Here is a 144,179-nt window from a genome sequence, read left to right as displayed (position 1 = left end):
TGATCTTCAGGATTGGTATGAACGATCGACTGTGGAATGGAAAACTTGGCAAACATTGTTCAACAATGCTCTCCAACTGAATGATCTCCAGGAGCTGAAAGATGAGATGCAGAGGATCAAACTGTGTATGGGCCAGTGGAAAATTCAGATTAGAGGCCTCACTAAGATCACCAACCAAATGCTGCAACTCACTGTTGAGTCCTCTAAACTACCTGAAAAGGACATTACAGCTAAACCAGGCCTAGGACCACAGTACAGAGAGATGGCTTAGATTCTTTTTGAAGCTCAGATCAAAACCAGACAGCCTCTCCCAAAAGGATGGATCCATACAGCCTCGCATTGTCACAAACTAGCCAGAACTCGAATCACCAAAGGCAAACGCACGCTCTATGATCCCGACACCAAAACTTATCATCCTCTCACACCTTATGAAATTGAGATGACCACAGAAAGGCAGGATCAGCTTGAGCAGGAGGCCATTTACAGGTTCATTCAGAAGGAGAATGCTGGCACTGGGACTTCTCAGACGCCATCCAGGTCAAAGGGTAAACAAAAGCGGGTTCAATGGAAGGATACTGGATAGTTCCATCTCAGAAGTCGGTCAAGGATTTTTCCTTCTTCTCAGCTGGCACGGACTTTGAGTCCTCTTTCTCGCCCTCAAAAAACTCGCTCTTCCCTTTTTTCTTCTCAGTGGAAGGATATTGGGTAGTTCCATCTCAGAAGTCAGTCAAGGATTTTTCCGCCAGTCTTCGAATCAGACGGTGGATTTTTCCACCAGTTTTTGCAGCAGACGCTAGAATTTTCCACTCAGGGGTTAGTGTCATTTGGCTGACAGCCCTTGGAATTACAATTATAAGGGCATTAAGCACTCAATGAGCAAAATTCCCAAGGAATCAGATGGTGGATTTTCTTTTGAGTCCAACTTGGCTGGATACCCATGGAATTACAACTACAGGGTGTCAAGCACTCGACGAGCAACATTCCAGCAGAATCAGACGGTGGACTTTTTCTCAGAAATTTTGGAATCTTGCCAAAATTCAAGAAAGGAGGGAAGGATGTAGATGGCTGAGACAGTCTCACTGGGTGGGAACCGGCTCCTGTGAGACGAACAGTGGGTCAATCAGTAATTACCACGGTAGTTAGAGTAATTTACAAGGCATATAAATAGGACCCATTACATTGTAATCGTGTTGGCATTAATCGGGTGGCATTTGTCGGCTGTACATCTACTTAGCTTTTGATTCATAATCCTTAACTCCTGAGCTGTTCTTGAGCTACATCATCTTTATTTGTAATCTTTCATCTGTAATCCTAAATACAACAGTACAGTATACTTCAGTCATACATACTTTGTACTCATTCTCTTTGAGTCTGAATCTGAATCTGAATCTGAACATCATTCTCAATACTTCAGTTTGTTTCTCATTCCAGTAGATGTATTCCAGTTCAGTTTCTATTTCCTTGTCTAGTCTACTGTTTGAACTAACACATCACCAGTAGCTGTAAACTTCTAACACTGGAATCAGCTATCTAAAGAGATCAGCTCCAATTCCAAACACCCTGTACACAACTAAAAGACCATACAAAGACTAGTCTGGTTGCGGCCAACTCTGCCCAAGTCCAAGAAGCTACAATGGCGATGTAGAGGATGAGGTGCAATAGAGTGTGCATTGGTGCAATGGTACTAAAAACCATAAAGAAACTGGCTACAAACTACAGGACTCACACGCCCAAAACAAGGTGAGGTGCTCCAAGCAAGTTCTCCAAAGTGACACATGATGGACTCAACTAGAACTCGGGCTAGACTCTCAAGAACCGTCTCTATATGACAAGGTTGTCCACATGATGCGGTATATATCCACACCAAGACCATCGCACGGCCACCATGTATGTGCTTCTAATGGAAATATCTTGTCGAGGCAACCTCTGGAAACTGCAAATATCTACTAGTGGTGGCCTATTAAATCCATTGGTGAGTCAGGCCAGTAGTCGCATGGCTGGCCACTAGATCTGGCCCCCGGCCCTGGTCCATTATCGCCTTGGCACTAAAGAAGTGTTGTCTGGTAGCTCTTGAATTCTCTAAAAGGGGTGTCTATAGGCTGGCCACTCTCTACATGGTGAAGGCTACCTTTCTGGCCAAGGTGGTCTAAGCCCCACTCGGGCCGCGGTTCACATTGTGCGCCCGTGGGCGGTCCAAGAGTGTCTGGACGCCCAGGCCAAGTATGGTCCAACTCAAAGATGATGTCCTTTGGAGCACATATACCAAGGTGGCCATGCAAGATGAGCCATGTGTAGCCCTACTACAATGTAGAGGATTTACCACACCCTATGAGCACAAAGAGCTCTTGGAAGACTAGAGAGTAGGAGACCAAAATACAAATGAAGACCCACACATTCCAAGTGATGAGATTTTGAGGAGGCAGCGGAGCTTGACCTTTACCACCTATTCATGAGACTTAATTGTTTGATAGCATGGCAAAATCTTAGAGGGCCCCACTTGACCACACCAATTGAGGACCCACGGCATGGCATGATTATGTAGACCGGTTGTATGAGGTCCCTAGGCAACATCCAATCCCCAAGCCACTCATGCCCTGGAGGCTTATCATGCCCTATTACTAGCACCATAGATGTGAAGCAAGGATGCCGGCTCTCTCCGAACCTCTTCCAAATCTACATAGATGAGATCTCATATTACACATTGTGAGTTAGTGGCGAGGGTGTGGACCTGGGAGGAACCCAGTACATATCATGCTTTCTGTTGTGGATGATATTTTTTTAATCTGTAAATCATAGGAGGGCTTACAGTGACACCTTGAGTCACTTGATGACTTTTTTACACAAAGAGGGCTGGCAGTGAACCTTGGGAAAACCATGGTAATGATCTTTCATACTTCCAAGGCAGACAGGAGTCGGCCATCCTTTATGGCCATAGGTGGACATGTAGAGGTGATGGAATCTTATGTATACTTGGGAGTCACCTTTGCCAGCTCACCTAGGCGCTTCACCATGGCAATGGTGGCTACGGACACTCACCAAAGGATTGGCAAAGGATATGCAGCTTTGACCCATGCTAGAGAGGAGATGTCATTGAGCATATTTTCAAGAGCCCTGCACCACGGGATGTATGCTACAACAATATGGGCCCCTAGATTATTAGCCACCTCATGGACACAGATTGAGAGACCATATATATGTATGATATCATGCTTATTTTGCAACAAGCCCTCAAAACCATACAACACAGTTAGAGCAAAATTAACCACATCAACCCACTCTAGTCAAGGCTATTTTCCAAACAATTTTCCTCATTCAGAAGATGAGAGAAATGCCATCAAATAGACTCACACATAGAACCTTCAAGGCCTCTAGACTACCTTGTTTGGTCGCTTTGGGCCTCCAACTCACAATAGACAGCGGGAGAGAGATAGAGATAAAGATAGAGGGAGAGAGATATATCTAGAGGAGGAGGAGGAGGAGGAGGAGGTCACAATAGTGCAAAACTACATTCGCGCAGGAAGCCTGGTAGAGAGATTTTGGAAATGCGTACAAATTAGGACAACCAAGGATTGGGGGACATTGGCTTGCATCTTGCTATTTGAGCATGCCTCAATGCCCAAATTGAGGACTAAGGAGTAGAACAAATACAAATAGAGAGATTCCCACACAGTAACAACCAATGTACATAAGAGGGGTATTAAAGTTGGCACAAGCGATATTGCAAATGACCAATGTAATTTTTCCCGTGAAAAGAGAGAGAGAGGGAGAAACTAAGCAAAGTTCCAATAGTCCCATGCACATTTCTCATAGTGTTTCACACACATTGTGGGATCACATCATTGGAAAATGGGACTCATTTGGTATGAGAGAAGACATGTGAAGGCCTTAAAGCACTTCCACTATCAGTGGCACAAAAGGTACACTCTAAGGGATAGATAGCCCTTTGAGAAGCTCCTTGGATCTTGTCAAAGGTTGAGCAAGATCGAGCGATTTCTTCCATCTGGACTCCAATGAGCTACATGTGGTCTTTAAAGGGTTCTCTCACAAAAACAAAGAAAGGTGGGGCAGCTCAACTATTTGGCTTTAAGTCCCAAGACTGGCACAAGATGTTACAAGTAAGGCTTCTTCCCTACATTGTCCCTCAAGTGCCAAAATAATAAAATGGGGTGGTGAAAACCTCCAAGTGGGAGAGAGAAGGGTGGTAAGAGGGGAAATGTTTCCACGTGGTAAACCCCTTATTCCCCCACTACTATAGTTATATGGATATAGATTATATAGATATATCAACCATACAAAAGACACATCTAAATATGGGAGTTTGGAGCATACATGACCAAACCCATAAAACCATGCTACATGTGACAACTATCTATTGTTTGCAAATCAAGAACTTGATAGCGAAAGCTTGAAAAAGTCACAGGGGATCGACCATGTAGCACTTACCATACACCGTAAGTACAAGCCTGAGGGTTTTTTTTCAAAAATCTAGATAAGGGTATAGATTAGGGGTAGGCCCCCAATGATTTCCCATTTCCCTTTTAGATTTATAAGTAGGGGGTGGAATTTCCCTCTCACTCAAGGGGGAAGGAAAAAGGGAACTTAGGAGAAGAGATAGAGATATGTTCCCTCTGTCAAGAATCCAAGTGTGAGAACGAGACCCCACATATCTTCGAGAGTGAGCAATAATGTGCAAGGATGGACTTATGAGGAAAATGGCAAAGAAAAATCAAGATAAAAACAGCAAGCAAAGTGCATGGAGTAGTAGGATAACCAACTTCACATAGTTCAGACAAAGTGTGACAAATCCATCAACATTGAATGAGCCTAGAAGCACTTGCAAAAAGAAAGTGAGATCTACACCCTCAAAGCAATGTGTGACCCTCGTGTAACCATAGCTTCTTCATTGATGGAGCTAGCAAACAAAAACAAAGAGAGAATGTTATCATCAAATAGAAAATATTATTCACGGCGTAAAAGAATAGCAAGCAAAAATCCTCCACTTGCCATGCAAGTTAAACCCACTTTTCCAAAGCCAAAACCTTCAATAAATCCCAACACACCAACTATAAATGCAACACATCAACAACACCAGTAAAGAGCAAGAAATGCATTGAGAGAACATGTACGTAAGAAGACATGCAAAGGCACTTCAAGCGCAATAAAATGGCATGTCATTGCATAAACGCTCTCTACAATTTGGCATAAGTAGATCAACAATTTCCAATTGGAAGGAAGGAAGAACCCACAACAAGAAGAAGGGACCCCCCACACAGTTCAAACAAGAAGAGGAAGAGGCTTTATGGTAGTGGATCTATTTGAAGTGCTACTTGGACATGGTGTTTCTATCCTAGATGTCAAGGTCACTGAAATTTGTCAGATGAGACATACATTGTTTTCCTATGGAATTCCAGGAAAAAATTGGTGGGAGAGTTTTCGTACAAGGGACATCCAAAGCTAGTGTTTAGAATCTTTGAGGGCTTGGACCAATCTAGGGCAGCTAGATTTAGACCAAAAATCGTCAAAAAACCTATAGAAGTTGTATATGGAGCATAATTATCCTCCTTCTAACATTTGGAACACAAATGAGACAGGCTCTCAAGGTTATGGAGACAAGGGAATGAAAGTGCTCGCAAAGAAGGGAGCTAAAGGTGTGGATGGTATTACATGCGATTCTCATGAATGGATGATCGTTCTATGTTGCGCTAACACACTTGGTCAAGACATTCCATCATACTACACCCAATCCAAGCCCCTGGCTTAGTTCCCTGACCCTCTAGGTCAAGCCTTGCTCCTTAGAATCCTTGTCCTAACATTACTCCCCCCTCGGACAAGCCTTTTCGTCCTTGAAAACAAAAGTGGTGATACACTAATGTGTTCCACAGTGACATCCTTCATGGATCCAACTATTCATTTGACCGGAACATGGTTCAACGGGAGGTTCAATGAAATCAATAATAACATCCAAATTTTCCACATTGTTGTACCTTTGCAACCGTCTTTGTGTAACCGGCTCATATACAACGTAGTGTGTAGACTCCATTTAGAACTCACTTAAGTATGCTAAACAAGTTATCACAAGTAAGATGTACCTGAAAGAGTACCTCTTTTCACTTTCCATGAATGTAACTTGCTAATGTAACTCATCAGCCAAGATTAAGTCCTTGACTTGTTATCTTCTCGTATCAATAAATAACCCCACCATAACTAGTGTTCAAGGTTGAGAACCTCAATTATACATGAAGCTCCAACTAGAGCAATAAATGCTTACTAATTTGATTGTTTGGTGCTAACGTATGCACTTTGCATATCCTTTAGCACAAGATTACACTTTGTAATGTGCCTAATCTACCTATCCTGTAATGGAAATTGCCTATGAACTTTGAGAGTAGTGGAATTAGAAAATTAGGTGAAGCACTTTTGAGAGATTACTTTGTGAGCATAAAGGGTGAACTTAATTGATGGTAGCAAAGTAAACATGGTACTTAGTTAACTTGGCATGAACAATACTTTTGCAAGAGAGAGAGAGAGTTTAGAGAACATGACAATAGTTGAGGACCGGATTCATATGGAGTCGGTCCCCCCTCCAATAGGCATTTGTAATATAGTTTCTCCCATCAAGAGAGACTTGGTACAATACAATCTTTGTGTTCCTTGTGACCTACGTGATGCAATGAAGATGGAAATCTTCATGCATCACAAGCATAACATAAACTTGTAGAAAGCATTAACTATCTCAAGCCTTAGTCCCAAGGCCTCAAACACCTTCGAAGGTGGAGAGAGCTAGCGGGGAATGAGGGTAGGGAAGAGGAAGAAGAAACATTCCATAGGAGAAAGAAATAGTTCCTCACTTATCATTACTCTTCTTGCTAGCATACATAATAGCTTAGTAATGGAGATGGAGAATATGGAAAGCTTAAGCATTGAAGCATGGCTCTTGGTTGGATTTCCATTCCATAGCCAAGAGTATTGATGTAGGCTCTCACTTCTCACAAGCTTGGAGAAGGAGGTGGTGTTCCTCAACTTTCACCAAGTGAGAATGCCCTTGCAAATGAGTGTATGTGTGTGTGTGTGTGTGTGGAGTATATCCCCCTAGCACCCCCCCTCCTTGCTTTGGGTGAGTGGTAGCTTTTCCACATGCTTCAATCTCATTGGACCCCTCTCCCCCTAGCCAATCACATGCAACATGCAGTCAAGTACTTGGGTAGTCTTTTGACAAGTGTCCTCCTTACCCCTTAGAGAGAGAGAGAGAGAGAGAGAGAGCTTGAAAACATCTAGATATTTGTTGGATGGAAGTAGAAGCTCATTGGACCCCTCTTTAGCCCAACCAATAGCATTCAAGCACCCCATGTGGTTAAGCTTAGTGAGAGTTTGACATGTGTCCCATGTGCTCTTTTAGAAAAGGGGTGCCCCTTCCGGTGAGTGGAAGGTTAGGTCAAAGATGCCCCTAACTTTGGGACTTTTATGCATAGGAAGCTTCTCAAGCAACTTCCTCATTAAGTGTGTAGGGTCTCTTTTTGACTCAAGCATCTTACCCCCGATGCATAGGAAGATTCTCAAGCAACTTCCTCATTAAGTGTGTAGGGTCTCTTTTTGACTCAAGAATCTTATCCCCCATGCATAGGAAGCTTCTCAAGCAACTTCCTCATTAAGTGTGTAGGGTCTCTTTTTTACTCAAGCATCTTACCCCCCATGCATAGGAAGCTTCTCAAGCAACTTCCTCATTAAGGATGACAAGTACCTCAAGTACCTTAGTCATCAAGCATGACAAGCACATTTCTATATTCTAACCCTTGTTCCTGTTTATTATCCCACATTAAATGATCAGTTTAATAATCATTTGGGTTGGGTATATATTAGATATTTATTGACATTACCTCTCTCTTGAAATCATAGTCGTCCTCGACTATGAGATAAAAGAGATAAAGTGATAGTCATTAGTCAATTTGTCTTAGCTGGTAGAGGATTCCTTTTTACCCTACGACATCATTCCAATATGGATGACTAATCCATTTGGTGCTTGGGAGATATAGCTGCCGCAAGCATGTCTGCTCTTTAGTCCATTTCATCTTCCCAAGTAGAATGACAAATTCTACATGGTGTTTGAGAATGTCGTCATCCCAAACATGATTCTTAGTATGCATACTACTTAAATTCGGACACAATAAAGAGAGAACTAGTCTTAAAAGACAAAACATGGATCATTAAAAGAAACATGTCCATTTGCTTACTCTAATGTAGCATTGTAAGTGTTGACAAGGTTCATACTATCCTTAAGCTGCATTCCTTGCATCCATCTAGCATCTTCAAAAGGATAATTTTTGAACTTAATAAGATACCGTTGTGAGCGGGATGAAAACACACGCAGCGCCTCTATAACGACCCGACACACACTCTTGGGAAGATACACACGCAGCGCCTCTATAACGACCCGACACACACTCTTGGGAAGATACACACAAACACACTATGGGGCACCACTCGGCTTAGACAACACACCTGGCCGAGACAAGGTACACACCTGTGGAGTGAGAGGAGAGAGACTATCCACTTGCCCACTCCACACAGACACACACACACACACCCAAAAAACTCAGCTCAAAAGAGGATAATTTCTGATGTTTAGATACAATTGAGCTTGGGCCAACACCAATGGGGCAAATAGCTCACACAATATGGGTAAAATAAGCCAGATACAATCACAAACTAGAGCAGAAACTTCGCTCATAGGAGAAACTTACACAGGAAAATAGCAGGAAAAGAGTGAGGAATTTGGCAAATGGACAGCACCATCGCGTCCGGAACGGCCCAAAACCCCAGTCTACAATGTCAAAGTGCTCAAATCCGACCTCGGATGAGCAGTTTACGGCCAAAACAAGTTCCAAAATGAGCAAAAACACACCTGCGGCTGTTCCTCCTCTCTTCTCCACGTTTTTAATGGTCTTCTCTCTGTTTTTCAGTTCCCACACTTAGCTTTATTATTTGGGCACCCTTGGCCTTTTAGATGACCTCAAACGGACCCCGAACAGGCCAAAAGCTGACCTCGCAGTGCATAGTTGTCACCCTGTTGCATCCATGCGCACACCTGGCACTCAAATTTTTCCAATAATGCATCCCGCCACCATGTGAAGTGGCCCCAAAATATGTTCCTCATGATGACCTTTCTGCATAATTATCACAAGAAAACATCCACGTTGTGTCCGTAGTCATCCACGTGCAAGTATTGACCCCGTTCGGCCTCCTCACGCCACTAGATGCCATCTGACGCACCTGCTTACCTCATGTCGTCGGCCCGTGGATAGCTTCCTCGAGAAGTTTTACGCGCTATAAACTCCTCATTATTGTAGAAAAAACTTACTGGTACTGGTGATAGTGAAAATCGATGCACTATGTACATGTTGTCCTACCTGTACACATGTGGGCCCCACGTGACCACCTGGCTCTGGAAAATGGGCAATTCTTCATTTGATGCACCATGCATGTATATGTACATATGCGCAATCCCTTTCTCCAAAAAACTCCTGACATAATTTGTCCATCCCCTAGCCTGCTAGATCATTCATGATCAGCAGCAGCAAAAAGCGATATGAGACTCGCAGCGTCACAAGTCTCCTCATCCTTCACCAACACTCCTTGATCCACATATAGCTCATCTTGCTCCACCATCATCAATCTAGCATGATACAATTTAAGACGCAATCCATTTACCCTTGACTTATGTAGAAACCCATCCACGTTAGCCAACTGATATGTACCATTCGGGAAACACTCCACTACCTTGAAAGGGCCTTCCCACTTAATTTGAAACTTCTTTTGGAAGGTGTTGTCCAGCTTACTGTTGTAGTGCAAAACCAAGTCATGCTTCTTGATACCCTTACTTTTGACCTTTTCATTTATCTTTGCCAAAGCCTTATCCTGCATCTGCCCATAATGCTCCAATGCGCTCATCCTATCCAACTGGACCTCTTGTAACTGCAAGAGCCTCTCTTTGAATGCATCACTAGGCGGCCCAAGCAACTTCTCTAACATCTTGACCGCAGGCAACTCTACCTCCACAGGCAATAGTGCTTCCTTTCCATACAACAAATGAAATGGAGTAAACCCTGTACCTGTCTTCACCGAAGTACGGTAAGCCCATAATGCACTAGGCAATTCCAAATCCCAATTCTTAGTGGCTGCATTTAAGGGTTTAAAATCTACACAAATTCTCCACTTCCCATCCTTCTTTGGACACTGACTACAACTAGACTCACCCATTCTGTGGTCTCCACAGGGACTATGAACCCTGCCTTCAACAACTTGTCCACCTCTTCTCGCAAGGCTTCCATTTGCTCTTGACCCATCCTTCTTAGCCTTTGCCGCACTGGCTTAGCACCTTCTTTCAGCTCTATATGCATCTCTTCACCCTTGAACCCTCTGATCTCTTCATATGAAGTAATGAACAAATCAGGAAAACTAGCCAGCATATGCAAATATATATCCTTCTCCATAGCTGAGAGGTCTCCACTGATCATTTGTGTCATCAATTCCTGCTTCTTTGACAACTCAACCTTGGTTTGCATCAGCCCTTCAATCACTTCATAAGGCCCTTCACTTTCATCTTCAACCTCATTCACAAATGCAACTAAACCAAACTCTTGTATTTCTTTGTCCATCAAAAGAAATGCAACATCATCATCCTCATCACTGCTCGTAGTGCTATCACTATCCTCATCTGTCACCGTGGAAGAGTCTTCATCACTAGACTCATCATCATCTTCATAAAGCTCCTCTAATCGTTTCCTTGTGTCCATATTATAAAGTTTCTTGGTACCTGTCTTTCCATAGAGGCTAATCGTACCATGTCGCCAATCTTGAACAGCTCCCACTGCACGTAACCATGGTCTGCCCAGTATAATAGGATATGCTCCCAACCCTGCTGGCATCACATGAAAATCAACCACTGCCTTTGCATCATATGCCTCCACTTCTAAGCTCTTTACAACACCCAAGCATTTTACTTTTTGATGGTTTGCCAATCTGATCCGAAAACCTAACACCCCAGCCACTGTGAGACCCATCTTCTCAACGCATGAGTGTGTTATGACGCATATTTGGGCTCCGCCATCCACATAACCTTGTCCCAAATTTTTCCTTTTATGCCACACATCTACTATTGGACAAATGTCTGGTAGCTCATCCATTGCCAACACCTTTACTGAACCTCTCTCTGGCTCTTTCTCCATTGGGTTAACCATCCTCTTCCACTGTCGCTTTAGCTTAGGCACCATCTCTATAAGCTGCCCAAAAGTAACATCTGCCTTCCTGCTCGTCAGATCCTCCTTCAAGTCATAACTTAATTGCCCATCCCCTAGTGGAAAATCTGAAACATGAAACTTTCGACGAGCTCTCCTTTTCCTCTTGGCCTTGACATCCTCGCCTTCATGGCTCTTTCCTTTCTTCTTACTAGGACCTAGGGCACTTCTTCCTTCCTTATCCTCTGTGGTCGTCTTCCCAATAGGCATCACTAATGTATCCTCTAGCTTTGATGCCTTCTCCAAGGTGACTACACTTAGCACTTTTGTCTTTCCCTTTTCCTCCTAGGTCAGTCCACTGGTTCCTTCGTCTCCCTTAATTTCGATGCCATAATCATTTGACCTAGTTAGCACCTGTCTTGGCAATGGATACATGTCTCCCCCCATCCTTGGTGGCTTATCACATTGCGGGCTGATGTGACCCAACTCTCCACAATTATAACATGTGGGCGTCTGCCTCCAAAACCTACCATTGCTTTTTCCAACACCATTCCTAGGCCTTTCTTCACCTCCTGGCTGATTTGCAAACCTCCCTCGACCTCGATTATTTCCCACTTGACCTAGCATGTTTAGGCTGAGATTCTTCGTCAAATCTACCATTTGCCTCATGTCTTGCCTTAACCCATCATCTTGCACTACTGTAGTGACCACTGCTGGCATAACCTGAGTAGTAACAGGAACCACTGGTTCGTGATGAACCCCTGACATGCGACCTTGTAAAGACTCTATAGGCTGAAATTCAAACCTCATGGGCAAAGACTCCACCCTTAACTGGCTCATTTTCCTCAACTTCCACTCTTTGTTCCTTGATACCTCTAGTGCATCTTCATATGTCCTAGGCTTCTTTAGCTCCACTCTCCAACGTATATTCTCCCAAAGACCAGCTAAGAACCTGTCCTTCTTCATCATGTCAGGCGGGGGTACCTGTGGTGCTAAGGCCTTGCACATTCGCTCCCATGCCAATGAAAACTTACGTATGTACACATCTACTGGCTCACCTTCCTTTTGCACCAAAGCCTGTACTTCTTGCCACACTTTGTCAGGATCTTCTATCTTCACAAACTCCACTTCCAACCCATGTCATAGATTGTCCCAACTCAACCTTACAGGTGGATCAGCCACACGCAACTCCTCTTCAAATGCTTTAGACCAAACTCGTGCATCACTCTTCAAACAAATTTGGAGAAGGCGTAACATCTGCGCAGGGTCATGAATCTGGTTGCTAATGCAGGCAACCTCCATCTTTTCCAAAAATTCTTCCACATCTTCATCACTTCTTCCATGAAACTCCGGATAAGAGAAAGCCATGGCTACCCAAGTTTCAATGCTTTGAGAACCCCTTTGAACACACGTGCAAGAACCCAAAACTTTTGACTACCCAATCCCCAGAAACTTCAATGGAGCTCAACTTTAGATAAGGACAAACACATGCACATCAAATGAGTTTTCATAGTTGATCATCGGAATTACAACAGGCAAAGGACATTCCAAGATCTCTCGTAATCTTCTTGGCCCGAACATAAAGACTATGCACTGCTGGAAAAAAATCTTCCTGGAGACATGAACATTTATCTGGATTCTTTGAGTTAAATGAAATGGAGTGAACTGAGGGCCATTTTGATCATCCATTAAAGCCAACCATGAAGCTCCCAAGAAGGCACACCTGACTTAACCTCTGATTTTGCCAAAATTTCAGCAGCATAACAGCATAAATGGCTCAAAAGAAAAAAAAACCAGCCATCATAACTTGGAAAAATTTTGGCAGAGTTTCCCCAGAAATAAAGCAGTAGGAACCCAAAATATAGACTGTATATGTATGCATAAATTGTCAACAATAGAACCCGAGCATCAAGTAGGACTCACTAGTACATAGCCTATGGCGAGGTCACAAAAAGGGTGCTCCAACTACTTGTATCACCGAAAGGATCTCTACATTTGAGAATCCCCCAGCTCAATAAAAACCTCACGCTATCGACCCTCACACGAAGGCTAATGCAAATCGCGTATAGTCAAGTCTCAGAAATGACTATCTTCCAGACCAAGTCTCAGAAATGGTTGGGACTGCCAAATACAACCAAGTATGGCTCCACAAATGCGTACAATGGCAGTTTCCACAAGTAATGTACAATCCAACAGAAAATGCGCTCAAACAGGCGCCAAGTGATGCATACCCACAACAACTGCAAGTGACACCAATGCTAGTATATCACCGTACTCCAGCTACCTGTACCTGTGTGAATCACCTGTACCTGTACCTGTCCCTGTAACCTGTAACCTGTAATCTGCAACCTGCAACCTGTAATCCCGAATCTCGAAGCTTGAAGCTCGAAGCAGAAGGTACTCGAAGAAGATCCTCAGTGGGGGCACCAAAAGAATGTGAGCAGGATGAAAACACACACAGCGCCTCTATAACGACCCGACACACACTCTTGGGAAGATACACACACACACACTATGGGGCACCACTCGGCTTAGACAACACACCTGGTCGAGACAGGGAACACACCTGTGGAGTGAGAGGAGAGAGACTATCCACCTGCCCACTCCACACAAACACACACACACACCCCAAAAAAATTCAGCTCAAAAGAGGATAATTTCTGATGTTTAGATACAATTGAGCTTGGGCCAACACCAATGGGGCAAATAGCTCACACAATATGGGTAAAATAAGCCAGATACAATCACAAACTAGAGCAGAAACTTCGCTCATAGGAGAAACTTACACAGAAAAACATTAGGAAAAGAGTGAGGAATTTGGCAAATGGACAGCACCATCGCGTCTGGAACGGCCCAAAACCCCAGTCTACAATGTCAAAGTGCTCAAATCCGACCTCGGATGAGCAGTTTACGGCCAAAACAAGCTCCAAAATGAGCAAAAACACACATGCGGCTGTTCCTCCTCCCTTCTCCACTTTTTTTCTGGTCTTCTCTCTGTTTTTTTAGTTCCCACACTAAGCTTTATTAGTTGGGCACCCTTGGCCTTTTAGATGACCTCAAACGAACCCCGAACAGGCCAAAAGCTGACCTCGCAGTGCATAGTTGTCACCCTGTTGCATCCATGCGCACACCTGGCACTCAAATTTTTCCAATAATGCATCCCGCCACCATGTGAAGTGGCCCCAAATATGTTCCTCATGATGACCTTTCTGCATAATTATCACAAGAAAACATCCACGTTGTGTCCGTAGTCATCCACGTGCAAGTATTGACCCCGTTCGGCCTCCTCACGCCACTAGATGCCATCTGACGCACCTGCTTACCTCATGTCGTCGGCCCGTGGATAGCTTCCTCGAGAAGTTTTATGCGCTATAAACTCCTCATTATTGTAGAAAAAACATATTGGTACTGGTGATAGTGAAAATAAATGCACTATGTACATGTTGTCCTACCTGTACACATGTGGGCCCCACGTAACCACCTGGCTCTGGAAAATGGGCAATTCTTCATTTGATGCACCATGCATGTATATGTACATATGCGCAATCCCTTTCTCCAAAAAACTCCTGACACCGTCAAATAATCTTACCATGTTGTAGTACCTTGTCTTCATGCTGAAGGATAGCTTCGAGTTGTAGTACCTCTTCTTGATCTTCGATTTCGGGAGGGTCTCAAATAATTGGTTCATTTGGAGGCTCTCCTTTGTAGGGCTTGAGTAGGCTCACATGAAAAGCATTGTGTATGAGCCAATGGTTAGGCAACTTGAGTTGATAAGCCACCTCCTTGATTGGCTTCAAAATTTGAAAAGGACCATAGTATCTTTTTGCTAGTTTAGCATAATACTTTTGATGGCCCGTAGGATTTTTACCCATCGTTTGCCTCAATCGAGCCTTAGGAAACTTAAGTAAGACCCAATCATTTTCTTTGAACGTTAAGGCCCTTCTGTGCTTGTTAGCAACAGCTTTTTGCCTTAGTTGGGAGATGGATATAGCCTCCTTAATCTTTTGAAAAGATGCTTGCAGGTTACGGCTATACTCATCGGCAGCGAAGATCTTCCCATGTACTTTAGGTAGCAAGGGACTTTTAGGTCTTCCCTCTATGATTTCAAAAGGTGCATTTCCCGTAGAAGTATGGATAGTATTATTATACGCATACTCTACAAGAGGTAAGTACTTTTCCCATTGTGAGCGTTGATCTACTTCTGTAACATAGGTCTTTAGTAGATCAAGAATCGTAAGATTGGCTATCTCACTTTGGCCATCCGTTTGTGAGTGCTAGGTCGAAGAGAAATTCTATATTGTGCCTAGATTTTTGAAGAGACCTGTTCAGAAATTACTCATCATTCTAGGATCTCTATCTGACACAATGGATGTTGGCAATCCATGGTGTTTGAAAATCTGTGTTATGAAGAGAGTTGCCATTTGGTGTGCCTTAATAGTCTTCTTGACAGGGATAAAGTGTGTTTTGCTTGCTAAACCTGTTGACTATTGTCCATATTCCCGTATTCCCATGGATAGATTTTGGTAATCCATGGATATACTCTCCCATGGTGAATTAGAAATTGGCAATGGCTGGAGTAATCCATGTTGCTTCCCTCTATCATACTTGGTCTTTTGGCATACTACACATTTTGAAACATACTCTTGTATGTCCACTTTCATGGTAGGCCAGTAAAAGTACGTCTCTACTCCTCGAAGAGTAGGTTGAATGCCTCTATGCCCCGCGTAGGGAGGAGCATGGGATTCATACATGACTTTCTCACGAACGGAGTGGGTAACAGATAGCCTATTGCCATGGAGAAGATAACCATCCTGCAAGGTGAATGGTTCCTCTTTCTTCCCCAAAGCAAGGGCTGGCATTATGTCTTTAAAGTCAGGGTCAATAGCATACTCATCTATCATAGAAGATAGATCATTGTGAGTTGCTATTGACACAGCATTAACTTTTGGTCGTTGTGAAAGTGCATCAGCCACTTGATTGTGCTTACCAGCAATGTGAGCAACGTGGAAATTAAATTGTGAAAGAAAATTTTCCCACCTCATTTGTTTGTCGGAAAGCTTTGTTTGTGTCATGAAGTACTTGAGACTTTGATGGTCTGTTCGATGAATGGAGTCTCCAATAGATAGTGCTTCCATGTGTCTAGGGCATGTAGAATAGCTAACAGCTCTTTCTCATAAATGCCTAAGACCCGTTCATCCGTGTTGAGCCTTCGGCTCTCATATGCTATGGCATGCCATTCTTGAAGCAAGACTGCTCCAAGGCAATCACCGCAAGCATCACATTGTGAGATAAGCTTGTCTTTGAGCTTGTCAAAAGCACTTTGCTCCTTAGTAGTCCATGAATACTTAACGTTTTTCTTTGTTAAGTCATGTAATGGTCTTGCTATTTGAGAGAATTTTGCTATGAAGCGTCTATAGTATGCACACATACCAATAAAGCTTCTTAGCTCATGTAGATTCCTTGGATTAGGCCATGCTTATATTACCTCCAACTTTGATGGATCCATACAGATACCATCTTGAGAGATAATATGACCTAAGTATTGAATCTCTTGAAGGAAAAATTCTCTTTTCTTTTGATTGAGAAAAAGCTTATTCTCCCTTAATGCTTGAAAAATCACTTGGAGATGTTGCTTGTGTTCCTCCAAGGAATTGGAGAAAATGATGATATCATCAAAGAACACTCCAATGAATTTGCGATATGGTCTAAAAATTTTCTCCATTAATCAATTGAATGTAGCTGGTGCATTAGTCAAGCAAAAAGGCATGACTAGATATTCATAAAGGCCAAACGTTGTACAAAACGCAGTCTTTAGGATATCTTCATTCACTATCCTTATTTGATGGTAGCCACTTTTAAGGTCAATAATACTGAAGTAGGTAGAGCCTTGTAGCTTATCAAACAGATCTTCTACCCGAGGTACGGGAAATCTGTTTTGATAGTGATATGGTTTAGTGCATGATAGTCCACACACATGCGGTATGTACCATCTTTCTTTTGCACTAAAAGGACTGGAGAGCAAAAGGGAGAGGAGCTAGGACTCACCATTCCTTTGTCTACCAATTCTTGTACTTGCCTCATGATCTCCTCTTGTTGAGCTTATGAAACTCGATAGGGAGGTTTGTTAGGTGGTGAGCTTCCTGATAGGAGCTCAATTCGATGGTCATCATCCCCTCGTTTTGGAGGTAAGTCCATAGGGATATCATCAATGAACACATCTTGGAATCCTTTTAGAAAGTTAGACAAGTCTAACTCTTCTTGATTCCTACCATTCACTTTTGATGAAACATTATGACCTTTTAGGGATTCTTTGATAAAAATCATGTACGCAGAAACTGAGCTTTTCATTGATTTATCAAGGGCGAGAGGATTTACAAGTGGTATAGTACAACCAGACTCATTAGCATCTATATACATATTCTTTCCCCTGTAGGTGAAGTAGATTCTCCTTTCAGGGAACTTCATGCTGGCAGCCATGCGGTTGAACCATGGTATCCCTAGGATAGCATCCTCATGTTGGAGAGGAGAGATAAAGAAGTCTTCTTTGTCGACATAGCTTTGGACATGAAGCCTCAACTTCCTAATCAAGGGAGTAACGGAGGCTTGCTGTCCCTTGAAAGCGGCATCAGCAGTTACAGCATCTCCCATCTCAAAAGCTTGAATGCCCAACTTGGTGGCCAACTCCATTGACATGAAGTTGAGAGTAGAACCAGAGTCAAACAAGATGAAGGCATCATGCTCCCTTACCTTTCCCCAAGCATAGGAGAGAGGTGATCCTTTGCAATGAGTATCCTCTTTTGGAGCTTCGATAGTGGAGGCTCTAGGAGTCTCATTGTGAGCAATTCTTTTGGGGCGAGAACGATAGCCATGTCCTTGCTCCCCACACTTAAAACATTTGTGATCCTTGTGGAAAGTTTCAAGCTCTTCAGGTGAGAGATTATCTTTACCTTTGTAAACTCTTTTCTCCTTGGATCGATTGTTGTTGTTGTTGTTGGAATGGATGTGGGAAAAGTTTTGGGCATTAATTTTTCCCTTTGCATCACTTTTGTCTTTATTTTCCATGGGTTTGACATTCCGTCTAACCCCTTGTTGGAAATTGATGCGTGAAGCAACCATGGTATGGTGGATTACTTCGCTGATAGAGTCAGGCCTGTTGGAATTAGGGTTGCAGAGAAACACACACAGCTTGGAGAAGACGAAGGAAGCTCAAGGCACACAATAGAGAGTGTGTTACTTAGTGTGCAATGGGGAGATAGATAGCCCTAGAGTGATGGGCGTATATACAATGCACGGGGGAAAAAACCTCCTAAAGAGGGAAAAAATGCCCCAGCGGTCCTAGTGTGTTCACACACATCACTACCACATGTATATGGTAACAAATCCCCCCTGGAGTGATGCGGTGAACGAGAGCTGGCACATGAGTAAAGGGAAGTGCCATGCCCTGAGGACAGGATCAGTCCACAAAGGGGAGTAAGCCCAAAGCTTTGCGGAAAGCTTCAAGCTTCTCACGAGACAATGCCTTTGTGAAAAGATCTGCAAGGTTGTCCTGTGTTGGCACATAAGCCAAGCTGATCTCTCCTGCTGAGAGCCTCTCCCTGACATAGTGGTAATGCACCTCAATGTGCTTTGTGCGAGCATGAAAAACTGGGTTCCTCGCAACTGCCAATGCGCTCTGACTGTCAGTGTAGATAGTGTTGGCAGTGTCCTGTCCAACACCCAAGTCAGCCATAAGGCGTCTGAGCCATACACACTCAACCGTAGCTGTGAAGACTGCCCTGTACTCAGCCTCACAACTCAAAGTGGCCACAGTAGGTTGCTTCTTGCTCAACCATGATATACATGAACTGCCAAGCATGAAACAAAAACCACTTGTGGACACTCGCGTGTCAAAACAACCAGCCCAATCTGAGTCCGAAAAAGCATGTAAGTCTGGCGGCAATGATCCCCCCTTGGGATAAAACAAGCCAAGATGTAAAGTGCCACTAAGGTAGCGGAAAATCCTCTTGACAGCCTGCCAATGCTTAGACCCTGGGCTATGCATAAATCTGCTGACCTGCGAGACTGCAAACTGAATATCTGGCCTCGTGTTGCATACATAAATGAGGCAGCCAACAGCAGTTTGGTAAAGAGTGACATCAGCAGGATCGCCAGCATCATGTAGACTCAACTTCAAACCTGTTTCCATGGGAGTGGCAATAGGTTTGCAATCCTCAAGTCCAAACGTACATAGCAATGTCTCTATGTAACTTTTCTGACACAAGGCAATACCACCATCACACTGCTTAAACTGTATACCCAAGTAATGATGCAACAGCCCCAAATCTTTCATCTTGAAAGTAGCATTCAAATCAGCCTTAAATTCAACAATATGTCTCTCATTTGGTCCAGTGATCAGCAAATCATCAACATAAAGAACCACAATGAGAAATACATCATCCTCACGCTTTACATACAATGTGCTTTCTGTTGGACTGTTACGAAAGCCTCGTTTAACCAAATGAGTGTCAGCTTTCTCATACCAAGCACGAGGAGATTGCTTCAACCCATACAAAGCCTTCTTACATTTGCACACTTTGTCCTCTTGTCCTTTTATGACAAAACCGCGAGGCTGCGTTACATAAACTTCCTCAAATATGTCACCATTCAAGAAAGCAGTAACAATGTCTGATTGATGTACATCCCAACCAAAATGAGCTGCCAATGCACATAGAAAACGCACAGTAGTCATACGACAAGTGGGAGCAAAAGTCTCTTCATAATCTATGCCTTTTTGTTGTGCATAACCCTTTGCAACAAGTCGAGCCTTATGGCGATCGATCTCACCATCCGGCTTGCGTTTCAACTTGTAAACCCACTTCGTACCAATGGCCTTTTTGCCAGGAGGCAAATCACATAAAGTCCATGTGTCATTCTCTATAAGTGCATCATATTCTGATTTCATGGCAGCAATCCAATTTTCTGAATTCTGTGCTTCATCAAAAGACAGAGGCTCCTCAACATCATGTAAACTAGACACAGCCAAAGCATAACAATCTGATGCATAAGATGCATGGCGAGAGCCTGAACGAGTACGACTAGATAAAGGTGCATCCAATTTACTGTCACGCAATGTATGCACCAGCCATTTTGGCATACCTCTAGCCTGCTCATTTTCAGCCCTTTCCTCATCAAGTACATCATGTACATCTGCATCAGTAATAGGCTGTTCTAAAACATTTTCAGAAACCCCCATAGGCTGTACATTTGCCTCATTGGAACTTACATTCGTATTTCCACCACTGAAAAGAGGCAACAAAGTGTCATAAATGTCCTGTGAGCTTACATTACTGTCTCTAGTACATGACAGCAAGGGTTGAACAGAATCTTCCACAAACACTACATCCCGTGAAACCAGAATACGTTTTGTTTGCGGATGATACAACCTGTAACCTTTGCTTTCAGCACTATAACCAACAAAAATACATTTGACAGCCTTATCATCCAATTTTCTGCGCTGCACTTGTGGCACCAAAGCATATGCCAAACAGCCAAAAACACGCATGTGCTCAATAGAAGGTTTTCTATCATGCCATGCTTCATATGGAGTAATAGACTGCAAAGCTTTCGTAGGACACCTGTTAAGTACATAAGTGGCACACATGATGGCCTCAAGCCAAAAAGAATGCGGCAAAGCTTGACTTTTGACCATACATCGTGCCATTTCCGTTAGTGACCTGTTTTTCCTCTCAGCAACACCATTTTGCTGAGGTGTATAAGGCACTGTACATTGGTGTTTTATCCCACGACTAGCCAGAAATGCATTAAATTCATGAGACATATACTCCCCCCCTCGATCGGAACGGAGGGTGCCCATAGTACATTTTGAGACATTTTCAGCCATAGCCAAAAATTGTTTGAAGCACATAAAAACTTCGGACTTTGCTTTAAGCGGAAATACCCATGCATGCCTGGAGTAATCATCAATGAAAGTCACGAAGTACAGGTAATTGCCCAAGGACGGAGTTTGCATGGGCCCACAAACATCACTATGCACAAGCTGCAACCTGCATGTGGCCCTAACTGAACCATCCTTTGGAAACTTAGAACGCTGCATTTTACCCAGAATACAGCCTTCACAAACATGTTTGATAGGTGCTTCAAGAGGCGGCAAAGAAGCAACCATATCAGATTTCTACAAACGCGGCAAACTGGCAAAATTCATATGACCAAAACGTGCATGCCAAAGTTTTGCATCTGAAATAGCCCTTGAATCTGCAACAGCATTTGCAAAATTTTGTCCACACTTGTCATACAAAGTGAGCTTATACAGCCCACGGCACAAAAGCCCAGATGCAACAATTTCATCACCAAAATTGAGATCATGAACTGTACATTTGTCATCCACAAATTTGACTACAAGTCCAAGTCTAGCAAGTGCGGATACAGACAATAGATTCTTCTTGATCCCAGGTACATAAAGTGCATCAACAAGTGTGAAGGAACTGCCATTAGCAGCAGTGAGCACAATCTTTCCAACTCCCTGAACTGGATAAGAGGCGTTGTTGGCACAAGTGACTGAATTCCCATGAGGGACAGACTCGAGAGAGGTAAACAATTCACGATGTGAGGTAATGTGCTTTGTAGCACCACTGTCGAAATACCACACATGTGAATCTGCAGCAACTGACAAGCATGCATCATGGACAGCAGGATTGTAAGTGCACTCTGCGCTAAAAGCCCATTCTGCATCAACATCAGCATCACAATCTCCTTTCACAGAAGACTCAACAATGGCTGCATTTGTAGTGGAACCAGCATTTGCAGTGGAACCACCCTCTTTCTTCTTAGCCTCTTTGGCCTTCAACTTAGGACACGACTTGATCAAGTGATCATTGGCTTTACAATAATGGCAACGCATCTTCTTTTTGCCCTTATCACCAGAATTGCCAGACGAAGTGCTGCCAGCAGAAGCATTAGGAACAGAATTTTTGCCACTCGCAGCAGAACCATAAGAAGTGGCTGCATTACTGTTACCACCCTTTCTTTGAGAAGCAATAAAAGCCTGTTCAACTGCACGCTGCCTAGTCCTGTTTTTTCTAGAAAGTGACTCTTGCAACAGCAATGTGCATAATGCATCAAACTTGACAACTTCAGGATTTCCTTGGGTCATCAGTCTCCAAGTACTAGCAAAAGTCTGGTAGGAATCTGGTAAGGCATCAAGAACAGTCTGCACAAGGGAACTGTCAGAAATGACTTCACCTGCAGAAATGAGTTGCTCATTGATATCCTTGACACTAGCAAGGAAAGTGTCCATATCATCTTCCTCATGCATAATCTTCGACTCTAGCTCTTTACGCAGCAAAGCAATTTTAGCCTCATTGCGGCTTGCATAAAGACCTGCTAGAATATCCCAAGCCTGTTTTGCAGATTTTGCTGAACGGATGTGAGGAATAATGGTGCGCTTCACAGACAACGCAATCAATGCATGAGCCTGCGCATCCTTAACATCCCAACGAGCTTGTTCTGCTGTAGGCAAAACAACTCTAACAGCTGCAATCCTTGCAGCAAGACCTGCAACATCCTCAATATCGCCTACATCTTCAGAACCAGGACGTACATCAATGCCCTGCACAATGTTCCAGACACCTTTTGACACAAGAACGTGTTGCATCATATAAGCCCACATAGGGTAGTTGTCCCCATCCAACCTGTCCTCAGCAGCAAACATCTTGAACACATCTGTGTTGTTGTTGTCAGCCATGGTAAATGCTGCACCTGATGTGAAAACTGCCCGAAAATAGGAGAAATGGAGCGAGAACAACTTGTGCTATATAGCACAAACCGTAGAAGACTATAAGGCACCTGTTATGCAGAAAACGGCACTGACAGAAAATCTGCACAAAATGACGAAATAACCTGTGCAGTAATGCCCGTAGTGGAAACGGAGGCCGAAATGAGCCCAAATCAAAATTCTGAGCAGACCGAGCTAAGCTGTGCCATTCAGTGAGCACTTTGTCCTTTGCATCGCTTGCAAGGAACTGCTTCATGATGGAAACTCGTAGAGTTTTCCATGTTTTTGGGGCTTTGCCATTGCCACGAAGGCTAGCCCACCATTGACGAGCCGATTTTTGGAAGTGCATAGCTACATGGCGTAGCTTGGAGGACTCCGTGAAGCCCTCGTCTCCAAAGGCCGCATCAAATTGTTGGATGAAGGCCAATACTTTGTCTGTAGCACCAAAGGTGCCATCATAGGTGAGAAAAGAGATACTCTTTCCTCCCTCTTTGAACTTGTTGAGCTTTTGTGACCTTTGCCATGCAGGGTAATATTTGCGATGTGCTCCCGTCTTATATTCTCAGGAGAATAGCCATAGCTTTCATCAGTAGAGGAGGAAGGTGAAGAAGAAGGAGAAGAGGGTGACCTCTTTCTTGCCCTTTTCTTCCTTGGTTTCCTCTCTTCCCTTTTGGAGTGACGAGGAGAAGGACTATGGGTTCCGTTTCCTCTTGGGAGGAGTTAGCGATCTTTTAGTCCGCCTTCTTTGTGGAGCCACATCTTTGGAGGAATTTAGGGTTTCATTGATTTCTTGATCTTTGGATTCCTCCTCTCGTATGCGAGAGAGTCTTCTTTTGGGGGTCTCTTCAAGAGGCCTCGTAATTTCTCTCACCTCTAGGAGAGGAAAGGAAATCCCATAAGCACGAAGTTGTTTAGTAACTTCGGCTTGCAAAGTGAGGTCGCCCATAGCTTGTTGCAACCTAGTGACAAAATAATTAACAAACATGGGGGCATCCATCATTGGCACCTTCATGTGCAAAATCAAAGTTGTCAATGTTCGTTCTACTCTCTTGGTCATTGTCAACCATGTTAATTAAATTATATATTTACTTAGTGTATGCTTTGGTAATTCAAAACCTTAGTTGCTACTCCTCTTAGCCTTTGAAAATAGGCACTTAAGTGTCTACACCCACGACTCTAATTGGTTAATTATAGAGAGTAGTGGAGTGAGTCTAACATAGTGAAGTTGCCGAGGGATAGCTCTTTCGGACTTCTTATGGCTCAATAATGGTAAAGCCGTAGGCAAGTCTAAAAAGATTCCATTATTAAGACCAAAGCTCCCGAGGTGTGCACCATATCCCACATAGTGGGCTCAACAAAATCGATAATAAATTCCAGACCCACTTACCCTAATATAATACACAAAAACAACCATTAATAGGCTACTTAAGGACCTCTCTTCTTAAGCAAGAAAAGAGAAACCAAATGCTCTGATACCAATGTAATGGAATTTGCCTATGAACTTTGAGAGTAGCGGAATTAGGAAATTAGATGAAGCACTTTTTAGAGATTACTTTGTGAGCATAGCGGGTGAACTTAATTGATAGTAGCAACATAAACATGGTACTTAATTAACTTGGCATGAAGAATACTTTTGCGAGAGAGAGAGAGAGAGAGAGAGAGAGTTTAGAGAACATGACAATAGTTGAGGACCGGATTCAGATGGAGCCGGTCCCCCCTCCAATAGGCATTTGTATTATAGTTTCTCCCATCAAGAGAGACTTGGTACAATACAATCTTTGTGTTCCTTGTGATCTACGTGATGCAATGAAGATGGAAAGCTTCATGCATCACAAGCATAACATAAACTTGTAGAAAGCATTAACTATCCTAAGCCTCAGGCCCAAGGCCTCAAACACCTTCGAAGGTGGAGAGAGCTAGCGGGGAATGAGGGTAGGGAAGAGGAAGAAGAAACATTCCATAGGAGAAAGAAATAGTTCCTCACTTATCATTACTCTTCTTGCTAGCATACATAATAGCTTAGTAATGGAGATGGAGAATATGGAAAGTTTAAGCATTGAAGCATGGCTCTTGGTTGGATTTCCATTCCATAGCCAAGAGTATTGATGTAGGCTCTCACTTCTCACAAGCTTGGAGAAGGAGGTGGTGTTCCTCAACTTTCACCAAGTGAGAATGCCCTTGCAAATGAGTGTGTGTGTGGAGTATATCCCCCTAGCACCCCCCCTCCTTGCTTTGGGCGAGTGGTAGCTTTTCCACGTGCCTCAATCTCATTGGACCCCTCTCCCCCTAGCCAATCACATGCAACATGCAGTCAAGTACTTGGGTAGTCTTTTGACAAGTGTCCTCCTTACCCCTTAGAGAGAGAGAGAGAGAGAGAGAGAGCTTGAAAACATCTAGATATTTGTTGGATGGAAGTAGAAGCTCATTGGACCCCTCTTTAGCCCAACCAATAGCATTCAAGCACCCCATGTGGTTAAGCTTAGTGAGAGTTTGACATGTGTCCCATGTGCTCTTTTAGAAAAGGGGTGCCCCTTCTGGTGAGTGGAAGGTTGGGTCAAACATGCCCCTAACTTTGGGACTTTTATGCATAGGAAGCTTCTCAAGCAACTTCCTCATTAAGTGTGTAGGGTCTCTTTTTGACTCAAGCATCTTACCCCCGATGCATAGGAAGATTCTCAAGCAACTTCCTCATTAAGTGTGTAGGGTCTCTTTTTGACTCAAGCATCTTACCTCCCATGCATAGGAAGCTTCTCAAGCAACTTCCTCATTAAGTGTGTAGGGTCTCTTTTTGACTCAAGCATCTTACCCCCCATGCATAGGAAGCTTCTCAAGCAACTTCCTCATTAAGTATGACTAGTACCTCAAGTACCTTAGTCATCAAGCATGACAAGCACCTTAGGTGGAGTTCCCACCTCAAGCTTGCCTAAGGTCAAAGGCAAGTTTAGGTCGGGTTCCCACCTCAAGCACAGCCCTAGCTTGCTTAAGGTCAAAGACAAGTTTAGGCCGGGTTCCCACCTCAAGCTCAACCCTAGCTTACTTAAGGTCAAAGGACTTTTAACACTAACCATTGGAGGTCTTTAATGAAGCTAACCCTAAGGTCTTTTAAGCTCCATTAGTTAACCTTGCTCTTTGACAGACCATCTCTCATTTGGGCCCCTTTACCATTTAGCCCCGTGTTGAGATAGATCCGTAAGCACATGTCTATATTCTAACCCTTGTTCCCATTTATTATCCCACATTAAATGATCAGTTTAATATGAGAAAATTATTTGGGTTGGTTAGATATTAGATATTTAATGACATATCCCCTTGGATATTGACCTCACTGAGGTGTGCTTCCCCATGGTTTAGAGACAATCTTCAATAGGGACCACCGTTCCTTACAACATTGCTGAGAAATCCACAATGTTATGAATAAACCTCTTAGTTAACTTGAAAGATCCATAAGCATCCAAACTGAGCCATGACCTCTATTGGTGATTGATCGATCCAAAAGTAATCTCATAGAGTTACTGCATAAAGTGCAAAATGCTTTATAAGAAATTAATGTGATGAATATGCATGCCGCTCCAAATTAGTCTTTGCTAAAGACTAGAGCCCATAACACCTAGTGTGCACGCATTTAGCAAAAACAGATCCGAACTTGCATGTCGATGATCATACTTGCCAATACTTATGGCGAGTTAGGTCTTCGAGCGAGCTCAACAGAACGAGCTTTGGAGTGAGTTTTTTTTTTGGAGGACCGTCGTCCCTACCTCCCCTTCCTTCTTTGGCAGCCCATGTGCTTTCTTAGCCTCCTCCTCCAACATCCTCCCTCTCCTCCACCTCCTCTCTCCATCTACTCCTCTAACTGCCCTCCCTTCCTCCATCTTGTCCTCCAACAACCACCCTCCCTTCTTCAAGGTCCTCCACTTTCCTTCTTCCTCTCTCTTTTCCTATCACTCTATATCCTGTCAAACTGGCTAGTGCATCCCTAAATATGATTTCCCAAAAGCTAGAATTTACCATCCAATCTATGCCCTACCCAAATGAGTTGTATCAATTATACGAGAGAGCCATTTTGTAATGTTTATTTGGTCCCATAGGTCATATTTGACCTCCGAGGACGATAATCAAATCTCTCTCTCTCTCTCTCTCTCTCTCTCTCTCTCTCTCTCTCTCTCTCTCTCTCTCTCTCTCTCTCTCTCTCTCTCTCTCGGATAGATTACCCCCTTTCCAGTATTCGCTGGATGCACCCTCCTTGTCTCTCGCATGGACCAAGATCACTCAGCTCATCAGACATGACTTGATTCAGTTAGACACTAGGAGGACATGGATACAGCGTATGCGTGTGCTTGGCATGAAGATGGATTTCTACAAAGAGAATCACCTCGAGCTTACAGAGGATGGTTTTGTGACCAAATCCGCCTACATGAAAACTCATCTATCCCATGGATTACAATGTGTTATTGAACAGATGTGCACATCATCACATCAATTAGAGATTGAGGCTGGTAGATTTAGAGGAGTACCAGGAGAGGCTAATGTTGAGAAAGAGCAAGATGTGGCGGGGAGAGAGAGAGAGAGAGAGAGAGAGAGAGAGAGAGAGAGGGGGGGGGGGTGCCTCCTTGTTTAAAAAGAGGGAACGAGTGGAGGGGAAGGGGTTGCTTTAGAGAAAAAAAAGAGGAAAAACCCCAAGCACAAGCACTAGTGATAAGTGCTTCTGCTTGGGGGTTTTTTCCTTTTTTTGATAAGCACCCCATTGCCCCCACTCTTTCCCTCTTTTTGAAAAGAAAAAAAACAAGGAGCCCCCCCTCTCTCCCTCTCACAATTTCTACACCCCCCCTCCCTCCCCCTCTATCTCTCTCTTTCTTTCCCTCCCTCCGTATCTTCCCTATCTCTCTTTGCCTCCTAATCTCTTTCTCTCTCTCTCTCTCTCTCTGCCACATCTCGCGCCCTCTCTCTCAACCCTAGCCTCTGCTGATACTCCTCTAAATCTGCCAGCCTCAATCTCTAATTGATGTGATGATGTGCACATCTGTCCAATAACACATTGTAATCCATGGGATAGATGTGTGTTCATGTAGGCAAGTCAGGTCACAAAACCACCCTCTGTAAGCTCAAGGAGATGCTCTTTGTAGAAATCCATCTTCGTACCAAGCACACACATAGGTTGTATCCATGTCATCCTAGTGTCTAATTGACTCAAGTCTTGTCTGATGAGCTAAGTGATCTCAATCCGTGCGAGAGACAAGGAGGGTGCGTCCAACGAATACTGGAAAGGGGGTAATCTATCCATGTCAGAGAGAGAGAGAGAGAGAGAGAGAGAGAGAGAGAGAGAGAGAGAGAGAGAGAGAGAGAGAGAGAGAAGGGGAGGGTATGGGGAGAGGACAATTTTTTGCCACTGAAATTGTTCTTGATACGTTGTGCTGAAAATGGTCTAGAAAACGAATTCAACCAGCACCTAGGGACTTGTCGCGACACATAATTAAAATAATTGGCGCCACTGTCAGTCTTAGAGACTCATATTCTCCACATGTGGAATATGTCTCAAGTAAGGATGATTGAAAAAAGAACATCCTGCAACTATGAGATGTACTTGTGTGTGGCGGTAACTGCAAAGACTCTGCGACGTGAGTGAGAGGGACCCTCGTTATCCTTACTCCACACTAGCTAAACCGAACTCCTTGAGTTCCTAGACCATGTTCTATCTCATGTGACAACATGTGCTAAATCAAACCCTACAAGCAGATCCATAACTGCATAATGCAAAAATTTATTTTGGACAATACAAGCCAAATTTCTTGGCTCTTACATGACCTTGTCATCTCTCTTAAGAGCAAAAATGGATGAAAACATAGAAGTTTATACATCCTACTTGGAAAATTGAAAACATATTAAAAAAATAAATAAGACCAAATCAGATGCGTACCTAGGTTGGACATAGTGTTCACTTATTTGTAGGTAAATGCACCTGCCAAAATTCCCGCTTGCACAGGCCTAGGAACACTAACTGAAAATCAGTGAAATTCAAAAAGTATTATGGCACATATAACCCTGGGTGTTGCCTTTGCAATCCAAACCCCTTGGTTAAGATGGACATTGTCAAACCCCTTGGTTAACTTTGCAGGGAAAAATGCTCAACTAACAGCTAGCCCTTGGCCTGTGTCCGTGACCCCCCTTGGGTTTGCCCTTATGACTTCATAAGCTTAAAATTTTCCACTTATACCCCTTGGTAGTTGGTGGAATGATTTCCTTGAAAGCGCAAGTGTGATGGTTCCAAGAATTGACAATCAACGCTTAATAAGTAGTTTAGTAATCACGAGCTGGATCTCACCCCAAAATTGCATGCATATAGACACTCTTAGTGCTATCGATAAAGTAGGAGATCCCCTGAAGTTGGAATCATATTCACAACTAGATCTTTTTCAAACGTAAAAATCCATAATCTTGGGTTTTTGTGAACATTCGTGCTGTTTGAAATGCTGGCTTCATCTATACACCTTGGTAGAGAAAAGCCCTTATGAGTTTAAAACGTTCAAAAACTCAACTTGATCTTCACACTTTAAAAAATTGCTAATGAAAAGACTGTTGCTTGTCCATTAGAATCAATGGGTACTCAACTGAATAGAATTGTTCGATCTTGAAAGCAATCACTAATTGATTACAAATAGATGGCTCTTAGCCATTCCAAAATAGGTGGCAATAGATGGCTCTTAGCCCTTCCTGTTATTACTGTATTGACATAGAAATATTTCAATAAAATCATGCCTAGTTTCACCTTTCCCTTATAAAAGTTGGAGAGAGAGAGAGAGAGAGAGAGAGAGATAATGTTGGGCTGAGGAAAGCCCTTTATTCTAATGTATTGTATGCCCCTTGCATATGCTCCAGTGCAGACCATGTCTGTGTCATAGCTTATCCTATAAGCGTACAATAATGTGCTTGTACAACTCTGTCGTAGAGAGATGTAACATAAGTCCTTCTTAACCCGCCTACCTTGGATGTGGTCATGACTGTACCATGGTGACTTAAGTATGGCACTTTGCCTGTAAATAAACATAAACAAAAAAATGTTTAAAGACATCAGTCACTTACCTTGTCCTTGACAAAGTAATTAGTGTTATAGCGGAAGCGTAAATAGGAATGAGATGGAATTATGTCAATCTCACTGGCATGCCATGTACGCAGGGTGTAAGTCCTTGACGACATCGACGGCCCTACAAATTGAGGCGATACCAGAAGTGCCTTGGACAATCGGGCATGGATACATCACAATTTGCCGTTGTCATACTTAAATTGTGAGCTTATATCATCACGTTGTTCAATGCCCATAACTATATGCCAATATCATTGATTGAAATCAACGGCAGGATCTTGGCATGGGTTAGAAGCCTTGCTTCTCATAAATGTTGTCAAAGCACTTTGCATTGTACAATAGGCAATCTTTGCCAACTTAAAGTTAAAATGTAGAAAAACAAGAAAACTTGAAATTGTCTGACCTAGTTGCCCTGCTGAGGCCAATTTGTCTTGAGTTTTCGAAATAAAAACTCGCTTAAATATGGCCCATAGCCATATTTGCTGTGCGAGAGAGAGTTTTCATATGCACTATATACGCCGTTTATGGACATAATAACCCGCAGACACCTTCGCAAGTCTCCCCCAAGTTCGTATGCTCCTAGCATACGAACTTGGCAAGTTTTCGTATGCACTATATACACCGTTTAGGGACATAATAACCCGCAGACACCTTGGCAAGTCTCCCCCAAGTTCGTATGCTCCTAGCATATTCCAAACGTGGGAATTCCTGTCTTTGTATGATACTTCGCAGTAGACTCACTTTGGATGCTACCATTGCTCATAGCTACAGATACTCTTGCTCACAGACAAATGTCATAGCAAAAGAAAGTCGACCTTTTTGAGTGTTCATAGATAACCAACCTTGTCAAATTGTACAACGTATTTGAAAAGCAGAAAAATACTTGTAAGGTATGTACCTCATACCTGCTTAGCTTGATTATTGTTGTCCTTGACCATATAGTTTTGTCTTTGTTGACAAATGTGTAAAAATAGTTTGTTGAGAAGCCATGCCCTAGCAAAATTGCAAATCCAGAATACAATATAGAGAAACCCTTGTCTACTTCTCAAGCTGTAACAAGTGGTTCGGGGACTTTCCCGTCTCGATTGCGGCTCATATAGCCATTGTGCGTCTTACACGATCAATAAATAAAAACTCCATACTACACCTTACCTTTGGAGTAGTCGTCTCTTGCGGTAGGATCAAGTCTAGGAATAGGCCATGCCGATCTCGTTGAGATGCTAGAGAGGTGGTTTGTACTAAAGCTGTGCTTGATTTTGGTCATCAAACCAATCATCGATCTTTGGACATCCAAAGTTTGGTAAACAAAATACTCGCCATGGTCCTAACAGACAAAATTAAAATCTATTGCTTACCTCCTAAATGACCTCAAACACCTTGCCAGAATGGTCCTTTGCCGAGACTCTTTGTCTAGGTTCATGCCTGGGCTATTGTTTGAGGCCTTGGATCATTGAGGACCCAAGTCCCATGATGGCCAATCCATACATGCTTGGAGTAGATGGCCGTGTCAAAACTCCTTATCGAAAACCTTGTGAATGGCCTTGCAGGTGGGTGATGAAATCCATGTTTCTTGATAGAATCCTTGCATGTGTCCATGTGCAACAAAAACTTAGGAATTCTGGAGCGGTCCGTGGCCATTGGCTCAACCATCAACTGTCCTGCATGCTTCAACTTGGGCGTCGCGTGCACATCACCACACGAGTTCTTAAGCGTCGGTGGGATGGTGCTCTTGGGATGGCCTTAGGGCTACCCCTTGGGCGCCCAAACTTGAGTCAATATGAAAAAAATTGTTCATGACTGCTACAGAGCTCGTCGACAAGCGCGAGTTGGAGAAGGACAAAAGCAACACCTACACGGCTCGTTTCGGATTGCTGCAAAAACGAACCTCCCTTGGATCGCCGTCGTGCTCCCAACGAGCCCATCCGAGTGCCATTTTGTGCAAGTCGACTTCCTCCTTGTTCCCAACACAGAGTTCGCTGCACACGCCCGAGATCCAACCCCGTGCCAAGAGCCTCTACACATGAGTTTTCTTCCCCCACTTTTTCTTCTTCGGCTCACAACCTTTTCCTTCACAGCCCACACACAGAGAGAGAGAGAGAGAGAGAGAGAGAGAGAGAGAGAGAGAGAGAGAGAGAGAGAGAGAGAGAGAGAGAGAGAGAGAGAGAGAGAGAGAGAGAGAGAGAGAGAGAGAGAGAGAGCAAGACCATGCATGCCTCATGCAACCAATCTCCTTCCCCCTCCTCCATGGCTCCTCCTCCCTCAGCTCTGATACCAATATAGGACCTAGGAGACTGAGATGCCGGATCCACCGCCCTACCACCCTATATATAGGCCGACTCCTAGACCTAGCCATAATTCGGATCCCTAGTCCAAACTAGTCCAGTCCGAGCCCGTGGCTCAGGTCCCTGATCCCCTAGGTCGAGCCTTGCTCCTTAGGATCCTTGTCCTCACACATGCACAAGCCGAAAAGAATGCAACACATCAATGGAAGATGGATGCACAACAAGCCAAGCTTGCGAAGAAGAATTACACCAACAAATTCTTGAAGAAAAACTACGTTCAATGTTATGAGAGGGATGGTTTACTCTTACGACCACTGCACATAGACCAACCATATCATGCATATGCTCGAAGGCATCGAATGGAGAAACTACGCCTTGCACGAGATTCCTATTAATCACAAATATGAGCTCTACTTTTAATTTCAACCCCTTTTTGTATGGTATGTACACATACTACCCCTTGTTTTGGTCCTTGCTGCAATCCTTTTCCTTTATCCCTTCCTATATATCCGACTACAACACTCACTCAAGCTCACTTTCTTAAAGTGTGCATAACAAGCCCCTTTTTGTAAGCTATATCGGTCTACAATCACCTTCTGGCGCATTATCATTTTTGACTTGCAAAGTATAGAGAAGAGCACACAACTTTCTACAATTTATAATTCCAATAACTTAGAATCCATTTTTTAAAATTGGTTTTTCATTTCAAGTCATATACAACTTACGTTTAACAAATGTGTGAATCAATTTCCAGAGTCTTCTATGTCTTGCATAATTCATAAGACATCAATAAGTCTGGAGTGAGAGAAAGTGTATAGCTTGAGACCCAAGATTTGTCATGCCCAAAAAAGATCAAACAAAGTCATGATTATTGAGCAAGGCTTTTGCCTCACCTAATGAGTTTGGGTCGGAAGACACTGCTTATGAGTAAACATCACAACAACTCCCTTGCAAACATCGTAAAGAGAACAATATATAAATGAATATAAAAACGTGTATCATCACAAAGTGCTTGCACCAAACCTGTAAATTCTCACAAGCAGCATTGGCTTGTTAAGTATGCAGACCCTAGGGCGATGGGATCGGACAAATCGGATGGCGTCCGAGTTTCGTGGGAAATGTGCTTCACTTCACCGTCGTAATCCCACTGCTTATACTTCATACAATGTCCCGTGTTAGATAGTGCTGAGGGCCTCACCTCTCCTCAGCACTATCTAACACGGGGTCCAAGCACTGGGATCTACGGCCAAGAAGTGGCATGCTAATCTCAAAGCGAATGAACATAGGAAAACGTATTGACCCCTGGCCCCCCGGATTGGAGATTTGAGCCCAAGACCTCCTCGTTGGCAACCCGATGTCCTAACCACGTGCCTGCGTGGGTTTGCTTGTCCTCAAGGTGAAACCTCTCTCTCATAAAGTGAACTCGGATAGAGGCAAAAGTAAACACAGACCAAAAAAATAAACATGGACAAAAAAAGTAAACAAGGACAAATTGTTGAACGACGTCCACGCTTCACGGGAAATGTGCTTCACTTTAGTGCCGTAGATCCCACCGCTTAGACTTCATTCAATACCCCCATATTAGATAGTGCTGAGGCTCTGTTACCATATACATGTGGTAGTGATGTGTGTGAACACACTAGGACCGCCGGGGCATTTTTTCCCTCTTTAGGAGGTTTTTTCCCCCGTGCATTGTATATACGCCCATCACTCTAGGGCTATCTATCTCCCCATTGCACACTAAGTAACACACTCTCTATTGTGTGCCTTGAGCTTCCTTCGTCTTCTCCAAGCTGTGTGTGTTTCTCTGCAACCCTAATTCCAACAATTGGTATCAGAGCAGGTCACGTCCTCCCGGGCTTAGTCGCCAGCTGCTCCAGCACACGCCTGCTCACTTTCTCCGATTTCAGTGAGCTTTGGCAAGCGTTCGAAGACATGGCAACTGTTAACTATGTCACGAGGACGTGGCAATTGCTAACCTTAGTTGTTGGTTTCTTTCCAATGATTTTTGTTTTATTTTTGAGACCCTCTTGTTGAAGTTGCAAATGGTCGGACATTGTATGGCCAATGTAAACAGTAGTTTCACTCGCATACGGGAAGTGGGTCGGCACTGGAATTCGTATAGTAAGAGGATGTCTAGGCTCAATCCAAGGTCATATAGGTCCCCCCGTTGCACTTAGCAAGTTGGTGGATACTAGGAAGTGAACTCAATAAAGACATAAAGTCAAGGTGGGATCACCAACAGAAAGTATCCGACAGCTGGGCCACATTGCACTTTTGGATGCGGTCCCAATGAGGATAGATGGTCAGATGACCAGTGAGAGCCCAACGAAAGCATCTCCTAAAGGGAACTGTTATTTTGGGCTGTGAAATGTGTTCGCGTCATTATCTTCGGAATGATAAGGGGAACATTTTACAAATCTCCCAACTGGTTGCGCAGTTGACTTTTTCTCTAAAGCAACCCCTTCCCCTCCACTCGTTCCCTCTTTTTAAACAAGGAGGCACCCCCCCCCCTCTCTCTCTCTCTCTCTCTCTCTCTCTCTCCCCGCCACATCTTGCTCTTTCTCAACATTAGCCTCTCCTGGTACTCCTCTAAATCTACCAGCCTCAATCTCTAATTGATGTGATGATGTGCACATCTGTTCAATAACACATTGTAATCCATGGGATAGATGAGTTTTCATGTAGGCGGATTTGGTCACAAAACCATCCTCTCTCTCTCTCTCTCTCTCTCTCTCTCTCTCTCTCTCTCTCTCTCTCTCGCAAAAGTATTCTTCATGCCAAGTTAATTAAGTACCATGTTTATGTTGCTACTATCAATTAAGTTCACCCGCTATGCTCACAAAGTAATCTCTAAAAAGTGCTTCATCTAATTTCCTAATTCCGCTACTCTCAAAGTTCATAGGCAAATTCCATTACATTGGTATCAGAGCATTTGGTTTCTCTTTTCTTGCTTAAGAAGAGAGGTCCTTAAGTAGCCTATTAATGGTTGTTTTTGTGTATTATATTAGGGTAAGTGGGTCTGGAATTTATTATCGATTTTGTTGAGCCCACTATGTGGGATATGGTGCACACCTCGGGAGCTTTGGTCTTAATAATGGAGTCTTTTTAGACTTGCCTACGGCTTTACCATTATTGAGCCATAAGAAGTCCGAAAGAGCTATCCCTCGGCAACTTCACTATGTTAGACTCACTCCACTACTCTCTATAATTAACCAATTAGAGTCGTGGGTGTAGACACTTAAGTGCCTATTTTCAAAGGCTAAGAGGAGTAGCAACTAAGGTTTTGAATTACCAAAGCATACACTAAGTAAATATATAATTTAATTAACATGGTTGACAATGACCAAGAGAGTAGAACGAACATTGACAACTTTGATTTTTCACATGAAGGTGCCAATGATGGATGCCCCCATGTTTGTTAATTATTTTGTCACTAGGTTGCAACAAGCTATGGGCGACCTCACTTTGCAAGCCGAAGTTACTAAACAACTTCGTGCTTATGGGATTTCCTTTCCTCTCCTAGAGGTGAGAGAAATTACGAGGCCTCTTGAAGAGACCCCCAAAAGAAGACTCTCTCGCATACGAGAGGAGGAATCCAAAGATCAAGAAATCAATGAAACCCTAAATTCCTCCAAAGATGTGGCTCCACAAAGAAGGCGGACTAAAAGATCGCTAACTCCTCCCAAGAGGAAACGGAACCCATAGTCCTTCTCCTCGTCACTCCAAAAGGGAAGAGAGGAAACCAAGGAAGAAAAGGGCAAGAAAGAGGTCACCCTCTTCTCCTTCTTCTTCACCTTCCTCCTCTACTGATGAAAGCTATGGCTATTCTCCTGAGAATATAAGACGGGAGCACATCGCAAATATTACCCTGCATGGCAAAGGTCACAAAAGCTCAACAAGTTCAAAGAGGGAGGAAAGAGTATCTCTTTTCTCACCTATGATGGCACCTTTGGTGCTACAGACAAAGTATTGGCCTTCATCCAACAATTTGATGCGGCCTTTGGAGACGAGGGCTTCACGGAGTCCTCCAAGCTACGCCATGTAGCTATGCACTTCCAAAAATCGGCTCGTCAATGGTGGGCTAGCCTTCGTGGCAATGGCAAAGCCCCAAAAACATGGAAAACTCTACGAGTTTCCATCATGAAGCAGTTCCTTGCAAGCGATGCAAAGGACAAAGTGCTCACTGAATGGCACAGCTTAGCTCGGTCTGCTTAGAATTTTGATTTGGGCTCATTTCGGCCTCCGTTTCCACTACGGGCATTACTGCACAGGTTATTTCGTCATTTTGTGCAGATTTTCTGTCAGTGCCGTTTTCTGCATAACAGGTGCCTTATAGTCTTCTACGGTTTGTGCTATATAGCACAAGTTGTTCTCGCTCCATTTCTCCTATTTTCGGGCAGTTTTCACATCAGGTGCAGCATTTACCATGGCTGACAACAACAACACAGATGTGTTCAAGATGTTTGCTGCTGAGGACAGGTTGGATGGGGACAACTACCCTATGTGGGCTTATATGATGCAACACGTTCTTGTGTCAAAAGGTGTCTGGAACATTGTGCAGGGCATTGATGTACGTCCTGGTTCTGAAGATGTAGGCGATATTGAGGATGTTGCAGGTCTTGCTGCAAGGATTGCAGCTGTTAGAGTTGTTTTGCCTACAGCAGAACAAGCTCGTTGGGATGTTAAGGATGCGCAGGCTCATGCATTGATTGCGTTGTCTGTGAAGCGCACCATTATTCCTCACATCCGTTCAGCAAAATCTGCAAAACAGGCTTGGGATATTCTAGCAGGTCTTTATGCAAGCCGCAATGAGGCTAAAATTGCTTTGCTGCGTAAAGAGCTAGAGTCGAAGATTATGCATGAGGAAGATGATATGGACACTTTCCTTGCTAGTGTCAAGGATATCAATGAGCAACTCATTTCTGCAGGTGAAGTCATTTCTGACAGTTCCCTTGTGCAGACTGTTCTTGATGCCTTACCAGATTCCTACCAGACTTTTGCTAGTACTTGGAGACTGATGACCCAAGGAAATCCTGAAGTTGTCAAGTTTGATGCATTATGCACATTGCTGTTGCAAGAGTCACTTTCTAGAAAAAACAGGACTAGGCAGCGTGCAGTTGAACAGGCTTTTATTGCTTCTCAAAGAAAGGGTGGTAACAGTAATGCAGCCACTTCTTATGGTTCTGCTGCGAGTGGCAAAAATTCTGTTCCTAATGCTTCTGCTGGCAGCACTTCGTCTGGCAATTCTGGTGATAAGGGCAAAAAGAAGATGCGTTGCCATTATTGTAAAGCCAATGATCACTTGATCAAGTCGTGTCCTAAGTTGAAGGCCAAAGAGGCTAAGAAGAAAGAGGGTGGTTCCACTGCAAATGCTGGTTCCACTACAAATGCAGCCATTGTTGAGTCTTCTGTGAAAGGAGATTGTGATGCTGATGTTGATGCAGAATGGGCTTTTAGCGCAGAGTGCACTTACAATCCTGCTGTCCATGATGCATGCTTGTCAATTGCTACAGATTCACATGTGTGGTATTTCGACAGTGGTGCTACAAAGCACATTACCTCACATCGTGAATTGTTTACCTCTCTCGAGTCTGTCCCTCATGGGAATTCAGTCACTTGTGCCAACAACGCCTCTTATCCAGTTCAGGGAGTTGGAAAGATTGTGCTCACTGCTGCTAATGGCAGTTCCTTCACACTTGTTGATGCACTTTATGTACCTGGGATCAAGAAGAATCTATTGTCTGTATCCGCACTTGCTAGACTTGGACTTGTAGTCAAATTTGTGGATGACAGATGTACAGTTCATGATCTCAGTTTTGGTGATGAAATTGTTGCATCTGGGCTTTTGTGCCGTGGGCTGTATAAGCTCACTTTGTATGACAAGTGTGGACAAAAATTTGCAAATGCTGTTGCAGATTCAAGGGCTATTTCAGATGCAAAACTTTGGCATGCACGTTTTGGTCATCTGAATTTTGCCAGTTTGCTGCGTTTGCAGAAATCTGATATGGTTGCTTCTTTGCCGCCTCTTGAAGCACCTATCAAACATGTTTGTGAAGGCTGTATTCTGGGTAAAATGCAGCGTTCTAAGTTTCCAAAGGATGGTTCAGTTAGGGCCACATGCAGGTTGCAGCTTGTGCATAGTGATGTTTGTGGGCCCATGCAAACTCCGTCCTTGGGCAATTACCTGTACTTCGTGACTTTCATTGATGATTACTCCAGGCATGCATGGGTATTTCCGCTTAAAGCAAAGTCCGAAGTTTTTATGTGCTTCAAACAATTTTTGGCTATGGCTGAAAATGTCTCAAAATGTACTATGGGCACCCTCCGTTCCGATCGAGGGGGGGAGTATATGTCTCATGAATTTAATGCATTTCTGGCTAGTCGTGGGATAAAACACCAATGTACAGTGCCTTATACACCTCAGCAAAATGGTGTTGCTGAGAGGAAAAACAGGTCACTAACGGAAATGGCACGATGTATGGTCAAAAGTCAAGCTTTGCCGCATTCTTTTTGGCTTGAGGCCATCATGTGTGCCACTTATGTACTTAACAGGTGTCCTACGAAAGCTTTGCAGTCTATTACTCCATATGAAGCATGGCATGATAGAAAACCTTCTATTGAGCACATGCGTGTTTTTGGCTGTTTGGCATATGCTTTGGTGCCACAAGTGCAGCGCAGAAAATTGGATGATAAGGCTGTCAAATGTATTTTTGTTGGTTATAGTGCTGAAAGCAAAGGTTACAGGTTGTATCATCCGCAAACAAAACGTATTCTGGTTTCACGGGATGTAGTGTTTGTGGAAGATTCTGTTCAACCCTTGCTGTCATGTACTAGAGACAGTAATGTAAGCTCACAGGACATTTATGACACTTTGTTGCCTCTTTTCAGTGGTGGAAATACGAATGTAAGTTCCAATGAGGCAAATGTACAGCCTATGGGGGTTTCTGAAAATGTTTTAGAACAGCCTATTACTGATGCAGATGTACATGATGTACTTGATGAGGAAAGGGCTGAAAATGAGCAGGCTAGAGGTATGCCAAAATGGCTGGTGCATACATTGCGTGACAGTAAATTGGATGCACCTTTATCTAGTCGTACTCGTTCAGGCTCTCGCCATGCATCTTATGCATCAGATTGTTATGCTTTGGCTGTGTCTAGTTTACATGATGTTGAGGAGCCTCTGTCTTTTGATGAAGCACAGAATTCAGAAAATTGGATTGCTGCCATGAAATCAGAATATGATGCACTTATAGAGAATGACACATGGACTTTATGTGATTTGCCTCCTGGCAAAAAGGCCATTGGTACGAAGTGGGTTTACAAGTTGAAACGCAAGCCGGATGGTGAGATCGATCGCCATAAGGCTCGACTTGTTGCAAAGGGTTATGCACAACAAAAAGGCATAGATTATGAAGAGACTTTTGCTCCCACTTGTCGTATGACTACTGTGCGTTTTCTATGTGCATTGGCAGCTCATTTTGGTTGGGATGTACATCAATCAGACATTGTTACTGCTTTCTTGAATGGTGACATATTTGAGGAAGTTTATGTAACGCAGCCTCGCGGTTTTGTCATAAAAGGACAAGAGGACAAAGTGTGCAAATGTAAGAAGGCTTTGTATGGGTTGAAGCAATCTCCTCGTGCTTGGTATGAGAAAGCTGACACTCATTTGGTTAAACGAGGCTTTCGTAACAGTCCAACAGAAAGCACATTGTATGTAAAGCGTGAGGATGATGTATTTCTCATTGTGGTTCTTTATGTTGATGATTTGCTGATCACTGGACCAAATGAGAGACATATTGTTGAATTTAAGGCTGATTTGAATGCTACTTTCAAGATGAAAGATTTGGGGCTGTTGCATCATTACTTGGGTATACAGTTTAAGCAGTGTGATGGTGGTATTGCCTTGTGTCAGAAAAGTTACATAGAGACATTGCTATGTAAGTTTGGACTTGAGGATTGCAAACCTATTGCCACTCCCATGGAAACAGGTTTGAAGTTGAGTCTACATGATGCTGGCGATCCTGCTGATGTCACTCTTTACCAAACTGCTGTTGGCTGCCTCATTTATGTATGCAACACGAGGCCAGATATTCAGTTTGCAGTCTCGCAGGTCAGCAGATTTATGCATAGCCCAGGGTCTAAGCATTGGCAGGCTGTCAAGAGGATTTTCCGCTACCTTAGTGGCACTTTACATCTTGGCTTGTTTTATCCCAAGGGGGGATCATTGCCGCCAGACTTACATGCTTTTTCGGACTCAGATTGGGCTGGTTGTTTTGACACGCGAGTGTCCACAAGTGGTTTTTGTTTCATGCTTGGCAGTTCATGTATATCATGGTTGAGCAAGAAGCAACCTACTGTGGCCACTTCGAGTTGTGAGGCTAAGTACAGGGCAGTCTTCACAGCTACGGTTGAGTGTGTATGGCTCAGACGCCTTATGGCTGACTTGGGTGTTGGACAGGACACTGCCAACACTATCTACACTGACAGTCAGAGCGCATTGGCAGTTGCGAGGAACCCAGTTTTTCATGCTCGCACAAAGCACATTGAGGTGCATTACCACTATGTCAGGGAGAGGCTCTCAGCAGGAGAGATCAGCTTGGCTTATGTGCCAACACAAGACAGATCTTTTCACAAAGGCATTGTCTCGTGAGAAGCTTGAAGCTTTCCGCAAAGCTTTGGGCTTACTCCCCTTTGTGGACTGATCATGTCCTCAGGGCATGGCACTTCCCTTTACTCATGTGCCAGCTCTCGTTCACCGCATCACTCCAGGGGGGATTTGTTACCATATACATGTGGTAGTGATGTGTGTGAACACACTAGGACCGCCGGGGCATTTTTTCCCTCTTTAGGAGGTTTTTTCCCCCGTGCATTGTATATACGCCCATCACTCTAGGGCTATCTATCTCCCCATTGCACACTAAGTAACACACTCTCTATTGTGTGCCTTGAGCTTCCTTCGTCTTCTCCAAGCTGTGTGTGTTTCTCTGCAACCCTAATTCCAACAGGCTCACCTCTCAAAAGCCAAAAATCACAGTTTTGAGAACTTTTGACCCTTTACCCTACTTGAAAATCCGTGGCTCCACCACGTAAAAACTATCTTTAAGACTAATTAACACCTATATTTAATGCGGGGCCAAGTAATGGGTTTAACAACGCGAAAGTTCACGCACGAAGATCGAAAAGATCGTAGCCGTAGATGTCTGCTCAAAAACTAAACCTGGACAGGCGCTAAACCTGGACAACGTGGCCAATGCACCCCGAACTCACAATATTACAACGTCAAAACGGTTTGGGATACACAATGAGCGCGCTGGTGAGGTGGTTAGCCCATTTGACCCTAAACGCGGACCCCCCAGATCACGGGTTCAAATCGTGTCGATGCTCCTCGTTTTTCACGCTAGCCAGATATAACGCCCCCCATTTTTTCGACGATATGCCTCGTTTTTCACGCTGATCAAGTTTAGTGTGCCTCGAGATCCCGCCAAGTTTAGTGTGCCTCGAGATCCCGGCCCCCAACCCGACCGTCGATCCCATTACTCTTACTTAGTGCTGAGGAAAACTACTTGGCCGTTCTTGAAAGTCGTAAGGGCCAAGTTAAAATGCATGACATGGACACGTGCTCCCAAGGTGTTGAACCACTGGGAAACATAGCGATGGCGGGAGTACTCAATTTTTGAGCAGAAGATCAGATACAGAGGCGATGGCGAGGCTCAGTCGTCTGCAATCTATTTCCTTTTACCTGATAGATGGGCGGGGAGCCGCCCGCCTTCTGTCGTCATCTTCCTCTTTCTTCTCAACCTTTGCGCCTGCGCCCATTCCCACTCAAATTTACGATTTCACTGCAGTTGCTTCATCATCTCCCTCTCTGATCAGCCGAAAAGCTCCATATCCAAGCTTAAATGGAGCTCGCAGCCTCAGAAGGTCATACATCCCGGAATTTTGTGGCATTTCTTGTAGCCCTTGCTCTTACGGAGTTGCCCGCAGCTTCTTCTCTGGCTCTAAAGGCAAGGTAGCACCAGAGGCAACCAGTGCTCCTCCACCTCCAGCTCCACCTCCACCAGCAGTGGATCTACCCCCGCAGGACAACACACAGCTACTTCCTAAAGAACTCTTGGATGCAGCAAACAATGCAGCCACGTCCTTAAAAGAGACTGCCACTTTGTCTGTCTACTGGGTACATGAGTCCTTGGAAAACGTGCTTAATGGTCTGCGGGAACGTTTTGATCTTCCAGAATACACATCCGAGACTGTTACCCAGCTTCTGTACACTACCTTTGCAGCAGTATTGGCCTGGCTTGTCATGCCTAGGGTTTTTCGCTTGTTCCATCGGTATTTTGAGGATGGTTCATACCTTATACTGCGCCGTTCTGAAAAGATCCCCTATGAATTGAGCTTTTGGGCTGCTCTAGAAGATCCAGCCAAGATTTTCATCTCAGTTATTGCATTCTCTCAACTGTAAGTAATACAACAAAAAGCTTTTCTTGCCCCTTCTTCCTTTTCACTTCATCAAGGTTGGTTGTCAGAGCCAATGAATATGTGGTAGGGTCTGTTTTTTCCTTTGTCTTGTTAGAAGTGTCCTCTTTACTTGCAAAAAATGCGCAGGTTGGCACACTTAGAATCTCAAGACAATATGAGTACCAATTTTCTTTGCATAATTGTGTTGGTAGATATTATCAGAATATGCAGGAGAATTTGCAACGATGGACACAAACCTGGGTGGAATGCAAGTAAGGTAGTTACTAACGCAAGATGGCTGTCTGGTGTGAGACCAGCCAGTACCCTGTCAATAAGAGAAGTTAGATATAAGAAGACAAACTTAAACGATTTCGGCAATTGCGACGACTGTCCATACCATAAACCGGTCTCCAATCTCTTCAACTCCTAAAAAGGCCCCATTTGAGGCCTATTTTGGTAAGAAGCTCGACGTCTCTGACGTCTCTCACTTTCGGATTTTTCGGAGTGATGCCTATGTCCATGTTTCGAAGGAGCAAAGGGGAAGTTTGACCCCACGTCTCGGAGGTTGATTTTTGTTGGCTATAACTCTCTTTCTGAGGGATATCAACTTTATGATCCAGAGAAGGATGTTGTACTTAGCCGTGATGTTGTCTTGGACGAGATTTCACCTTCAGAGGGGGCTTCCGCTCCCAAGTCTTCCACGACGACCCCCCATTTGCCAATACTTGGGGACCCGGATTTTGATTTGCCTCTTGATGAGCTCTCTTCTCCAACCCCCGTTCCTCGGGTTTCGGAGGAGAATGTACCCATTCCTGATGATGCAGATGACAGTGGTTCTCATCATAGTGGAGAGTTAGAGCTAGATATACCAGTAGCTCTTCCCCCGGGGAACAAAACTGACAAGTTGCCAAAGTGGCTATTGGAAACTTTGCGAGATTCAACAACTTCAAACTTGCTACGTAAGGTGCTGACACAAAACGGGAGCGTACACGAGCACTTAGAAATCTGAAAAATAAAATACTTTGCAAATGTGAGAGAAGGGAGAAGATCGACACAGTATTGGGGACCAGAAGATGGGCTGGTCCCCCCCATCAAGAGTATTCTTTATTCAGGGAGAATTCTTATACAAGCACTAGAACCCGAGGAAACCCCTCCGTTCTGTAATCTTAGACCCGAAGGTCGTTCTTTCCCGTAAAGGGCTTGGGCACAAGGCCGTCCTTTCCTGTAAGGGTTTTAGGCGCGAAGCCGTACTCTCCTGTAAGGGACTTAGGCGTGAAGCGGTACTTTCCCGTAAGAGACTTAGGTGTGAAGCCGTACTTCCCGTGAGGGGCTTACCCGTAAGACGGGAGATTCCTACAAAACAAACCACACAAAGCAATAATTCTCAATGCGTACCAACACCTTATACCTGTCGCTCCTTGCTCGGAAAAGCGACTTTTGCACTCCGTCGGCACACGAACTCTCGCGAAATCCGTCGCCGGTACTTGCTACCAGATTCTCCAGCGCTTGTACTTCTGGGTTGTTGCGATCCCCTCCTTACAACTGAACGCTACCTGCCTCTTTTATAGGCCTTGGCACCCGGCGGGAATAGCGACCCCAAAAAGCAAGAATCGGCGCCCTAGAGAGAGGAGAGAGAGAGAACATTACTGTCCGTACAGCCTTGCGTAGCTTATTAGCGCTGAGCTTTTAACGTAGGCTTTTTTAGAAGAGCCTTGCTTTATTTTATTATAAGAGGGCTGGTCACTTAAAAGTGACCGGCCACTTTATAAAATAAAGTGTGAACCTGTTCAAACTTTTGAAAACTCACTCAGTTAGTGAAAACAATGCTACACAAACACATTCCAGGCGTCCCCTGGTGCAGAACATGGCACAGATGCAATGCAGACACAGACTCCTCGCGGGAAAACATGTGTCCTCCCGCGAATGTTCCTGCTTTTCGTAAAAAGCTTCATTGAACCCATCTTATTCTTGTGCTTGCGTTCTTACGCGTATTTTCTTACTCAGTTCGGATTTCCTCCTTAGCCTACGGAATGCCCCCTTACTGATGCACCCGTCACCCATCATGTGACGCATTAGGGGCACTCGTAACCCGGCCTTTCCACCGAACTTACGGAAACTCCTTCGCGATGTTTAATGTCACCCATCAAGTGACACATCAGAGTTGTCCGTTCTTGATGGTACTTCTTATAGCTACAATCTTTTAACAGATCTTAGTGTACACAATAAAATATCCTAGAAAAAGAAATTAATCATTAAAAGAAAAAGAATAGTCCAATTAGCAACAGGTGCAGCGGAAGTGAATGTTGAACTTTGCTCAAGATGAGTGCTCCGAACTGTGCTCAAGGGTTCCTTTTACTTAGGGAAAGGAGAGCCTTCCATTCCTTTAGTGAGAGAGTGCAATGATCACAAACAAAGTGGATAAACACTGTAAATGAAAGTGCTGAGACTGAGAGAAAGAGAGAGAAGAATACGACACGAGAATGTTGTCAAACCCTCATCCAAGGGCCCCACTCTCGAGTCTCTATGGCGAGAGAGGTCTATGCTATTGATTGCACAAATCTGGTACAATGGTCTAGCTGCAACGGACTTGTCGACGATAACGATGACGGCGACGAGACGGGCTGAAAACCGGAAGCGCTAGGGACTGAAATCTGCAAATCTGCTATCTGCTGAATTCTGACACTGTGTTGGTGAGGACCGCGACGGCGACGACGCGACGACGATGAATTGAAAACGCAGACGCTGAAATTTGCGAACAGCGGGCTAAATCTGAAAACGTTGGCTGATCTGACCACGCGGCGAGAATCTGCTACGGGAAGGTGAGATCTACGAGGTTTGGGACTTGATTTGCGGTGTCGAGGTGCTGCAAATGGAAAACGTTGATGCTATGGGCTGAATCGTTGCCAGGAATCTGCAAAACGCTAGGTGGTGCAGCAAACTGGAAACGCTAGGTGGTACAGCAACAAAAACACTATGTTGATTTGGAATCTGCAAACGCTAGACTCTAGTTGCTGTAGTCTAAAAACGTTGGCTGATCTGCAATGTCCACAAACGCCAGACTGGTCTTGATGGCTGAAAACGCTAAGGAGTCCTGCTGGTCTTGCTGAGAAGGTGAACTGCAAGTGTGGTACTTGTGTCTCTTTTGCCAAAAAGTGCTAGCGCTAGGTTTCTTTTATAGAACTTAGCAAATTTGCCCTATCGAGTTTCCCAACAAAGTTACTTATTAATAATAAGTGAAAAATGACTGAAATAGGAAAAGTGGGTTCCCCTGTTGGAACTCACTTCCACTAGCATAAACCCTCTGATTCCTGCCCAAAAACAGTAAATTCAGCACGCTGTATTTACTGGTTTTTGCTTTGTTTTCAGCCCTAAACAGTCCCCGAACTGTCCTCTGCAAGTGGGACACTGTTCCCAATGGTTCTGGCGTCCGTATGGCTGAAAAACAGTAAATTTACATCGCATACACAGCGCTGAAAACGCACCTGTACGGTGAGGTTATGACCCTCACCGGTGCCTGCTTTGGAGTAGCAATTAGCTACCCTTGTTCCTGCTCAAGGAGGCTCTTGCCTCAACACAAAAGCATGAAACCACACAGCTGTACATCAGTCAAATGAAGAGCCCCCTTGTGGGGCATCACATAACTGCACGTAGGGGGGAGAGAGAGCAGTGTGTAGTGTGTAGGGCATCAACTCCTAGAGGGCATCAACTCCTAGCACCACACTGTACATAGAGTGGAAAGAAAGCACTCCATAGCTCTTAACCTGTGACAGTTTCAAAATGAGGCCTCTCCCAACTTAAAAATCAGCGCCCATTTTTCTGTATGAGGCAAGTGCACAGAATTGTGCCACTTGGTGCGATTACAAGCATTTGCCCGTTTCAGGGTTATTGCCTAACAATCTCCCAACTGGTTGCGCAGTTGACTTCGTGGTAGAGTTGTAAAATGTTCCCCTTATCATTCCGAAGATAATGACGCGAACACATTTCACGGCCCAAAATAACAGTTCCCTTTAGGAGATGCTTTCGTTGGGCTCTCACTGGTCATCTGACCATCTATCCTCATTGGGACCGCATCCAAAAGTGCAATGTGGCCCAGCTGTCGGATACTTTCTGTTGGTGATCCCACCTTGACTTTATGTCTTTATTGAGTTCACTTCCTAGTATCCACCAACTTGCTAAGTGCAACGGGGGGACCTATATGACCTTGGATTGAGCCTAGACATCCTCTTACTATACGAATTCCAGTGCCGACCCACTTCCCGTATGCGAGTGAAACTACTGTTTACATTGGCCATACAATGTCCGACCATTTGCAACTTCAACAAGAGGGTCTCAAAAATAAAACAAAAATCATTGGAAAGAAACCAACAACTAAGGTTAGCAATTGCCACGTCCTCGTGACATAGTTAACAGTTGCCACGTCTTCGTGACATGAACCCTAAACCTGGCATAATGAGTCCACATGCACATAGGGTTAGATGTACACGTGACATCCCCTCCTTTTCAAAGTGAGGTATTGGTACCGAATTGTATGGCATCGAGGGAGATCGCCAACAATGTCTGGAATCCTGGGAAGGACTCTTCGTTGACCCACTCTGATGCGTGGGTCGTGCGATACTTGAACTTCATAAAGGTCTCCAATGCTTGTTTCTTTGGGCCGTGCCGAAAGCGACAGTGATCTGTGGTTGCTTCAACGGTCCAACTGCGTCTATGGACGTAGGTCCACCTTCAAGAATCTCCGAGGAGGAAAATTCCTGAAACCACTGCCAACACAAAAACATGAACATACCTATTCCATGTAGAGTGACTAGAAAATTACTATGCTTCCTAAATAACCGTGCATGCAATGGAGATGAACAAAGTGGCGGAGTGTCAAACCGTTCATCAAACACACACAAAAAGTGAGATGGAATCTTGTCTTTATGATCTAAATCAATCAACTGTGGCAAATCACAATGGAAATGCGGATGCTTGATGGTCAATCTTTCTTGTGCTCTTTGTGGGACTGTGTCATGCCAAGGAAGAGACATGGAATGTGAAGTCCTTGAATGCACACTTTTGTTCATTTCAAGAGAAATCCGCATACATCCGTGCTCATTCATGAGTGAATCATGTGCATCGTACAATACGGCATGCCTGTGGAAAGGGAACACTTAAAGACGGTGACGAAAATACAAGTAACCGTCACGAATAAAACAACTCGATCAATGCATGTTGACTAATTGTGCGAACACATAATACTTCTTGAGTGGGTTCCTCAGATCTGGACTTGAGAGCCAAGATCGGTTCTTCGTGATTGATCGTATCTGCAATGAGGTTAGCTTACTAGAAAAAGCATCAACTAAACCATTATCCTTCTGGACAATCACATCTTTATCATGCAAATCATCATCCTTGTGAATAATCACATCTTTATCATGCAAATCATGTGTGTCTGCTTTGGAGAAGAAAAGTGAAACCGGCCTGTTCAATCCAAAAAGGGCGGTAGACTTTAAACTTAAACCTTATTTGCTTTCACCCATTTAATTTGTCGCCCACTTTACCTGTACTTTCAAGACACAACACGGGGGAAAGGGATACAGGCTGCTAGAATGCACCTGTATGAGAAGACCGACACCAGATTGGCCCCTAACTTAGGCGCCCCTTTCGGTATTTCTTTATTGTTTAAAAGAGGGAATAAACGCTGTGCTTCCCTACAAGCTGCCCCGCACAAGCTCGGCTGAATTTCAACTGTTCCGGCCCGATTTCGGCAGCATAACTGTACTAGGATCCTTCACAGTCAGTATTCCCACGCATTGAATGACTTTCCCGACTCATACGGGCACTTTGCAAAACCTGGCGAGAATCTGCAGCACGCTGAATTCTCTGTTTTCAGCCCCGAAAATGCGCCAGATCACCTGTACAGCGGTCCCCTTGCGTCCCCGAACCTCCTGAGGGTATTAGGGTCCGTTTAGGACCAAAACCCTAAACCTGCAAAAATACACAGCAGGCTGTAATTTACTGTTTCGGGCTCCGTTTCGCGTGCCGGTGGCATCCGTAGCAAGTCCTCGAGCTCCCGCACCTGTAGGGCAACTTGCCCTTTAAATCGGACGAGATTTCTGGCGTGAAACCTCTCCGAATTCACATGTACCTGCGGGGGATTAGCTGCTAGCTAATCCAGTACCTGTGCAAGAGGGTCTTGCCTCGGCAATCGTGCATGAACCCACACAACTGTACATTGGTCAATTGAAGAGCCCACTAGAGGGGCATAACATACTGCCATAGGGGAGAGAGAGGGCAGTGCGTAGCGTGCAAGGCATCACTCCTGACACCGCACTGTACATAAGAGGGAAAGGAAGCACTCCGTAGCTCTTAACTTGCGACAGGAAACTTGAAAATGAGCTCACAACTGAAAATCACGTTTTTGCCTTCTCTATAAGTAGTAAACTGGCCTCAAAGTGCCAAGTGTCACTCATTTGTGCATTTTTCCGCTTTAGACCCTCGGGTCTAAAAATATCTCACCTGCAGCCTCTGATGACTTGGCCACAGAGTAACAAAATGATCCCCATGTCAAACTGCACGTAATGACGCGAAGACATTTTCAGGTCCCAAAATAGCAGTTCCCTAAATTTTAGGAGATGCTGCCATTGTATCTTTCTAGGTCATCTGACCCCCTTTGTACACTGTAGCCACACCTAGTGTAAAGGATTCTAGTCGCTAATCCTTAATTAAGTACTTAAACTCATGATTAAGACTTAAGAAACTGAAATTGAACTTAGAACAAGACTTAGAAGACGTTGGATTCCTTGAATGTGTGATACAAGGGTTCCTTTTATAGGAATTGAATAGTCATTAGTGAAGAGGCATGTCTCTTTGTGAAGAGACATGGCTTTAGGCGAAAAGACACATTCTTTCGGCGAAGAGCTGCAACCATTCGGTGAAGAGTCGCATCCATAGGGTGAAGGGGTGTGACCAGTCGTCGAAGGAGTGTGGCTTTTGGCGAAGAGGTATGTCTTTTGGGCGAAGGGGTGTGACCATTCGAGAACAGGAGTCCTCCTGGGTTAGTCACACTTCGTATCTGCATCTGTAATGAATCAAGAAGAGTGTAGCAAGTCACAATCGTGACATTCCCTCCCATTTACATTAAAACCCCGTGTTTAGATGAAAGTCTTCCGCTTTTCAAAGAATTCTTGAAGGAGGTTTGGGTACTGTTGCATATCTTCATCCGTCTGCCAAGTTGAGTCTGACTCATCAAGATCCATCCACTTGACAAGAAATTCTGTTGTGATCTTTCGTTTTGTTTCTTTTTGTCTTACATCAAGAATCTTTTTTGGAACAAGAATTATGTGTTCATCTTCAATTTCTGGCACTTAAGAAGATAAGTCTGGAATTGGCGAATCTCCTTGTATGTATTGTTTGAGCCAAGAAATGTGGAAAGTTGGATGAAGTTTTCCCCATGAGAGTGGAAGTTCCAACTTGTAACTGACAACTGAGTACTTCTTGATTATTTTGAAAGGTCCATAGAAGCGAGGGCGCAACTTTGGAAAGACCGATTTCACAGTTTTGTAGCGATGAGGTGCTACATATAATAAAACCAAATCTCCCTCTTGGAAATCTGTATGTCGTTTATGTTTATTGGCTTGTTTCTGGTACTTTTGTTGGACATGAACCAACTTGTCACGTACTTGAATAAGTACATCTTGCATTTCTTGAACCAACTGATCTGCTAGAGCTACTTTGGGTTGAAGAACAAAGTTTGTCGGTATAAGAGGAGTATGCCCATAAGCTGCTTGGAATGGAGTCATGCCAGTTACTGAATGGATAGAGTTATTGTATGCGAACTCTACAAGTGGCAAATACTCTTCCCATGATCCCAATCGAATTTGTACGTAATGTCGAAGCATTTCTTCCAAAATTTGATTCACTCTTTCTGTCTGCCCATCAATTTGAGGATAGTATGCTGAGCTGAATAACAAATTTGTACCAAGGGATTTGAAAAGGGATGTCCAAAAATGCCCTGTGAATTTTGGATCTCTGTCTGAAACAATAGACTTTGGTAATCCATGTAATCTGAAAATGTGTTGCACAAACAATTGCGCAACGTCTGGTGCCAAGGCAGCTTTCTTGCAAGGAATAAAATGTGCCATCTTTGAAAACCGATCCACCACTACGAGAATCTGTGCATTGCCTTTTTGAGAACGAGGCAATGTAGTGATAAAATCCATGTTGACACTTTCCCATCTTTCTTGAGGTACGGGCAAAGGATGAAGTAACCCTTGAGGAAGTTGTCGAGAGGCCTTCATTGTTTGACATGAATGACAAGCTTTGACAAACTTGATAACATCTTGCTGCATTTGTGGCCAAAAATATGTTGCAGATAACAATCTGTATGTCTTGTTGATGCCTGGATGAGCAACAAAAGTGACTTCATGATGTTCTTGGATCAAAATTTTCCGCAATGGTATATTGTGTGGAACACAAATGCGATCAATGTAATACAGCAAGTCATTGACAATGGTGTAAGCTGCGAACATATTCATTTCTGCAGGAGTCGGAGTAGATGATTTAAAGGCTTGAAATGCATCTCCAAAATCTCGATCTGTCAAATACTCATGCTTGAAACAAGCAGGTATTTCCATCTGCACAATGGAAATGGCAAAGTTGATGGCTCGAGGAAGACGGCTTAAGGCATCTGCAACTGCATTTGCAAGGCCTGGCACGTATTGAATCATCATATGAAAGTTTGCCAAGAACTCAACCCATCGTCCTTGACGAGGATTCATCACCGGTTGAGTAAAAATGTATGTCAATGATTGATGATCTGTCTGCACCACGGAATCTGCGCCAAGAAGATAATGTTTCCAAGTGCGGTAAGCATGAACAATGGCAAAAAATTCCTTGTCATAAACTGGGTATCTCATTTGTATGGCTGAAAATTTGCGGCTGTCAAAAGCAATGACATGCTCATTCTGCATAAGAACACCTCCAGAAGCACGATCTGACGCATTGGTCATGACCTGAAAAGGTTGAGTAGGATCTGCAATAGCCAAAACTGGAGTTGTCGTCAAGGCATGTTTAAGGGCTTTGAACGATTGTTCTGCTTCTTCAGTCCATCGAAGTTTATCTTGCTTGGTAAGCTGAGTCAAAGGAGCTGCAATGTCGGAGAATTTGTGGACCTTGGTATGATAAAAGTTTGCAAGTCCCAAAAAGGAGCGCACATCTGAGATGGTGAGCGGTAAAGGCCAATCCACTATGACCTGTATTTTCTTGGGATCGACTGCAATGCCACTGGCAGAAATAATGTGACCAAGGTATTCCACCTGATTCTTGAAGAAATCACTTTTTTTCTTATTGATGTATAGCACATTGGTTCGCAAAACTTGGAAGACAAGCTTCAAATGTTCCTTGTGATCAGCCATCGTTCGACTGAAAACTAAAATGTCATCCAAATACACGATCACGAACTTGTCCAAGTATGGTCTGAATATTTCGTTCATCAGCCTCATGAAAGAGGCCGGGGCATTGGTTAACCCGAATGGTAATACCAGAAATTCATAGTGACCATACTTTGTGCGAAAAGCTGTCTTGTACTCATCACCAATGCGAATTCGAATTTGGTGATACCCTGATTTTAGATCAATTTTGGAGTAGATCTTTGCTCCTAGTAACTGATCAAATAACTCGTCAATGCAAGGCAGGGGAAATTTGTGTTGATCGTCAACTTATTCAAAGCACGATAGTCGATGCAAAGACGCATAGATCCATCTCTCTTTTTGACCAACAGAACAGGAGCTCCAAAGGGACTTTTGCTTGGGCGAATATGACCTTTATCCAACAAATCTTCTAGCTGCCGTTGTATCTCTTGAGACTCTGAGTATGAAACTCGATAAGGGGCTCGAATTGGTGGAGGTTGACCGGGGATCAAATCAATGGGATGATCCACGGGACGCCGAGGAGGCAAAGTTGTTGGTAGCTCGTCGGGAAACAAGTCCAAATGTGGTTGAAAGAAGGGTTGCTGCAAATAGGCAATATTTGAGGAGGATTTAACTTCTGCTTCTTCTGCACCGGGTTTAGCATCTCTTAACATGATTAAGGCAGTAGCACAATCACGTTTTCGAACCAACCGTTTGACTTGTAAAGCAGAAACCAATATAATGGGTTTGGCACTGAAAAAACCACGAAGCTCTATTTCCTGTTGCTTGTGAAAGAGCCGAATTGAGTGATCTTTGAAACTGATTATTGGATCATACTTAAATAACCAAGATTGGCCAAGGATCAAGTCGTAATGTGACAAGGGCATAACTGAAAAACCAAGCTGATCTTGGTAATCTTGTATCTGAAAATCCAGTTTTTCAATCCTTTTGTTGCACTCGAGGAAGGAACCATCAGCAAGTTCTACTTGGTAAGCTGCCTCACTAGGTTGAGTTTGAAGGCGCAATTTAGTAATCAAAGATGTGCCGACGAAATTAGTAGAACACCCACTGTCCACAAGAACGTTGATTGGCTGCTTGCCAACAAAGCCAAGGAGGCTGAGAACCTGATTCGAAAGATCCACTGGAGCAGTAACGTTATTCCGAGCATTCATCATTAAAGCACTTACAACCTTGGAAACTCGAACACACCGTGTTGCCTGTTTGCCTTTGTTTGGGACAGGAGATTGGCTGTGGATAGGTTCTGCAATTGTGGTCTCCATGTGAGAATTCAGGCGAGGATTTGAAGGATTTGGCTTCTTGGGGCATTCATACCATTTGTGATCTCCATGACAAATTGTACATAATCCTGTACGGTTGGAGTTGGAGTTTGAAGGAGCTGATGAAGAGGATTGTTGTCCAAAGGACGTATTCGGCCGAAAATCACGACGACCATTCCTTCTATGATTGGGACGATTGTTTCGTCGATTCTGATTATTTGCCGAAGAGGAGGCTCTGGAAATGGCTGCTTGTCCAGAAAATTTGGGTTGGAAAGAAGTTTGTCCAGCAGAGTATTGTCTCGAAGAGTGAGCTCCTGAGAAAGAACGCTGATTCTGACCACCTTGTCCTTGGTAATTACGTTGTGAAGAGCTTGCAGAATTGGAAACTCGATCACCAGGAAGGAAACTTCTGAGTGGGCGCCGATTGTCACCAAGACGCTCGACATAAGCGATTGCAGCATCCAGTGTGGCAGGGTTAAATTTATGGACATCATCTCGCAGGGAAGGCTCAAGTCCGTCAACAAAACTGTGGAGTTTGTCGGAAGGACTGAGTGTCTCTATCTCAAGAGTTAATTTCTGAAACTCTGAGATGTACGCGGCCACGGAGCCAGTTTGGCTCAGGTGGCGGAGAGAAGACCGGGCGTGGAAATCGGCATTTGCAGGCTCAAAAGCCTTGCAAAGAACGTGCCGGAATTTGTCCCAAGTAGCGGTGATTTTTTCATCTTTGATGCGGCGACGCCACCAAAGGAATGTAGTATCCTTTAGTAGAGAGCTAGCCAAAGCAACTTTCTTGCTTTCAATGAGATCAGTATTTGAAAAGTAAACCTCCATTTTGAAAAGCCAATGGTCTAGCACGCTCTTATCGCGGCGACCGTTGTATGGCTCGGGCAACTTTGCATCTATCTTCTTTTTTTGTCCTGTGTTTATTATCTTAAAAAGATATTTCAATTCAGGATTGTCTACCTCTGGTTCCGGAGCGTCGACTTGCTCAGGAACTGACTCTGCTACCGAAGAAACTGAATGGGTAGCTGGTTGCGTCCTCGAAGAAGAAAAGGCCTGTAGATCATCCAAACGTGCGGTCATCGATGCAAGACCGGTGGAGAGGGCCTCCTGGAGGACGGACATCTGTTCTCTGAGGATGGCTATCGGATCGTCTGGTGCAGCACTGCCTGTCTCTGACATTTTGGCGGCTCAGAGGGAATATCTCGGAGAAGCTGGAGAGGTGTGGTTGCCGTAAAAGGGTGAAGCTGCTGCTGATGTTGCGTCCCACTCCTCTAAGAAATCTGGTCCAAGATCCGAATCCTCGATATCTTCCACCTCGTCGATAGGAGGTGTGTCGTCTAGCGTCAAAGGCGTGTAGTCCGGAAGCTGTAACTCGCTGTGAACCCGGACTAAAGGTTGCTGGGAAATGATGTCGTTTACTGAATCCACGCGACACTTCGTCAGAGAATAGGCCAAGTGGGGGTACCGGCTCAGTATGTGCTTGTAGTGTGGCAAATGAAGAGGCTCGCATGTAACGATGATATGCCACACCACCCAGCCCTGTGAGCGCGAGGCATGCCGATGAGTGACATAAACCAGGTAATTTTGGGGCAACATTACTGGCTGTAATGCAGGTACAGGAGCAGGCTCGGGTGCCGGAATGAAGTCGGGTACCTGTCTTTCCTCTGGAACTAGAACTGGAGACGGGGAATCCGAAATGAGAATGACTTCCGGTTCGAATGCGGGTTCCGGTTCGGGTACGGGTTCTGCTTTGGGGGTATCTGGTATAATTATCACTTCGGGAGCCGGAGGAGGATTTTCTGGCAATATTTCTTCGGGTACCTCGTCTATGTACGAGAGAAAATTGACGGGAACGTCGATGGCATCGTCATCCATGACTCTGAACAAGCCCGCGTGCGCGTCTGTTGATGGCCAGAATTGGTGGCGCTAGAAGTTAGCAGAAGAGAGTGCGCTGAATTTTGCTCATGATGGCGCTGTTTTGCCATTGCGCTGGCTGCCACTGGCCTCTTGGTATTTTTTTTTGTTTAATTTTTCCACAAAGGGGTGCCCAAGGGTGCCCACTTAAAAGTAAGTTGGGCGGCCGGCCAAAATCTTTTAATGTAAAAGAGTGGCCTTGGTTAAAAAAACTCCAGCGCTGGTTTTTTTTAAGTGAAACGTTGCGCTGCTGGTTTTTTAATTCGCATGTTGCTGCCTCTTCGAAAAACAGCCAGTGTTGCCAGGGCTGTCGTGAGTGAAGTGCCGGGTGAAGGGGTGGCCTGGATGCATGGGCTCGCGGCTGATGCGCAAGGGAGGTCCACGCGAAGAGGCACCTACTGCTGGAGAAACTTACTCCAGGAGTGCAACTGGTATGCCGCAACACCCACGCTTTCTGCCATCTTCTGCTTATCTTTGTGTATGTGTTTGAGAAAAAAAATTACCTCATGCTGACATGGGTCCTGACCATCTTTCTTCTGCTTCCATACAACTCCGGGAAGGGGGAGAGTAGCGGTGAGGGTGAGAGGCTCACAACCTTCGGGTCTCAGGAAAAATTTACTCTGATACCACCGTAAAGGATTCTAGTCACTAATCCTTAATTAAGTACTTAAACTCATGATTAAGACTTAAGAAACTGAAACTGAACTTAGAACAAGACTTAGAAGACTCTGTGTTTGATTCCTTGAATGTGTGATACAAGGGTTCCTTTTATAGGAATTGAATAGTCATCAGTGAAGAGGCATGTCTCTTTGTGAAGAGACATGACTTTAGGCGAAAAGACACATCCTTTCGGCGAAGAGCTGCAACCATTGGGTGAAGAGTCGCATCCATAGGGTGAAGGGGTGTGACCAGTCGTCGAAGGAGTGTGGCTTTTGGCGAAGAGGTATGTCTTTTGGGCGAAGGGGTGTGACCATTCGAGAATAGGAGTCCTCCTGGGTTAGTCACACTTCGCATCTGCATCTGTAATGAATCAAGAAGAGTGTAACAAGTCACAATCGTGACACCAGAACTAAAATGTAGCCTCTGTAGCAAAGGATTCTACTTTGGCTAGTCAATGACCCCACTTTGGCTAACCATAGTCCTTGTCTAACCTTAGTGCTCTCTTGCCCTCAGGCCTGGACTCCCTCTGGACAGTTCCACACTAGCTATGCAATGCAGGGCAGTTAGATTTCCCGAGGGGTGTTTCCAAAAAGTGAAAGTAAATAAATAATAAGAAAGAAATCAACTTTGTCAGATAAAGGGGTGCTTCTCAGATAACTTTGTCTGTGTCAAGAAGTGTCGCAAGGTCTGATGGTCCGTTTGGACAACGAAATCTGCACCTAGCAGGTAGTGTTTCCAACTTAAGAGCGCATGAATCACAGCCAGTAACTCTTTCTCATAGACCTGCATGGTCATCTCTGGCCCTTGCAAAATTCTGCTCTCATAGGCTACTACCCTGCCATCTTGCATTAGCACTGCACCAATGCTACTACCACAGGCGTCACACTGGACCACAAATGACTTCCTAAGATCTGGCAACACAATGACTGGATCTGAAGTCATCTTTTCCTTTAAGAGATTAAAAGCTGAAATCTCTTTCTGTGTCAATCTAAAGGTGACTGCCTTCTTTTGAAGAGCATGTAAAGGTGAAGCAATCCAAACGAAATTTCGGATAAACCGTCTGTAATAGGAGCATAATCCCAAGAAACTTCGGACATCGTGCACTGTCTTCAAATCTGGCCATGACTTGATCGCTTCAACTTTTGCAGGATCCATTCTGACACCATCCTTTGAGACAATGTGTCCCAGAAAGTGAATCTCTTCAAGAAAAAAATCACTTTTCTTTGCATTGATGAGCAACCTATGACTGCGTAGCTCTTTGAACACAATGGCCAAGTGATGCCTATGCTCCTCTTCATTCGTTGAGTAGACTATCATGTCATCAAAGAATGTACCAAGAAATTGCTGGTGTGGACGGAAAATTCTGTCCATCATCCTATTGAACATAGCAGGAGCATTTGTGAGACCAAAGGGCATCGCTAAAAATTCATAAAGGCCAAACGTCGTTCTAAAAGCAGTCTTGTGCACATCCTCTGATCTAATGCGGATCTGATGGTACCCACTCTTTAGATCTATCCTGCTAACATAGCTGCTCCTTTAAATTTGTCCAGAATTTCATCAATTCTAGGTATAGGGAACCTATTCTTGATGGTATTCTTGTTCAGTGCACGGTAGTCGATGCACATACGCCATGAGCCATCCTTTTTCTGCACCACCAACACTGGAGAACAGAATGGGGATGAACTGGGCTGAATCAGCCCCTTTCTAACAGCTCCTGTACTTGGCCCATTATCACTTTCTGCTGAGCCGCACTAACCCTGTACGGAGGCTTATTTGGTGGGCTACTGCGTGGCACCAAATCTATCGCATGGTCCTCGGGTCTCTCTGGCGGTAATTGAGACGGTAATGAATCGGAAAAACAGTCACTATACTGTTGTAAAAACATTGACCTTTCTTTATCTAGCACAGATAAATTTGATTCATCACAATCTGACACTTCACGTGCAAAAACCAAGTACGCAGAAAGATGCTTTTTCATTACAGAAGTAATAGCAGAAGCTGATACAGTGGGAATAGACTCCCCTTTAAGCTTTACATCCAGAATGTGAGTCTTTCCCCTGCTCTGTACAGTGATCTTTTTGTTGTAGGCATCCATGATTCCTTGTACACGAAACAACCAAGGAATACCTAACAACACATCACATCCGTCCAGTGGCATGATGTAAAATTCTTCAGCATCTACATAGGATTGGATATGTAGACGCAACTTTCCAATGATGGGTGTCACAGCCTCTCTATGGCCGGGACATGGCAAACCTGCCTCTGCTGTATACCCCATCTCTTCAAGTCTGATTCCCAACTTTGAAGCCAATTCTGGGGAAATGAAGTTGGCTTTGGCATGTGGATCAAAGAAGATAAGCACTGTTTGATCCCTTACCTTTCCCCATGCTCTGCAAAGCTCACTTGCATCTGAATTTGGCTTGTCGTCTACCATATCTGGCACTAGCCCAGCCATGGGATTCTTTTCTTTCTTGTCCTCCTTGTCTTCAGAATCAGCTGGCCTTTTCTTTGTAGGACAATTGTAAGCAATGTGGCCAGGCTGCTCACAGATGAAGCATTTGTTCTCTGACCTCAGGATCTTCTTTTGCTCTTCCGACTTGCGAGGAAAACGTCTTTTCCATTTCTTCGCTAGTCCCTTTTCTTATTCAGCCGTAGCTTTGTCTTTCCCTGCGTTGGCGGGCTCCTGAGTCACTTTCGGAGCCTCCTTGGGAACATACATCTTCGCTGAATTTTTCTTGGCTGATCCTTCCTTGACGCCAGTATTGAATTCACAATCTTCTCCTTTGAGCAAACCATTGCCAATGTTTGCTACCTCGATGAGCTGCGTCAAAGTAGTGACTTTAGTCTTCGTACAGGACTTTCTCAATCCTTTGGGTAGGCCACAACAGTATTTTTCAATCTGTTCTGTCAATGGCACAAACCTATAGGAAGTTACTGGAAGTAGAGCTTTCCAAAACTTCCGATTGTAGTCATCCAGATTCTTGCAAGTGGCAGCATTAAGCTGGTGCCATTCTGTCATGACATCTGCTTCAAAGTCATCAGATAACCATGCTGCTGCAAAAATCTGCTTGAAGTAAATCCATGTGGACGGAGCTTGCCCTTGAAGCAATAAAGTTGTCCACCATTGTCCCGCATTCCTTGTCAAGAAAGTGGCTGCCTTACGGACCTTTGAAGCCTCTGTAAAGTTTCGCCCTGCATAGGCCTTGTCAAACTGCTGGAGGAATGAGAGTCTAGAGAGCCTTCTTCCTGTCATCAAACCCTGTAAAGGTCGTGAATGTCACACCTTTGCCACCTTCTTTGTACGGAGTTGGCCTCTCCAGCGGCGTCAAATTGTCATATGGAAGTGATTGAAACATGGGAACACTGTTAGGGTTCATTTGTGTTCCCTGACCGCAATTAAGTTGACCTGGAAATGCCATATTTGGCTGCTGATTTGTAATTCCAGCCATACCAAAATTTGCCTGTGGCATCCTAAGTTGGCCCTGAGTGCTTTGAAACCCTGGTAGCATGTCCGTGACACCATACATGGGGTTAGGCATCATTGTTTGAGCACCCCCGAACACCGTTCCTGGTGTGTAAAACTGATTTCCAGGTGCATGACCAGCCATGCTCTGGAATACCGATCCACCTCCAAAATAGCCAGGGTGTACTGAAGGTGGTGGGAAGACCTGTTCCATAGCCTGTAGGTTGCTTCCCTTCCCATTAGAACCAGCTATAGGCTGGCTGGCTGGCTGAACTGGTACAGCTTGAAAGACTGGCATCTCAGCCACCTGTTCTTGCACCTTAGGCACAAGTTGTGGAGACTGTATGTTCTCCGTTAAGTGTACAGGTGTTTCCATTGACTCTGCCGTATGAATCACTTATACTCGAGCCTTAACAGGCTTTTGAATATGATCCAGTGACCCAACTTGCTGAGACGGAAAAGAAGGTTGCAGAAAGGCTAAAAACCTCGTATTCTGCATTACTTGTGTGAACATAGCCACAGCAGTAGCCAACTGGGTCTTGAATATATCATCATCCGTCTGTGGTGGTCTTGAGGACTCACCCACTTCATGTGTCTGTTGACCCTGCGAAGAGGAAACCTCTTCAGTCATATCATCTGGTCTGTCAACCAAAATTGCAATTCCCTGTGTCTGGTCTATGATCCCCTGTGTCTTCAAGCCCAAACTGACCAAGGCTCACTTCTATGGGAAAAAGTGATTTAATCCCGTCGATGGAACCATGAAACCGGCCTGTTCAATCCAAAAAGGCGGTAGACTTTAAACTTAAACCTTATTTGCTTTCACCCATTTAATTTGTCGCCCACTTTACCTGTACTTTCAAGACACAACACGGGGGAAAGGGATACAGGCTGCTAGAATGCACCTGTATGAGAAGACCGACACCAGATGGGCCCCTAACTTAGGCGCCCCTTTCGGTATTTCTTTATTGTTTAAAAGAGGGAATAAACGCTGTGCTTCCCTACAAGCTGCCCCGCACAAGCTCGGCTGAATTTCAATTGTTCCGGCCCGATTTCGGCAGCATAACTGTACTAGGATCCTTCACAGTCAGTATTCCCACGCATTGAATGACTTTCCGACGCATACAGGCACTTTGCAAAACCTGGCGAGAATCTGCAGCACGCTGAATTCTCTGTTTTCAGCCCCGAAAATGCGCCAGATCACCTGTACAGCGGTCCCCTCTCGTCCCTGAACCTCCTGGGGGTATTAGGGTCCGTTTAGGACCAAAACCCTAAACCTGCAAAAATACACAGCAGGCTGTAATTTACTGTTTCGGGCTCCGTTTCGCGTGCCGGTGGCATCCGTAGCAAGTCCTCGAGCTCCCGCACCTGTAGGGCAACTTGCCCTTTGAATCGGACGAGATTTTTGGCGTGAAACCTCTCCGAATTCACCTGTACCTGCGGGGGATTAGCTGCTAGCTAATCGAGTACCTGTGCAAGAGGCTCTTGCCTCGGCAATCGCGCATGAACCCACACAATTGTACATTGGTCAATTGAAAAGCCCACTAGAGGGGCATAACATACTGCCATAGGGGAGAGAGGGGGCAGTGCATAGCGTACAGGGCATCACTCTTGGCACCGCACTGTACATAAGAGGGAAAGGAAGCACTCCATAGCTCTTAACCTGTGACAGGAAACTTGAAAATGAGCTCACAGCTGAAAATCACGTTTTTGCCTTCTCTATAAGTAGTAAACTGGCCTCAGAGTGCCAAGTTTCACTCATTTGTGCATTTTCTCGCTTTAGACCCTCGGGTCTAAAAATATCTCACCTGCAGCCTCTGTTGACTTGGCCACAGAGTAACAAAATGATCCCCATGTCAAACTGCACGTAATGACGCGAAGACATTTTGCCGTCCAAAAATAGCAGTCCCTAAAATTTAGGAGTTTCTGCCATTGTATCTTTCTAGGTCATCTGATCCCCTTTGTACACTGCAGCCACACCCAGAACTAAAATGTAGCCTCTGTAGCAAAGGATTCTACTTTGGCTAGTCAATGACCCCACTTTGGCTAACCATAGTCCTTGTCCAACCTTAGTGCTCTCTTGCCCTCAGGCCTTGCCCTCAGGCCTGGACTCCCTCTGGACAGTTCCACACTAGCTATGCAATGCAGGGCAATTAGATTTCCCGAGGGGTGTTTCCAAAAAGTGAAAGTAAATAAATAATAAGAAAGAAATCAACAAAAAGGATAGATAGTAGTCACACGCTGGTGACAAAAAGACTGAGAGAGTCTCCTTCTCCTTTTTCTTTTCAAGCTTTGCCTGCACATTAGAAATGAGAGGCGAAGAACGAACAACTTCCTCCCCACGAATGACGATGGGAGAGTCACTTTTGGGATTGAAAGTGAGAGTATTGTCCGCCCAATCAATGAGAGGGTTATGCTCACGAAACCATTGAATGCCTAGAATTATATCACACCTGGAAAGAGGAGACACTACAAATTTTCTGCGGAAGGGTGCTTGTTGAACAGTGAATAACACATCAAGGCACTCTCGTGTAATGAGAGAGTCCATACTGGGAGCAAAGCCCGACACCTCGAAAGGAGATGTCTTGCTAACCTCCAAGCGGGCTCTTTCGACAAGAGTCACCAATCACATCATGCATACTACTAGAATCAAACAAGACCACCATGTGTTGACCATTCACATGACCATAACACTTCATGAGTGACTTATCAATGAGAGGATCATGAGAAACTTGGGACACACTAGTGTGCTCATTTATGGCATTAACAGAGGATGGTTCTGTGGGTTCTTTAGATTAAATCTTAGGACATGTTTTCTTTATGTGACTCTTGACGTGACAGTGATAACACCGACCTTCCTTAGAATAAATGACTTGTTCGTCTGTCGTTATGTATCCTTGTCACAAAGTGATGACGTGGTGGACAACAGAAACCCTAATCTCTGCCAGAAACCCTAAAATTCTTGCAAACCCTAATTTTTGCCAAAAACCCTAAATTCCGGAAATCGCGGAGGCGGATTATTAATTTTTTTTTTTTTTCTTTTGGAAAATGATGAGCGACGCGAATTTTGCTTTTGCTTTTTTTTTTATAAAAAAAAGAGAAAAGACTCTCTAAGAGAGAGAGAACTGATGCTTTTGATTTTAAAAGCTTTTGGGGCTCTGCTTTTGGGCATCCCTTGTAACCTTTAAATTAGTGGTGAGGGCCTCACTTCTCAGAGCATCTGGACGCAGAGTCTGAGAGTGAAACCCTAACCGCTCTCTTGTACTTTGATGATTGATTAATATAAAAAGAAATACCGAAAGGGGCGCCAGTCTTTGGGGCCAATATCTCTAGGCACGGAACTCCGCCGGGCCAGTGCAAATCTATTGTGATCTGTGAATTGTTTTGAAGTGGTTATTTGGTGCTGTCGCGGTTGATTCTTGACTTGGAGTGTCCAAGTCTGTTACAATCCTCCTATGATTCCTTGTGCAACTTTTGCATCTGGGGTGAGCTTAGGTTTAGCAAGTGTGTTAGCTTTACCCTTAGATTCATTTTGAGTGTTCTTTTCCGAAAGACTATTGGAAGATTGGCTAGAAGAGTTACCGTTCTTACCATTTTTACTGTTCTTACTGTTCTGAGGGTTCTGAGGAGTCTGGGAGGTACTTTGGGACGACTTGTTCTCCTTAGGCTTTCCCTTATTGTGCTTCATCTCCTGTGTGAGAGCAATCACTACCACCTTATTGAGATCGATTGGATCGAGTACCTCGATATCTGTCACGTGCACATCTAACTCTATGTGCAAATGGACAAGCTACTTCATGACATGGGTTTAGTTCAGTTAGATTAGGAAGCGTTCTGGCACTTTTGTGAGTCTGTTCGCAGACCGTGCATGTCCAGATACTTAAAGTAGATGCATATCCTTTGGTTGCACACAACATGATCATCAGTTTCCATCAGAACCCATCAGGAGCATTTTTACAGTGCATAGATCTATTTTTCCTTTTTTAACCAATTTTCACTTATTATTTTTAAGTGAGTTTGGTTGAGAAACTGGGTAGGGCAAATTAGCAAGCAAGTATATAAGAAACCCTAGCGTTAGCACTTTCTGGCAGAAGAGGCAGCAGGAACTTGTGTTCAACAGGCACCTTCTCAGCAAGACCTCCCCTGCAGGCCAACCTAGCGTTTTCCAACCAAAAGACCAAAGATCAAGTGTAGCGTTTTTGGATCCTTCTACAAGGCCAGCAAGCAGTAATATTCAGCCAGCGTTTTTGCAGTTGCTGAAATTGTGTTTTCCAGCCTACTGTAATTGCGTATTTCAGCCTTGCTGTCCAACGTTTTCAGCAGATAAAACCAGCGTTTGTTTAGCAGATGGAACTAGTGTAGCGTTTTCAGCCAGCCATCGTCATCGACTTAGAACCTCATTGGATCGTAGCGTCAAGAACTTGCATCAGCATCTTGTATCAGATTGTGCAATCAATAGCATAGACTTCTCTCACCATAGAGAGAGGGGCCCTTGGAGGAGGGTTTGACAACTTGTCTGGTTTTCTATTCTTCTCTCTCTATCTCTTAGTCTCAATACTTTCATTCACAGTGTTTACCACTTTGTTTGCTATCATTTGCACTCTCTCACTAAAGGAACGGAAGGCTCTCCCTTCCATAAGTAAAAGGAACCTTGAGCACAGTTCGGAGCACTCATCTTGAGCAAAGTTCAACATTCACATCCGTTGCACCTTACATTGGTATTAGAGCTTAGGTAGTGTTTTATATCACTCAAGGAAAAAAGCACAAGAATTTTTTTTTGCTTGTTGCTGTCGCACGTAACCCAAGTTTGCTTGGGCGTGTCGATTCCTAATCATGTTTTTGAAGAGTGACGGGAAACCCAAGAAAAAAGGGCTTATCCAGCCTCCCCTTGTTTCTCTTTTCACTCATTGAGAGCGGACCGTGCACTTAGCGGCTGGCCAATCGATTGAGGTGGGAAAAAGCAACCTTGGTGTGAGCGCAATGCCGCCAAGGGGTGCGCCCACGGAAAGGAGTAGAGCTCGGGTAAGAGAAGATCCTTCTCTAACACAGATTGCAAGATAAAGAAGACCCTCAAGAACCTCAAGAACTCAAGAACCTCAAGAACTCAAGACCCTCGAGAACCCAAGACCCACAAGAACCCAGGTCCCAAGTTCCTCGTGAACTTAAGAAGAATTTTCCCCACCAGGAGGTTTTTCCGACCCTCCCCTTTTCCCATCTATGCCAAGGATTGCACCAAATCCTATGGAGACTTTGGTCAAGACGATGATGGACAGGAAGAAGTTACAACAAGAAGCGCAACGCGCCACCTTGGAGCGCGAGCGCGAAGAAAGAAAAGTAGAAAGAAAGGCAGCATTTGATCGTGAACACAAAGAAAGAATGGCAGCCATAGCACGTGAACATGAAGAAAGAAGGGCAGCCATAGAGCGTGAGCACAACAAAAGCAAAGCTGCATTGGTCCTACTATTTTCTAATGTGCAGGCGAAGATTGAAAAGAATCGGGAGAAGGAGACTCTCTCAGTCTCTTCTTTTCAAAGCACGACACACATGATTTGCATGATAATGATGAGCATGATGACTTGCATGATCAAGATGTGATTATTCACGAGCATGATGATTTGCATGATAAAGATGTGATTGTTCACAAGGATGATGTTTAGTTGATACTTTTTCTAGTGAAGCTAATCTCATTGCAGAATCGATGGATCTTGGCTCTCGAATTGAGGTCCCAAGAACCCCCACAGGAAGTATTATGTATTCAAATGATTAGTCAGCACACATTGTTCGAGTGTTTCATTCATGATGCTTTCCCGTATGTTAGTCACCGTCCTTATGTGATCCCTTTTCACAGGCATGCCATATTGCACGATGAACACGATTCACTCATGAATGAGCACGGATGTATGCGGATTACTCATGAAAAGATCAAATGTTTGCATTCAAGGAATTCACATTTCATGTTTCTTCCTTGGCATGACACAATAACCGAAAGAGCACAAGAAGGATTGAGCATCAAGCCTCGGCATTTCCATTGTGATTTGCCACAATAGATTGATTTAGATCAGAAAGTCAAGTTTCGATTCTATTGTTTGTGTGTGTTTGATGAACGGTTTGGCACTCTGTTTATATGTTCATCTACATTGCATGCAAAGTCTTTAAAGAAGACTCGATTTTTTCCAGTCACTTTACATGGAATGGGTATGTTTATGTTTTTGTGTTGGAAGTGGTTTCAGGAATTTTCATCTTCGGAGATTCTTGAAGAAGGTAGACGCATGACTATAGATGAAGTTGAAGCAGTAAAGGAGCCACAAATGACTTTGTGTTGCTTTCGCGCGGCCCAAAGAAGCAAGCGTTGTAGACCTTTATGAAGTTCAAGTATCACATGACCCACGCATCAGAGTGGGCCGGTGAAGAGTCTTTCCACAGGATTCTAGACGCTGTTGGGGATCTCCCTCAATGCATGGAAGTGCATGAGACTGAGAGATAGAGAGAGAAGAGAATACGACACCAGAGACGTAAAACCCTCCTCCGAAGGCCCCACTCTCTATGGCGAGAGCGGTCTACTTATGATTGCACAAATCTCTACAATGCTTGGACTTGCCGACGATGTCGACGACGATGAGGACGACGACGAGACGTGCTGAAAACTGAAATCGCTAAGGGCTGAAATCTGCAAATCTTCTATTTGCTGAATTCTGACTCTATGTCAGTGACGATGTCGATGGCGACGATGCGCTGAAAACGCAGATGCTGAAATTTGCGTTTTCCGGGCTGAATCTGCAAACTTTGCGGGATCTGACCGTGCGGCGAGGATGTGCTGCGGGAAGGTGAGATCTGCGAGGTTCGGCGGCTCTTCTGCTACGTCTGACTGCTGAAAACTGAAAACGCTGATGCTACTGTGGATCTTGTCGCGATGGAATTGCGAAACGCCAAGGGCTGATCTGCAACCAAAAACGCTAGGGCTGAATTGGAGTCTGCTGTTGCCGGTTGTCCTGCAAATGCAAAACGCTAGGCTGATCTGCTCTTCTATTGTCGCCAGGAATCTGCAAGTGCAAAAACACTACTGATTTGGGTGCAAAAACGCTAGCTTGCTGCAGAGGGTGCAAAACGCTACGGTCATGGTGGGGGTCCTGCTGAGAAGGTGCCTGTTGAGCAAAGGTGCTCCTGTTGCCTCTTCTGCCAGAAAGTGGCTCTGATTTTCTTATATATTATCTTAGCAAAATTGCCCTACCCAGTTTCCAACAAAAGTCACTTAATAAATAAGCGAAAAATGTCAAAAATAGGAAAAATAGGTTTAATGCACTGGAAAATTCTCGTGAAGGATTCTGATGGGAATGCTTCTGATCATGCTGTGTGCAATCGGAGGATATGCATCTACTCTAAGTTCCTGGGCATGCACGGTCTGCGAACAGACTCACAAAAGTGCCAGAACACTCTTAAATCTGGACTGATTGGACTTACTGAACCCTTGTCGTGCTGTAGCTTGTCCACGGACACATAGGGTTGGATGTGTCACATGACACATATCCTCTGGTTGCACACAGCATGATCATTAGATTTTCATCAGAACGCATCAAGAGCATTTTTACAGTGCATAGACCTATTTTCCCTATTTTAGCCAATTTTCACTTATTATTATTGTTTTTTTTTCTGAGAAAAAGATCCTTCTATTAGTTAATGAAAATTGCCCATAGGGCTACAACCTCCTCTGCAAGAGAGGGCTACAACAAGCATGGTGGGGAGACTCTCCCAATGAAAAAACAGCATATATACAATGAGGCTAAATCCAGAGATGGGAGGAGGGAAGAGCCACACAGGTGGACAGTAGTGTCATCTGAGCACCCCCTGGACTATGGTGTAGAAAGGCCCAGGGCGTCAAAGTCGAAGGAAAGCCTCGCGGCGCTCCCGCATGCGGTCGGAGCTGCCCTGTAGTCCCTCAAGCTGTCCTCTGAGAGTATGGATGCGGAAACAGCGGGCCCGCCAGATGAACCAAAGTGTTAGACCACTGATGAGCTCCCAACACTCCTCTCTCTCACTGCACCACTCCTGTGGAGTAATCTCTGTAGCAGGCTGGAGTGTAGGACGTCCCCCCTGCATCACTATCATCCTGCTGGTGGACGATAGCTCAAACTGAAGTGCCGGGGTTTACCTTGAGCGGTTTACCTTGGGTCTACCTATAGAGATCCGAGATCACTGCTTGGAGCAGAAGTCAGCTTCTATTCAGGAGTTGATGAGTCATGCGAAGCGGGGCTTTGCCATTCACTCTTGCAGTCTGACCTACTCCACAGATGAGGCCATGACACAATGAGCCGAACGGACTTCTGGGAATGAAAGTAGAAATAAAAAGAGCAACCCAAAGAAAAAAGATGCACGACCCAAGCTTACTCCTGAGGAGAGAGCTCGCTTCATCAGAGAGGGGAAGTGCTTTGGATGCGGGGAACATGGACATATCTCTGCGAAGTGCCCTAAAAAGGCACCGAAAGGACAGAATGATAAGGACGACGATTAGCCTGAGAGTTCGAGAGCAGCCGAGGAACGTGGCAGAAAAGGTAGATAGAAAAGCAGAACTGGTACCACATGGCGTGGAACCTGCACCGAATAAAATGAATGAAAGTACAAACTTTGCATTTTTTTTTGGGGCAAAGTGAACGATCAAGAAGCTCTTTTGAAGGAGCCAAGGCCAACTTCTTTTCACTTGGAATTGGCGGCTCGATTTGGAATTACGCCCGACAGACTGATGCCACAGGCGGAGGTAGTTCGACTGGCACCCGGACGGGATGTTGCCATTACATCGAGCATTGGCAAACTTCGTTTGCAATGGCAGGGGTGTTCAGGGCACGCGAGTGACGTTCTACTCGGAATCCCTTGGTACCACCAGAACTACGTCGTGGTTGACTACCGGGCCGAGAAAGCGACTTTGACAAATGAAGGGCTCAGAGATTGTACTTGATGAGCTTCAGTTTCTTTACTCATTCTTTTGGGAGAGAACTGAACGATGGATAAAGGTTGAATATGTTTTGACCGGAACAAAAGAACGTGTCACAAACGGGAGCGCATAACAATATAAAATATACTCGGATAAATAGAATTTATCACTTAATACTGAAGCCAAAGGATATAGAGAGAAATAAATAGAGAGAGAGAGAGAGAGAGAGAGAGAGAGAGAGAGAGAGAGAGAGAGAGAGAGAGAGAGAGAGAGAGAGAGAGAGAGAGAGAGAGAGAGAGAGAGAGAGAGAAGATCGACACAGTACTGGGGACTAGAAGATGGGCTGGTCCCCCCCCTTAAAGAGTATTCTTTATTAGGGGGAATCTTTTTATAAGCACAAGAACCGGAGAAAACTTCCTCCGTTCTAAATCTCTGACTCGATGGTCGTTCCTTCCCGTAAGGGAAATCCGAGAGACAAGCTCTCAATCCTTTTTCCGTCTGTACTCAGAGTTGAGACTCCGCAGACAATTTCCGAATTCTGTTTTCGGAATTCCCAAGCGTAAGCCGAAGCCTTCTCGCTTCTCCTTCGCGATGAAGTATCTGCAAACACACACGCAAACACACGACAACAATTCGTATGGCGAATCCACAATAGGTACCTGTCGCTCTTGCGCGAGAAAAGCGACTTCCGTGCTTCGTAGTCTCGCGATCTCTCGCATCTTCGGGCGGCAGAGTCTTCTCTTGCTGGCGCTGGCAACCTCCCTTTAGTGAGGGCATGTGGTGCTTTTATAGCTCCTTCACCATGGCACGAATAGCTGCTCGCAAGAGATCGCGGCCATTTTTTTTTTTTTAATAAGTTTTTTTTTTTTTTCCCGTTCTACGCGAAATACGGAGAGAGAATTCGCTGGCTGGTTTTGTTGCTTTATTTTCTAAGTGGCTGCCCACTTATTAAGTGGACGGCTGGCATATTTTTAAAATTGGTTTGGACCTGCCCAAAAATTCAATAAAACCTTATAAGTTAAAATCAATGCTTTCACAGCACTTCCTAGGCGTCCCTGGATGCAACCACATGCACGAATGCAATGCAAACATAGATTCCTCGCGGGAAAGCGTTTGCTCTTCTCGGAAAACTCGTTAAAATATTCTGCTTTTTAAGAAAAGCTTCTCAGAACCCATCTTTATTCTTGTGCTTGCGTCTTTACGCGTATTCCTCTTTCCAGTTCGGATTTCCTCTCGACTATGGATATCCCCTTTCCGATGCACCTGTCACCCACCTTGTGACGCATCAGGAATACGCATCACCTAGTCCTTTCCTACCGAACTTACGGTATAATCCCCTTCACGATGCTCTATGTCACCCATCCTATGACGCATCAGAGATGTCCGTTTCCGGACGGTCGGATACTTCTTCTCGATGCTCCCTGTCACCCATCCGATGTGACGCATCAGAAGTACACGTTCTTGGTGGCCTTACAGATATTCCCGTTCATAGTGCTCCCGTCATTACTTTGAATGACGCACCAGGAATACTCTGTACTTGGATGTCTCCAGTGAGAAAAACCCTCTCACTTAAAATTCCAATAATTCATTTAGAATTATTTTTCTTGTTGTTCCAAGCGAGAAAACCCTCTCACTTATAAATCCAATAATTCATTTAGAATTATTTTTCTGTTAGATAAAGCCAATTTAGCAACATAACACCAAGATTTTTCTCCACACTCATGCCGATTGCTTTTTAGAGGGCCTGAAAATCAGACCATTGATCTGATACCTGGAAGCACGCCACCGAATCGGCCACCTTACCGTGTGAGCCGAGTACAGAATGAAAAGATTATGAACCAAGTGAAAGACCTCTTGGAAAAGGGTCTTGTCCAGCCTAGTACTTATTGCTCTCCACTATTGTTGGATTTGAAGAAAGACAGATCTTGGAGAATGTGCATCGATTATAGAGCTCTCAACAAAATCACCATCAAGAACAGATTTTTGATTCCTAGGATCCATGATATACTCGACAGGTTACAGGGATCCTCGTGCTTAGCAGGATTGATATGAAGAGTGGATATCATCAAATTCGAATCGCACCGGGAGACGTCTACAAGACCGCCTTTTGGACTACTTTTGGATTATTTGAGTTTTTGGTGATGCCTTTTGGCTTAACCAATGCTTCTGTGACATTTAACCGGATGATGGACAGGATTTTTGGAGAGTACAAGCTATTTGTTGGCACTTTCTTTGATGATATCATTGTTTTCTCCAAGCATGAGACAGAACACAGAGATCATCTACTTCAAAGATACACTTTTTTGGGACACTTTGTCTCAGCAGGAGTGCAAATGGATTCGGCCAAGATAGAGACTATACGTGATTAGCCCGAATTGAAGAATGTCCATGAAGTGAGAAGCTTCTTGGGACTGTGGTTGTACTACAGGCGGTTCATTCGAAAGTTTTCTGAGGTTGCTTCCCCTTTGCATATCTTGATACAGAAAGGAGTCCCTTTTCTCGTGGGGATCCACAGAGGTGACTGTGTCAAGAACGACAGAAAAAGGCAGCGGATCGCCATCGTTGCGATTTGAAATTGAAGGAGGATGATTGGGTGCTCTTATGTTTTGAGAAGGCATGCCTAAGAAAGAAAAAAAAAAGGAAAGGAGAGCCTTTTTCCAAAGCTCAGTATGCGATACTATGGACCTTTCTAGATCACTGAAAAGATAAATGATGTCTTCTTCCGATTGAAACTGCTAGATACTTGGAGGATTCACAATGCATTCCATGTGAGTCTCTTGAAACCTTTTAAGGGTGATGGCCCGATGATGGGGAGTCTGATGAGCAACCCGAAGTGGAAAAAAACGAGGAGATCCTTGTGCCTGAACAGATTCTGGCACATAAGGATACGAAGACTAAAGGTAAAGTGTGAGAGAGAGAGAAACTGCTTTTTGGAACTGAAAGCTTTTGGGGCTCTGCTTTTGGGCATCCCTTGTAACTTTTAAATTAGTGGTTTAGGGCTCACTTCTCAGAGCATCTGGACGCAGAGTCTGAGAGTGAAACCCTAACCGCTCTTTGTACTTTGACATTGATTTAATACATAAAGAAATACCGAAAGGGGCGCCAGTCTTTGGGGCCAATATCTCTTCGCACGGAACTCCGTCGGGCCAGTGCAAATCTATTGTGATCTGTGAATTTTTTTTGAAGTGGTTATTTGGTGCTGTCGTGATTGATTCTTGACTTGGAGTGTCCTAGGCTGTTACAACAACCAACTCCCATAGCTTGGCGTTTTCAGCAGCAAACTCCAGCGTTTCCAACCCACATCCCTGGCGTTTTTCAGCATCCATTCTCATCGCGAGCAGCCTCAATCAGCAGCGCCTGCAAGACTCAGCAGATGTAACTTTTTGAACATTAAGCTTCAACGTTTTTCTCAAGAGTAAAACCAACGTTTTCTCAGCCGTAAAACCAGCGTTTTTCTTCAACAAGAAACAGCAGCAAGCAGCATTTTCAGCAGCGATTAAGAGGGCAGCAGGTGGCGTTTTTGAAGCAACAGAAATTCAGCAAGAAACAGCAGCAAGATCAATGTTTTCTTTCAGTACCATGTACAACAGAAGATAGAGATTCAGGTCATCGTCGTATCCGCTCATTGCATAATAGCTTTCCAAGTTTGCATGAGTGTTGTCACATGACACATCCAACCCTATGTGTTCGTGGACAAGCTACAGCATGACCAGGGTTCAGTCAGTCAAGTCAATCTAGAATAGGAAGTGATCTGGCACTTTTGTGAGTCTGTTCGCAGACCGTGCATGCCCAGACACTTAGAATAGATGCATATCCTCTGGTTGCACATAGCATGACCATCAGATTCTAGTCAGAACCCATCAGTAGCATTTTTACAGTGCCTAGGCCTATTTTCCCTATTTTTGACATTTTTCACTTATTATTTTTAAGTGACTTTTGTTGGAAAGTAGGTAGGGCAATTTTGCTAAGTTTGTATAAATAAAAACCTAGCGCTAGCACTTTCTGGCAGAAGAGGCAATAGGAGCACCTTGCTCAATAGGCAACTTCTCAGCAAGACCAACCCCCGTAACAACTCTAGTGTTTTCAGCATTGCAAAAGGCGTAGCGTTTTTCATCAGATCACCCAACGTTTTTGCATTTGCAGATTCATGGCGATAGTAGACCGCAGATCAGCCCTAGCGTTAGCAGATTCCCCCACAACAGCGGATCAGCCCTAGCGTTAGCAGAATTCAGCCCTAACGTTTTTGGATCAGCCTGACGTCTCGGCGTTTTGCAATTCCATCGCGACGAAACCTCAAGATACACTAGCGTTTTCAGTTTTCAGCCTTTAGACACCGCAGAACAAGTCCCGAACCTCGCAGTTCTCACCTTCCCGCAACAGTTCCTCGCTGCACGGTCAGATTCCGCAAGGTTTACAGATTCAGCCTGGAACGCAGATTTCAGCATCTGCGTTTTCAGCACGTCGTCGTCGTATCGTCGTCAGCGACATCGTCATCGACATAGAGTCAGAATTCAGCAGATAAAGATTTGCAGATTTCAGCCCTTAGCGTTTTCAGATTTCAGCCCGTCTCATCGTCGTCAACATCGTCGGCAAGTCCAAGCATTGTAGAGATTTGTGCAATCATAAGTAGACTGCTCTCGCCATAGAGAGTGGGGCCTTCGGAGGAGGGTTTGACAACATCTCTTGTGTCGTATTCTCTTCTCTCTCTATCTCTCAGTCTCATGCACTTCCATTCACAGTGTCCATTGCACTCTCTCACTAAAGGAACGGAAGGCTCTCCCTTTCGTAAGAAAAAGGAACCCTTGAGCACAAGTCGGAGCACTATCTTGAGCAAAGATCAACATTCACTTCCGCTCCACCTTACATTGGTATCAGAGCTTTGGTAGTGTTCTGTATCACTCAAGGAAAGAACCACAAGAACCACATAATTTTTTTTTGCTTGTTGAGGTCGTACGAACCCAAGTTCACTTGGGCGTGTCGATTCCTAATCGTGTTTTTGAAGAGTGACAGGAAACCCAAGAAAGAAGGGCTTGTCCAACCTCCCCTTGTGCCTCTTTTCACTCATTGAGAGCGGACCGTGCACTTAGCGGCCGGCCAATCGACGTGGGGTGGGAAAAAGCAACCTTGGTGTGAGCGCAAGGCCGCTAAGGGATGCGCCCGCGGAAAAGAGCAGACTTCGGGTGAAGAGAAGATCCTTCTCTAACACAGATTGCAAGCGAAAGAAGAACCGCAAGAGCCTCAAGAACTCAAGAACCCCAAGAACCGAAGACCCCCAAGAACCCAAGTTCCTTGTGAACTCAAGAACCCAAGACCACAAGAACCCAAGTTCCTCGTGAACTTACGACCTCACGACTTCAGTGGATGGTCATCACTCGAAGCAGAACGGATACTTCGCTTGGAGGTGATGAGCATGAGAGAGGCGAAGAAGAATTTTCCCCACCAGGAGGTTTTTCCGACCCTCCCTCTTTCCTATCTACGCCAAAGATTGCACCAGATCCTATGGAAGCTTTCGACAAGATGATGATGGACAGTAAGTTAGAAAGCGAAGAAAGAATCGCAGCCATAGAGCGTAAATATGAAGAACGAATGGCAGCCATAGCACGTGAACGCGAAGAAAGATTGGCATCCTTTGAGCGTAAGTACGAGCAAGCACGCTTAGGACAAAGCAAGAAAAGCAGACCTTGATCGCGAGAACAAAGCAAGAAAAGCAGTCCTTGATCGCGAGAACAAAGCAAGAAAAGAGGAGAGCGACCAACACATAAAAGAGTTCTTGCGACTCTTTTCAATTGTGCAGGTGCAGTTGGAACAGCATCAGGAGAAGGAGACTCTCTCAGTCTCGTCTTCTCCAAAGCATGACACACATGATTTGCATGATTATGAGCATGAGGATGTGAATGACAATGATAAGCATGATGATTTGAATGACAATGACAAGCATGATGATTTGCATGATCAAGATGTAATTTCTAACGAGCATGATGATTTGCATGAAGATGACGTGATTGTTCACAAGGATGATGAGTTAGTTGATGCTTTTTCTAGCGAAGCTAACCTTGTTGCAGATTCGATCAATCACGAAGGATCGATCTTGGCTTTGGAGTCGAGGTCCAAAGAACCCCTTCAGGAAGAATTGATCTTGACTTTCGAGTTGAGGTCCAAAGAAGGAAGATTCGATCAATCACGAAGAACTGATCTTGGCTCTCGAGCCTAGGTCCAAAGAACCCTCAGAGGAAGTATTATGTTTTTGCATAATTAGTCAGCACGCATTGTACGAGTGTTTCATTCGTGATCATTTCCTGTATTTTAGTCAGCGTCTTTATGTGATCCCTTTTTCTAGGCATGACATATTGTACGTTGAGCACGTTTTGCTCATGAATGAGCACGAATGTATGCGGATTGTTCATGAAAAACTGAAAAGTATGTATGCAAGGAAGTCACATTCCATGTCTCTTCCTTGGCATGACACATTCGCAGAACGGGCACATGAAAGTATGAGCATCAAGTATGGGCATTTCGGAAGTGAATTGCCACAGTTGATTGATTTAGATCAGCAAGACAAGATTCGATGTCATTGTTTGCGTGTGTGTGGTGAACGTTTTGACAGTCCGTCTCTTTGTTCATCTACATTGCATGCACAGTCTTTAAAGAAGACAAGATTTTTTCCACTCACTTTACATGGAATAGGTATGTTCATGGTTTTGTGTTGGAAATGGTTTCAAGAATTTTCAACCATGGTGATTCTTGAAGAAGAAAGAAGCATGACTCTAGACGAAGTTGAAGCATTGAAGGAGCCACAGGAGACTTTGTGTCGCTTTCGGTGCGGCCCAAAGAAGCAAGCGTTGCAGACCTTTATGAAGTTCAAGTATCGCACGACCCACACATCAGAGTGGGCCGACGAAGAGTCCTTTCCAGGATTCCGGATGCTATTGGTGATCTCCCTCGATGCCATACAGCTCGGTACCAGTACGTCACTTTGAAAAGGAGGGGATGTCACGTGACACATCCAACCCTATGTGTCCGTGGACAAGCTATAGCATGACCAGGGGTCAGTTAGTCAACTCAGTCTAGAATAGGAAGTGATTTGACACTATTGTGAGTCTATTCGTAGACCGTGCATGCCCAGACACTTATAATAGATGCATATCCTGTGGTTGCACACAGCATGACCATCAGATTCTAGTCAGATCCCATCAATAGCATTTTTACAGTGCTTAGGCCTGTTTTTCCTATTTTTGACATTTTTCACTTATTATTTTTAAGTGACTTTTGTTGGAAAGTAGGTAGGGCAATTTTGCTAAGTTTGTATAAATAAAAACCTAGCGCTAGCACTTTCTGGCAGAAGAGGCAGCAGGAGCACCTTGCTCAACAGGCAACTTCTCAGCAAGACCAACTCCCGCGACGACTCTAGCGTTTTCAGCATTGTAGAAGGCCTAGCGTTTTTGCATCAGATCAGCCAGCATTTTTGCATTTGCAGATTCACGGTGACAGTAGACCGCAGATCAGCCCTAGCGTTAGCAGATTCCCCCACAACAGCAGATTTGCCCTAGCGTCAGCATAATTCAGCCCTAGCGTTTTTGCATCAGCCTGACGTCTCGGCGTTTTGCAATTCCATCGCGACGAAACCTCAAGATACACCAGCGTTTTCAGTTTTCAGCCTTTAGACACCGTAAAACAAGTCCCGAACCTCGCAGTTCTCACCTTCCCGTAGCAGTTCCTCGCCGCACGGTCAGATTCCGCAAGGTTTACAGATTCAGCCCAGAAAACGCAGATTTCAGCATTTGCATTTTCAGCGCGTCGTCGTCGTATCGTCGTCATCGACATCGTCACTGACATAGAGTCAGAATTCAGTAAATAAAGATTTGCAGATTTCAGCCCTTAGCGTTTTCAGATTTCAGCCCTTTTTGTCATCGTCCTCATCGCAAGTCCAAGCATTGTAGAGATTTGTGCAATCATACGTAGACCGCTCTCGCCATAGAGAGTGGGGCCTTCGGAGGAGGGTTTGACAACATCTCTGGTGTCGTATTCTGTTCTCTCTCTATTTCTCAGTCATGCACTTCCATTCACAATCTCCATTCACTTTGTTTGTGTCCATTGCACTCTCTCACTAAAGGAACGGAAGGCTCTCCCTTCCGTAAGAAAAAGGAACCCTTGAGTACAGTTCGGAGCACTCATCTTGAGCAAAGATCAACATTCACTTCCGCTCCACCTTACAAGTGTCTTGTACCAGATTGTGCAATCAATAGCAAAGACCTCTCTCTCCATCGAGAGAGAGGCCTTCGGAGGACGGTTTGACAACTCCCTGGTGTCGTATTCTTCTCTCTCTATCTCTCAGTCTCAGCACCTTGACGCACAGTGTTTATCCACTTTGTTTGTGATGACTTGCACTCTCTCATTAAAGAACGGAAGGCTCTCTCTTCCCTCAGGAAAAGGAACCTTGAGCACAGTTTGGAGCACTATCTTGAGCAAAGTTCAACATTGACCGCTGCACCTTACATTGGTATCGGAGCTTTGACAGTGTTCTGTATCACTCAAGGAAAGAACCACAAGAACCACAAGAACCACAATTTTTTTTTTTTGCTTGTTGTGGTCTCACTCAAGGAAAGAACCACAAGAACCACATTTTTTTTTTTGCTTGTTGTGGTCTCACGTAACCCAAGACCTCTTGGGCGTGTCGATTTCTAATCGTGTTTTTGAAGAGTGATAGGAAATCCAAGAAAGAAGGGCTTGTTGAGCCTCCCCTTGTGCCTCTTTTCACTCATTGAGAGCGGACCGTGCACTTAGCGGCCGTCCACTCGACATGAGGTGGGAAAAAGCAACCTTGGTGTGAGCGCAAGGTTGCCAAGGGGTGCGTCCGCGGAAAAGAGCAGAACTCGGATGAAGAGAAGATCCTTCTCTAACACAGATTGCAAGCGAAAGAAGAACCTCAAGAATCTCAAGACCCTCAAGAACCTCAAGAACTCAAGACCCCCAAGAACCCAAGAACCCAAGAACCCAAGACTCACAAGAACCCAAGTTCCTCGTGAACTTAAGAACCAAAGATCTCAGTGTATGGTTATCACTTGAAGCGGAATGGATACTTCCGCATGGAGGTGGTGAGCATGGGAGTGGCGAAGAAGAGTTTTCCCCACCAGGAGGTTTTCTCGACCCTCCCTCTTCCCCATCTACGCCACGAGTTGTACCAAATCCTATGGAGGCTTTGGTCAAGTCAATGATGGACATGATGGCACAACAAGAAGCGAATCTCATTGCGTTGGAGCGCGAGCGCGAAGCACGCGAAGAAAGACGAGCGGCCTTGGAGGCCGATCGTGGGGCTCAGAGAGAATTACGCATGCAAGAATTGGTTCGACAGGTTCTCACCTCGAAGTCCGAGCCAGCCAAAGATGTTGATAGTTTATCAAGTGGCGCAAGCCCATATTCGGAATCCAACAACCGAGTCACAGAGAAGTTGACTTTCAGTAAGTATGATGGTAAGATGGATGCTACGGTTATTCATTCTTGGTTCATCAATTTAATGCTTATTTTGTGATATCTAAGAAGACAAAAGATAGCAAGGTTTTGACGACAGCTATGTACCTTGCCGGTGATGCCATCAATTGGTACCACGCATGGCAAGAGACACAGTTAGCCACGCACCTAGAAGAAGCCGACGAATTCACGCCCCTTTCCTTCAATTGGGCCGATCTCCAAGACAAGCTCAAGGTGCGGTTTATGCCCCCACAGTACCTAGCACGGTTGAAGGAAGATTGGCGCGGTCTCAAGCAAAATGGTATGCCAGTTATGTCTTTCTCTAATCGTGTTTTGTAGCTCGACACTCAATTACGCAAATCGAATGCGGAGCGCAAGGAGGCATTCCTTTATGTATTGGACGAGTATATTAAGTATGATGTCGAGGTGCTTGATTAAATCGATCTCAACAAGGCGGTAGCGATTGCTCTCACACAGGAGATGAAGCACAACAAGGGAAAGCCTAAGGAAAACAAGACTTCCACAAGTACCTCTCAGACTTCTCATAATGGTAAGAACGGTAACTCTTATAACCAATCTTCCAATAGTCTCTCAGAAAAGAACTCTCAAAATGAACCTAAGGGTAAAGCTAACACAATTGCTAAACCTAAGCTCACTCTATATGAAAAGGTAGCACAAGGAATTTTAGGAGGATACATCAGGTCGGAAGAGCAAAGCACTTATTCTAAGGAAGGTCATTGTTTCCATTGTCACATTAAGGGTCACATAAAAAGAACATGTCCTAAGCTTGACTCTAATGAATCTAAAGAATCCACAGAATCTACTTCCTCTATCAATGCAATAAATGACAACACGAGTGTGTCCCAAGTTTCTCATGACCCTCCCATTGATGAGTCTCTCATTAAATGTTACGGTAATATGACGGGGCAACGTTTTGTCATATTGTTTGACCTAGGCAGTATGCATGATGTGATTAGTCCCTCTCTTGTTGAGAGAGCCCGCCTAGAGGTTAGTCAGAAATCTTCTTCAATCTCATCTTTGCAGGATTTGCATGATGATAAGCATGATGATTTGGATGATAAGGATAAGCATGAAGAATTGTATGACAATGACAAGCATGATGATTTGCATGAAGATGCTGTGATTGTTCACAAGGATGATGTGTTAGTTGATACTTTCTCTAGTGAAGCTAACCTCATTGCAGATTCGATCGATCACGAAGAACCGATCTTGGCTCTCGAGCCTAGGTCCACAGAACCCCCACAAGAAGTACTATGTGTTCAAATGATTAGTTAGCACGCATTGTTCAGATGTTTCATTCGTGGTCGTTTCCTGTAATTTAGTCAGCGTCTTTATGTGATCCCTTTTCAAAGGTATGCCATATTGTACGATGAGCACAATTCACTCATGAATGGGCACGGATGTATGCGGATTTCTCATGAAAAGTTGAAAAGTATGCATTCAAGGAAGTCACATTCCATGTCTCTTCCTTGGCACGACACAATCATAGAAAGAGCACAAGAAAGATTGAGCATCAAGCATGGGCATGTCCATTGTGATTTGCCACAATTGGTTGATTTAGATCAGAAACACAAGATTCGCTCTCATTGTTTGTGTGTATGTGGTGAACAGGTTGGCACTTCGTCTATTTGTTCATCTACATTGCATGCACAGTCTTTAGAGAAGACGATATTTTTTCCAGTCACTTTACATGGAATAGGCATGTTGATGTTTTTGTGTTGGAAGTGGTTTTAGGAAATTTCAGCCTTGGAGATTCTTAAAGAAGGTGGACCTACGTCCATAGACAAAATTGAAGCATTGAAGGAGCTACAACAGACTTTGTGTCGCTTTCGGCGCGGCTCAAAGAAGCAAGCGTTGCAGACCTTTATGAAGTTCAAGTATCGCACGACCCACACATCAGAGTGGACCGGCGAAGAGTCCTTTCCAGGATTCCGGATGTCATTGGCGATCTCCCTCGATGCCATACAACTCGGTACCAATAGCTCACTTTAAAAAGGAGGGGATGTCACGTGACACATCCAACCCTATGTGTCCGTGGACAAGCTACATCATGACAAGGGTTCAGTTCAGTCAAGTCAATCTAGAATAGGAATTGATCTGACACTCTTGTGAGTCTGTTCGCAGACCGTGTATGTCCAGACACTTAGAGAAGATGCATATCCTCTGGTTGCACACAGCATGATCATCAGATTTTCATCAGAACCCATCAGGAGCATTTTACAGTGCATAGACCTATTTTCCCTATTTTTGACATTTTTCACTTATTATTTTAAGTGACTTTTGCTGGGAACTGGGTAGGGCAATTTTGCTAAAGTAATATATATAAGCAAACCGAGGACTAGGCTAATCTGGTAGAAGAGGAGAAGTGCACTAGGCAATTCACTTGTAGCAGGCTACTCTCTCCCCCTCTCAAGCAAGAACCAACTCCCATAGCTTGGCTTTTTCAGCAACAAACTTCAGTGTTTCCAACCCACACCCTTGGTGTTTTTCAACATCCATTCTCATCGCCAGCAGCCCCAACCAGCAGCGCTTGCAAGACTCAGCAGATGCAGCGTTTTCAACATTAAGCTTCAGCGTTTTTCTCAACAGTAAAACCAACGTCTTTCTTCAGCAGGAAACAACAGCAAGGAGCGTTTTTAGCAGCGATTAAGAGGGCAACAGGTGGCGTTTTTGAAGCAGTAGAAATTCAGCAAGAAACAACAACAAGATCAGCGTTTTCTTTTAGCACCATGTACAGCAGAAGATACATATTCAGGTCATCGTCGTCATCGTCGTATTCGCTCATTGCATAATAGCTTTCCAAGTTTGCATCAATGTCTTGTACTAGATTGTGCAATCAATAGCATAGACCTCTCTCGCCATCGAGAGAGGGGCCTTCGGAGGAGGGTTTGTGTCGCGTGACACATCCAACCCTATGTGTCCGTGGACAAGCTACAACACGACAAGCGTTCAGTCAGTCCAGTCAGTCTAGATTTAGAAATGATCTGGCACTTTTTGTAAGTCTGTTCATAGACCGTGTATGTCCAGACACTTAGTGTAGATGCATATCCTCTGGTTGTACATAGCATGATCATAAGCATTTCCATCAGAATCCATTAGAATCCTTCAGGGGAATTTTTCAATGCATTTAGCCTATTTTCCCTATTTTTGACATTTTTCACTTATTATTTTTAAGTGACTTTTGTTGGAAAGTAGGTAGGGCAAATTGAGTAAGTTTGTATATAAGCAAACCTAGACTAGCACTAATTGGTAGAAGAGGTAGCAGGAGCACCTTGCTCAACAGGCAACTTCTCAGCAAGACTAACCCCCGCAACTACTCTGGCATTTTCTCCACAGAAGACCTAGCGTTTTTGCATCAGATCAGCCTTGGCGATTTGTGCACAGCAGATCAGCCCCGGCGTCGTCAAGACACCGTAGATCAGCCTAGCGTGCAGAACAACCGGCGACAGCAGCAGATTTTCAGCCCTAGCGTTTTTGCATTTGCATTATACCCCAGCGTTTTGCAGATTCTCCGCGACGGAACCTCAAGAACCATCAGCGTTTTCAGTTTTCAGCCCTTAGACTGTTGGGTTAAAGGCCTAAATAACCCCTTTTTGTACATTTTTATACTTTGTCCAGGTTCATATGAACCTGGACACATTTTTAAAAGGTCACTTATAATAAAAGTGGGAAAACCCAAAACTTACTTATTGAGTTTTCCCCAAAAACGTGAGCTCTCTTCCTCTCCCTCTTCTTCTGCTAGCGCTTCCTCTCTTGCTGGCCTTCGCCTCCCCTCTCTGCACACACTGCACTTCCTCGCGTGCTCTTTCACTTGCACACACCGCCGTGCGCTCATCAACTGGTATTAGAGCCCGATTACGGTTTGCCCCCAAACCTGCAAACGCTGAATTTCAGCCAAGAAGGTCAACTTTATCGCGAGATTTTGCAATTTCGTTGCCAAAGGACTCGTCGTCGGACACCAGGGAGCTCCCAGGCAACCCAAATTGACCTAAAACAGGTTGAAATTAGGTCAAAAACAGGAAATTACAGGTTATGACAACGAAAATACAGGTTTTGCAAATGATGTATTAAGGTGTGGGAATACTTTTGCTAAGTCCTCGCTACCCGAAAACCTTGAAGTTGCCGAAAAACAAGCCCTAAAACAGGTCTTTTAAACAAATTTCAGATTTACGCAGGTTTTTGCAAGTGTTTTTATGGTGCGATTACATTCGGCAAAGTGCAAATTGATGCAATCTACGCACATTTGACAAATTTTGTCGATGTATGACCATTGTAGCTCAATTTCGTGCAATTTTGATGCTACAAATTGGGGCTTTTGCGCTTACATGCTTCTGAAGGTTGTGTATTAGCCTTATGTATGTCTTCTGAGGCTAAAAACAACTAAATTCGTTGTTTTCGAGCACAAATTCGCTCGCTGAAATTTCTTGCGCATAAATTTCAAAAATTGAATTTTGTGCCCAAATCGTCCTATTTTGCCCCAAATTGCTCCTGTGACCATTTGGAGCTGTAGTGCACATCTCTGTGAGGCTATACTCCGATTTTTGCGCATTTTGCCCAAAAATTCAGCGTATTATCCCTCTTATTTCGTGCAACTATGGCCTCATCTTCTTCGGATATGAAGAACCTCTTCGAGATTAGGAGGTTCGATGGAACAGGTTTTTATCTTTGGAAAGACACGATTCAGGGAATCCTATTTCTTAAGGATTGCGAAGGGGCACTTGAACAGGTGAAGCCACAGAATATGACAGATGAAGCATGGGTTAGCATGAACAGGAAGGCCGTTACATACATTAAAATGGCCATGACAGATGAGACCGTCATTGATGTGAAAGGTCTCACGATTGCTTTTGATGTGTGGGAGAAGTTAAAGGGAATGTATGAAAATACAACTCCTGTTAACCAGGTGCACTTGATGCGAAAGCTTGTTGGCATGCAACTAGATGAGTCCAAGAGCGCGGCAGAGCACTTGTCATTGTTCGCAGGTACTTTGTCGCAGTTACAGGATTCTGGCTTGCCCCCTTTTGATGATAAGCTGAAAGCTATTTTCTTGCTTATGACCTTACCTGAGTCATGGGAAACTTTGGTGGTTTCGTTGTCCAATAACCCCAATTTGACCTTTGATGGTGTTAGGGGTTCTATCTTGAATGAAGAAATCAGGAGGAAAGCAAGTGGAGAGGGAGGCAGCTCTGCCAACATGGTTAGAGGCAGGATAGAAAGGAAGAATGCTTATGCACAAAGGAGTAAGAGTAAGAGTAAAGAAAGGAGAAATGCAAGCGAAGGCAAGGGTGATGTGACTTGCTATCAATGTGGCAAGAAAGGTCACAAGAAACCCGATTGCAGGTACTATAAAGCTGAGTTAGAAAGGAAAAAGAATGGTGGAGACAAAAAGAAAGAGAAGAAGGAGTCAAGGTAGGTGCACAAGATAGCTCAAAGGACAAAGAGAAGGCCAATGTGGCTTCTAGTGTCGTGATTGAGGAGCTGTCAGATGTAGAGGACATCTTGTGTGCCACTTTGTCAGATGATGATGCTTATGACTTTGATGCCTCTCTAAATGTTCATTCACAGGATATGCAGATCACCAAGAGTGATCTTATTGATGCTTTGTTGACTGTCAATGATGCATTGTCCCAGACTTGGATTGTTGATTCCGGTGCTTCATTTCATGTGACTCCTATCAAGGAGTGTTTCTCTACTTTTGATGCGGGCAAGCTTGGCCATGTATACCTTGGAAACAATCATGCATGTTCCATTGAGGGTATTGGTACTGTGCATCTCTCCATAGATGGCACAAATGAGCTTGTCTTGCATGATGTTAGATATGTGTCGGGAATCAAGAAGAGTCTGCTTTCTATTGGTCAGATGGATATGCATGGTTACAGCATCTTGTTTGAGAGAGGGTCATGGAAAATGACCAAAGGCTCAAGGCTGATTGTAAAGGGCACAAAGAAAGGCACACTTTACTGCATGCATGGAAAGGCCGTGTTGGGCAAGTTTATTGCATTGACTGAAATTAACTCTCACATGGAGTTGTGGCACAAGAGGCTTGGCCATATGAGCCAAAAGGGCCTTTCTAAGCTTTGTACTTTGAACAAGCTTGATGCTAAAGGCACAAAGCTTGACTTTTGTAATGAATGTCAATATGGCAAGCAAGTAAAGCGTTCTTATTACTCTGGTGTCTCTCGTAAATCTTGTGTGCTTGATCTTGTACATTCCGATGTATGTAGCATGCCTACTAAGTCTATGGGTGGTGCATGTTATTTTGTCTCCTTTGTTGATGATCATTCTAGGAAAATTTGGGTTTATTTCCTTAAGTCTAAGGATGAAGCCTTTGCTGCGTTTAAGAGATTTCATGCATTTGTGACCACCCAAACAGGTAGAAAGCTAAAATGCTTGCGTACAGACAATGGGGGGGAGTACACAAGTGCTGAATTTAATAAGTTTTATGAAAATTTGGGCATTAAGAGGGAGCTTACTGTACCATACAACCCCTCTTCTAATGGTGTGGCTGAAAGATTGAATAGGACACTTTGTGAGAGGGTGAGATGCATGTTGTCCACAGCTAATCTCTCTCATGGATTTTGGGGAGAAGCTTTGAAAACTGCAGTGCATATATGCAATCAATCCCCTCACATGTCTTTGAAAGGTGACATCCCTGAAGAGGTTTGGTCTGGCAAGCCTGCTTCATATGATCACTTACGCATTTTTGGTTGCGAAGCTTTTGTGCATGTTAGACCTGAGTTGAGGAGTAAACTAGATGCGAAGTCCATTAAAGGCCTCTTCATGGGATATGGTGAAGAAGGCGAAATGGGTTACAGGATTTGGTTACCTCAGCTCAAAAGGGTTGTACGCAGCCGGGATGTTGTTTTTAATGAGGCAAGGCTGCTTCAAAACAATTGTGCCTCAAAGCATGACCATAAAAGGGTGAAATTTCAGTATGACCAGCCACCTGTTAGGCCTATTTTTGACCCTCAGGATGCACCACAAATGGCTGAAAATGTAGATGATCCAGTGGTGTTTGAGCCAAATGATGTTGGACAGCAAATTGAGGCTCCTGAAGGGCATTTGCAGCCAAGAAACAATGCTGAAAATGGTGCTGAAAATGATGTGCAACAGCCCATTGTTGATGATTTTGTAGTGCCACCCGATGTAAACCCGTTGCCGGATAATGTGGATCATTGGGTGAGGTGGTCTACTCGTCAAAGACGGCCTGTGAGTCGATATGACCCCTCTTTGCATTACATTATGTTGACAGATGAGGGAGAGGCTCTTACGTATAAAGAGGCAAAGACATGTGAGCACAGCGACAAGTGAGAGCTTGCTATGCAGGAAGAGATTAAAGCTTTGCATGCTAATCATACTTGGGATTTGGTTGAATTGCCCAAAGGAAGGAAGGCTATTCCTAACAAATGGGTGTATAAAATCAAAACTGTTGATGCAAAACCCAAGTATAAGGCAAGGCTTGTGGCAAAGGGATATGTTCAAACCAAGGGCATAGACTTTCAGGAAGTGTTCTCTCCTGTTGTGAAGATGACCACCTTGCGTGTATTGTTTGCCATTGTGGCTGCTCTTGATTTGGAAATGGATCAAATGGACATACCGCTTTCTTGCATGGTGATGTGGAAGAAGGCTTTACATGAAGCAACCCGAGGGTTTTGTCATCCCTGGCAAGGAACATTTGGTATGTATGCTCAATAGAAGCTTGTATGGGTTGAAACAATCATGTAGACAGTGGTACAAGAAGTTTGATCGCTTCATGCTTAAACATGGTTACAAAAGAAGCCATGCAGACCATTGTTTGTATACCAAACGTGATGAGGATGGCAGCCCGATCATTCTTGTGCTCTATGTAGACGATATGTTGATAGCTGCAAAGAAAAGAAGCACTGTAGATGCTCTTAAAGGGCAGTTGAAATCTGCGTTTTCAATGAAAGACCTTGGGGCAGCTGAACATATACTTGGAGTGCGTGTTACACGAAAAAGAGACAAGTGCCTATTGTATTTGTCGCAAGAAAAGTACATTGAAAAGGTGCTGGATAGATTTAACATGGCTGAAGCAAAGCCTCTTGGTGTGCCGTTACAACCATATGTTAAAATTTCCAAGGATGATTGTCCCAAGTCAAAGGAAGAAGCCAATGACATGCAAAGTGTGCCTTATGCTTCAGCTTGTGGTTCACTTATGTATGCTATGGTTGCTACTAGGCTTGACATAGCCCATGCAGTGGGAGTTGTGAGCCGGTTTATGGCTGATCCAGGCAGGTTGCATTGGGATGCAGTGAAGTCCATTATGAGGTACTTGAAAGGGACTAAAAACAAATGCCTCTGCTATGGTAAAGGACCAATGGAGTTAAAGGGATTTTGTGACTCTGACATGGTTGGTGATGTGGATACACGAAATCCACAAGTGGCTATGTATTTACTCTTGCGGGAGGTGTTGTTTCATGGTGTTCTAGATTGCAAAAGATTGTTGTATTGTCTACGACAGAGGCTGAATATATTTCAGCCACTGAAGCTTCCAAAGAAGCTATTTGATTAGCACGCCTATGCAGTGAGTTTGGTTTGCCTGCTAAGGCACCTATGCTTGGTTGTGATAGCCAGAGTGCCATATGTCTGGCAAAGAACGCCATGTTTCATGCACGCACAAAGCATATTGATGTGCGGTATCACTTCATACGAGAAGTGCTTGAGGATGGCCTTATTACATTGGTTAAGGTCCATACATCACAAAATCCAGCCGATGCTCTCACTAAGTGCTTACCCAAAGCACAACATCATCTATGCATAGAGATGGTGGGAGTCACGTAGCTTAAAGGCACCATTTATGCATAGAGATGGTGGGAGTCACGTAGCTTAAAGGCACCATGTATGCCTTTAAGTGGGAGGTTGTTGGGTTAAAGGCCTAAATAACCCCTTTTTGTACATTTTTATACTTTGTCCAGGTTCATATTGAACCTGGACACATTTTTTAAAGGTCACTTATAATAAAAGTCGGAAAACCCAAAACTTACTTATTGAGTTTTTCCCAAAAACGTGAGCTCTCTCTCTCTCTCTCTCTCTCTCTCTCTCTCTCTCCCTTTTCTTCTGCTAGCGCTTCCTCTCCTGCTGGCCTTCGCCTCCCCTCTCTGCACACACACTGCACTTCCTCGCGTGCTCTTTCACTTGCACACACCGCTGCGCGCTCATCATAGACACCGCAGATCAAGTCCCGAACCTCGCAGATCTCACCTTCCGGCAACAGTTCCTCACCGCACGGTTAGTTTCCACAAGGTTTACAGTTTCAGCCCGGAAAACGCAGATATCAGCATCTGCGTTTTCAACGTGTTGTCGCCATCGTCGCCATCGACATCGTCACCGACATAGAGTCAGAATTCAGCAGATAGAAGATTTGCAGATTTCAGCCCTTAGCGTTTTCAGATTTCAGCCCGTCTCGTCGTCGTCCTCATCATCGGCAAGTCCAAGCATTGTAGAGATTTGTGCAATCATAAGTAGACCGCTCTCGCCATAGAGAGTGGGGCCTTCGGAGGAGGGTTTTACAACGTCTTTGGTGTCGTATTCTCTTCTCTATCTCTTAGTCTCATGCACTTCCATTCACTGTGTCCATTCACTTTGTTTGTGTCTATTGCACTCTCTCACTAAAGGAACGGAAGGCTCTCCCTTCCATAAGAATAAAAGGAACCTTGAGCACAGTTCGGAGCACTCATCTTGAGCAAAGTTCATTCATTCCGCTGCATCTTACAGTTTGACAACTCTCTGGTGTCGTATTCTTCTCGCTCTATCTCTCAGTCTCGGCACCTTCATGCACAGTGTTTATCCACTTTGTTTGTGATCACTTGCACTCTCTCATTAAATAACGGAAGGCTCTCCCTTCCCTTAGTAAAAGGAACCTCGAGCACATTTCGAAGCACTCATCTTGAGCAAAGTTCAACATTCACTTCCGTTGCACCTTACTTTTTGACAGAAGGGAAGATGTCATGAAAGCTAGTGCTTTCATTCGACAGTTTCAAGTTGCCTTTCCAAATGGCAATTTTTGAGAAGTATCGAAGGTGAGGCATGTGACCAAACACCTCAAGGGGGATTGCAAGTACTTGACGGTATACCAAAGCTCTGCAGGGAACTTACAACAAGACTTGGATTTAATTCAAGGCTGAATTTTCCGACAAATTTTTTTCCTCTACGCTTTGAGGAAGGCATCCAAGAAGATTGGGATAGGTTTGCCCAATAGGAACACGAGCGAGTCAAAGCAAGTAGTGGTTCACTCTTGCCAAGGTAGCTCTACTCTTGATCCTCTTTGAGAAAAGAAAGATGATGAAATTCAACGAAGGACTTTTGCCCGAATTTTGTAAACGCATCCGCAAGATACTTTGTAGTGGATGGTGGAGTCAGCAATACAAGCTGAAAGTGTATACCTCAGTGTACATATAATCTAATCCTCGCAGTGGGATTGGAACCATTGAACACAGAAACAATGAATTTTTGTTACCTCTCCTCGAAGGATACATTGCTATCCGGAGAAAGTTTGGAATAAGGGAATTCAATCAAACTCTTGAGTTTTTGAATAGAAGACCCTTAAATTTTAAGTGAGAGGGCAGGTCTTTGATCAAAGTTAAATCTTTTATGTACGAGATATACATGTGTCTAACCAGAACAATCACTCTCGAGTGTTTATGAGAGTAGAATTGAGTTGAAACGTTGCTTTATGCGATGGATTGGTTTGCTCAACCATTCGGAAGGTCAACTATTGATCTCGTATCCGATAGCTCACCAACAAATTACCTGCTATTGCGGGTAGGACGGTAGAAAAGAAAGAATTATTCCGAGATTTTAACCAAGAAAAGCTTTCACTAAGCTTGAGTACCTTGTGAACCAACACTCCCTACCCGGTCAGGGAAGACATGGTAGTACTTTTCGCACAAGTGAATGAACACTCTCTTTACGAGGGAAGGAACAAGTGACGACTACGGCCTGTGCTCGAGGACTCCAAGGATTGAAATCCTAGTTTATTTGATGATCGGGTTTTGCTCTAAGATCGAGCCAAGGGATTGTCAGGTGAGCGTCTTCGCTCTAAGGATCTTACAAAGGGAAGGTAATTTCCCAGGTTCACAAAAACTCTAACGCAGCTTAAGAATTATGTACACCTTTGGGTACATGGATAACACACGAAGATGCAGACATATGCCAAGGTGGGTCATCTACCAATTGAATTTTTTTTCTTTCTGCTGAACGGAATGAGATGAACCAACTTCCTTTTCAGGAACTGGACGGGAGTTTGTTATATTCTCTTTAGCGCCTTTTTGCGTGCAAGGATATTCCGACACGAGAATCTCTATTTGAGATGTGTTCGGTAGAAGGACTTTCAGTTTCTATGGAGAAGAGGTTTTTTGATGGTCGTTGATCATTGAGTACGCTATGTACTTTTACCATTACGGTAGCAACTTTTGGTTGCGGTATATGTTTCTCCTTGAGCAGGTCAAGTAGCATTTACACGCTGCTTGAATAAATTCGAACTATTATATTTGTAAGAGTATAATTCGCTAATCCTTTCAAAATGGTAAGAACTACATATGGGAGAACATCCCTGAGAATCAAAGAGGGTTCGCTCTATTGTGAACCGGGTTTGAACGTACATTCAGAAATTGCTATGGCTAGAATCCTATCTGCTTGAAATCTTGTAAGTCGTCATTGATGCTTACAAGATGAATTATTTTTGATGATTTTGCAAGGAAGAGACACTAATGGGGGTCATAAAAAAACATTGTTGGTGGTAATAACTTGCAGGAGAAAAAGATTGGAAAGGAGTGCGGTCGTGCACAAGAGAATCTTCGAATCAGAACAATTGGCCTACCCAAAGCAACGGCTCGGAACAAGAACCTTCTTTAATGTGATGGTAGACTCTGTTTGTGAAAGAAAGACATCAAGATTAATGCTCTATGATTTGGGCATTCCCTATGTGGGAGGACACAAGAGGTTTAATAGCCTCTGGACTAACAACGGAAGATTATGCACAAGGACAATAACTAGATTGATTTCTAGGAGGATTATTCTTCTCGGGATTGAGAAGGTGGAATTGAGTTAACAGATTCTCGGATGAGGAAAACTTCCGATCTGTTGGAAAGACGTGAATGATGAGTTCTTACATGGCTCATAAGTTTGATGATTGGTGAAGGATATTCTCGAGGTACTAGAGAAAGGATATGAACCGGTAAGGTAAGTATTGAATTATTGAATGTTTGAATTATTGAATTTATGTTTAATTTCATTTTTAAGTTCTCTTTTGAGAAAGGACTAGCTCAACTCACCATTGAGCAAGATTTGGAATCTTTCCGACTTCTCCCCGGCAGTTTAGTTGGATCTCTACAGTTGAGGACAATTGTTTATAAGTGAGAGGGATGTTGCTAAAATAACTTTATTTGATAGAAAAATAATTCTAAATGAATTATTGGATTTTTAATTGAGAGGGTTTTCTTGCTTGGAACACCAAGGAAAAATAACTCTAAATGGATTATTGGAATTTTAAGTGAAAGGGTTTTGGAGACATCCGAGTACAGAGTATTCCTAGTGCGTCATTCAGAGTAATAACGCGAGCACTGTGAAAGGGAATATCTGTAAGGCCACCAAGAACGGGTACTTCTGATGCGTCACATCGGATGGGTGACGGGGAGCATGGGGAAGAAGTATTCGACCATCCGGGAACGGACATCTCTAATGCGTCATAGGATGGGTGACATAGAGCATCGCGAAGGAGATTGTACCGTAAGTTCGGTAGGAAAGGACTAAGTGATGGGTATTCTTGATGCGTCACAAGGTGGGTGACAGGTGCATCGGAAAGGGGATATCCATAGTCGAGAGGAAATTCCGAACTGTGTTAGAATTGTGCACAAGGAAAAAGCAAGCACTTGGATGAAGATGGGTTCAAAGGAAACTTTGAGGAAAAACAGATGCTTTCTGAGAAAGCGCGATTGCTTTTCGGGAAAGCAGATGCTTTCCCGCGAGGAAGTCTATGTTTGCATTGCAATTGTGCATGTGATTGCATCCAGGGACGCTTGGGAAGTGCTGTGAAAGCATTGTTTTTAACTTATAAGGTTTTATTGAGTTTTTGGACAGATTGAGACCATTTTTAAAGGTGATCGGCCGTCCACTTAATAAGTGGGCAGCCTATGATTAAATAAAGCAGTATAAACCAGCCAGTGATTTCTCTCTCTCTTTTTCTATCAGAACAACGCACAACAAAAAAAAAAAAAAAGAGAGAAAAAAAACCGGCCCCGACCTCTACACGAGTAGCCAATGCTCTCCTATATCTGCCGTGGCCAGGGAGCTATAAAAGCATCACACACCCTCTCCCAGAGGAAAAGATCAGTTTTTGCAAGAAGAAGATGCTGCTGTAGATTTCATCCGCAAAGAAGACGTTGTCGGTGATGCCCATGGCTACCCCAAGTGTACCTGATGTCGCCAAGACCCAATGCCCGAGTTCCCTTGAAGTGCCTACGGAGCGTGTTTCCATCGCGACAAGTTGCTGTTTTTCTCTGTTTTCAGCCATAATCGTTGTAGATGGGGCTGATTTTACAAGAAGGAACCCGAGAACACACCTCTTTTGTGTGTAGGATTGGAAGAGAGGATTTTCTATGTAGAAATCTCTTCCGGGGAATTGCTTTTCAAGAACCGAGCTGCGTTTGTCATATAGAGCGAGAGACAGAGTTGCATCACATTTGTCATTGTCTCGTAAACTACGAGCTAAGAGGCCACTTTCACTGTCTATTCAGAGAGGATTTTGGACCGTTGGCTAGAGTCATGAGATATCAGGATCAAAGATGCCTCGGGTTGTTTTTGCTAGAGCTACGCAGACACAGGGAAAGTCTCTTGAGGAAACCAGGTAGTGGGAGACATTCACAGAGGGAGATCACTGACTTCTTTAGAGCAAGGACTCGACGGTCAGATGAGCGAGCTTCACAGTAGACTTCAAAGCCCACCTATACCAAAGGTATATTAGTGGACGTAGCCATTTAGCTCGGGAGAGCTAGACGCCCATGTCTACGGGGGTGACCACGACATCGACGGAGGCTTCACCAGAGAATCAGGACTATTTTAGCACGACATGGGAGATGCCTAGTACAAATATTTACAAAGGCGGACATTGACCAAGACCGATGCAATACTTTCTCGGACAACGCCCGATGCCGGGCATCCTTGGGCATGGATGATTTTCAGGCTGATGATTTGAGTCTTTTAGTTTTAGTTTTTCACTTTACCTTATTTTATTTTTGTACCCAGACATTGGATTAGATCCTCAAGGATTGTATCAGTTTGGTCTCATAGGTCATTTTGGCCTTTGTGTTGTACCCTTCTCTTTGGGCACCAAAATGGAATTTTTCCAAATGAGTGCGCAAATATTTAATAAGAAGTAGTCATTTGGTGCAGTTCTGATCTATGTAGGCATGACCGCCTTGATTTAGATTGTGATTGTAGAACAGATGAACTGTTGTTGCTGTAACTCTTGGCCTTGTCGAAAATCTCCAAATTTACAGTTTCGGTGTTTATGGCTGCCATTGAATCATTTTTACAGAGCTCAGTCCTCTTTATATGATCTCTCATGCTTTGGATATTGTTTGCAGGAGCTCACTAATTGCACCAACCACCATTGCATCCCAATATCTACATCAGATATGGAAAGGAGCAGCAGTCGTAGCTCTTGTTTGGTTTCTACATCGGTGGAAGAGCAATGTACTCGCTAGAATGCTTGCAAATCAGAATGTAGGAAGCGCTGAGAAGGAGCGCTTTCACGCCCTAGATAAAATCTCCTCTATGGGGCTCTTTATCCTTGGTGCAATGGGTGTTGCAGAGACTTGTGGCATTGCTGCTCATTCCATTCTCACTGTTGGAGGAGTGGGAGGTTTGTTCTATCACACAACTCGTTTTATTGAGGTCTTATGTCTGGCCCTGTTCATCTGGCAAGGAATGAACACAGTTATTCTCAATTTGCATTGTTTAGAACACATCAACTTTGGGTGCAGGTGTGGCCACTGCTTTCGCTGCCAGAGATATACTGGGGAATATGCTCAGTGGTTTTGCACTTCAATTTATGAAGCCTTTCTCCATTGGCGATACAATCAAAGTAATATTGCCCTCGCTTTACTTTTCTAGATATTTTCTGGGTAAGTTACAGTATCTAGGCACAAGCCTCGAGGGTGTGGAACACACAGAGACCTGTTTGGCTGTTTTTCTTAACCTGGGCGTGGATGTTTTACATGTTTGAATGTGCTCCTCTCAAAAGAGGACTTTTACGCACAGTCAGACATGCTCCTTCCAGAAGAGTACTTGCAGGCAAGCTGTAGGTATTAGAATTGATCCCTGAAGGAATCACTGCCTAGGAAGACTGCAATCAAATGGAGCCTACTTGCAAAGCTGAACAATGAATCTATGGATTGTATGAGCAACCACTAACTATTATGGCCACATCTATTGATTGTGACACATACAACGTTACTTGAAAGCTGAAGTTTATTCATCCCCAAGTTTTAGAAGCGTGTAAATCGATAAGCTTTGGCATTAATCAGAACACTTCAAGCATAGAATGCAGAAAATACAAACATAAGCATAGTTGGTATGTAAGAATGAGATTAGGAATGAAGAAGAAGGAGAGAAACACCATAGCCAAATATATATATCTCAAGAAGCATGTTGCCTCAGCGAAAGAGCCCATGCTATCTTGCTAATATAGTCGATTAACTCATGTTCTGTTCACTTCTGTAATAAGACTCTCCTAGTATCAAACTAGCTGACCCTGTGTGTGTGTGTGTGTGTGTGTGTTTCTTTCCTACATTACTAAAAAAAAAGTGTGTTTCTTTCCTGCCTAGCAGTTGGCTGATGTCTTGCCACCACTCTTGCAATTATGGTTTTGCACTCATTCTGTTCAAAAAAAGGGAGGGAGCCTATGCATTGACCCTGGAATTTTAATCGTAATAGCAAACACTGTACCATAATTAAACAAGGTTTATCCTTATGTGATTACCTGCAATGCCATGACTGGGTTCAAACTTTTTACTTGCTTTCATTTTTCGAAGGATTTTTTCTCAAGCTTTTGTTGTTGACCTAATGTGAAGTCTCTGTGATGGAAATTTAACATTCTAATTCATCTAAGAATGAAATAAAATCAGGTTTTTAAAACTTCTACTACATGTTGAATTTTAAGAATCAAATAAATTCGGGTTTGATAAACTTCTGATACATGTTGAATTTATTGAGTTTAGTGATTGAAAATTTGATAATGATCGTAACGGTACAGGCTGGATCTGTTGAGGGGCAAGTACTTGATATTGGGCTGACTTCAACGCAGCTGTTGGATCTCGAAAAATTTCCTGTTGCTGTGCCAAACTCCTTCTTTTCAAGCCAGGTTTCTCTTCTTCCTTCTGTGGTTTGTTAACTGTCAGTAAGGGTTTTGTTTTATCAGAAGTTTCTTGTCATTTACTATTTTCAAATATGGTGGCTTTCTATACAATGCAGAAGTCGGCTATAATCCATGTATGGGCATTCTTTGTTTTTGGGGCCACATTTCCTTGTTATACCTTGAAAAGGTCAGCTATAATCTATCTCCAGAGTCCAAGATAGGAACCACTTTTCTCAACTGGAGTCTCTTGTGTCTAGAGATTTTTTTCTCTAAATCTGATTTTCTCTCTCTAATTTTCTCCCTTGGAAATTTTTTTCTCTAAAAACAGAGCCATTTCTCTGTACAACAATTTTTTTTCTCTAAATCTGATTTTCTCTCTCTAATCTTCTCCCTCGGCAAATTTTTGCTCTAAAAACAGAGCCATTTCTCTGTACAACTTGAGTATTGTTTTACTTTGCTCACTTTTTGGCTGGGTCCATAGAGCCTAGGGGATTTTGTTATGGCAATTTTGGCCTATGCCTAGGATTGCATGCCTGGACGAGACACTCAGATTAGGCTTTTGTTGTAACATAACACTCTTTGCATAAATGGGTTGTACAAGGTGTTTAGTGGGCTATTACACTTCGGTGGCATCTGACAACACTAGCATGTAGAATAGGTAAGGACTAAGCTATGCCCTTGGTCTTACGTCAAGGTAGTGAGCCATTTGAGAGATACGACCAGCCCTGAACTATATGTGAACATTGCACAGTTCGACCTGTTTTGGGAGCATACAACATTCAAGGTCAACAATAGGATCTTGTGCAGCCAAACCTAGCACCCTCATGTGTTGTAGAGCTTGAGCCCCTCTGCTAGCATTCTGCTACCCCCTCTGTCGGTGTTTTGCATGCTGCCATTGGCCTCTATCCACAGCCTTCCTCGCTGGGGTTTTACATTAACAGGTTCATTTTATCCTCTTGAAACCAACCATGCCACAAGCAAAGTCATTTCCAAGTGTGCACAGCCAGCAGACCCTAGCCGTAGATCCCACTCACATAGGGTGTACAAATCAGCCTCAGATCTCACTTTTGGTGGCCACATATCACAGACCCTATCAAGATCGATCGATTTGCTACATCAAATCAGCCCAGGAAGCTTGCGATGGAGAGTTCCACGGTAGTAACATTGAGTAGATTCATATCATGCGTTGAGGTATCTGTTGTACATTCCTTTTATGCAACGAAATGATTGGGGGATCTTGAGAGGGTTGTTTGGGACCCAATCCTTATGTGACACCCACTTGTCTCATGGAATACGATGTGCTATCGGCCAGATACGCACATCTTCACACCAGCTATGGATCGAGACTGGGAGATACACCGGAGTACCAGCAGAGGCCAAGACATGCTCCCTATGTGACATCGAGCCTGAGACAGGGTTGCACTACACATGCCACTGCCCCGTCTACTACGAGATACGAGGCCGCTTCCATTGCTTGTTTAGAGAGGGCTTTGGACCATTCTCCAGAGTCATGCAGTATGAGGATTAGAGATGCTTGGGTTTGTTTTTGCGTGAGCTACGCAGACACAAAGAGAGCTTGATGAGAGGAGAGGCTAGCTAGTCTCAGAGACAGATCATAGATTTCTTTAGAGCTGCCACTGGACACCCGGAGGAGTTACTACCATAGTAGAGCTCGTCGCCTCACACCAGAGGCACACTGATCGACCGAGCGATTGAGCTGAGGAGATCCAGACGCCCACTACTGCGGAGGACTACACAGCATCGACGGAGGCTGCATCAGAGGATTCTGATCACTTTGGCTCGACATGCACGACGCCCGGTCAGACTATTGACCATGGAGGGGATTGATGAGATCCGCCAGCGACCGATGCTGGATCTCTTGTGATCTAGGTATCCCAGCTAGCTGCTTAGTTCACACCTAGCAGTTTAGGATTCCATAGTATTTTATTTTGTCATTTGTCATTTCATTTTTGTCATCTTGTTACTCTGACTTTGTATCAGATCCACCACATTGTAACTTTCTGGTCTCATAGGTCACTTTGGCCTTTTGAAGACGTTAATATAACATTTCATTTCATCTCTCTCTCTCTCTCTCTCTCTCTCTCTCTCTCTCTCTCTCGTGTGACCAAGCCATGTGCGAGGGTTTTCCGGATACTTGGAGCATGTCTACTATTGTGCCTATCTTCAAGGCAAGAGACCCCATGATACCGGAGAATTACCGTACTATCATGATTGGGCACACACTAGCTAGGTTGTATGCATCTATTCTTGAGCAGTGGCTGAGTAGATGGGCAGAGAGAGCAGGCATTCGGGCATCAGGCCAGACAGGTTTCAGGAGGGGCTTTCTACTCTTGATCATATATTGGCACTCAGAGCTGTTATTGAGAAAAGTAGATCACATGGTAGGAGGATTTATTGTACCTTTGTGGATTTTGCAAAGCATTTGATACGGTTCCTAAAGCTCAATTGATACGAGAGATGGGAGTACCCTTTGAGTTGATTTGGGGAACCAAGACAGTCGTGGGGGAGGTTCGTATAACCGGCCTGTACACAATAGAGGGCGGTACTAATTCAACTACTTGCTAACTTTACACAGAGCACTGAGAAGAAAAGAGAGAGAGAGATGGGTCTAGTGATTAGAATGTCACTGCGCACACGAAGACCGACACCCTGTAGGCCCCAAAGATTGGCGCCCCTTTCGGTATTTCTTTATTCAATTGAAAATAGACGATCCGAACACGTAGATCAAAGTCTTATAAAGCTGTTTAAACTTGGCAAGGGCTGACATTGCAGACTTCGACCCATGTTTGGCAGCATAACAATGCCAAAACCCCTGAAGGTCAAAAGCACATGTCTAGGACGGATTCCCTCACAATTTAGGAGCTTTTTGGTGAGCTGTAACAGAATTTCAGCGTGCTGTAATTCCCTGTTTTTCCACTGTCGGGTGCCCAAAACCTTGTACACGCATCCCAAGGCTTTCGTGGGGCTCCTCTGGTGTTTCCTTGCAGTTCAGGTGCGAAACCCTAAATCTGCAGAAAAACACAGCAAGCTGTAATTTTTTGTTTTGGATTGTTTTTAGCGGAGCGAACACGTCTATGCGTGTCCCAAGGGCTCCTGCACGCAATGGGAGAATTCCCCTATAATTTGGACGAGTTCTCACGCGAGAAAACTCTGCAAATTCGCAATCTTTCGCGATGGAACTGTGCGTACCTGTGGGGAACTAGCAATTAGCTAATCCGGTTCCTATTCAGAAGGCTCTTGCCTTGGCAAACACGCATTAAACCCCCAGAAACTGTACATAGTCAACTGAGAAGCCCAACTTGTGGGGCATTACCATATGTGCAAAGGGGAGAGAGATGCACAAGACCAAATCATCGCGCTACATGAGAGAAAGGAGAAGGCAAGCTTTCCATTAAAGCTGTGAACCTACATCCACTACTCACACACTCTGTAGGTCACGTAATGTTCAAAATCAGCCTCCATTCTCAAAATGGACGCCCTCTCTTGGGATGAGAGTCTCGGGAAGTGTGTGTTGACTTGCAGGTTGCTCTCCTAGTGCCATGTGTTTAGTTTACCTCTTTTGAGTTAATTTTCTAGTTCCCACCAACTTATAAAGTTGTAAGTAACTTGCCGAGTGGCCCAAATTCCACTTGGCGCACACAGGCTTCCATACTCATCAGAATTCAATGCTAATTGGCCCGACCTATCCCAGACTGACTGACCTAGATTCTCGACGTGAGAAGCTCGTTCGGCCGCAGCCGTTTCACACTGGTCATGCAATGTCCACTTGCACCTTTTCAAGGGTTCCGGGGAAAACAAGTAAAAACAAAATAAATAAAAATATGTAGTATATATCTAAAGAAGGCAACAAGAAAAATAGACAGTTCGTACCCTCGAGGATTGTCTCAGCATATTCACTGCATTGTTGGAGTGAAACAAGGATACCCACCCCCCACTACATTGTTTGGTTTGTGTCATGAGATGGTAACAGGGAATGGCCATTTTCAGGTCCCTGTTCCCCGTTCCCATCCCAATTTCCTGTTCCGAATCCCCGTTCCGTGTTTCAAACGTGAGTACCCGAAACAAGGAATGGCATTTCATGCATGTTGCCGTTCCCCGTTCCCTGTTCCAAATTCCCGTTCCTGGTAACTATGACTACGTGCCAACGGAAAAGAGCAGATTGAACAATTTTAAGCACTTCAAATAACAACTGAATTGAAAGAGATGCACGACACACGAGACGGGGAGTGGTGAAGTTCTACCCTAGGGAGCACTGGCCCCAAACCTTGACGCACCTTTCGGTGTTTCTTTATATTGCTTAAACTCAGTACATCGCCGGTACTCCATCCTCTGCATCTCACGCGGAGCATGCTAGAGAATGAGCCCTTGGTTCATATTTAATGTCACGTGACACATCCACCTATGTGTTCGTGGACAAGCTACAACATGACCACGGTTCAGTTCAGTCAAGTCAGTCTAGAATAGGAAGTGATCTGGCACTTTTGTGAGTCTGTTCGCAGACCGTGCATGTCCAGACACTTAGATTAGATGCATATCCTCTGGTTGCACACATCATGATCATCAGTTTTCCATTAGAACCCATCAGGAGCATTTTTACAATGCATAGACCTATTTTCCCTATTTTTGACATTTTTCACTTATTATTTTTAAGTGATTTTTGTTGGAAAGTAGGTAGGGCAATTTTGCTAAGGTAATATATAAGCAAACCAAAGCTAGCACTTTCTGGCAGAAGAGGCAGCAGGAGCATCTTGCAACAGGCAACTTCTCAGCAAGACCGACCCTCGTGACAACTCTAGCGTTTTCAGCAGTGCAGAAGGCCTAGCGTTTTTGCACCAGATCAGCCAGCGTTTTTGCACTTGCAGATTCCCGGCGACAATAGACAGCAGATCAGCCCTAGCGTTAACAGATTTCCCCGAAACAGCAGATCAGCCCTAGCGTTAGCAGTTTCTTCAGCAAGGACAGATTTCAGCCCCTAGCGTTTTTGGTTTGCAGATCAACCTCAGCGTTTTTGCAGATCTTCGCGAGGGAATTAGCCCTAGACTCAGCATTTTCAGTTTTCAGCAGTCAGTTTCCGCAGTAGAACCCCCAAACCTCGCAGATCTCACCTTTCCGCAGCAGATCTTCGCCGCACGGTCAGATCTGCCAGGTTTGCAGTTTCAGCCTGGAAAACGCAGATTTCAGCATCTGTGTTTTTCAGTGCGTCGTCGTCGCATCGTCGTCATCGACATAGAGTCAGAATTCAGCAGATAAAGATTTGCAGATTTCAGCCCTTAGAGTTTTCAGATTTCAGCCCGTCTCGTCGTCGTCCTCATCGTCGTCAACATCGTCGGCAAGTCCAAGCATTGTAGAGATTTGTGCAATCATAAGTAGACCGTTGTCGCCATAGAGAGTGGGGCCTTCGGAGGAGGGTTTGACAGCTTTTCTAGTGTCGTATTCTTCTCTCTCTATCTCTCAGTCTCAACACCTTCACTCATAGTGTCCATTCACTTTGTTTGTGTCCATTGCAATCTCTCATTAAAAAATGGAAGGCTCTCCCTTTCCTAAGTAAAAGGAACCTTGAGCACAATTTGGAGCACTCATCTTGAGCAAAGTTCAACATTCATTCCGCTGCACCTTACATTGGTATCAGAGCTCTGACAGTGTTGTGTATCACTCAAGGAAAGAACCACAAGAAGCACAATTTTTTTTTGCTTGTTGCGGTCGCACGTAACCCAAGAGCTCTTGGGCGCGTCGATTCCTAATCGTGTTTTTGAAGAGTGACAGGAAACCCAAGAAAGAAGGGCTTGTCCAGTCTCCCCTTGTGCCTCTTTTCACTCATTGAGAGCGGACCGTGCACTTAGCGGCTGGCATCGACGTGAGGTGGGAAAAAGGAACCTTGGTCTGAGCGCAAGGCGGCCAAGGGGTGCGCCCACAGAAAAGAGCAGAACTCGGGTGAAGAGAAGATCCTTCTCTAACACAGATTGCAAGCGAAAGAAGAACCTCAAGAACTCAAGAACCCCAAGCACCAAGACCCCCAAGAACCCAAGTTCCTCGTGAATTTAAGAGTCCAAGACCACAAGAACACACTAGAACCCTCGACTTCAATGGATGGTCATCACTCAAAGCGGAATCGATACTTCGCTTGGAGGTGATGAGCATGAGAGAGGCGAAGAAGAATTTTCCCACCAGGAGGTTTTTTTGACCCTCCCCCTTCTCCATCTACGCCAAGGATTGCACCAGATCCTATGGAGGCTTGGTGCAAGACGATGATGGACATGATGACAACGTGGCACGAAGCAAGAATGCAGCCATGGAGCGTGCGCGCGAGCAATTACGCTTAGAGGCCAAAGAATTTGAAGGCAAGTACGCAAAAAGAAAAACAGAATTGGATCGCAAGAACGTTGTTCATTCTTCCTCTCTCATTTCCAATGTGCAGGCGAAGATTGAAGAGATTCGGAAAAAGGAGACTCTCTTAGTCTCTTCTTCTCCCAAGCATGACACATAGGATTTGCATGATGATCACGATGTGATTTCTCACAAGCATGATGATTTGCATGATGATCAAGATGTGATTTCTCACGAGCATGATGATTTGCATGAAGATGATGTGATTGTTCACAAGGATGATGTGTTAGTTGATACTTCCTCTAGTGAAACTAACCTCATTGCAGAGACGATCAATCACGAAGAACCGATCTTGGCTCTCGAATCGAGGTCCAAAGAACCCCCACAGGAAGATTCGACCAATCAGGAAGAACCGATCTTGGCTCATGAGCCTAGGTCGAAAGAACCCTTACAAGAAGTACTATGTGTTCGAATGATTCGTCAGCACGCATTGTTTGAGTGTTTCATTCGTGATCGTTTCCTGTATTTTAATCATCGTCCTTATGTGATCCCTTTTCATAGGCATGACATATTGCACGTTGAGCACGATTCACTCATGAATGAGCACGGATGTATGCGGATGATTCATGAAAAGAGGAAATGTTTGCATTCAAGGAATTCACATTCCATGTCTCTTCCTTGGCATGGCACAGTTTCAGAAAGAACACAAGAAAGTATGAGCACCAAGCATGGGCATTTCCGTTGTGAATTGCCACATTTGATTGATCTAGATCAGAAAGACAAGATTCGGTCTCATTGTTTGCGTGTGTGTGGTGAATGGCTTGGTACTCCGTCTATTTGTTCATCTACATTGCATGCACAGTCTTTCAAGAAGACTAGAATTTTTCCAGTCACTTTACATGGAATGGGTATTTTCATGTTTTTGTGTTGGAAGTGGTTTCAGGAATTTTCAGCATCGGAGATTCTTGAAGAAGTTGGACGCATGACTATAGATGAAGTTGAAGCATTGAAGGAGCCACAGAAGACTTTGTGTCGCTTCCGGCGCCGCCCAAAGAAGCAAGTGTTGAGATCTTTATGAAGTTCAAGTATCGCACGACCCCCACACATCAGAGCGGGCCGACGAAGGGTCCTTTGTAGGATTCCGGATGCTTTTGGCGATCTCCCTTGATGCCATAGAGTTCGGTACAAGTATCTCACTTTGAAAAGGAGGGGATGTCACGTGACACATCCAACCCTATGTGTCTGTGGACAAGCTACATCATGACCAGGGTTCAGTTCAGTCAAGTCAGTCTAGAATAGGAAGTGATCTGGCACTTTTGTGAGTCTGTTCGCAGACCGTGCATGTCCAGACACTTAGATTATATGCATATCCTCTGGTTGCACACAACATGATCATCAGTTTTCCATTAGAACCCATCAGGAGCATTTTTACAATGCATAGACCTATTTTCCCTATTTTTGACATTTTTCACTTATTATTTTTAAGTGACTTTTGTTAGAAAGTAGGTAGGGCAATTTTGCTAAGATAATATATAAGCAAACCAAAGCTAGCACTTTCTGGCAGAAGAGGTAGCAGGAGCATCTTGCAACAGGCAACTTCTCAGCAAGACCGACCCCGGTGACAACTCTAGCGTTTTCAGCAGTGCAGAAGGCCTAGCGTTTTTGCACCAGATCAGCCAGCGTTTTTGCACTTGCAGATTCCCGGCGACAGTAGACAGCAGATCAGCCCTAGCGTTAACAGATTTCCCCGAAACAGCAGATCAGCCCTAGCATTAGCAGTCTCTTCAGCAAGGACAGATTTCAGCCCCTAGCGTTTTTGGTTTGCAAATCAACCTCAGCGTTTTTGCAGATCTTCACGACGGAATCAGCCCTAGACTCAGCCCTAGACTCAGCGTTTTCAGTTTTCAGCAGTCAATTTCCGTAGTAGAATCCCCAAACCTCGCAGATCTCACCTTCTCGCAGCAGATCCTCGTCGCATGGTCAGATTCCGCAAGGTTTGCAGTTTCAGCCCGGAAAACGCAGATTTCAGCATCTGCGTTTTCAGCGCGTCGTCGTCGCATCGTCGTCATCGACATAGAGTCAGAATTCAGCAGATAAAGATTTGCAGATTTCAGCCCGTCTCGTCGTCGTCCTCATCGTCGTCGATATCATTGGCAAGTCCAAGCATTGTAGAGAGTTAGTGCAATCATAAGTAGACCGCTGTCGCCATAGAGAGTGGGGCCTTCGGAGGAGGGTTTGACAGCTTTTCTGGTGTCGTATTCTTCTCTCTCTATCTCTCAGTCTCAGCACCTTCACTCACAGTGTCCATTCACTTTGTTTGTGTCCATTGCACTCTCTCATTAAAGAACGGAAGGCTCTCACTTCCCTAAGTAAAAGGAACCTTGAGCACAGTTCGGAGCACTCATCTTGAGCAAAGTTCAATATTCATTCCGTTGCACCTAACATTTAAAGGCCCTTGGCTCATGAAAAGCGTTTACATGAAAATCTATAAACTTAAAAGTAACTGGTCCTAAAAGTAGATGCCCAAAGACTGCCGGCGCAAAAGCAGAAATCTGTACAATCTGCCACGTCAACAGTCAGCGTAAAACGTGGAAATCCATACAGCCTATTAGCGCAATTTTAGGAAATCTGTACAGTTTGCCACGTGGCACTGCCAATGTAAATCACGGGTGTCCGTACAATTGCCACGTAATCATCTTTTGCGCAAGTTCTTTGGATGCTTTATTTTAATGCCTTTAGTTTAGTCACTTGGGCCCCATCGGACGTGGTCGCATAAGTTGGTTTAAACTCTTCCGCTTCTTCTTCTTTTGTTGCTTCTGCTTCTTAGGGTTTAGCCTCCTCGGTCGGGATCTGAAGGTTGGCTGCGTTCTTCAGTGACTTGACACGTTAGCAGTTTGTGATAGTTTGTATGTAGATGAGGTTTTAAATTACATTTAGAGGAAAGGCGATAGAGTAGCACAGCTAGCAGAGACGTGGATCTCATTGCTACTATATGCAGATGATATTGTGTTGATCTCATATTCGTCCGAGGGATGCAATGACACTTGGATGCATTGCACACTTTGCTAATGATAGCGGCTTGTAGGTGAACCTTGGCAAGACCAAAGTTAAGGTGTTCAACACCAGAGCACAGTGGGTCAGGCGATCTGCACCGTTTTTCACATATGGTCAGCAGACGGTTGAATATACAGACGCATACACTTACTTGGGAGTCGTCTTCATCGGCCCAAAGTTCTACTGCGGGAGAGTAGCAGAGACTAGACTGACGAGAGCATATGCAGCTTTGTGGAGAGGATGTGTTTGCAGATTTAGTTTCGGGAATTTCAAACAAAGCTCTGGATTTTTGACATTTTAGTTACCTCAGCTATGCTTTATGGGGTGCAAATATGGGGACCATCAGTAGACCATCATAGCGAAGCTATGAGCGCTGATGTATGGAGATGTATGGAGAGGCCTTTGGTCTCTATGATTTTCCGGATGATTAGGGCCGACGCCTTTGTACCGCACGAGATTATTTGTGTAGAGCTTGCTGCTCCCCCGCTAGTCATAGAGACACTTATCATATCCGTCTCTTTTATACAGAACATTTCGGATCTCCTCAAAGATAGATATGCTTGCCTAGCCTTGGAGTCTTTTGGACAGCTAGCCTCACAAGGAGACACATCTTTTTGGTATGCACAAATGAAATCATGGTTTCAGCTACATGGTTTTAGTATGGACAGGCTACCCCCTTTCCAATACTCGCTGGATGCACCCTCGCTGTCTTTGATACGGACCAAGATTACGCACTGCATTAGACAGGATTTGATTCAGCTAGGCACCAGAAGGACATGGATAGAGCCGACACGAGAGGGCACGACGATGGCTTTCTACAAAGAACATCTTCTCCAGTTCACAGAGGATGGACATGTAAGAAGACCTGTCTATGTGGATACTCATTTATCGCATCGGATACGATGTGCTATTGGTTAGGTACGCACATCATCGCATTAGTTAGAGATTGAGACTGACAGATTTAGGAGAGTACCAGTAGAGGCTAGGATTTGCAAGTTGTGCCATATAGAGCCAAAGACAGAGTTACATCACATATGCCATTGTCCGGTATACTATGAGATACGAGATCGCTTCCAGTGTCTATTCAAAGAGGCGCTTTGGATCAGTGGCTAGAGTCATGAGATATCAAGATCAGAGATGCCTCGGGTTGTTTTTGCTAGGGTTGCGCCGACACAGGGGGAGTCTCTTGGGAAGATGAGATAGTGGGAGACATTCACAGAGGGAGATTGCTGATTTCTTTAGACCGGAGACTCGGCAATTAGATGAGCAAGCTTCACAACAGACATCAAAGCCCACCTATACTAGAGGTATATTAGCTGACAGAGCCATTGAGCTGGGAGAGCTAGACACCCATGTCTACGAGGGCGACCACGACATTGACGGAGGCTCCAGAGGTGCTCAACTTGCAGGGACATGGATTCCGTTGCTATTATATGTTGATGTTATTGTGCTAATCTCAGATTCTTCAGAGGGGATGCAACGACATTTGGATGCATTGCATGTATTTGCACATGACAATGGATTGTCTGTGAACCGTGGTAAGACCAAGGTAATGGTGTTTAACACTATGGTGCAATGGGTAAGGAGGTCCGCCCCTACTTTTACGTATGGTCGAGAGACTGTGGAGTATGTAGATACATATACTTATCTTGGGGTGGTTTTCAGTGGTCCAGTATTTTCCCTGAGGCGTGCAGACCGGAGCCTATGCAGCATTGGGGAGACTTGAGAGGATATGTTCGCAGGTTCAGTTCCAGGAACGTCGGACAAAGCTTTGGCTCTTTGATACTTTGGTCACTTCGACCATGTTGTACAGAGTGGAGATATGGGGCCCCTTAGTTGTTCATCATAGTAGAGCTGGCAATACCGATGGATGGAGATGTATGGAGAGGCCCTTGGTGTCTATGATTTCTCGGATGATTAGGGCCAAGGCCTCAATACCACATGACATTGTTAGGGCGGAGCTCGCTACTCCTCCATTGGTAGTGGAGGCACTCGCTCGATCAGTTTCATTTATGCATAGCACCTGGGCTCTCCCTAAATACAGATATGCTCGATTAGCACTAGAGTCTTCGCGAGAGCTGGCATTGGAGGGAGATATATCATGTTGGTATGCAGAGATGGCATCTTGGTTTCAGTTACATGGCTTTAGTATGGATCGGCTACCCCCATTTCAGTATTCTTTGGATGCACCCTCCATCTCCCTCACTAGGGCAGAGATTACCAGGCTCATCAAACAAGACTTGATTCAGTTGTATACGAAGAGGACATGGATGAAGCCTACACATGAGTTGGGTATGAAAATGCCTTTATATAGAGAGCATCTTCTCCAACTCACGGAGGATGGTTTTGTGATCAGACCAGTTTACATGGATACTCATCCATCCCACGGGATACGATGTGATATTGATCAGATATGCACATTCTCGCATCAGCTAGAGATTGAGACATGCAGATTTAGAGGAGCACCCGTTGAGTCCAGGATTTGTTAGGTGTGCCAAATAGAGCCCGAGACAGAGCTACATTGCACATGTCACTGCCCAGTATATTATGAAATACAATGCCGCTTTCACTGTCTATTCAGAGAGGGTTTTGGACCTCTTTCTAGAGTCATGAGATACCAAGATTAGAGATGCCTCGGATTATACTTACTGGAGATTCGCAGACACAGAGGACCTCTAGAAGAGGGGCACAATGAGAGAGATCCAGCGACAACGGCAGATTACAGATTTCTTTCAGTCATAGATAGAGGAGTTCGAGCAACCTCCACGTCATAGCAGCACGAGAGGCACACTGCTTGATCGAGCGATAGAGTTGCGGCGGTCTTGTTGCCCACGGATGAGGGGCCCTCTCGACATTGATGCAGATTGCGACAGAGGATCCCTACCATATTGGTGCGACATAGGAGCCATCCCGACGGAATTCTTATTTTGGAGGACATTGAACCTCTATAGCCTTTTGGATATTGATGTATATGTATATGATGCCTCTACTGTTAGAGAGCTCCATTGTATAGTATTCCCTTTGTATCGGCTTTCACCCCACCCCTACCCACTATTTTCTTTTTAGTTCTTTGTACTTTTTGTACCCAGACCTGGTATGATTCACCACTTGTAACCTTTTGGTCTCATAGGTCATTTTGGCCTTTTGAAGACGTTAATATTACATTTCATCTCTCTCTCTCTCTCTCTCTCTCTCTCTCTCTCTCTCTCTCTCTCTCTCTCTCTCTCTCTTGCAACTACAAGAAAATAATCTTGCCTCAAATAAACTCCCCGTTGCAGCACCAAATCTCCGAGTCTTAGGTTTAGGTCATGCAAGCAACTTTGCTACTGCTTCCAAAAATGAAGATGCAAAGAGCACTCATTTTACGTTTTCCTACTGTGGAAACTAGAAGAGAGTTCTTGAAGAAGAAACCAACTCTTAAACAAACTGAGATATATCTGGGTGATGACCTCACTTTAGTGCAAATTGCACACATGCAAGAGTTGATGCCAAAATTCATGGCTCCAAGGGAGAAGGGAAAATTGCTTTCTATAGAAGAGGGAGAGTGGTGATCTGTGCAAGACCTATTGGACCAGGCATAAAATGACAGTATGGAACTGTAATGGATCAATGAAGCTAGATGTTGGTGCATTTGAGGATAGCTTCAAGGGAAGAGGCATCTTTGAGACACATCAAACTCCCAATTGCACACTTCCTAGAGTGACGGTGTCAAGAGTTTTTTGGAGCAAGGAATTGCGCATATGTACATACACATGCATGCTGCATCGAATAAAGGATTGCCCAATTTCCATAGCCAGGTGGTTATGTGGGGCCCACGTGTGTACAGGTAGGACAGGGTGTACATAGTGCAGCGACTTTCACTATTATCAGCACCAGTGTGTTTTTTCTACAATAAGGAGGAGTTGATAGCGCGTAAAACTTCTCGAGGAAGCTATCCGTGGGCCGACGACATGAGGTAAGCAGATGCGTCAGATGTCATCGAGTGGCGTCAGGAGATCGAACGGGGTCAATACTTGCACGTGGAGAAGTACGGACACGACGTGGGTGTTTTCTTGTGATACTTATGCAGAAAGGTCATCATGAGGACCACTTTTTGGGGCCACTTCACGTGGTTGCGGCATGCATTATTGGGAAAAACTGAGTGCCAGGTGTGCGGATGATGCAAAAAGGTGACAACTATGCACTACGAGGTCAGTTTTTGGCCTGTTCGGGGTCCGTTTGAGGTCATCTAAAAGGCCAAGGGTGCCCAACTAGTGAAGCTAGTGTGGGAACTGAAAAAACAGAGAGAAGACCAGAAAAAACGTGGAGAAGAGAGGAGGAACAGCCGTAGGTCTGTTTTTGGGGTTTTTGGAGCCTGTTTTGGCTGTAAACTGCTCATCCGAGGTTGGATTTAAGCACTTTGACATTGTAGACTGGGGTTTTGGGCCATTCCGGACGCGATGGCGTTGTCCATTTTGCCAAATTTCTCACTCTTTTTCTGTTGTTTTTGCTGTGTAAGTTTCTCAGATGATCGAAGCTTCTGCTCCAGTTTGTGATTGTATTTGGCTTATTTTACCCATACTGTGTGAGCTATTTGCCTCATTGGTGTTGGCCCAAGCTCTATTGTATCTAAACATCAGAAATTCTCCTCTTTTGAGCTGAGTTTTTTGAGAGTGTGTGTGTGTGTGTGTCTCTGCGTGGAGTGGGCAAGTGGATAATCTCTCTCCTCTCACTCCATAGGTGTGTTCCCTGTCTCGGCCAGGGGTATTGTGTAAGCCGAGTGGTGTCCCATAGTGTGTGTATCTTCCCAAGAGTGTGTGTCAGGTCGTTATAGAGGCGCTGTGTGTGTTTTCATCCCACTCACATTCTTTTGGCGCCCCCACGGAGGATCTTCTTCGAGTACCTTCTGCTTCGAGCTTCGAGCTTCGAGCTTCGAGAATGGGGATTACAGGTTACAGGGACAGGTACAAGTACAGGTGATTCACACAGGTACAGGTAGCTGGAGTACAGTGATATACTAGCAGTGATGTCACTTGCAGTTGTTGTGGGTATGCATCACTTGCGCCTATTTGAACGCATCGTCTGCTGGATTGTACGTTACTTGTGGAAACTGCCATTGTACGCATTTGTGGAGCCATACTTGGTTGTATTTGGCAGTCCCAGCCATTTCTGAGACTTGGTCTGGAAGATAGTCATTTCTACGCGATTTGCATTAGCCTTCGTGTGAGGGTCGATAGCGTGAGGTTTTTATTGAGCAGGGGGATTCTCAAATGTAGAGATCCTTTCGGTGATACAGGTAGCTGGAGCACCCTTTTCGTGACCTCGCTATAGGCTATGTACTAGTGAGTCCTAATTGATGCTCGGGTTCTATTGTTGGCAGTTTATGCATACATAGACAGTCTATATTTTGGGTTCACATTGCTCTACTTCTGGGGAAACTTTGCCAAAATTTTTCCAAGTTATGATGGCTGATTTTTTGGTATTTTGAGCCATTTATGTTGTTATGTTGCTGAAATTTGGGCAAAAATCAGAGGATAAGTCAGGTGTGCCTTCTTGGGAGCTTCATGGTTGGCTTTAATGGATGATCAAAATGGCCCTCAATTCACTCTTTTTCATTTAACTCAAAGAATCCAGATTAATGTTCATGTGTCCAGGAAGATCTTTTTCCAGCAGCGCATAGTCTTTTTCCAGCAGCGCATAGTCTTTATGTTTGGGCCAAGAAGATTGAGAGAGATCCTGGAATGTCCTTTGCCTGTTGTCATTCCGATGATTAACTATGAAAACTCATTTGATGTGCATGTCTTTTTCCTTATCTAAAGTTTAGCTCCATTGAAGTTTCTGGGGATTCGGTAGTGAGAAGTTTTGGGTTCTTGCACGTGTGTTCGAAGGGGTTCTCAAAGCATTATAACTTGGGTAGCCATGGCTTTCTCTTATCCGGAGTTTCATGGAAGAAGTGATGAAGATGTAAAAGAATTTTTGGAAAAGATGGAGGTTGCCTGCATTAGCAACCAGATTCATGACCCTACGCAGATGTTACGCCTTCTCCAAATTTTTTTGAAGAGTGATGCACGAGGTTGGTCTAAAGCATTTGAAGAGGAGTTGCGTGTGGCTGATCCACCTGTAAGGTTGAGTTGGAACAATCTACGACATGGGTTGGAAGTGGAGTTTGTGAAGATAGAAGATCCTGACAAAGTGTGGCAAGAAGTACAGGCTTTGGTGCAAAAGGAAGGTGAGCCAGTAGATGCATACATAAGTAAGTTTTCATTGGCATGGGAGCGAATGTGCAAGGCCTTAGTACCACAGGTACCCCCGCCTGACATGATGAAGAAGGACAGGTTCTTGGCTGGTCTTTGGGAGAATATACGTTGGAGAGTGGAGCTAAAGAAGCCTAGGACATATGAAGATGCACTAGAGGTAGCAAGGAACAAAGAGTGAAGTTGAAGAAAATGAGCCAGTTAGGGGTGGAGTCTTTGCCAATGAGGTCTGAATTTCAGCCTATAGAGTCTTTACAAGGTCGCATGTCAGGGGTTTATCATGAACCAATGGTTCCTGTTACTACTCAGGTTATGCCAGCAGTGGTCACTACATCGGTGCAAGATGATGGGCTAAGGCAAGACATGAGGCAAGTGGTAGATTTGATGAAGAATCTCAGCCTAAACATGCTAGGTCAAGTGGGAAATAATCGAGGTCGAGGGAGGTTTGTAAATCAGCCAGGAGGTGAAGAAAGGCCTAGGAATGGTGTTGGACAAAGCAATGGTAGGTTTTGGAGGCAGACGCCCACATGTTACAATTGTGGAGAGTTGGGTCACATCAGCCCGCAATGTGATAAGCCACCAAGGATGGGGGGAGTCATGTATCCATTGCCAAAACAGGCGTTAACTAGGTCAAATGATTATGGCATCGAAATTAAGGGAGATGAAGGAACCAGTGGATTAACCCAAGAGGAAAAGGGAAAGACAAAAGTGCTAAGTGTAGTCACCTTGGAGAAGGCATCAAAGCTAGAGGATACATTAGTGATGCCTATTGGGAAGACGACCACAGAGGATAAGGAAGGAAGAAGTGTCCCAGGTCCTAGTAAGAAGAAAGGAAAGAGCCATGAAGGCAAGGATGTCAAGGCCAAGAGAAAAAGGAGAGCTCGTCGAAAGTTTCATGTTTCAGATTTTCCACTGGGGGATGGGCAATTAAGCTATGATTTGAAGGAGGATCTGACTAGCAGGAAGGCAGATGTTACTTTTGGGCAGCTTATAGAGATGGTGCCTAAGCTAAAGCGACAGTGGAAGAGGATGGTTAACCCAATGGAGAAAGAGCCAGAGAGAGGTTCAGTAAAGGTGTTGGCAATGGATGAGCTACCAGACATTTGTCCAATAGTAGATGTGTGGCATAAAAGGAAAAATTTGGGACAAGGTTATGTGGATGGCGGAGCCCAAATATGCGTCATTACACACTCATGCGTTGAGAAGATGGGTCTCACAGTGGCTGGGGTGTCAGGTTTTCGGATCAGATTGGCAAACCATCAAAAAGTAAAATGCTTGGGTGTTGTAAAGAGCTTAGAAGTGGAGGCATATGATGCAAAGGCAGTGGTTGATTTTCATGTGATGCCAGCAGGGTTGGGAGCATATCCTATTATACTGGACAGACCATGGTTACGTGTAGTGGGAGCTGTTCAAGATTGGCGACATGGTACGATTAGCCTCTATGGAAAGACAGGTACCAAGAAGCTTTATAATATGGACACAAGGAAACGATTAGAGGAGCTTTATGAAGATGAGGATGAGTCTAGTGATGAAGACTCTTCCACGGTGACAGATGAGGACAGTGATAGCACTACCAGCGGTGATGAGGATGCTGATGTTGCATTTCTTTTGATGGACAAAGAAATCCAGGAGTTTGGTTTAGTTGCATTTGCGAATGAGGTTGAAGATGAAAGTGAAGGGCCTTATGAAGTGATTGAAGGGCTGATGCAAACCAAGGTTGAGTTGTCAAAGAAGCAGGAATTGATTACACAAATGATCAGTGGAGACCTCTTAGCTATGGAGAAGGATATATATTTGCACATGCTGGCTAGTTTTCCTGATTTGTTCATTACTTCATATGAAGAGATCAGAGGGTTCAAGGGCGAAGAGATGCATATAGAGCTGAAAGAAGGTGCTAAGCCAGTGCGGCAAAGGCTAAGAAGGATGGGTCAAGAGCAAATGGAAGCCTTGCGAGAAGAGGTGGACAAGTTGTTGAAGGCAGGGTTCATAGTCCCTGTGGAGACCACAGAATGGGTGAGTCCAGTTGTAGTCAGTCAAAGAAGGATGGGAAGTGGAGAATTTGTGTAGATTTTAAACCCTTAAACGCAGCCACTAAGAAGAACCCATATCCTCTTCCATTCATCGATCAGATCTTGGATTCAGTGGCAGGTTATGAGAGGTACAGTGTGTGTGATGGTTTTTCAGGCTATTTTCAATTGAAGATTGCTCTTAAAGATTGCACAAAGACCACTTTTATTACGCCATGGGGTTGCTATTGCTACACAGTATTGCCATTTGGGTTGTCAAATGGACCTTCCTTCTATCAAGAGAGAGCAAATTGGGTGTTGGAACCATTCATTGGTAGTTGTGTTAAAGCTTTTATGGATGACTTCTGTGTTTATAGCAGTAGGGCTGAACACCATGAGAAGCTGCAGATGGTATTGACTCGATATGATGAATGTGGAGGACAACTATATCCAAAGAAATGTCATCTAGCACAGCCAAGGGTGAAGTTATTGGGCCATATGGTGTCAGAAAATGGCATTGAGGCTGATCCAGATAAGGTTAAGTCTATTATTCTTCTTCCATCACCTACGAGTACGAAGCAATTGGCAACTTTTATACACAAAGTGAAGTACATGGCACGGTTTATTCCATTGTCTTTGCAGCTTCTTTATCCATTACAGCAAGTGGCAAAGCATGATCCATTGCAATGGGATGACAAGTGTGAAGAAGTGTTTCAAGAGGTGAAAGAGGTGTTAGGGGGGTTGTCAGCCATGCAGGCTCCTGATTGGGAGAAAGTGTATTATGTAAATCCATCAGTAGGGGATGATGCCATTGGAGCCATGCTATTGCAAAAGGGGAAGGGCAGCCATTATATGAGGCCAGTGTATTGTGCAAGCCGAGTGAAGTTGGTAGCGGAGAGAAAGTTCTCGGAAGTAGAGCTAGTGATGGCCAGTGTAATATTTGCTTGTCGACGATTTTATCATTACTTGCTACCACGACCTTTTGTTTTCTTGACGAGTTATGCCTTTTTGCCACAGTTATTAATGGTACTAACATGTCAAATGTGGTGAAGAAATGGGTAATTGAGCTGCAAGAGTTTGAGCTCTCTTTTCTAGTGGAAGATAGTACAAGGGCTACCCTAGCTGATTTGTTGACCTACAAGGAGAATCCCCTTATTGTTAAGGAAGAGGTGGTGAGAATGGTAGTTGAAGAAGTGCCACAGATCAGCAATGCACATGTGTTGTTCTTTGATGGTTCATACAGAAAGAGCCATGATGCAGCTTCAAGGGGTATAGCACTTTATGATCTAGAGGGGAAGCTAGTATGCAAGAGAGGGTTCAAATTGGATGCGCATAGCAACAATGAGGCTGAATATGCTACTCTGGAAGCCTGATTACGCATTTGTTTGAAGCATGGGGTTAGAAGGTTGAGCATAAAAGGTGATGCCTTGTTAGTGGTGAAGCAAGTGCTAGGTGTGTGGAAGAGCAAGAACACCTCATTGAAGGAAATGTGCTTCAGAATTAAAGGCCTGTTAAAAAAGTTCGAAGCATGGATCATCAGACACATTGAACGTGCTCTAAATGGAGAGGCACATGAAGCAGCTCAAGGCATGATTGGGGAGCTATTTGTGTTGAGGACCACTTTACCTCTTTATCATGGCCGGGAAAGTTTGGCTCAAGAAGAGGAGCTTTTGCTAACAGGAATCATTCCAAAGGAGATTCAGAAGTCTAAGAAGTATGGCTTTGTGCGTAGAGCATACATGTACAAATTGATTGGTGATGTCTTATACATGAAAGGGGCTGATCTCGTGTTGAGACGTGTACCTTGGCGGGAGGAGCTTTACAGAGTGTTGGAAGAGAATCATGAAGGCGCATGTGGTGGCCATTTTGCTCTAAAGATCACCTTGCATAAGATTTTGCAAGAGGGGTATGTATGGCCTAGTTTGCACAAGGATGTTCACCATTGGTGTAGGTCTTGCAATAGGTGTCAAGCATTTGGGAAGAGAGTGTTGCAGCCAGAGCTACGAAAAACCATTATGGCGTTTGATGTGTTTGAAAAGTGGGGGATTGATGCAATAGGCCCGTTACCTATCACAAGCAGGGGAAAAAGCTATATCTTGACGGCAGTGGACTATCTCTCTAGATGGGCAGAGGCTATAGCAGTAAAACAGATCACTGCAAAGGATGTGGCAAAATTTGTGTATGATGAAATATGTTGCAAGTTTGGGGTGCTATTAGAGCTACTTTCAGATAAGGGGCCGGGATTTAGAGCTAAACTGCTAGACTTCTTATGCGCAAAGATGAAGATTAGGCACCAGCATACCACTCCTTATTACCCACAATGTAATGGCTTAAATGAAAGATTCAATGGTGAGTTGGTACAGATTCTTTCGAAAGTGACAGAGCACCAAGGAAAGAATTGGGATTTGGAATTGCCTAGTGCATTATGGGCTTACCGTACTTCGGTGAAGACAGGTACAGGGTTTACTCCATTTCATTTGGTATATGGAAAGGAAGCACTATTGCCTGTGGAAGTAGAGTTGCCTGCAGTAAAGATGCTAGAGAAGCTACTTGGGCCGTCTAGTGATGCATTCAAAGAGAGGCTCTTACAGTTACAGGAGGTTCAGTTGGATAGGATGAGCGCAATGGAGCATTATGGGCAGATGCAGGATAAGGCTTTGGCAAAGATAAATGAAAAGGTCAAAAGTAAGGGTATCAAGAAGCATGACTTAGTTTTGCGTTACAACAGTAAGCTGGACAACACCTTCCAAAAGAAGTTTCAGATTAAGTGGGAAGGCCTTTTCAAGGTAGTGGAGTGTTTTCCAAATGGTATATATCAGTTGGCTAACCTGGATGGGATTCTACATAAGTCAAGGGTAAATGGATTGCGTCTTAAATTATATCATGCGAGGTTAATGATGGTGGAGCAAGATGAGCTGTCTGTGGAGCAAGCAATGTTGGTGAAGGATGAGGAGACCTGTGATGCGGCGAGTCTCATATCTCTCTTTGCTGCTGCTCATCATGAATGATCTAGCAGGCTAGGGGATGGGCAAATTATGTCAGGAGTTTTTTGGAGCAAGGGATTGCGCATATGTACATACACATGCATGGTGCATCGAATAAAGGATTGCCCAATTTCCATAGCCAGGTGGTTACGTGGGGCCCACGTGTGTACAGGTAGGACAGGGTGTACATAGTGCAGCGATTTTCACTATTAATAGTACCAGTGTGTTTTTTCTACAATAAGGAGGAGTTGGTAGCGCGTAAAACTTCTCGAGGAAGCTATCCGTGGGCCGACGACATGAGGTAAGCAGATGCGTCAGATGCCATCGAGTGGCGTCAGGAGGTCGAACGGGGTCAATACTTGCACGCGGAGAAGTACGGACACAACGTGGGTGTTTTCTTGTGATACTTATGCAGATAGGTCATCATGAGGACCACTTTTTGGGGCCACTTCACGTGGTTGCGGGATGCATTATTTGGAAAAACTGAGTGCCAGGTGTGGGGATGATGCAAAAAGGTGACAACTATGCACTACGAGGTCAGTTTTTGGCCTGTTCGGGGTCCGTTTGAGGTCATCTAAAAGGCCAGGGGTGCCCAAATAATAAAGCTAAGTGTGGGAACTGAAAAAATAGAGAGAAGACCAGAAAAAACGTGGAGAAGAGAGGAGGAACAGCCGTAGGTGTGTTTTTGGGGTTTTTGGAGCCTGTTTTGGCCGTAAACTGCTCATCCGAGGTCGGATTTGAGCACTTTGACATTGTAGACTGGGGTTTTGGGCCATTCCGGACGCGATGGCGCTGTCCATTTTGCCAAATTCCTCACTCTTTTTCTGCTGTTTTTGCTGTGTAAGTTTCTCCTATGATCGAAGCTTCTGCTCCAGTTTGTGATTGTATTTGGCTTATTTTACCCATACTGTGTGAGCTATTTGCCCCATTGGTGTTGGCCCAAGCTCTATTGTATCTAAACATCAGAAATTCTCCTCTTTTGAGCTGAGTTTTTGAGAGAGAGTGTGTGTGTGTGTGTGTCTCTGCGTGGAGTGGGCAAGTGGATAATCTCTCTCCTCTCACTCCATAGGTGTGTTCCCTGTCTCGGCCAGGGGTATTGTGTAAGCCGAGTGGTGCCCCATAGTGTGTGTGTGTATCTTCCCAAGAGTGTGTGTCGGGTCGTTATAGAGGCGCTGTGTGTGTTTTCATCCCACTCACATTCGGATGCCAATGGGAGGCCACTTGTAGATAGGAGGTGAGATCATAGCATAGAGGATGTGTGGGTCAGGAGGTGTGGCAATTTTACTCAAGGAAGAGTTACACCCTCTCATTCGCATTGTTCGAAGAGGTGAGCATGCTAGATATTTGTGGGTCAAGGTGAGAGCAGAGACGGGGAGGCCACTTTATATTGCAGTATGCTATTTCCCCCCGAGTACATCTCTCTATGCATTGCCCAAGGGACACTCACCATACTTGATTTTAGATGAGGACATATGGGACATCTCTCAATGCCAGGATGGGCCACTCTCAAACATCGTTCTGATGTTAAGAGAGCTGGATGTCAAGGATTAGGGATTGGCCAAGTGCTCACAGGATGTGGTGCATAATGAGTATGCGAGATATTTGACAGGCATGGGGAGTGCACATGTACTGGCCATCCTGGATGGCCTACAGAGATTTCCAATAGCGAATAGGTCAATTGTTTTCCTTACGGACATGGGGCTAGCTAGTGGATTATGTTATGCCTTAGCCCAATTTTATATTATCCAGGATTTTACAATTGGCCCCAAGCTTGTTGGGGTAGCAGTAGATCACGCCCTCCTCACATTTACAATTTCATTCCAGCTTAGTACAGCTCTGTCGTCCCAGACATCTACACATACTTGATACTCTTTCACATCGGAGACTGGCTCTGTCTACATGGATAGTATTTACAAACGCTTGACCACAGAGAAGCGACGCCCATTAGAGGAGCTTACCTAGATATTGACAGACTTTACATGATTCAGCAGTAGAGACATACCCCCACCCAACCCGTGCACTGATGACGTTCTGGGAAACACAGTTGGTATGATGAGGAGTGTAGAGAGAGAAGAGCCACACTTCAGAGAGAGGTGGTTCTGGGAGCCATTACTCATAGACAACCACAAATAGCCTTTAGGCACCTAGCGACGGAAGAAGAGGAGTTATCTTGCTCGGTTAGAGGAGGTGTTGTACCAACTATTCTTGAGCCATGACTCAGGCGAGGCACGGAAATTTTTTCATGAGCATTCCCCCCACCGGCTATCACATCAACTGAGATTTCGGACGCATATGCAACATCTTTGTACACAGTTCAAGGGTATCTCTACCCAACCCTTTGGATCCATGCCCATAGACATGCACTTTCTTAGCACTGAGATGATAAAGAAAGCCATTGACAGGATGAACAGCCTAGCGTTTTTGGTTTTCAGCCCTTATCGCTGCAGAAGTTCAGCGTTTTCAGCTTTGAAGACGATAGCAGATTCAGCCCCAGTTGGTTGCAGAAGACCCCCCCATTTTCAGCCCTAGAAAACGCAGCCAAAACAGTCATTGTCAGCCCCCGAAACAGTCCTGAAATTCAGCAGATAGAAGACCACAGATTTCAGCCCTAAAGTCGTCGTCATCATCACCGTCGTCGTCACCGGCATAGTCCCAGGTTGCATCAGTCCATTGCATCCGCATTGTACCACTTTGTGCAATCAAAAAGTAGACCACTCTCGCCGACGAGAGTGGGGCCTTCGGAGGAGGGTTTTACAACGTCTCTGGTGTCGTATCTCTCTTCTCTCTTTCTCTCAGTCTCATACACTTGCACGCACAATATACACTTACTTTGTTCGTGATCATAGCACTTTCCATTAAGAACGGAAGGCTCTCCCTTCCATAAGAACTAAAAGGAACCCTTGAGCACAGTTCGGAGCACTCATCTTGAGCAAAGCGCAAACAATCATTCCGTTGCACCTTACATTGGTATCAGAGCTTTGGTAGTGTTCTGTATCACTCAAGGAAGGAATCACAAGAATTTTTTTTGCTTGTTGAGGTCGCAGGAACCCAAGTTCGCTTGGGCGTGTCGATTCCTAATCGTGTTTTGTTGAAGAGTGACAGGAATCCCAAGAAAGAAGGGCTTGTCCAGCCTCCCCTTGTGTCTCTTTTCACTCATTGAGAGCGGACCGTGCACTTAGCGGCCGGCCAATCGACGTGAGGTGGGAAAAAGCAACCTTGGTGTGAGGCAAGGCCGCCAAGGGGTGCGTCTGCAGAAAGGAGTAGAACTCGGGTGAAGAGAAGATCCTTCACAAACACGGTTTGCAAGCGAAAGAAGAACCTCAAGAACCTCAAGAACCAAGACCCCAAGAACCCAAGTTCCTCGTGAACTTAAGAACCCAAGACCCACAAGAACCACGACTTCAGAATGATCATCACTCGAAGCGGAATGGATACTTTGCTTGGAGGTGATGAGCATGAGAGAGGCGAAGAAGAATTTTCCCCACCAGGAGTTTTTTCCGACCCTCCCCCTTCCCCATCTACGTCAAGGATTGCGCTAACTCCTATGGAGGAGTTGGACCAAGAAAGAGAAGCAGAAAGAAAGGCCTACAAAGAAGACATGGCAGCCATAGAACGTAAGTACGACTTGCGAGAAAAAGAAAGTCAAGCAAGATTTGATCGCGAGAACAAAGCAATAGTGCAAGAGATGTTGCGACTCTTTTCTCAAATGCAAGCGCAGATTCAACAGGATCAGGAAAAGGAGACTCTCTCAATCTCTTCTTCTCCAAAGCAAGACACACAAGATTTGCATGATTGTGTGAAGCATGATGATGATTTGATGGACCATGATAAGCATGATGATTTGGATGACAAAGATAAGCATGATGATTTGCATGATCAAGATGTGATTTCTCACAAGCATGATGAGTTGCATGAAGAAGATGTGATTGTTCACAAGGATGATGTGTTAGTCGATGCTTTTTCTAGCGAAGCTAACCTCGTTGTAGGTTTGATCAATCACGAAGAACCGATCTTGGCTTTCGAGTCGAGGTCCAAAGAACCCCCACAGGACGATTCGATCATTCAAGAAGAAGCGATCTTGGCTCTCGAGCCTAGGTCCAAAGAACCCTTACAGGAAGTATTATGTGTTCGCATGATTGATACGCACGCATTGTTCGATTGTTTCATTCGTGATCATTTCTTGTATTTTAGTCAGCGTCTTTATGTGATCCCTTTTACGAGGCATGACATATTGTACGTTGAGCACGTTTCACTCATGAATGAGCACGAATGTATGCGGATTGTTCATGAAAAGCTGAAAAGTATGTATGTAAGGAAGTCACATTCCATGTCTCTTCCTTGGCATGACACAGTTTCCGAACAAGCACATGAAAGTATGAACACCAAGCATGGGCATTTCCATTGTGTTTTGCCACAGTTGATTGCTCTAGATCATAAGCGAAAGATTCGATCTCATTGTTTGCAATGTTTGATGAACGGGTTGTCACTCCGTCTCTATGTTCATCTACATTGCATACACAGCCTTTAGAGAAGATAAGATTTTTTCCACTCACTTTACATGGAATAGGTATGTTCATGGTTTTGTGTTGGAAATGGTTTCATGAATTTTCAGCCATGGAGATTCTTGAAGAAGAAAGAAGCATGACACTCGATGAAGTTGAAGCATCGAAGGAGCCACAAAAGACTTTGTCGCTTTCTGCGCGGCCCAAAGAAGCAAGCGTTGCAGACCTTTATGAAGTTCAAGTACCGCACGACCCACACATCAGGGTGGGCCGACGAAGAGTCCCTTCCAGGATTCCGGATGCTATTGGCGATCTCCCTCGACGTCCTACAGTTCGGTACCAATACCTCACTTTGAAAAGGAGGGGATGTCACGTGACACATCCAACCCTATGTGTCCGTGGACAAGCTACAACATGATCAGGGTTCAGTCAGTCTAGTCAGTCTAGATTTAGAAGTGATCTGGCACTTTTGTGAGTCTATTCGTAGACCGTGCATGCCCAGTCACTTAGTGTAGATGCATATCCTCTGGTTGCAGACAGCATGATCATCAGTATTCCCTTCAGAATCCATCAGATTCAGTCAGGGGAATTTTCCAATGCATTTAGCCTATTTTCCCTATTTTTGGTATTTTTCACTTATTATTTTTAAGTGACTTTCCAACAAAAGTAGGTAGGGCAATTTTGCTAAGTTAATATATAAGCAAACCCAAGTTAGCACTCAAGGGCAGAAGAGGCAGCAGGAGCACATGCTCAACAGGCACCTTCTCAGCAAGAACCCGTAGAACCCTCAGCACCCTTGGCGTTTTGGTCTCCATCCCGCTACACATCAGCCCCAGCGTTTTCCAGTCTGTAGCATCGCTAGCAGTACCAGATCATTGGCGTTTTTGCACCAGCATATCCCCGCCATCACCAGGATACCTAGCGTTTGCCTTATCAAGGGGAATCGTCAACAGATGTCCAGGCAGCCTAGCGTTTTTCACTAACGCTAGAAGAACAGCCAGCGTTTTTGGTTTTCAGCCCTTATCACTGCAAAAGTTCAGCGTTTTCAGCTTTGAAGACTGTAGCAGATTCAGCCCCAGTTGGTTGCAGAAGACCCCCATTTTCAGCCCTAGAAAACGCAGCCAAAACAGTCATTTTCAGCCATTGAAACAGTCCCAAAATTCAGCAGATAGAAGACCACAGATTTCAGCCCTAAAGTCGTCGTTGTCATCACCGTCGTCGTCACCGGCATAGTCCCAGGTTGCATCAGTCCATTGCATCCGCATTGTACCACTTTGTGCAATAAAAAAGTAGACCACTCTTGCCGACGAGAGTGGGGCCTTCGGAGGAGGGTTTTACAACGTCTCTGGTGTCGTATCTCTCCTCTCTTTCTCTCAGTCTCATACACTTGCACGCACAATATCCACTCACTTTGTAACACTTTCCATTAAGAACGGAAGGCTCTCCCTTCCATAAGAACTAAAAGGAACCCTTGAGCACAGTTCGGAGCACTCATCTTGAGCAAAGCGCAAACAATCATTCCGCTGCACCTCACACATTTAGGCATCAGGCCAGGTAGGTTTGAGGAGGGGTTTTCTACTCTTGATCATATATGCTGTTATTAAGGAAAGCAGATCACGTGGTGGGAGGATTCACTGTACCTTTGTGGATTGAGGATTCACTGTACCTTTGTGGATTTTCGCAAAGCATTTGATACGGTTCCCAGAGCATCAGATGATGCAAAGACTACAGGAGATGGGAGTATCCACATAGCTGCAGCACAAGGGGTCAGATGATCTGCACCGACCTTTACATATGGTCAGCAGAGGGTTGAGTATGCAAATTCATACTTACATGAGAGTGGTGTTGAGTGGTCCAAAGTTCTCCTTGAGGAGAGCAACAGAGACTAGACTGACGAGAGCATATGCAGCTTTGAGCAGCATGGAGAGGATGTGTTCGAAGATTCAATTTCGGGAACCTCGAAGAAAGCTCTGGTTATTTGACACATTGGTTAATTCAGCTATGCTCTATGGGGTGCAGATATGGGAACTATCAATAGATCATCATAGCCGAGCTGGCAGTAGTGATGGATGGAGATGTATGGAGAGGCCTCTGGTCTCTATGATTTCCCGGATGATTAGGGCCAATGCCTCTGTACCGCACGAGGTTATTCGTGCATAGCTTGTTGCTCCTCCGCTGGTCATAGAGGCACTTACCAGATCCGTCTCTTTTATACACATCTGGGATCTCCCTTAAATTAGATGTGCTCGCCTAGCTTTGGAGTCTTCTTGACAGCTTGCCTCACAGGGAGACATCTTGTTGGTATGCATAGATAACATCATGGTTTGAGCTACATGGATTTAGTATGGACAGACTATCCCTCTTTCGGTACTCGTTGGATGAACCCTCTTTGTCCCTCACATAGACCGAGATTACCCGCCTCATCATACAGAATTTGATGTAGCTAGACACTAGGAGGACATGGATAGATCCGACACGAGAGCTTGGCATGAAGATGGCTTTCTACAGAGAGCATCTTCTCCAGTTCACAAAGGATGGATATGTGATCAGATGTGCCTATATGGAGACTCATTTATCCCATGGAATACGATGTGCTATTGGTTAGATGCGCACATCATCACATCAGCAAGATTTAGGAGAGTACCAATAGAGGCCAAGATTTACTAGTTGTGACATATAGAGCCAGTGAGAGAGAGAGAGTTATATCACATATGCCATTGTCCGGTATACTATGAGATACGAGGCCGCTTTCACTGTCTATTCAGAGAGGGCTTTGGACCACTCGCTAGAGTCATGATATATCAGGATCAAAGATGCCTCGGGTTGTTTTTGCTAGAGTTGCGCAGACACAAGGAGAATCTCTTGAGGAGATTAGACAGTGGGAGACATTCACAGATGGAGATCATTGACTTCTTTAGAGTAGAGACTCGACAGTCAGATTAGCAAGCTTCACAGGAGACTTCAAAGTCCACCTATACTAGAGGTATATTGAGTGACATAGTCATTGAGCTTGGGAGAGCTAGACACCCACGTCTACGAGGGCCACCACGACATGAACGGAGGCTCCATTTGAGGATCAGGACTATTCTAGCATGACATGGGAGACGTCCAGTTTGACTATTTACAGAGGTGGACATTGACGATGCTCTTCAACAACCGACGCAATACATCCTCGGACATCGCCCAATGCTAGACATCCTCAGACACTGATGTTCATTTTAGCTTTTACTTCATTTTATTTTGTACCCAGACACTATCAGATCCACCAGAATTGTATCAGTTTGGTCTCATAGGCATTTTGGCCTTTTGTAGACGTTTAATATAGCATTTATTTTATTTCTTATTTTGGCCTTTTGAAGGCGGTAATATATTATTTCATTTCCTCTCTCTCTCTCTCTCTCTCTCTCTATATATATATATATATATATATATATATAGATATACACACACACACACACACACACACACACACACACACACACACACACATACCGGGATCCATAGACAGGTAATATGTATTTTCGCTCTTACATATTGGCTGAAATCGTGAAGAATATATATATATATATATATATATATATATATACATATATATATATACACACACACACACACACACACACACACACACACACCGGGATCCATAGACAGGTAATATGTATTTTCGCTCTTACATATTGGCTGAAATCGTGAAGAATCATGTGTGTGAGGCTCACTCATCTCAGTCAGTTACCACATAATATGACATGGCAAAAATGCTAATGTATGTGCTAGATCGGCTAAAATGCAAGGTGGAACCGGATGTAAAATACGGTATGTATTCATCACGTAAGGTATGCAGTCCTCTATGGATTGAAGTATAAGATACGTAAAAATATGCCCCATTGGTAAAAAAACCTTGAAAAAATAGAGAACTAGGAATTTTGCAATAGAAGGCTACAAACATATAAGTTATCACTCTATAGTTGATTGGAGAGACCTAGCTACCCCGAACATCCTGACAGTTACACAATACCTATTACCATGTAGACGTCCTTCAAACACAACATATTTGACCTATATGATGATACGATCTGAAATTTCAATACCACAAAGTGATATGCTCATTGCCAAAACTACACCCTAAACCCTAAACCGGTGCTCGACACTCTATGCACTATGTGCAGTCTCTCCAAAGACTCCTTGGTTATGCTCCAGATTCAAGTCGGCTTCAAACTTCCATTAAAGGGTTGAAAAATCCCACGCCCCACTTAAGGAACTAACAGGAACAATTGGCCCCTAATAAAAAATATTACCACCACAAACAAACAACAAACAAACCACCACCCCTAAAAAGACCGCAAAACAACCCACCAAAAAAAAAAGTATGGATCCGTACCATACAGATGGGATGCCTACGCATGTATGGGACAACCTTGCTAAAGTGTGTCACATCAGCATAAAAGCTAATAAATGGACAAAATGGGCTGGAATGCATATGCAGGGCCATTGTGTGTCAAGCAGTAGTGGAAAAGATGAATTGGATGATGAACGGGGTTGCAACTTGCAAGGTGATGCCGACTCTCGTTGAGTGTGGATAGTTGCAAAATTACAAACATTTGGTGGTTGATCTATCCTCCAAAGCATCCCAAACAAATGGACAATATAACCACTTCCGATGATTGGTTATAAAGAAGATGGTGAACTGTATACTAATCTTTGCATGCTTGAAACAACAAACAACTTGAAATAACTAAGCAGAACCTATAGAAGAGAGTGAAGGGAGATGGAGAAGAAGATTCTGGAGCGCAATGCTCTTTCACAAGAGAGCTGGTGGCTTGAATCACCACTTCAGCACCCCCAATTCAATTGATTGTGTACAATGCCAAGAAATGATCTCCTCCATCGTAGCAATCCACACATAGGTGCACCTGTTATCAGTATTGCCTAAAGTTATCCGCAAGGGGGTGTAAATACCTTATCGTAGAGTCATGGGCCGGCATCATCGGCGTTTTCTCTTTTTCTTACTCTAGATAATGCTTATTATGCTTTTTGAATGTACATACGTCAAATGCACCAAGTGAAACAAGTTGTACCTCACTCTACGTGACTTCTAATGTATGGAAGCGGGTGCTACAATGTACATAGTGTGATGTGTATGAAAACGATAGCTGCAGTTGCTGTCATGTAAATACCTTATCGTGGAGTCGTGGCCTTGGATGCTTATTATGTACATGCGTCAAAGTCTCAAGCTCCCAAACAGTGAAACGCATCACAAAATCTCCTCACCCCAATGGGAGAAAGGGCAATGAATTTACACCTAATAATCGTGTATGTATTATGTGTATGCATGCTTGCATGTATAGAATATCTATTTATCGCACATGTCCTTGACGTTGAAGAGGAAAGACTTGATTATTTTGATGTGTTTGCAGTTCATTGCTTTAGTATCGGTTGAGAGTACAGGCTGATTGAGCAACATGTAATTAGCTATTCTAGCATTGGAGATTTTGTGGATTTGCAGCTGATTTTTTAGTAGTTGCTTTTGCAGGTGATTGTGAACAAATCCCGTGCAACATGGCGAGCTTTTTCTGTAAAAATTCCTGTCCAGCTGAATGATTATGAGAAAATACCTCAGATTACGCAAGAAATCAAAAACATGTTGAAGAGTCATCCAAGCGTAACTTTCCAGAATGGTGTGCCTCTTTGTTATGCTTCTCGTATTGCTGGTAATTCCCTCGAGATCATCATATCGTGCAACTTGACATTCAAGGTAAGATAAGGTTGCTGCAAGTGTCCTCATTGTGTGTTGTGATTTAAGCTTAAGTAGCTGCTTTGCTTTTCCTTACATGTTTTAACCATCTTCAGGGTAGAGAGGACCTCTTATCAACAGAGCAGGATATCACCTTGCAGGCTTTGAGGATAATAACCAAAGCAGGTGCAACACTTAGTGCCGCGGCGTAAACGTACTCAATTTGTAAATGCTGTAGATTAGATGTGCTGGTAGTTGGAGCCTAGGGAAGTTTTCTTTTTTTTGAATACGTTGCTTGTACAGAAGTAATGGATTGCAGGTCTTGTAAATTTGCGATTCTCACTGTAGTCTTGGTCATATGTTGGCTTTCTACGAAAATTGCTAATCAGCCTTACGCATGAAGCCGTTACATTGACTATAATGGAACAATAAGAGGAGTGCTGCTGAAATCTAGCAGTGGAATGAAATCTATCCTCATTTATTTAGCTCAACAAGGTCATGTAAACAAGGTCATATCTACCACTGGCTTTGGTTAGTACTCATAATAGCTCATTCATTTACATGTCATGCCACAAGAGGTGATAATATCTTAAGACTCGAAAGGGATCCCCTACAATGATACTTGATGCACACTTCACTCTCTCTCACAGGCATTTGCATCCTCGCCTTCTACTTCCTGCCCTCGTTATCACTTTCAACTCACTGCTGCGGTATAAACCTCAACATGGCACTAGAAGATTTCACAAAACACTTGCCAATGGTGCGTAATAAGTTGGGAGGAGCCAGTATTGCGGGAGTAAAGATGGGAGGGAGCCACTTTTTTCTCGACCAAGATTTGCATGATAGCCCACATAAAATTTCTACCGAGGCTCCTTTGGCTTTGGCACAAAATTGTTATGAGGTCTTACGATGAAGAAAAACACTATTTGAAGGGTAAACCATTCGGAAGTAGTAATGTGGTAAGTGATCGCTAGAGGTAGCATGGATGCGAACCACTCACCCGACTATCCATATAGCGCCATCGATACCATTCAGCTAATGTGGCATGAGTGATGGTGAAGGTGAAATGCCATAATATTCACTATAAGTCTATGATTGGGCAGTCGCCATATTGGTTCCTCCCTTTAATTGGAGTCATGATATTAATCCACCCTTGAAGGAGAGTTTTCATCCACAAAAAACACCAATGTGACAACTCTTCATAAGAATATCATGTTTCCCTAATCCAAACTCTCATTAGGTCAATTGATCCAATTGATGAGTACCAAATCTAGTACTCATATGTGAAACTCTGCGCGTAGCAAAAAGTGAATGATTGCAATCAAATATCCTCTTAATAGAATGTTCCTTTGGCCATTACCTGAATCTGAGATTGATAATTTAGGCTACCTCAAAGAAGGTTCTCTAATTGAGCAAAACATATTTCTCACTTCTCAACTAATAGTAGAGTCTATCTCAAGCGAGATAAAATTATTGCTCTCTTCTCAACTAATAGTAGAACCCATCTCAAGCAAGGTGCTCTAACTAAACAAAACGTATTTCTCTCTTCTCAAGGAATTCCTTCCAAAAAGTGAAATGCTCGAGTAAAGCGAATTTGGACTTGCTTGTGACACATAACAAAAGGTTGCACCATGTGTCTTAAGTCCATGAGTACATTTACTCTCCACATGCGGAGTAAATCCCAAAATTGGTGCTAGTCTTCATTAAAGAAGAAGAGCATTTTGTAGAGTATCTTTGCTTAACTTAATGGGATCCCGATCGCTTCTTAACTCCACGACCTAGGGGAAACTACAATGTGCCTAATCATGGTTGCACAACAGCTAAACCTACATCCCTTTGCTTGAATGTGTGCCCTTACAGTTCCACGTTGCCTCTAGTTTGAGTAGCCAAAGGTGACCCTAGATGTGACCAAAGCTTGCAGCAAATGACATAGTGTTTGGAAATAGTAATGCTAATAAAAGAACTCAAAAGTAGCAATACAATTTGTACTATCTCGTAGCCATATACACATCATAATATTATGAAATAAATTTACTAATACTAAAAACTGTATTGGAAACACCTCTATTGCACACTCTTAATGTATAATGATGAATATATACTGATGATTGTATATTGTTTCAAGCAGATACATATGATAGAGTCGAGAAACCACAAAAGGCATACATCCAAACTCTTTCTGTGAGAGTGATGTCGATGCCGTAAAGATTATCTAGCCAAACTCTACAAATAAATAGCATCTATTTTGTTTGTGACTAACAACCAAAAGTGATATGGCAAAGTATTCCATTGGAGGAAAATCTCATGACTATGGAGATTCTATTTGTTGATAAACTTAGCTACGATCGTCATCATATCGTCATCCTACTCTTTTGAAATGCCAATTCAACAAACGAGAAAAGCACAATTTGTTTCTCTTTGCTCTTGCAAAATCATGAGTAGCTAGGGAATCTATAAAGTGCGTGCCTCTCTTGGGAGATTCTAGATCTGAGACCTGTTGCGTTTGTTGTAATTCTTTCTCATATGCATCATTACGAAGACCTTCTAATGTCTTTGGACGCAAATGAGTAAGTGAAGCCTTGATATCAAGATGGAAACTACAAAGAAAAAGAAAACCTTGAACTTTGTGAAACTTGTCTAACCCATCCAACTTAAGGGTGGTAATCTTCTGATACTGAGACTTGTTAGAGAATAATTGTGCATATAGCAATTGTCCCATGCCTTCCAATTCTTCTCTACTTCATTCAATTTTCTAGGCAAACATTGTTTATGAAAGATATGGTCAAACTACACCCATGCCTCGGGTTTTTTGTATAGGTGGAATAGTCATCCACCACTTGTATGCCTTGCCTTGCAATGTTAGACTAGTTTCTCTAGGACGTTCAATATCCGGTGTTGAATGAAAATGCTGAATGTCTATCCCCTTATAAGAAAATGTATTGACTGCATCTTTGTTTTCATCGGGATCTTCCCATCTATAGATCAACGGCTTCAAGTCCTTCATCCATGATGAAATTTTTGGGTTATTGTACCTTCTTGTAGGGAGAGATTCTAATGGTGTTGGATCCCGGTCCACTCCTTGAGAAACCTCGATTGAGATCTACGGTTGATCCTTGGCCATCTACACCATAAAATTGTTAACTAGCTATGTGAGTGCAATGAATTTTGTATTTATGATAGCCAAAATAGTCTCAATGTGTTGAGTTTATTATAAGAGTGCGTTGAAATCTTGCATGCCAATTAAACCGTGCTCGATTTGTAAAAAGTCTTCTTTGCTACTCACATATCCGGCATAGCCACCTTGGTTGTGGAGGATCTTCAAAATCAAAACTATAATCATCTAGAATACCATGTTTTGACAACAAGATTGAAAGGTTGTATAGAATAATGCTCCTTGAGTAAATCAATGAAACCTAGCTTCATAAGAGGATGCGAGAACAAGCAATCCTTGTCAATTTGAGCACCAAAAAGCCCTTGGCTTGAGAGAGAAGTATAGTATCCGAAATTGAGGTAATCAATTTGCGCTTGAAAGAGAGCTCATACAAATTCTTGTGTGCCATGATTTTCCAAACTTATGGCCTTTGTGTTATGGAAAACCACTTCGAGAAGAGCATGCAAAAGAAAATCCAAGAAATCATGAGGTTGCAGCTCTTTGCCGAACTTCCTTTGTCAATGTGGGTGTATCCAAAGCTTTGAAAAGCCTCCCAAGAATTTAATGTCGGTGAGACTCCCCTTGGCTTAGCACTTCTTGCAAATGTTGGGGAAAATAAAAAAAAGAAGCCATGAATTTATGTTTATCGATATTGCAAAACTTCTTGAGAACAATCTTCAAGGAATTCTCCAAAAACCTGAGCCTTGAGAGGTTGTCATAGCCTTTACTGTATGGGAATACGCCCCTTGGAGGGAGGAGGCCAAATGTCCACTTAAGTAACCCCTAAAGGGCACCCAAGTAGGAAAACAAGTTTGGCTATGATGTGGGTAGCATTTGATAGCATAGAGGAAGAAATGCAAGCTCGTAGCATGCTCTGTGTTGCCCGATTGACCTTGCTCAAGAAAAATATCTACTCAATGCACCACAATGATTAAAATTCGGATGTATGCTTGCCTCTGATCGTGCACCTCGCCCCACATCCTTGCTGCGTTTAAGCGGCTTTTCACACCCGCCATGCAAACTCCATGCAACCATGCAAAGAAAAATTCAAAGATATGTGTGTCAAAAGGCCACACCTACTCTACTACCAGTGAAAGGGCAAAGGACTCAGGCATGCTCTTCTCCACCAAGTCACCTCCTTTTATAGGCCTCCTAGCCCATCTTTAGAAGCTCTTGAATTTAATGTCTAGCCGACCTTCCCTAGGGGACATGCTCCTCCTTTGTTCTACCCTTGTCTTGACATTTAAGTTTGTAGAGCGACCTATTCTTAACTAACAGACCCTTTAGATTAGCTAGAGTACCAAGTTTCATTTACACCTATGGAAATGCTATAAAATAGCTGGATTATCGTGTTTGATTTATACCTATGGAAATGCTATAATATGTTTTTTTAATACTCGAGAGAAATTATAAGTGGGGAAACTGGAAGTTGGAAGTTGGAGTGTTGCAAATAGTTTTGGGTTACAAAATCCATGTCCTATTGATTCTCACTCGTTCACTTCTAAATTGTCGTGTAACACCCAATCCATTATATTTTGTTGCATTTTTAAAAAAATTCTTTGGATTGTTTTAATCTTTATACCTTTAGGAGTTTTAAGGTAATAAGCTGAAGTTAAAGTGGTCCTATTATTGGTGTGTCATGTCGAAGAATTAGACACAGGACTTACAACATCACATACATGTATGGTACAAAAGACCAAAAGAATCATTACAGAGATAGTTGGAATAATACTGGCATTTATCAGAGCATACAAAAATGATGATACATCACCACAAGCTAAACTTGTTTTTATAGATCCCATCCCGCATATTGGTGTGAATAGTTACACTGTTTTCTTTTAGACACATACACCCTTTTGGTACACGACTAAGGTTCCTCTGGCCTAACATTTGACATGCACAGAGGATGTGATCCCACATTACTACAAATTCAATCACTGCCAGAGGAATCCGCATGTGGAATGAAAGGGGAAGGTGGGTTGGAATTTACATATGGCCACAATTGTGCAAAAGGTTGATAGCTCGGGTAATGCCATCTGAGCAGAGTAGATGCCTCTGTCCACCAAGGAGAAGCTGGAGGATTGAAGAGGCTGAGAGAGTTTGCACATTGATTCAAGATAAAGGAAGTGTATTGGGGAAGAGTCCCTTATACTTGGTAGCACTATGCTTCTATGTGACCACTTTCTCCCGCAACTGATCCTTCCTCCTCCTTGCTCAACAACATCTGAATTTTGAGGCTATCTAGCTCCGTCTCCACTGCTTGAAGGGGGCCACCTCCACATTTTGCAACCAATTATTAGGGTTTGCAAGACCATCAATCATAGGGCTTGAAAAATAGTTTGTTGGGAAAATGGGAGACATTCAACAACCTTTCTCTTACCCCAATTAGCCGAGCCAGATTTTCCATCCGGATGATCCTCTAGTGCGGGCAACATTGGAACCACTGAGAGAGGCTTCAATACAGCTTGCCATTTTTGAATCACCCCTTCTCAATGAACTTGTATATCTTCTTTCAATAATGAGACAACTACATCCAAGTCATCCTCTATTACTGGCAGCAGATCAAAATTGTCTTTTTGACATGCCATTTTAAAAGAATAGTCTGCTCGCGATGCCGAGCTAGCTCCTCGGAGACAATTTTGAAAAATTCTACTTGCCACTCTTCAGTCGCAATAGCTGCCTCTGGTGCTTCATAGACTTGGCGTGGAGCTTATTCCTCCCGTCATTCTGTGGAGAAGGCACGTGTTTGAGCTCAATGCAACCGCCCTTCCAGTTCAGCATGTCTCTCCGTTAAAGGTTGATTCTGAGATGTTGACTCAGAAATATGCTATTGTTGAGCCGGAATAATCTGTAACTACTGCCGTTTCTCTTGTGAGTGTCAATTTACTTGATACATAAATAGCAAACAATCAAGGACATGCTGCACTTGAAGCTGGTATCCTAGCTGCATCCAAGGATTATTGTAGTGATCACCTTCATGTGCTTGAGTTTTCAATCCTCTACGAATTGACCATTTTGTTTGATCTTTCTGCACTTGACATTATGGTAGGGCTTAATTAAAAAAGAAATTTTTGTTACAATTCTCTTTATTTTTGCTCAGATTCAGGGACACTTGAGGATGCATATGCATGAGCTAAGTTCATGGAGGATGCCTTTGCAGCCACCGCACTAGCAACCTAGTCTAGACTTACCTTTGAAGCTGAGTGAAACAAGAGAGAGGTTTATTCAACTTCTATGGTGTGTGCTCCTATGGTTCATATTCCACCATCCCTCACCTCAACACCTTTGCAAGCTAATGAGTCACCTTCTTTTAGAGATAACACTTTGCCTATGCCACATCGGGTACCACATGTACACCAGGTGAGTTTGTTTCCCATCCAAGGGGGTTATGGCAAGATAAAGGGAAGAGAGAAAGCAATAGAAAAAGGGTAAAATTTAAATGGAAAGAGAAAAAAAATCCCAATGGATAAGGCACCACTCTAACTGGAAATTCTAGGTTCACACTAGCAAGCTAGTTTTCCCTGTAGGATGCCATTGTTGCACTTTTCTTTGGCCAGGAGCATGGGGATTCTGAGTGGGAAGGAGAGCATTTCTATGAGAGCCTGTGTCCTTTTGCGATTTTGAATTATACTCTTATTCAACATAATCATGATGATGATCTCACTTGGTCTGCCTTGGGGAGCTGTTTTTAATAGGTTATGAAGTGCTTGAAGATATTAAAAAGATGCTACATCAAGGTGGTGTCAAAGCGGCAATGACGAAGATTCAAATATCAAGGAATAAGTGGTGAAAAGCAAGTTCTAAAGGAGTCACAAGCTATCAAGGATGATATCCTCTCCGCTAAGAAGGGCACACCACCGTTCATAAGCCATTAAAGGCAAGAGTGACCATGCCAAGTAAGTCTCAGGTTGGAAGGGAGCCATTTGTCGAGCAAGAGAAAATGAAGAGGCATGCAAGAGGGGGTCGTGCCAACTGCACGATTGATGTGAAAGGGGGGCTTGAAGATGCTATGTTAAATGAACAAAAAAAGTATTTTAAGGAGTTTGGTTTTTCTTGAAAGAACTGACGAGGGGTGGCAAGAACGAAGGGATGCCGGATGATGGATAGAGGGTGTCGTTTGGGTGTCGGTCCACAAGGAGGGAGGCACGGGTTTTGCAAGCAGGGGAGCAAGAGGAAGGCGGGAGTAGGAGACTTGATGTAGGAGAGAGGCTATAAGAGGAGTGCTGCCATTTGCAAGTTAGCCAAGAGCTTAGCCAAGAGCGAGCATGTTTAGGAAGAGCAAGAGTTATGGGCTTTGCAGGCTAGAAACAGGCGAGGCCAAGGGCTGTTGAATATCACCATGCATAGGCTATGAGCAAGGAAGAGAGATAGGTTTGCTCTTTGTAACAATTCATGAGAGAGAGAGAGAGAGAGAGAGAGAGAGAGAGAGAGAGAGAGAGAGAGAGAGAGAGAGAGAGAGAGAGAGAGAGAGAGAGAGAGAGAGATTCTCTCTTGTTGTTTGGGTGTGCACAGCCAAGGAAGGATGAAAGAGAGAGAATGAGGGCACTTGCTTGGGACGCTAAAATTGAGAGAGAGAGAGAGAGAGAGAGAGAGAGAGAGAGAGAGAGAGAGAGAGAGAGAGAGAGAGAGAGAGAGAGAGAGAGAGAGAGAGAGAGAGAGAGAGAGAGAGAGAGATTCTCTCTTGTTGTTTGGGTGTGCATAGCCAAGGAAGGATGAAAGAGGGAGAATGAGGGCACTTGCTTGGGACGCTAAAATTGAGAGAGAGAGAGAGAGAGAGAGAGAGAGAGAGAGAGAGAGAGAGAGAGAGAGAGAGAGAGAGAGAGAGAGAGAGAGAGAGAGAGAGAGAGAGAGAGAGAGAGAGAAGCTCTCCTTCTATGGCCATGTTTGATAGAGAGAGAGAGATGAGACCTTGTTGTGTGAGGGACTGCGCTGCCCTGTAGGGTGTAATACAAATAGCTGCGCTGCCCTACTGGGTGTAAGCCTTGAGTTGCTTGGGTTATTAGCACCTATCATCCAAAATTATTTGAAGCTTGGAGCCTACAAAGCTGCCTCGACAAAAATTTCTTGAAGACAAATTAAGATAAGTTTTTTCAAGCTCATTGTAATATTTTCAATATTCAAATTGGACGATAATCTCACACTATGTCTCGTGCTCTTCTGGCCTTTCTCTCTCGTTTGAAATAAGACGTAAATTCTTCTCTCTCTTGTTGAATTATTAAGTGATCATTTTGTGGATATTCATTGATGAGATCTGATATTACAATTGAAAGCACATTCCTTGTTGGCAATGGATCTTAGTAGCACTTTCCAACCATAGTTCCTTGTTGGTGCGCTTGGGTTTGGGAGTTTGAGTATTATCCTTGCTTGGTTTTTCTTGTCTGGGTTTGCTCCATGGCCCAAGCATAGAAGTGAACCCACTCGATGCTCAAAATATATGTAGACCATTTAAAATGACCAGTCCATATGCAGTCCCCATGTCTATAAAATATCCCCCATAACCCTTGTTATCCTCATCCTGCGAACACCTAGCCAAACCCATATCACTGACATCCAATTCTCTCAACATCTCTTTTGAGGTATTGTAGAAGACTGTTTGACAGTGGCCCGTTGACAGTGGCCCGTCCTGCTATTGAAGTCCCTGAGAAGGATAACGCTCCCGTCTCTAGAGAACTCCCTTATATCCTCATCGAAAATCATGTAAGGTGATTGTCCCTTGGGGGATGCATAGTGATGTAAAGTGGCCTCCCAGTCTCCGTTCTCACCTTGACCCACATATAATTGGCATGCTCATCTCTACAGGCAAAACGAATGAGGGACCGCAACTCCTCCCTAAATAAGACTGCCACACCCTCTGACCCACGTTCTCTATACTTTGATCTCACCTCCCGTCTACAAGTAGTCTCCCAATGATACCCCGAAACTCTAGGTAATGTGCCGCTAGGAGTCTGGTGTGTCTATGAGTAGAAAAGAACGTCTCTTCCTTTGAAACTATTCTCAAAGGCACCCACATCTAGCTTCAGTGAGCCATTACAATTCCATGCTGCTAGTGGCTTGTCCCATAGGTCTCGCACTGTCATGCATTTTTTTTCCAGAATCACTACTTTCCCTCCTTTGTAAAAAGTAAAATTTCCTTTCTCTCTGGCTACCTTGATCTGCAACATCTTCTCTTGCATGTGCGCTATCTGTGCTAGGGTGAAATCATCCCCCAAGAAAATCCCAATCTTCTTGAGTGCTGGTCTTTTCTTCCAAAACTCCTTCCTAGCCTCCCAGTTAGGAAAGTGCATAATGAGCGCTCTTTCTTTGGAGCTACCTGTCTCTTTATTCCCCGCTCTCCAAGCCCCCGTGTGAGTAGGCTCATGGATGTTCATTTGTTTCAGAAGTTCCTGGACTTCTTCTTCCACATTGTTAGTTTCTTTGTGAGCAGTGACACGTACATGAAGAGCTCTCGTCTTCCTCTTTTTCTCCTCCTCCAAGGTCAAGTTAATGTTGGTAGATGGGGGTGTGGTAGTAGACATTCCACCTTTTCCTTTCTTTGCAGTCTCAATCCACTTCTCTGCTTTGTCCGCCTTCTTCTACATTTGGAAGAGCCTATTTGCCCACGAGGAAGCTTCCTGTGTTTTTTGTTGCTCCTCCTCCTTAAGAGGTTTTACCTGCTCTTTAATATTGTTCAGTTCCTTGATCACTTTGGGTTGGTCATCTTTAGATTTTTTAGATTTACTTGTGCACTCTAAAAATTCTCTCTTGAGTTCTTAAATCAGGGCATTCTTTTCATTCATACGCTTCTCCATCTCTGATTTCCAAACCGCAAAGGTGGTGGTTGTTGCATCCAATTCCTTTCTCCAAAGGACTTGTCCGTTATTTTGTCATAAACTTTTTGATGATATGGTATACCCAGATTTTTTCATTGAATTAATACATGGTTGCCTGTTTCATTTAGATGGGGCATTTAAAGATTCTCTGTTGTCATTCTCTCATGTCTCTCTGCACTCTATTTTACCCTTCCACTATATTCTCCCTCTCTCTCTTCTTGCAACACGGTATACACATATATTCACCCTCCACAATGTTATATTTTTCTTGAGTATGCTTTCATTCATAACACCCATTCGAGGGTAGCACTAGTCGCTAGGTGCCTCTGGATGCAATCTGGCTCATGACCTAAACTCCATGTTTAGTCGAGCGCTGAGAACTCCTCCCCTATGCAAATGTTTCCGCAACTCTAATGTATGTTGAAAGTTGTATAAAGGTGTAAATTGTGTATTTTGTGCACAGACCCCTGTGGAGGGGTATCTCTCAGGCTCTTAGCTATATATAGAATATAGACCTCTATATTGCAAGTGTGCCTGGCACTTTGCTAGGGCCGTGCCCTCCTAGTCCTATCCTTGGCATGACATATCGTGTGTTGACAAATTTTCGAATCTACTCCCTTTAGGTCTTTGTATGACCATGTAAACACATCTCTATATTCTTTGATCGTAGTTACCAAAAGTTACACTTCCTCCTTTGTGCGGTCAGTGGCAATGTATGTTGGCTTTAATTCCTCTCTAGGTTCAACTAATTCTATATGCTTGGATTTCTCAGGTCCATTGTAAGATGTTTCTGGTTCTTTAAGTTTTGCATTGGTTATTGAATGATGATCTTCCGATCTTGTATCATGTATTTTTTGTAGTGAGAGAGTGGTGTGTCAAATCAATCCATATTTGAGCCCTCTTTGCTCTCCATCTTGGTTGTCCAAACTTCTCTCAAAGTTTTCTTTAATTTTTGACTCTTTCATTGCTCAGTCTTTGTCATCCTAGATGACATCTTAGTTATGTCCTTGGTTTTTGGTTTGCTTTGTTTCTTTGAATTTGTCTTTGTTGAAGTAGACTTTATATATTCCAGTGTGATCTTCTCTTTGACACAATTTATTGCCTCTACAATCATCAAATATTGGGTTTTGTTCTTTATAAAAGACATATGTTCTCCTTGCATTTGCTTTTATTTTCTTACTTATTTGCATGATACCTTTCTTGTCTCTTGGATTTTTGGCTAGAAAAATCATAGAGGATAGCCTCTTTTTTGTTCAATTTTGTTCTTTTTTAGAACTACTCATCCTCTATGTCTATCTCTAAAAGAATATCGTCTTGTGAATCTTGAAATTATTCCTCATTTTGTCGCTTAGATCTTTGATGGAAACCTCATCAACTATGTGTTTGCATTCAACAATTCCCATGTATCTAGATTTTCCATTTCCAACCTTGATTCCAAGATAACACTTACCATTTGGAAGGGTACTATATCATAGCCCTCTTCATCACACAAAAACTTGTTGGGGTCACTTTGTTCATGCATACATCTAGAGAAGACAATATTTGATTCAAGCCAAAAGGTTCAAGCAGTTCCTCTAGAAATGTCTCTAAAATATTTGTCTTCTACTGGTTTCTCTAAGATGCAATCTTCTCTTATTATGATCTCACACTTGGACACTCCATACATCCAAAGATTTGCTTTAGTCTGTAAACATGTAGGTTTTCCTTTCTTGTTGACCGTTGTTGAGTCAAATTCCTCTACAAGAGTTTGACTAATATCTCTGTAGTTGTGGTCTTTGACACTGATCCTTGTTGTAATCTCTTTGTGTCGTAAGTAGATATGGTCGTAGCCCCAATCTTGTACCATTTTAAGTTGATGGATGAATGGTCTTCCTAAAACGACATCAAATTGTTGCTCTTGCCAAAATCCACTATTGCAAAGGTATGCTCGTACTCTATCCCACAAGAGGTCACTATAATTAGTTCCAACATACCCACTAGTCTCTTAACATAACCATTTGCAAGTTGTAGTCTCATTCTTGATTTTTTGAGAGCTGGCCTTCCCCATTTTTCTCATATATCTTTTGTGGAAATGGCCACTTTAGCACCGATATCAAGTATAATAATTGTTTTTACCTCTTTGTGCTCCATTGGCAAGGTGGTGTTCCCTTTTTTCCCTTTGTAGTAATCACCCACCTTGTTTACATGCACTAGTTTTTCTTTTGGTTTGTCTTGTGTTAGTTTACCCATTTGTTCATCCAAGATGATGTCTTGATGAGGAATTTCCAGCCCCATCTTCTCTAAGTTTCTACCTACTTCCCCCCATATATGCGATCTAATTCATAGAAACCGAGAGAAAGTTATTGTGCATTATATAGGAGTTGACATTAGTTTGTACAGGCTTTTAGTGTCCATCATCTTTGGAATTGACTTCCATTGAGATGGCACTACCTTAACCTCTGATTTTGTTTCATGATCTCCTATGAAAGACGAAAAATTATTCTTTGTTTTAGGCTTACTCTCTATAGATGCTTCTATTGCTACACCATTGTATAGAGATTGTACATCTCTAAGGTAAAAGTCGTGATCCATATTGATCTTATTGATAGGTGCAGACTTCAAAGTCGCAGTAACATCTTTTTTGTTCCATATCGTCTCCCATAAGGCTTGTAGCCATGGCTCATCCACTTCAAGAATTGGCATCATCACTTATGACTTAGATTCATATGTGGTATTAGCCACTATCTTATTATCCAATGGTGTTTCTCTCTCTAGTCCTATTTGATTATTCATTTTCTCTCTTTTGTGCTCAATTTCTCCATCTCTTGGTTGGATTAACACTCTTTGTTTGGGGATGTTTTGTTTTTTTGGCTCCATTAGAGCTTGAGCTATCTGTATGAGCCCTTTCACATTTATGGTCTCTATTTCTCAACCTCATGATGTGGATAAGTCAACCATGCTTGTTTCAGTGTCAGGTTGGTTTTCAGTCTATCCTTATAAACTTGTAATAGAGCTTTTAAGGATTCTATAACTTTGTCTACTAGGACTGAACCTCCTGAAGATATCTTAATTGACACCACTCCTACAATTTTCTCTTTGTTTACCTTTTTATGTTTTAGTTGCTTGGCTTGTTGCAGCTTTGTTTCTAAGATAGTTTTCTCTTTTAATCTCTTTGCTTTCATTTGTCTTGTTTTGATTTCCAAGGTTTTCTTTGAGTCCTAACTGACAAACGCTCAAGTTCAGCTTGAGTATATGGGTTGTTCTCGTCCTCAACATGTGTGTTTCTGGTAGCTTCTTGAGCTTGAGCTCAAGAAGGTGGGTTGTTCTCATCCTCAACATGTATGTTTCTGGTAGCTTCTTGAGCTTGAGCTCAAGAGCTTGAGCTCAATTCATTGCATTTATTGAAATTGTAGGCCTAGTCTTCGAACCACTTGAGCACGGAAAAATTCCAATGATATTCATCCTCATTTTTCCCTTGCTGTCAAGATTTTTGGGACAATTTGGAAGAACATGATCGATTCCACATCCATAATCGAATCCAAAAATCTTTTTATGTTCACCTTCGTGTGGACAACAAACTCTTGTCCAATGATCACCTCCACATTCATAGCATGGAACTTCCAATTAGGATGCTTGTGGAGCCCCCATTGGTTGTCCTAACCTAGGAGGATAACCTCTAGGTTTATAATTCTCGTGTGCTATGAACATGAGCATGTTCGTGTCCATTGTATAGTGATTTTTTTGTTGATTGCATGGCATATGATGGTTGTGCAATAGCATCTATGCTTACCCAAGAAAGATGACCTTTGTCAACATATGCAATACTCTTGGGTTCCCTCTTGTAGGTTTTGGTAGTTCTTCATTATACGAAGTTGGTGGAAACTTTCTCTGATTTGCAAGTATTTTTATCGGTTGTGTGTATCTAACAATGCTTGATTCTCTTGAGGTAATGGAGGTTGTTGGACCAACACTGGTTGAGGCTTGTCTCTACCTTGGGTTGCGTTATTCGGTCTTATTTGGTATCTCAATGGTGGTGGCAATGGTTTCACCCCCATTTGTCCATATGGCCTTTCCTTCACATAGTTTTTGTTATATAAAAACACTCATTCGTTTCATGGTTAGTCCATTTCTACTCAATTGCATACCATTTCAAGATACATGGTGCATTTTTTTCTACTGGTTGTTGTTGTATATTTGGGTTTTGTCGATAGCCTTGGTTCATCCTCCTAATCAATTCTTTGGTCATTTGATCAATTCTTGGCATGGTTGGAGTTTGAACATTTCATTGACCGTGCTTTTACTTCTCGTAGAAGAGGCTCTACTAGTCAAGTTATGTGCATCTTTTGATACCTTTCTGTAAGCCTTACAATTGTCAACTAGATATAAAGATTCTCTAGTGACTTTCTCAAATGTTGTACATGCTTTCAAGTGCGGTTCCTTCTTGAGAGTCTCATTCCTCAATCCCTCTATAAAGAGAACTGAGAGTCTTTCATCTTGTGGTAGCTCTCTCACATGATATCTCTCTATGTAATGTTTGAAGCAAAGGAAAGATTTCTTCACTTTCTTGTTCTCTTTCTGCTTGAAAGCATAGATTTGGGATACATTGTTATATTTGATTCCCCTTCTTTTAGAGAATTCCTCAGCAAATTCACGTAGTAGCTGATCTATGTTTGGAAAGTCTCTATTGTTCAAAGGTTTGAACCATGTCAAAGTTTCTCCTTCCAATGTCAACACAAATCCTTTGTACTGAGTATGGAAATCTACCACTTGCTCAACTCTCAAAACCTGTTTGAAGAGTGAGACATGCGCAAATGGATCCCTTGATTCATTGTACTTTTTGGCAACACACTTAGCTCCCTAAGATGGTCGCATACATTGCATTTTTGCAATCATTCTCACAACTCCCATATCTCCTACTAGGATATCTCTAGCCTCATAAGCCCCACTAGGATCTCTAGTTAGAGTTCTTTCAGTGGCTCTCCCCTCAGGACGCATATCTCTCGCTTTTTCCAAGTTTCCAAAACTCTCATTGTATAGAGCATGCTAGGATATTCACTACTCCTATACGTAGTCATTAGAACCCAAGGATCCCATTGGTCCAAGCACTAAAAACTATGCTTGACTCATTGAATCAACAATTTGCATTCTATCTACAATCAACTTTCCATCTCTAGTCTGGTCTCTGATATAGTAGGTCTAATGGTACTAGCAGTGACATAATACTAATGGAGTGAGCCTCCAAAGTATGTATATCTCTTGAGTTCTCCCGAGTCTATTGTTGAATATCTATGCACATGTTTATCAAACATGATTATATGAGTATCTTTGCCTTCATTGTATGTAAAGACATATAATCTCATGTGCTCTAACAACTCTCCTAGGTAGGGCTTGTTGCATCTATAATAGTGCATTTGCTCATCATTATTGTACTTGTACAACCCCACCTGAGTGTTTTCCATGTTGACTCACTTCATTTTGTTTACTCTCCTTAGTTTTGCATTTGGAATGTCCAACTGAGGCGTCAACTTTGTCTTTTGTGCCTTTCATTCTCCATTTGTCCACATTATAGGGATTTTCACAACAAGATACATTAGTTCCTCATCATCAAAGTATCAATCACTGTTATAGTCCACAAGAACTAAGTCCTTGAACTCACTATGTATGTCCTCTAATTTTACGTAGTAGTCAATCATATTGTATTTGTAATTCATTGTACTCTGGTCATTTTTAAATTGATACTTCAGTGTAATAGTTTCATTATGGGTGCTGGTTGGGATTGTCCATCTCCCATGTTTGTTGTCTCTTTAAGACTCACTCTATTGAATTCATCAGCCATGTAGGTATAGGATCTCTCTTATGATGCCATTCATTTTGGAGCATTGTCTATAAACGATGGGGAAACACACCCTAGTACTATAAGTTATTGAGAGAGAATAGGAGGTTTACAAGTGCTAATCTTTTGATAAAGGATATGCTAAGTGCGTACATTAGCACCAAGCAATCCAATTAGAAAAGTTATCTCTCTAGTTGGAGTTTTCTTACCATGAGGCAAAGCATGTTACGAGTCTAAGTTTAACTTCTTCATGTTTAAATTAGGTTCTCAACCTTGAACACCGGTTATGACGGGGTTGTCTACTGATAGAAATGACACCAAGTCAAGGACTTAATACAGGTTGATGAGTTATGTCAGTAGGTTAATTGTATGTAAATTTGAGAAGAGGTATTTCCAAATGTTCCAGTATCTTCAAAAAGTCTGACTCTTAGTCATTCACTTAAACATCTCTTGGTTGTGGTACCTCATTTACAATCCTCAAGTGAGTTATAAAAAGAGTCTACACACTATGTTGGATTTAAGTCGACAACACCAATAGTTGCACATGGAAACAATGTGGAAAATCAAGATGTTTTTCTTGGTTTCATTCTCATTTCATTGGACCTCCTATTGAACTATGTACTGGCACATGAATGGCTGGACCTCTGAGAAGTGCCACAGTGGAAAAAATTAGTGCTCTTAAGAAGATCTTACCACTTTTGGTTTTGAGGACGACAATGCTTCTCCAAGGAGGGAGTAATGTCATGCCAAGGGTAGGACTAAGAGGGCATGGGCCCTGGCAAAGTGCCAGACACACTTGCAGTATAGGGGTCTATATATAGCTAAGATCTAGAGGACCACAGACCTATATATAGTATGGTTGGATGGTTATTTGCAAGTTTATCTCCCCTTTGTCTTACATGATACCTCTTAAGAGTGATGCAAAGCCTCGTCGACAAAGTCCCTACACTTATAATGAAACATTTGCGAAAAAAATCAAGGAGGATATTGATAAGCTTAAAAAATTAAAGTTTATCTATGAGATTGAGCACATATATTAGTTGTCACAATTGTGGTAGTACCCAAGAAAAACAAGAAGTTATGAGTATATGTGAATCTCAAGAAAGTAAACGTAGTGACTATCAGGGACAATTATCCCCTACATATTATAGACCATGTGGTAGAGCGAGTTGCACGCAAGGAAGCTTATAGCTTTCTTGATTGTTTTTCAGGCTACAACCAACTTGCAATAAAGCTTGAGGATTAGCACAAGACACCCTTGGTCACAGAATAGGGCATATTTGCTTACAAGATAAAGCCATTTTCCTTAACTAATGCAGCAACCACATTCCAAAGACTGATGAGTCATGATTATAAGGAATATCTAAGACAATTCTTAAAAATCCGCAGGGATTACTTATGTTTTCATTCTCTCCTAAGAAGTGAGCACATAGAACACTTGAAAAAGATCTTTGAGAAGTGCAAAACATACTGCAACTTCTTAAATCTAGAGAAACGTGTCTTCTTGAGAAAAATTATAGGGCACATAGTGTCCAAGAACGGCATTTCTACGGATCTAGATAAGATTCAAGTGATTGTTGCTCTATCAAGACCTATGAAAGTTAGGGAGGTGCAAGCCTTCATGGGCCATTGCAAATACTATAGACAATCCATCTATATATATGCCATTATCGCCAAACATCTTTGCTTTCTTATCACAAAATTCGAGTGGACCAATAAATGTGAAGAATCATTCCAGACATTGAAGTAGAGATTGATTTCTGCTCCAAGTTTGAAACCTCATTATTGGACAAAGATCTTCCATGCCCACATCAATGCATCAGCTTATGCTATAGGATGCATTTTAGCACATGTGGGGAGAACAACATGGATATTTCTATAAGTTACTCCAACAGACAGTTGAACAATGCAGAAAAGAATTACACAACCACGAAGAGAGAAGGGCTAGAGATGGTCTATGCTGTGAAGAAGTTCAAACACTACTTGCAAGCAAGTTTGTATTTTTTGTGGATCATCAAGCACTATTGTACTTGGTGAACAAACCTTGCAATATAGGGTGCATTGTTAGATGGTTATTCTTGATTTTGATTTCATAGTGGCGGTAAAAAAGAGGATCACACATTAGAGGGTGGACCATTTGTCAAGATTGACTCATGGAGAAGCGCTTATTGAGGTCAATGATGATTTGCCATATTCTTAACTTTTTAACATTGAAATGGTACCAACGTGGAGTGAACATGTCATAGCTTTGCTCAACATTGCATCATTACAGACTCGGGGCATCCACTAGGAAATATGTAAGATAGCACATGCGAACAAAATAAGGGATTTATAATTAGGTACATTTATAGAAATATGTACTTACATAAAGGGTTTTTTAATAGAGAAAGTGAAATTTTCATACATAAGGGCTAGTGATTTTACAAAATTGCATACATAAAGGTTACATATAATACTTGAAAATACACAGGTAAGGGATTATTTAGATACCTCTTGTTCGCACATGCTGCTTGCAATTTTTACATAGTGGACTCCTTGGGATTACAGATTGAGAGGCAACCAATTATTATTGAGTATACCAGAATACTCATGCTAATTGCTAGAAGGCTATATAAGTAGGGAAGGGATGCAATATTGAGGCTATGTATAGAGACAAATGAAAGAAACGTGTACTTGAGCCAGGATCATGTCCAAACATGAGAATTCACAATGGGAAAGCTCTCCCTCTTCCTTCTTATGTTCATAACTCTCTCATGAATTGTCGGTTTGGAGTGTCGTTTGCTTCAATGTGCTCACACATGAAATCTTTATGTGAAATTGTAAGTTTCTCATGATGATTTCATGAGTTATTTTTTTGCTAACCCTCATACCAATATTTCCATAACTCAAGAGCATCCAAATTGCATTTTAAGTATAGGAGAGGTATTAGGGCAACATTGCTAAGCTTCCAAGTGCACTTTGAGCCAAAATAGACTAGGTCAAATTTTCCCTAGAGATAACAATCTTTTTTGTTTTAATGACAAGTAGCCAAAATGTGGATTTGAGAGCCTAGGCATGTGTGCTTAGACTCTACCTACTCGACTTGTAAGTTTGGTGGTGATTGGAATTCATTTGCTTGGTGAATCATCAAGATTTTCTTGCAAATGTAATGATTGTTTTTTTTATCTGACATACAATTGAGTGTTGCATTGAGTAGATAGAGATTGACTATGACTTTCAAGAGCTTGACAACCTCTTCTAGCCTCC

The 144,179-nt window shown here is 43.6% G+C and overlaps 1 protein-coding gene across 3 annotated transcripts; it reads left to right on the top strand.

The window, feature by feature from the left end:
- Positions 1 to 41,960: 41,960 nt before the first annotated feature.
- Positions 41,961 to 125,728, top strand: LOC147424007 (mechanosensitive ion channel protein 1, mitochondrial-like). 3 transcript variants are annotated; one of them, XM_086501968.1, is made up of 6 exons: positions 41,961 to 42,819; positions 92,535 to 92,812; positions 92,934 to 93,034; positions 94,205 to 94,312; positions 94,423 to 94,493; positions 124,961 to 125,079. In XM_086501968.1, exons 1-6 carry the CDS (start codon positions 42,065 to 42,067, stop codon positions 124,962 to 124,964), a joined length of 1,317 nt encoding a protein of 438 aa, XP_086358094.1. In that variant the 5' UTR covers positions 41,961 to 42,064; the 3' UTR covers positions 124,965 to 125,079. The 3 variants fall into 3 exon arrangements, with proteins under 3 accessions (XP_086358094.1, XP_086358092.1, XP_086358093.1); XM_086501966.1 differs by lacking the exon at positions 94,423 to 94,493 and adding an exon at positions 125,278 to 125,728 and having other exon boundaries at positions 41,962 to 42,819; positions 124,949 to 125,182; XM_086501967.1 differs by lacking the exon at positions 94,423 to 94,493 and adding an exon at positions 125,278 to 125,728 and having other exon boundaries at positions 41,964 to 42,819; positions 124,961 to 125,182.
- Positions 125,729 to 144,179: the final 18,451 nt, after the last annotated feature.

Source organism: Adiantum capillus-veneris, chromosome 26, assembly GCF_014529385.1.
Source record: "Adiantum capillus-veneris isolate H3 chromosome 26, ASM1452938v2, whole genome shotgun sequence".
In the NCBI taxonomy this organism is placed as follows: domain Eukaryota; kingdom Viridiplantae; phylum Streptophyta; class Polypodiopsida; order Polypodiales; family Pteridaceae; genus Adiantum; species Adiantum capillus-veneris.
Note: the sequence above shows the minus strand (reverse complement) of the source record. Positions and strands in the feature narration are given on the sequence as shown.

Bases quoted from the DNA above. Each gene is read 5' to 3' on its own strand.
- LOC147424007 (XM_086501966.1), top strand. From the start codon at position 42,065: ATGGCGAGGCTCAGTCGTCTGCAATCTATTTCCTTTTACCTGATAGAT. The intron at 92,813-92,933 runs GTTTGTTCTATC...CTTTGGGTGCAG, and splicing joins CACTGTTGGAGGAGTGGGAG to GTGTGGCCACTGCTTTCGCT. The intron at 94,313-124,948 runs GTTTCTCTTCTT...ATTTTTTAGTAG, and splicing joins ACTCCTTCTTTTCAAGCCAG to TTGCTTTTGCAGGTGATTGT.